The sequence below is a fragment of the Mesoplodon densirostris genome, chromosome 11 (genome assembly GCF_025265405.1).
Source record: "Mesoplodon densirostris isolate mMesDen1 chromosome 11, mMesDen1 primary haplotype, whole genome shotgun sequence".
In the NCBI taxonomy this organism is placed as follows: Eukaryota; Metazoa; Chordata; class Mammalia; order Artiodactyla; family Ziphiidae; genus Mesoplodon; species Mesoplodon densirostris.
Window position 1 is genome coordinate 34,118,835 of NC_082671.1, and position 121,896 is coordinate 34,240,730.

The window sequence follows — 121,896 nt, forward strand, 5'->3', positions numbered from 1 at the left end:
AGGGATTGAACCTGTGTGCCCTGCATTGGCAGGCAGATTCTTAACCACTGCGCCACCAGGAAAGTCCAGAATTATCCCATTTTGGAAGAACAAAAAAAAATATATGAATATATATGCAGAGAAAAAAACATATGGACAGATAAGTGCCAATATGTTAACAAAGGTTATAGCCCATTTGTCTTTAGCTTAAACCTTTTTTCCAATTTTTTTTTGCTATTATAAATAATATTATGATTACTAACTTTATGAAAAAAACATTTTCCGAATTTCAAATGATGCTTTTGGGATAGGTTCCTAGAACTAGAATTACTACAATACACATTTTTAAGGTCATATCACAAAATTATTTTATGAAAGGGTTGCATCAATTTTCATTCCTATCAGCAATGTATGAACGACCATGTCCTTGTACTCTTACTCATATTAGGCAACTCATTTAAAAAATTAATAGATACGGGGCTTCCCTGGTGGCGCAGTGGTTGAGAGTCCGCCTGCTGATGCAGGGGACACGGGTTTGTGCCCCAGTCCGGGAGGATCCTGCATGCCGCGGAGCAGCTGGGCCCGTGAGCCATGGCCGCTGAGCCTGTGCGTCCGGAGTCTGTGCTCCGCAACGGGAGAGGCCACGGCAGTGAGAGGCCCGCGTACCGTAAAAAAAAAAAAATTAATAGATACAAAATTTAAAATATATTTGCTATTTTGATAGGCTAAAATTTTTTCACTATTTTTTAAATTTGTATTTCTTTTATTTCCATTGAGGTTAATCACTTTCCACGCATTAGTCATTTGTAGTTCCTCTTTTGTGTGCTGCAAATGCTTTCTGCCTGGACCATTTCCTTTTGAGTAAGAAGGAACATTCACACCATGATGATTACTTTGACCCAACTCTTTTTTTAAATTTTAATTTTATTGGAGTATAGTTGATATACAATATTGTGTTAGTGTCAGTTGTACAGCAAAGTGATTCAGTTATACATATACATGTATTCATTCTTTTTTGGATTCTTTTCTCTTATAAGTTGTCACAGAATAGTGAGTAGAGTTCCCTATGCTATACAGTATGTCCTTGTTTACTGTGATTCAAGTCTTTTCATTTTCTAGAGAATATATTATTACATAACTTCATATCAAAACTCAGGGTCTAAAATCTTCTCCCATCTAAAGTCCTACCTCATGCACTGTGGTGATCTGAATGGGAAGGAAGTCCAAAAGGGAGGGGATATTTATATATGTAGGGCTGATTCATTTTGCTGTACAGTAGAAACTAACACAACATTGTAAAGCAACTATACTCCAATAAAAATTAATTAGAAAAAATAAAGTTCTACGTCATCATAAAATGAAAAGTTTTACAACATCTAGGGACCTATATGCTCTATAAATTTATTATAATCATCCATTGCCAAAGCTATTTTTCATCTATGCTTGATAATTCTAACATAATGGCATTTAAATTTCCCTTTTCCCCCTCTAAATGTGCCCCCGCAAAGTAATTTTAGCTAATATGTTGGGCCATTACTTTAACAAATTTATTTACACAGCATAAAATTCCCCTATGAACAACACTGAATAAATAAAGTTGTTTAGAAAAAAATTGTGTCCAACAGACCTAAAAAATTAAATAAGCTTACTGAGCTAGAACTAATTCTTGGTCTATTTTCACCAATCAAAAGAGCTATGGTGGAACTTTCAGGACATACTTGTAGAGCCATAATGAAGACACTCATTTTATTTTCATGAGTTGGGTATTTTGTCAAGTAAAAGCACTTTAGATCAGAGTTTTTCAAACTGTGAGTAGGTAATTAAATCAGTTAAGTGGGTCAGACTGGCTTTTTTTTTTTTTTTTTTTTTTAATGAAATGGAATGGAAGGGAAAAGAAAGGAAAAAGCAAGGAAAGAGTACACATGTAATAAATGTTGGTGTTAACTTCATATGATGTGCCAGGTCACTATGTCAAATGTATCCCTACTATGGGCTGTGGTCACATAGGTATAAAAGCACAAGGCTGTAGGTAACAGCCAGTGTTCTTCTCATTAAGAAAGAATCCTTAATTAACTATATCCTTACCCCAACAATTACTGCTCATTAACATAGCCCTTAATAACTTAATTTTTTAAAGTGTTTTAATTTTTTTTTTTTTTTTTTTTTTTTTTTTTTTTTTTTGCGGTACGCGGGCCTCTCACTGTTGTGGCCTCTCTCATTGCGGAGCACAGGCTCCAGACACGCAGGCTCAGCGGCCATGGCTCACGGGCCCAGCCACTCCACGGTATGTGGGATCTTCCCAGACCGGGGCACGAACCCGTGTCCCCTGCATCGGCAGGCGGCCTCTCAACCACTGTGCCACCAGGGAAGCCCAAGTGTTTTAATTTTTATTGGAGTATAGTTGCTTTACAATGTTGTGTTAGTTTCAGTTGTACAGCAAAGTGAATCTGTTATACATATACGTGTGTGTATATATATCTATATCTATATATATATATATCTCCACCCTTTTTTAGATTCTTCTTCCATATAGGCCATTACAGAGTATTGAGTAGAGTTCCCTGTGCTATACAGTAGGTCCTTATTAGTTATCCATTTTATATATAGTAGTGTGTATATGTTAATCACAATCTTCCAATTTATCCCTCCCCCCACTTACCCCCTGGTAACCATAAATTTATTTTCTACATCTGTAACTCTATTTCTGCTTAATAACTTAAATTTGTTTTAAAGGAGGTTATTCATTTGCTGCTACCAAATGCTAGGCCTTGTCCTAGGCACTGAGGATACAGTGGCAATACTGAGAGCCATGGTCTCATAGAGCTCCCGTAGAATGGAAGACAGATGATGTATAGCCTCAGTGGTTCTATAAGCAGCGTGACAAGAAGGAGCTTAAAGGGAATGCAAGTGACTCAGGTGCAGTTTTAGATAGGATGGCCAGGGAAGGCATCGCTGAGAAGGCAACATCTGAACAGAGTTCAATATTTAATTTTTTAATCTGGCATTTTAAATGTTATTTTAAATCTAAATGAACATCTTAATAAATAATAGTAGACAACTGCTGAGATTAAAAATATAGAAACTATTTAATGCCCTATTATGATGTTTAACTTTTCATTTATATTTTTAGAAATACGTATGAACTGAGAAGACAGACTTCATTCTTGCTCTCAAAAATGTCCAGTCCACTGGGGTGTTCAGGCAAAGGGAATAGGCAAAGGCAATCAGAATGCGATAAGTATATAAGGGGAGGGGGGTACAGATTGCAATTCCCTTCTTGGAGGATCAGGGAAAGCTTCCGGAAGGAATGATGGCCATACTGAGTTATCAAGGGTGAAATAAAATTATTGTAAGTTCAAAGTTTTCTGACTCATCCACATTTAAAATTGTACTTGTGATTATAAGCATTTCAGTAGTGCTTAATGAGAAACTTTGAGTTGTGAGAAGTGCTTCTAACTTCACATAACACTGGATTGGTCATTACCCTCTCTTAAAAAATACAAAAGGTTAGAGAATGTTTACGCACCTGTTTCCATTAAATTTATGTTCAATCTGTAATGATTCTTTACCTTGTAATGGTAAAGTTAGGTTTCCCTCTCTCTGTTTACTGAGAAGGGCAAAGAGTGTTCCTGTAATATTCAGACATGTTCTTTAGTTGTAGGGACTGTTGATTCATAACATGGAGACTATGGATATTTGTACTGCAGAACTACATTCTACGTTAGGATGTTGTTGCAGAGAACCATGTTTCTTCACTTGAGGTTGTAAATTGTCATGGGAGGTTAAACTAGCTCACCTGCCTTGTGATAATTACTAGGAAGACCTCAATGATGCTGTTATAATGAACTCAACCAGGATAAAAGACTGGTTTTTCTTGGCGGAAGACATCTGAAGCTTTTTCCTCCTGTGCAGATTATGCAAATAAAAATAAATGGGTAAAGCTAAACCAATTACTTTTAAGCACAACCCTAAATCTCATTCTTCCTCTGAAGTCAGCACACAAAGTGGAACGGAGGAGTCCAGCGCTCCAGATTGAAGGAACAGAAGACAGCAAAGCCTGGGCATTAGCACAGCCAAGTTTCAGGAACTCAAGTCATTCAGAAGCGAAGCTTCCAGATGAAGATGGCGGATTGAATAGATGTCTGTGATTTTCCTCCCCCACCCGAACTGAATCTACTATGGCAATACCTTCTGGAAATGCCATTTCATAACCACTACCACCTAATTTTTATACAAAGCATTTATTGCCTCTAAAATGCTATGTATTTTACCCACTTGTTTTCTGCTCCCCTCCCCAATTAGTATGTCAACTCAGAGAACAGTACTTTTGTCTCTTTTGCTTATTAACCCCCTCAGTTAACAACAGGAGACTGATTGGAAGTTCAAACAGAAGGCTTTGATCTTCACTCTAGGTCCAGGGTGATATGGGTGGATTACTTGCTGACTCTCCTCCTCCTCACCCTCTACCCTCCATATTAGTATTTTCAAGTATTTCCCCTTGAGCTGGTCGGAAATTTCCCTGAGGAGAGTATTCCTATCTCCTACCTGGAGGATAAGGTCTGGCAAATGATCAGATCTGGGGAGCTCAGTAGAGAGAGGGAGTTTCTCTATGCAGTGTGTTTTAAATCAACTTTTCCACATTGCCTTGTAGACTCATGGGAGCAAATCCATGTCCCAGTTAGCTCAGTTCAAGAAATAGAAGCAAGCGCTTCCCTGGTGGCGCAGTGGTTGAGAATCTGCCTGCCAATTCAGGGAACACGGGTTCGAGCCCTGGTCTGGGAAGATCCCACATGCCGCGGAGCAACTAGGCCCGTGAGCCACAACTACTGAGCCTGCGCGTCTGGAGCCTGTGCTCTGCAACAAGAGAGACCACGATAGTGAGAGGCCCGCGCACCGTAATGAAGAGTGACCCACATTTGTCGCAACTAGAGAAAGCCCTCGCACAGACACGAAGACCCAACACAGCCAAAAAAAAAAAAAAAAAAATTCTATGGTAACAAATTACCACAAATCAGCAGCCTAAAACAACACACATTAAAAAAAAAAAAAAGAAGCAAAAAGCTGATTATGTGTCCTATGTCTTCCCATTCTATGCCTTCAACTTTTGCCAGTTCCTTTGGTAATCTCTCTTTGGTCCAATTTATCAACTTAAACATGAAGATATGTCTGTTTACTTACCTTAAATCTGACATGCTTTGTGTGGATCTTTGTTCTGAGGCTTCCTCAGTCATTCTTCCCTGTCCTTCTACCCTCAATGAACCCCACCTGCTCTTCTTTTTTTTTTTTTTTTTTTTTAAATACAGCAGGTTCTTATTAGTTACCTATTTTATACATATTAGTGTATATATGTCAATCCCAATCGCCCAATTCATCCCACCACCACCAGCCCCCGCCGCCCGTGGTGTCCACACATTTGTTCTCTACATCCGTGTCTCTATTTCTGCCTTTCAAACCAGATCATCTGTACCATTTTTCTAGATTCCACATATATGCGTTAATATACAATATTTGTTTTTCTCTTTCTGACTTACTTCACTAGGTATGACAGTCTCTAGGTCCATCCACGTCACTACAAATGACCCAATTTCATTACTTTTTATGGCTGAGTAATATTCTATTGTATATATGTACCACATCTTTTTTTATACATTCATCTGTCGATGGGAATTTAGGTTGCTTCCATGACCTGGCTATTGTAAATAGCGCTGTAATGAACATTGGGGTGCATGTGTCTTTTTGAATTATGGTTTTCTCTGGGTATATGCCCAGTAGTGGGATTGCTGGATCATATGGTAATTCTATTTTTCATTTTTTAAGGACCCTCCATACTGTTCTCCATAGTGGCTGTATCAATTTACATTCCCACCAACAGTGAAAGAGGGTTCCCTTTTCTCCACACCCTCTCCGGCATTTGTTGTTTGTAGGTTTTCTGATGATGCCCATGTTAACTGGTGTGAGGTGATACCTCATTGTAGTTTTGATTTACATTTCTCTAATACTTAGTGATGTTGAGCAGCTTTTCATGTACTTCTTGGCCACCACCTGCTCTTCTTATTTAGGGCAGGACCTGTTCCATATAGAAGAGGTCTTACTTATTTCCTTTATACAAGGCAAGCATAAGCCTCATACAAGATGGAAGCTGCATGGATCTCTAATCAAAGAGGGAGAGATGGAGGGAAAGAGAAGCAAGGGAGCTGACTGGAAGTCTGCAAGCACCATAACAGCATATTTGGATGTTTATGGAAAGTTCGTGGAGTTCCTTAACTCTACCACATGTATATAAAGGTTCCAGCTAAGTTTACACGAACTTGATGAACTTCATTTCTCCGTGAACTCATATCGGCAAGAAAAATGTCCTTCAAAATCAAGTCCTTCTTGGCTGAACTTTCCATTGATTCTTCTGGCTCCAAGCTACTGTGCACAAATGAGCTGCAAAGGTGAGTGAAGGTCACTCTTTAGCCAACATTTACCAGTGGGGACCCTGGACTCTCAGGCAGATGATGTTACTTCCCTCAAACAGTAGTAATACTTTACCTAATCATGGCTCGACTTGCTTTTTTTTAACCTGGCAGCCAAAACACAAATTTGCTGTTGGTAATAATGGAAAAATCTTATTCAGTAGGATTCTTTTGGGGGAGAACACTGCACTATTCTGAAGGAATATCTTGATAAGACCTTTTGGGAGTACAAAACAAAAGACTAGTAACCCAAGTGTCCATCAGTAAATGAATGGATCAATAAAATGTGATATGTACATATGATGGAGTATTATTCAGCCTTAAAAATGAAGGAAATTCTGACAGGTGCTACAACATGGATGAAACTTGGGGACACTGCGCTAAGTTAACTAAGCCAGTCACACACAAAAAACAAATACTGTACAATTCCACTTGTATACGGTATCTAGAGTAATCAAATTCAGAGACAGAAAGTACAATAGAATGGGGGTTGTCATGGGCTGGGGGAGGAGGAAATGAGCTGTTTAATGGGCACAGACTTTCATCTTTGCCAGATGAAAAAGTCCTGGAGCTTGGTTACACAACAGTGTGAATATACCTAACACAACTGAACCGTAGACTTAAAAATGGTTATGATGGTAAATTTTATGTTATGTGTATTTTACCGCAATGAAAAAATTGTTTTAAAAACTATTTAAAAAGACAGTGAAATATAATATTTAAAATAACCTAATATTTTAAAAGTTTGCTGATTTAAGCATACTTATGATGGCTTTCCAGCTTATACAGTTGTTTTTAAAATAAAAAATATATAATACAATTTTTAAATTTAAAATTTAAGTTTTTGAAAAGAATGTGTTTGCATTCTTTTTCTCATGACCCCTTCTATCCTTCTGACACTTTTGGGTCAGAACTTTTTCCTCCTGACCATTGCTCTGAGCATTCTATTTGGGAAGGACTGTATCAACCCAGTACGTTAAAATTAACAAACTTTCCTAATTGTTACCGAGGATGGCAGTTCCCAACACTCAGTTGTGGAGTCCCTCAAATGGCCTTTCATCTGCCTGACTGAGTATAGTAGAAAGTCAAGATAAATAGGCCCAAAAGGATGTTCTATTTACTATTTTTTTCTATCTACTTTCTCACAGGGAACTTAGGCCAAAGAGATTCTGTATAGGTTTGCAGTGGGAATCTGTACTTTTTAAATGGTCTCCAAATATTTATGATGATCAGCCAGGCCTGGTAACCACTAGATGGTAGGGAAAGCGTTAAAATATTTGCCTGGGCTAGTAAGTATTGGGACTAATATTCTCAAGGATTTTGAAGCTCTTACAAAAGAGTTCCAAGTTCAAATTAGAAGACCCTTGTCAGGAGAAACCCTTATACTATAAGATTTGTTTTAAATTTTTATTTTTTCTTACTTAAAGATCACAATTACAAAAACAACTTGATTTCCTCCCTCAGATATTATAGGCAATCAGCATGCTTAATTGAAACTGTGTTCTTCTTCTTACCTATTGTGCAATTAGGGAAAGGTAGGTTCAGAATGGCAAGTTCACTTGAACAAGTCATGCTTAGAGGATCTAAAATAAAAACTTATGCAGGGCCAGCTTTCTGAGCTCAAGACCTGTGCAGCCACATAGGGCCTCATGCTTAGAAAGGCCTCCTGCTGGGTTTAATGCTCTTCTCTTGCCATCTTGAAACGCTTAATAATTTTTTTGCAAGGGGCCCTGCATTTTTATTTTGCACTGGGTCGCACAGATTATCTAGCTGGTCCAGGACTTAGGTCACTGATTCCAAAGTGTGATGCTCAGCTGGGGGAAGGGTCATATGAGTATAGAAGAAGAATTGTCCCTTTTATTCAAGATTCAATGTAGCCATTTTATACAAAATTTTCATACTAGTTTTGCCATGTAGCATTGCAATACTAATGCTAGAATCCACAATTTAAAGAGAGGCTAGAGCACATAATAGTTACATCGAGATTCCAACAGAAATCCTCACAAAGACGGATATAATTTTCTCATAAATAGTTATAAGTTTCAAGCTGATGAACGTTAGTCACTCCATTTATCTTGCTGTTTCCTTGTCAATGAAATCCATCCGGTGTCTACATCTTATAGAGAAAAATCTGTGAAGTTAATGCAGAAAGAAGTATCCAAGAATGCCAAAAATAAATGTTTCCATCCTGAGCCAAGAATGAATCACTTGTGCATTCATATGTTAGAGAAAATGTGACTTCTTTTTTCTAGTGTTACAAGGCCAACACCTATCAGAAACACCAATTCTTACATTTACTGATTCGGACTAGGTCTCCAAAGCCATAAAAGGGTCATTCATGGAAATGAACAAAGAATGTATGTATCTGTATCTGAGATCGGTTGCCAGAATCCATTCTAATCAGCAGAGTAACATGGAAACGTTTACATTTCCATGTTTTAGTGAATTTTATAAATCCTGAGGCTAACTGACTTCTGTTTATAGAGATATTAACTGATGTTGGGAGAGAAGACCAGGGATATTGCAGAATGAAATGTTTGTGCATTACAATACCTGATCATCCTTCCTCACCAGAAATCACCATAGAGTCAGCTTTCCCAGAGGGACTGAGATCCAAAGTTTGTGTTTCACTTCTTTGTTATCCATCAGACACTTAACACAATGCTCACACATGGTACTGAGTGAAACTTCTTTTCACCTTCTTTCCAATTTTGGCCTCTAGGGGATCAACTTCCTCCCTCCTGCTAATTTTTCACCCATATCTGTCTTGATTGGGTAGTGTCCCCAGGTAGCCAGCACATCACATTCTGTCTTTCATGCTTCCTGTATAATTTACTTGTCTTTTGTCCCATTCCCTCTGATTCCCAAAATGAACATAATCTGATTACTAACTCAGGCTCACGTTTCAATGAATTCGTGTTTTAACAAGGTAACATGAAACTTCTCCTTTAGGTAGTATTTTTTAAAATTAATTAATTTATTTGATTTTATTTTTTGGCTGTATTGTGTCTTAGTTGCTACGCGTGGGCTTTCTCTAGTTGCGGCGAGCTGGGGCTACTCTTTGTTGCGGTGCGCAGGCTTCTCAGTGTGGTGGCTTCTCTTGTTGCGGAGCATGGGCTCTAGGTATGTGGGCTTCAGTAGTTGTGGTTCGCAGGCTCTAGAGCGCAGGCTCAGTAGTTGTGGTACACGGGCTTAGTTGCTCCGCGGCATGTGGGATCTTCCGGGACCAGGGCTCAAACCCATGTCCCCTGCACTGGCAGGCGGATTCTTAACCACTGCGCCACCAGGGAAGCCCTAGGTAGTATTTTTTATAATAACAATGATATTTCAAGACAGTGGCTCATAGAATGATTCAAAAGGTTGAAATTTCTGTCTCGGCAATTGGGATTTTGAAACACCTCTGAGTCATAATTTATTAGGTGGCAGTGTTTGGACAAGACAGGCTCTTTCTAAAAGATATTTATTCGTTTCTTTATTTGATCATCAAACATGCACTGAGGACTTACATAGACTGTGCCAGGACATACATCATGGAACAAGGTGACCAGGTCCCTACTCTCATGGAGCTTACATTCTAGGCATGTGGGGAGGGAACCTTTGGAAAAATAATAACATATTTGGTAATAATAAGTGCTATGATGAAAATAAAACCTGGTGATGTGAAGAGACTACTAAAGCATGAGGTAAGGGCTATAGCTGAGTGGTCAAAGAAGGACTCTCTGGGGAGATGACATTAATGTTGAGACCCTAATGATAAGAAGGGACCACACATGGAATAGTCTAGAAAAAGAACATATCTGGCACATGGGTAGAGCTAGTGCAAAAGCCCTAAGATGAGAGGCAGCTCTGTGTGTTCAAGATTGTTGTGGCTAGAATGTAGGATGATGAAGGGAGGTGTGGGTCAGGGGGAGAGCTTTGCAGGGGCCAGTTCATGTGGGGTCTTAGAGGCCAGGAAGAGGCTTTGGGTTTGATTCTGAGTGTGATTAGAAGCCACTGGAGCATTTTAAGCAGGGGGATGATATGTTCTGCTTATGTTTTAAAACAACCCCTCTGGCATTTGTGCTGTGACTAGACTATAGGTGTCAGAGAGGAAGCAGGGAGGGCAATTAGGACAGAGCTGATGGTGGCTTGGGGAGGATGGCACCAGCAGAGGTGTCAGCAGCAGAGTCAGTATATATCTTGGAGACAGAGTCAAGAGAACTTAATGCTGCATTGCACACCATTAAATAACTGAATGTATGGTGGTGTCATTTTCTGAGACGGAAAACCTGGGTGGAGGGGAGAGGTTGGTGGAACAGGTTCTGAGAGGGAAATCAAGAGTTATGTTTTTAGAAAATGTTGAGTTTGCAATGTCTATTAAACATCTAAGTAGAATTGTCAGGTGAGCATTTGGATATGTGTCTGGAGCACAGAGAAGAGGTCAGGGACAAAATTTTAAATTTGAGAGTCATTGGCATATAAATGAAACGTAAAGCCACGGGGTAGGATGAGATTATCTAAGGAGGGAGGGTAAATGAAGAAGATGAAGAGTCAAGAATGCCACCGCCTAAAAATATACAACAAACTAGTGAATATAACAAAAAAGAAGCAGATTCACAAATCTAGAGAACTAGTGGTTACCCATGGGGAGAGGGAAGAGGGGAGGGGAAAGATAGGTATAGGAGAGTAAGAAGTACAAACTATTAGGTATAAAATAAGCTACAAGTATATATTGTACAGCACAGGGAATATAGCCAATATTTTATAACTATAAATGGAGTATAACCTTTAAAAATTGTGAATCGCTATATTGTACACCTGTAACATATAACATTGAACAGCAACTATACTTCAATTAAACACACACACACACATAGAGAATGCCACCACTTAGAGGATAAGCAGAGAAGTTAGCAAAAGGAGCCACTGGGAAGGATCAAAATCTGGACTATGTGTGTCTCAGAAGCCAAGAGAGGGTGTGTTTCATGGAGGGGGAGTGTGAAATGTGCTGGATGCTGATAAGAGGCTGCATAAGAGGCAGACAGATGTGTGGTCATTGGAGGTCTTTGGCAACCTTGACAAGGAAGTTTCAGAGCGATGGAAACAGAGTGAGGGAAACCGAAGAAGTATATGTTATATTCTTCCAGGTTGGGCAATACCACCAAAGCTGTGCTGGTCTAGGAGCACATGATGTTTTCTCAAAGGTTTTTTTTTATTTTTCTAAACTGTGTGGCACACAGAAAACACACAGCCAAAAAAAAAAAAAAAAAATGCTGTGACGTTTTCATTGCCACCTACATAGCCTATAAATCTTGAAATCCGTGAAGGAACTCCTAAGCAACCAGCATTAATAATTTTATGAGGTAGCTCTCCAAGACATCATGAAGGAATAACTAATAAAAGCAATTGTAAAAAGTCTAACAAAAATAGAAAACTTGACTGTGAATCACTCATGCCTGACGAATTTTTATGTTATAATGCTAACAATGAAGCTACCATAAACCTAGAGTATTGACTTCCGTGGTTAAGGCATTCATATTATAGCAATTCCCACAACTAGCAAAACATTGGTCTGGAATTGTGACAGACTTTTATTACACTTGTCACAAAGTGTCAAGTGTCATGTCATACTCCATTTAATTTGGCAAATATTTTTATTGAGCAGCTAGTAAAGGGAAGGGACTGTATTGCTGGGGAAGGAGACACAAACATGTGTCACAAGTGGTCCCTGCCTTCAAAATCTAACAAGAACTCTCCCTACCACCTGGCTGCCAGCACCACAGGGGCGGGGACTAAGTATCTCTGGATTATCACTGTAACCCAACACACAGATGCAGAAGGCACTTGTCTTCCTCTGTTTGGGCTGCTATAACAAAATGCCATGAACTAGGTGGCTTGTAAACAACAGAAATTTATTTCTCACAGTCTGGAGACTGAGAAGTTGAGGATTATGGCTCTGGCAGATTTGGTGTTTGGCAAAGGCTTCCTGGTAAATAGCCATCTTCTTGCTATGTCCTCACGCGGCTGAAGGGGCTGGGGAGCTCTGTGGGGTCTCTTTCAGAAGAGCACTAATCCCATTCATGAGGGCTCCACACTCATGACATAAGTATCTCCCAAAGACTCCACCACTTAATACCATCACCTTGGACGTGAGGTTTTCAGCATATGAATTTTGGAGGGACACAAACATTCAGGCCAGAGCAGTGCCCAAGCCAATATTTGCGAATAAATAGATGAATTCAGAGTAGAGAAAGAAAAGTATATCTGATACATAGTAGGTGTTCAATAAATATTTATTGAACAGATATCTTAGTATACATTACAAAATAAGTAGGAAAAAAGAACAAAGGAATATAGGACTAGAACTGTCAGAAAAAATTCTTGAAAAGATTGTGGCTTCTGAAATAGGTCTTGAAGGCTAGATAGAATCCTAACAGGTAGAGTTAGAAGGAAGGATATTCCAGGCATGGAAACAAGAAAGAACTGTTTCTGTAAGATTTTTAACCACAAATGGAGATCCTTTAAAGAGAACAGAAAAGAGAAAGTATATACATGGTGGCAAAGGCTCTTCATTACCCAATCACGTGGAGCGTACTGCTTTGAGTTCATTATCTAATATCGAGCCGAATATTCTGAGAGGCAATTTGCATCCATGTCCTGGGCTGGGTCCCACAATGATAACTTGTAGAGAAAGCTGGTTTCTAGGAACTGGTACCTACCTTCCCAGCCTGACGATATCTTCTTGAGAAATAGCAGTTTGGGTTAGATCACCTGTAAATTTTGGATGAAGATAATCGTCCATCCAAGCTCAGCCAGGATGTAACACAGATAGCAGAGCTCAAGCCCTACGTTCTTCTGACCCACCTGTAAGCACAGCAGAGGTGTATAGGGTCAGCCACAAGTGGGTTTCCTCCCTTACTTGCTTTCATGGGGAAACAGGCAGGTATCAGGACACCTGCAGGACTTACTGACAAGATGCAAACTCCTGTGGAATCTTGCCTGGTCTGTCCTCCTCCCAACAATTTGGAGAAGGCAAAGACTCTGGGATTGTGAAAAGATTAGAAACAGGACACACTGGGGACAAGGCTCTCTTCTGCCGGCGCTCTGACTCAGAATGTCCCAGGTCTGTGTTTGGAAGAGGGGAGAGCAGGGGGCAGAGCCAGCTTCCCAGCTGTGAGACCTGCACCATGTCTCAGGACCCTGGGTGAGACGCCGTGTCCTCACTGTCTCAAAATTCTTAATGATTTTTGAACACGGGACCTCACGTCTTTATGTTGCCCTGGGTCCCACAGACTGTGTAGCCCATTCTGGAGGTGGGAGTTGGCAAGAAGCAGCCTTCAGGGAAAAGCAAGCTCAGGCCTGACTCTCACCTGGATCTTAAACTGGTGCTTTCTTGACCAGTTTCTGGTCAAGTACTTTCTCCTGCCAAGTCCTCCCAATGTCAGAACAGAGGGGCCTTGGACTCACTGATCTGTGTCTGAGGCAAGAGCAGAAAAAAGCTCTGTTCAACTGTGACATTTCTTTGAAGGCTCATTTTCATCCTAAAAAAAAAAGTGGGGCTTCCCTGGTGGCGCAGTGGTTGGGAGTCCGCCTGCCGATGTGGGGGATGCGGGCTCGTGCCCCGGTCCGGGAAGATCCCACATGCCGCGGAGCGACTAGGCCCGTGAGCCATGGCCGCAGAGCCTGTGCGTCCGGAGGCTGTGCTCCGCAACGGGAGAGGCCACAACAGTGAGAGGCGGGCGTACCGCAAAAAACAAACAAACAAAAAGACAGTCTTTCCCCCCAGAAATAATCTTTAAGTAAGACAGACACTTCAAGGAGATACACCCTCTTGATGATGTGGATAGGAAGGCCTCTGGCCCCCCAAGTCACCTCCACTGCTGTGGCAATAGGAGATGCACGTGTCTAGGGGAGGAGAGGCAAAGGTCCAGTTCAGCCAGCACCCACTCACGGACTCCAGCTTCCTCCCTCTCCGCACGTGGCTCCCCCGTGGCCTTCACGTTATGGAGCTCATTGTGTCTGGCTCCTTTATTTCTGCCCTTCTTCCTTTTCCTCTTGTTATGAAGAAAGTCTCATTTGCAACAGCATGGATGGATCTAGAGGGTATTATGCCAGGTGACGTAAGTCAGACAGAGAGAAACAAATACCACATGATCTCACCTATAGATGGAACTTTAAAAACCAAAGAAGCAGACAAAACAAAATTAAAACAGACTCATAGATACAGAGGACAAATGGTGATTGCTAGAAGGGAGTGGGTTGGGGTTAAGAGATACAGACTTCCAGTTATATAATAAATAAGTCACAGGGAGTTCGTATACAACATAAGGAACATGGTCAATAATATTGTAATAACTTTGTAGAGGGGCAGATGCTTACTAGACTAGTGGTGAGCATTTCATAATGTACGCAAACGTCAAATCCCTATGTAGTACATCTGAAACTAACATAATATCTTACATCAACTATATTTCAATTTAAAAATTTTTAATGAAAAAAAGAAAGTCACATACACCTGCCAGAACACAGCCCTAAAATTGCTTTGTATTTTGCCATTCTAGAGGCATGCTCACAGCCAGACCAGCCGGCTTCTGAGTGGGCCTCCTGGTTCCTGGTGGGGCTCGGCTCTCCTGGGATCTACCCACCTCCAAGTCGCCGTCCCTCTTCTCTGCCCTGGACACAAGATCCACTGGTGGTGGGAGCTGGCAGGGCCAACATTCAGCACATCCGAAACGAACTGACATCGATGACAATTATCAGGCTCTCTCTTACCTCTCAGAGCTGCTCAGGCAGTGCCCGCTTTTTAGAAGACTCAAGGGCTTCTAACTGCCTTCACGTCTCAGGCTAGATGCCCCCTCCTCTGGGGATCCTTCTGGGACATACCCCACCCCAGCTCACCGCCAGGACTAAGCAGGTCCTCCCATCCTCCTCTTTCCTCCCCTAATAGCAATATGTATCCCACTGCACTTAATAATTCTTGCAAACTTGTCTGCATCCCCTGCTGAACCCCAAGCAAGATCAGAAAAGGGACTAGCTTGCCTGTTCTCCATTGTATTCCCCAGACCTGGCAGCCTCCTCCCCTCGACCACACATATACACACACACACACAAATTGTTGAATATTGCTGACCGCCAGACAGTGTTACATGATTTTCATTCATTATCTCATGACAATATTAGAAGGAAAGGATTAGTGTTCCCACTTAACAGATGGGGAAAGTAATTAAGATCTCTCTCTTAATCAGAGAGGTTAAGTTGCCCAAGGTCACACAGTTGGAAGTGGTGCCATCATACTGTCAGACTTCAGTCTGTACTGTGAACGCTCTGTGTCAGTCAGAGTTCAATCAGAGAAGTAGCACCACTAAGAATGATACAGAGTGAGAGATTTGTTTTAAGGATTGGTCTTGAATGGGCAATTGTTGGAGCTTGTTAAATGGTCCACCTAAGGCTACTGCTTCTGCGTCTGGTGCTGGGGCCTGCAGTTTGCAGGGCAAGTAGTCAGGAAGGAAAGATAGACGTGAAGTGGGAGAGAGCAAGGACAAACAGGAGCCTGCAGGAACCAGCTAGAATCCTCCAGGGCAGACTGGAACCCACACTGGTACACCCCTTGCCTCAAGCCTCCAACTTCCATGCGAGAAAGACTTCCATGAACAGTAAGCCCCTTTGTCAGGGGTAAACACACACCTGGCCCAGGGATCATGGAAGCTGAAGGAGGAGATCTGGGAGGGTCTGGAAGAGCTGTGGGCCCAGCTGCTCTACATCAACCAGGTGAACCAACGGAGAAGCCTGAGCTGCAACAGCTCTGAGGCTCTGCCCTGATCTTCTGAGCATAAAAAGAATAGATGCGTCACTCCCACCTTCCAAATCTTGGCAAAACATCTCTTGTGACCATAGCAACCCAGAACTATGCAGGGAAAGGAATTCTGGGAAACACAGTTCCAGCTTAGTTTACTTGCCACAGTGTAAATCTACTTCACTCCCTCTCTTAGTTGCTTTTCTGTTACAAGTTAAAAAAGATTTCCATTTTCCTGAAATCCAATATTTATAACATTAATATACTATACAATATTATGCAGTATATTAATGACCTCAATAATTATTTTCATGCCAGTTGCTTCCCATAATTCTGAAGTGGGGAGTGGGCTTGCCTACATCAGCTATCTAATCTCATGTCTAGTTTTTCTGGGACCCCCTCCCCCACAAACTGTACTTGGAGTGGCTGTCCTGGCTGGATGGCTCTCCCAAAGTAGTTCTATATGTTCTCCAGAATGGAATGTGTTCGTGCTTGATTTAATCAAAGAGGAACCTCTCCTCACAGCATTGCAATCAGGAATTTGGAATTGTGAAAATCTAGAGGGTTGTAACAGGCACTTGTCTTTCTGTGCACTAGTTATTCACTTTCTTCTAGTGTATGTGCCTCAGTTTCCCTCTGAGGAGCCAGACTTTCTTCTACTCTCTTAGTCCATCTGGTTTAGGAGCAGCTGTCTCCACCTTCACTTCAGAAGTGAAAAGATAAACAAGGCCACTCATCACCCCTCTTACATCTTCCTCAGAAAATGATCATTTAAGATCATAAAACAGGTAGTTTCACACTTCCACTGAAAACTCCAGAAAGTAAATTGTTAGCAGTATTTTTCTGATACCCATATCCCAGCTACTATAGGTAGATAATGAAACCTGGGCTATTTGGGGGAACAGATCAAGGGGACAATTATAAAACTTAAGTTTCAATAGTTCTGTTGATTCTGCAAAGTTGAAACTGAAATGACTCCTCCATAGTCTGAAGATAATTCCCAATAGGAGTTAAATAAAGGCCTAACCCAGCAAAAGCACAGAACCCTTAAATGTTTGGGTCCTATTTGTTTGTTTGTTAGATTCTATTTGGGGCCTTGAGAATTTGCTTTCAGATGCTGTGATGTTGTGACTTATAATAAGAAATATATATTTTATCTTCATCAAGTTTCTGGCACAGAGCTCCTAAAACCCCTAGAATGTCCTAAGTGATGAGAGCTTAAAGGTGTGTCTTGCTATATAAAAATGAGATGACTTTTGCACCTAAGGATAGGGACTGGTTGCCAGGAGAACCAACTGTGATTAGAGAGTTGGAACTTTCAGTCCTACCCCCTGGGTCAGGGAGGGAGAGAGAATCAATTGCCAATGGCCAATGATTTAATCAATCGTGCTTTTGTAATGAAGCATCCATAAAGCCCCAAAGGAGGGGGCTCAAAGAGCTTCTGGGTTGGTGGAAATTTGGTGCTCACCTGGAGAGCATGGAAGCTCAGAGTCCTTCCTACATACCCTGCTCTATACCTCGCTTCCATCTGGCTGTTCCTGAGCTATATCCTTTTATAGGAAACTGGTGCTCTAGTCAGTAAAATGTTTTTCTGAGTCTTGTGAGCCATTCCAGCGAATTAATTGACCCCAAGGGGATGGGGGTTGTGGAAACCTCCAACCTATAGCCGGTTGGTCAGAAGCTCAGGTGATAACCTGGATTTGCGATTCTCAGCTGAAGGTGGGTGGGTGGATAGGAGGACGAGGGACCAGTCTTGTAGGACTGAACGCTTAACCTGTGGAATCTGATACTATCTCTGTGTAGATAGTGTTGACTTAAAACAATAAAGCAGCCAGTTGTTTTAACATCAAAATGAGTTTATTCAAGAAACAGCAAAGAATTGCAATTCAGGACACGCAATTTATGGAAAACCACAGGCAAGTCCAGAGAACAAAGGAGAGGACCGTTCTTTTATAAAGGAGAAGAGGAAGTTTGGAAGAGCTGTTATAAACAAAGAGCCCATTGGTGGAAACAGGAGTTTGAAGTCTATTGGTTTTTTATTGGCTGAGTTGTGACAGTCTCATTGGCAGGGCAGTGGCCGGGCAAGGAGAAAGCCTTCCTTCCTCCTGCTGGGTAGTAAACTAGTAGCTTTCTTCCTGTTGGAGCTGCAAGATATGTCTCTTGCTGTTAGTAATGCAATTGAAGCTGAGTGGTATGGCCTGAGAGCTACTTCTTCTGGCCTTCCCATTCCATTTTAAATGTTTTCTGTTTATTAATTTTCAGTAGTGTCAGAATTGAGTTGAATTGTAAGACACCCAGTTTGTGTCCAGAGAACTGCTTGTTGGTGGGGGGGGGAACCCCATGTCCCCACATTGAAATTAGGTGTTCAGACGCTTTTAGATGAGAAACGCTTTTAGATTAGAATTGTTTGGAAAGTCAGGATATTGGAAATGGATAGAAAATATGACAGTATAAAGGTATAAAAAATGGAATGACTCATCTCAATATTGTTTCTAATGGGTGTGAACAAATGTAATAAAAAATACATGAGTATATAAAATAAAACACACTATTCTCTCTGTCTGGACCCTCCCTTTCTCCATCCTTTAGGTTTCAGCTTAGAGAGACACAACTTGAAGAAGCCTTCTCTGACCTCCACTCATGCCCACCCCAACCTGATTAGTTCCTTCTGTTAGTCTGTCTCGTAATACCCTGTAATTTCCTTATTTGTGATACACATCAAAATGGTCACTGAGTGTTTCTTGATCTCTGCGACTTCCCCAATAGAATATGAACTCTATTAGCATGAAGGCTATGTTTCTCCTTTCCACCATGGTATTCACAGTGCTTAGTATATTATTAGATGGTCAATAAATAATTATTGACAGGCTGAATGAATCAATCAATCAAGCAATCGTAAGGAGATGAGAATTTGTTTTGGGTGTTGTCTAAGTATATTTATAATTTGATTTTGTGGAGGTCATTGTTGAATGGACATGATTTGGGCTATTTTCAAAAGGATCACTGAAAAGTAAATAATAAGATGAACTTACAAGTATCAACTATATGTAAATAGTCTGTCATTCTGGTACATACACATCTTCTTCTTTCTTTCTCCCTGCCCCCCACCCCTTTTCTTTTCGTGGCAGGTATGGGATATTAACAAAGTTGGAGAACCGTTTCTCAAATACACAGTTTTTTTTTTTAATGAACCAAAAGATATTAATTTCTCAACATCTAAAACTAAGCTAGAGAAGAAAATGGAATTCAGTGATTATACTGTTTCCTAAACAGACATGAGTACATTTATCATCTGCTCTTATGGCAGATGGTTTGATAGCTACATAATCCAGTGACCCAATTAAATGCTGCTAAATGTTACCATCTTGGCTTTGGGAATTTGCCTTATTTGGCCCAGGAAGCTTTCTCTCAAATCTATCATATAAAGTATAGCAGAAAAAGTGAGAATTATTTTTGCACTCAAAGACAAAGCTTTTAAGAGAAAAAGTCACTTCTAACAATTGCTCACAAACAGTAGATTATCGTGATTGATTAAGATCTATTCCACTATTGGGAATATGTTGGAAGAAGCTGGGAGGTAGAAATAAAAGAGAAACAGAAGCAATCTACGATATCTTTTGTCCCTTTCTGTCTTGCTCATTTTCCCTAGGTGGTAATAATAATGATAACAACAATAGCCCCAGTCTGGGGCTTATGAAGAATTTACAATATGCCAGTTGCTGTTTGTTATAAGCTCTTTGCATATAATAACTCATTTAATATGTGCAACCCTATAAGATCCCTACAAACCTGTAAGACTGATACCATGATTAACCCCATTTTACAGATAAGGCCATGAAAACACAGAGAGGTTAAGTAACATGCTCAAGGCCAAACAGTAAGTGGCAGAGCCAGGGTTTAAACTTGGGTGATCCAGCTCCACAGACTTAGTTTTGAGAAATTTACTATATTGCTTAATATGTAAAAATATATTGAGGCTTTCTTCTTCCTAGAGTAACATTTATAAATCAGCAAGCATATACTAAGCACTGACCTAGATGCTGTGGAGCACAACTCACTCTAGTTGGAGTAGCTTCCTGACCTAAATTAAATACATACCACACTTGTTTAGATTTTCCCTGACAGTGGTTCTCAACCGGTGTGTTAGGACACCCTGGAGTGTCAGATCTAAGCTTTGATCTGATTAAACTTTCATTTTGCTCCACTGTCAGTAGATAGATAAAATGTTGAGCCAAGAAGGTCATGCTTTGCAATGTAGAATGTGGTCCAAACCCCTGAAGGTAATACATAAGAGGCAGAAAGTAATGTCAAGCCAGCTCCCAAGAAAGATCACAGGTTTCTTCGGACATATGAGCTTCTTTAGCGGAGAATTTTGATTCTAGAATGTAAGCTACATAAGGGCAGGGATTTGGCCTGTCTTGTTCACGGTTGTACTCCCTAGGAGATAGCACGGTGCCTGGCACAGGTAAGCAATAAATAATTGATAAAGAAAAGAATGAATGAAAGAAAGAGAGGGAGGAAGGAAGAAAGGAAGGAGGGAGGGAGGGAGGGAAGGAGGGCAGGAAGGGTGGGGCAGAGCTACAAATAGGGTTCCTTGCACAGTGATGCAGGCAGCACTGAAGAGGGACCAGGGGGAGAGTGATGATGGTGGATGCTTTTGTAGTCACTGCTATCTATTGTTATACCCTTCCAGGACCTACGTTGTGCTTTTTGATGACTTAGCATTTTTCAGCTCTTTCTTTCTGTATGCTATCAAAAATTCTAGAATTCAGAATTTATTATGAACACAGATGTGTACACAAATCCTTTATAAATCTCCCAAAGGAATGCTAACATATTTCCAGCTGCACAGCCAAGATGAAAGAACTATTCTGCTTGGATTTCAATAGAAGCTTGCATAACAAATAAAAAACACAATCACCATCCCTAGAGAAATGCTTATTAAAGAGATGTACAGTTCTAAAACATAAAGGAGCACAGCCAAAAAGAAAAACAGATACAGCACAGACTACAGAGTTCTTGTTTCAAACAGAGTGCTTGAGTTGAACTGTGTTCTTTAAATTTCTGGGTCCCACTGTTTAGATATCACTCTGTGGTCGTCTAGGAGAAGGACAGAATCTTGGACCTTACCGGAAACCATCTCGCTTTTCACCGACAGCTTTCATACCGCTGACTAAAAATAGTAATCTTTCCATCCTCCAAGACTGTAAAGTCACTTTCTTCTCTTATTTTTATCAAGAACTAACCGATTCTGTTTTGGTGGAGGTAGAGATCTGATTTGGGGGAGCTAGTTTGCGGGAGGTAGGGGTAGGGCTGAGGGGGGCGGGTCAGGCTTACAGTAAATACCCCTCTCAGCTATATGGGAAGCAGCAGGCAGTGGAATCATTGAGTGGCATTAGTATGAGGCATCATATTCTACAGGTGAAATTTCAAGAAAACTTGTCTTTTTTAAAGGTGACGTTTTTAAGAGCACTTTTATGCTTACAACAAAATTGAGAAGGAGGTAGAGAGATTTCCCATATACTCTCTGCCCCTATATGTGCATAGCCTCACCATTATCAACATCATTCACCAGAATAGTAAATTTTCCACCAAGGATGAGCCTACATTGACACATCATAAACACCCAATCATCCATAGTTTCCCTAAGGGTTCACCCTTGGTGTTGTAAATCCTCTGGGTTTGAACAAATGTGTATCCATCATTATAATATACAGAGTATTTTCACTGCCCTAAAATTCTATGTGCTCTCCCTAGTCATCTCCCACCCCTTCAGCCCTACCGTGGCAACCAGTGATCTTTTTATTGTCTCCATAGTTTTGACTTTTCTAGAATGTCCTACACAGTAAGTCCCCTACATAAGAACCTTCAAGTTGCAAACCTTCAAAGATGCAAACGTGCGTTCACGTGTCCAGTCACGTAAGTTAGTTCACGTGTCTGGCGTACATTGTCGCGTGCATGCATGCTCTACAAGTGGTTGTGCTTTTGTGTACTTTACTGTACGGTACTGTATAGAGTACAGTAGGACAGTATCTTTATTTCAAGCCCAGCATGTCCGGAAACAAGCGTAAAAGCAGTGGTGATGTAGCTGGCACTGCTAAGAAGCGCCAAGCGATAAGGATGGAAACAAAAGTGAAAATAATTGAGAGGGTGGAGTGAGGTGAAAAGATGGGAGAGCTGTTGTACTTTTCAAGGCAGTGTACTGTAAGATTAAAAGTGTTTTCTTTATTTTTTGTGTTTTTTATGTATTATTTGTGTGAAAAGTGTTATAAACCTATTATAGTACAGTACTATACAGCCAATTGTGTCAGTTGGGTACCTAGGCTAACTTTGTTGGACCTACAAACAAATTAGACTTATGAACTCACTCTTGAAAGGGAACTCGTTCATATATAGGGGACTTACTGTAGTTGGAATCATATACTATGTAGCCTTTTCAGACTGGCTTCTTTCTCTTAGTGATATGCACTTAAAGTTCATCCATGTCTTTTTATGGCTAGATAGCTCATTTCTTTATTTTTTTAAATTTTTATTGGAGTATACTTGCTTTACAATGTTGTGTTAGTTTCTACTGTACAGCAAAGTGAATCAGCCATATATATATATATATATATATATATATATATATATATATATATATATATATATCTCCCCTCTTTTCTGGATTTCCTTCCCACTTAGGTCACCACAGAGCATTGAGTAGAGCTCCCTATGCTATACAGTAGGTTCTCATTTGTTATCTATTTTATACATAGTATCAATAGTATATATATATCAATCCCAATCTCCCAATTCATCCCACTACCTCCTTCCCCCTTGGTATCCATACGTTTGTTCTCTACATCTGTGTAGCTCATTTCTTTTCTGCACTGAATAACATTCCACCATCTGAATGCACGACAGTCTATCCATTCACTTACTGAAGGACATCTTGGTTGCTTCCAAGTTTTGACAGTTATAAATAAAGCTGCTATAAACATCTTTGTGCAGTTTTTTTGTGTAGTCATAAGTTTTCAACTGATTTGGGTAAATACCAAGGAACGAGATTGCTGAATTGTATGGTAAGAATATGTTTTGTTTTGTAAGAAAACACCAAACTGTCTTCTAAAGTGGCTGTACTACTTTGCACTCCCACCAGCAATGTATGAGAGTTCCACATCCTCATCAGCATTTGGTGTTATCAGTGACCCCAATTTTGGCCACTCTGATAGGTGTGTAATTAAATCTAATTGTTGTCTTAATTTACATTTCCGTGATGACTTATGATGTGGAGCATCTTTTAATATGCTTATATGCCATCTATATCTCTTCTTTTGTGAAGAATCTGTTAAGATCTTTGGCCCATTTTAAAATCAGGTTGTTTGTTTTCTTACTGTTGAGTTTTAAGAGTTCTTCATATATTTTGTATAATAATCCTTTATCAGCTGTGTCTTTTGCAAATAATTTTTCCCAGTCTGTGGCTTGTCTTCTAATTCTCTTGATATTGTCATTCTGCAGAAGTTTTTAATTTTAATGAAGTTCAGCTTATCAATTATTCTTTTCATGATTCATGTTCATTTGTGTCAGGGAAGAAGAAATTTTCCTCTACCCTTCTAGATTGTTCTGGCTGGTCTAAGAATTAAATTGACATGAGACAGAATAACAGGAGAAAATCAAACCAAAGTTTAATAATGTGTATACAAGGGAGAGACCAGGAAAACTGAGCAACTTGCCAAAATGACTGAAGCCTCACCTTAAATACCATCCTCAGATAAGACAAAAGAGGAACACTTTCGTACATGACTCTTTTTGAATTATGGTTTTCTCAGGGTATATGCCCAGTAGTGGGATTGCTGGGTCGTATGGTAGTTCTATCTGTAGTTTTTTAAGGAACCTCCATACTGTTCTCCATAGTGGCTGTATCAATTTACATTCCCACCAACAGTGCAAGAGTGTTCCCTTTTCTCCACACCCTTTCCAGCATTTATTGTTTCTAGAGTTTTTGATGATGGCCATTCGGATGGGTGTGAGATGATATCTCATTGTAGTTTTTTTTTTTTTTTCCCTGCGGTATGCGGGCCTCTCACCGTTGTGGCCTCCCCCGCTGCGGAGCACAGGCTCCGGACGCGCAGGCTCCGGACGCGCAGGCCCAGCGGCCACGGCCCACGGGCCCAGCCGCCCCGCGGCACATGGGATCCTCCCAGACCGGGGCACGAACCCGCATCCCCTGCATCGGCAGGCGGACTCTCAACCACTTGCGCCACCAGGGAGGCCCTCATTGTAGTTTTGATTTGCACTTCTCTAATGATTAATGATGGGAATAAAGACACAGACTCACTGGAGCATGGACTTGAGGATATGGGGTGGGGGAAGGGTAAGCTGTGACAAAGTGAAAGAGTGGCATGGACATATATACACTACCAAACGTAAAATAGATAGCTAGTGGGAAGCAGCCGCATAGCACAGGGAGATCAGATAGGTGGTTTGTGACCACCTAGAGGTGTGGGATAGGGAGGGTGGGAGGGAGGGAGACGCAAGAGGGAAGAGATATGGGAACATATGTATATGTATAACTGATTCACTTTGTTATAAAGCAGAAACTAACACACCATTGTAAGGCAATTATACTCCAATAAAGATGTTAAAAAAAAAAGACAAAAGAGGATGTTGATGGTGCAGTCAGTTACAGGAGGTTACTGACATTGATCTATTTGTTTACTCTTTCACCAGTACCTCACTGTCTTGATTATTGTAGCTTTATAGTAAGTCTCCAAGTTGGATCATGTCAGTCCAAATTTGTTCTTCTCCTTTAATTAATTGTGTTGGCTATTCTGGGTCTTTTGCCTCTTCAAATAAACTGTAGACTCAGTGTGTTGATACTGACAAAATAACTTGCTGGGACTTTAACTAGTATAGCATTGAATCTACAGATCAAGTTGGGAAGAACTGACATCTTGACAATATTGAATCTTCCTATACATGAACACAGAATCTCTCTCCATTTATTCTTTGATTTTGTTCATCAGAGTTTTATAGTTTTCGTCATATAGATCTTGTACATATTTTGTTAGATTTATACCTAAGAATTTATTTTGGGGGGTTGCTAATGTAAATAGCATTATGTTTTAAATTTTAAATTCCACTTGTTGTTAGTATATAGGAAAACACTTTTTTTTTTTTTTTTTTTTTTTTTTTTTTTGCGGTACGCGGGCCTCTCACTGCTGCGGCCTCTCCCGCTGCGGAGCACAGGCTCCGGACGCGCAGGCTCAGCGGCTATGGCTCACGGGCCCAGCCGCTTCGTGGCATGTGGGATTTTCCCGGACCAGGGCACGAACCCCCGTCCCCTGCATCGGCAGGCGGACTCTCAACCACCGCGCCACCAGGGAAGCCCAGGAAAACATTTGATTTTATATACTAACCTTGAATCCTGCAACATTGTAACCATCACTTATTTGTTCCAGGAGGTGTCTTTGTTTGTCTGTTTGTTTTGTTAATTCTTTCAGATTTTCTACATATATGATGTCATCTGTGAACAAAGACAGTTTTGTGTCTTCCTTCCCAATTGTGTACATTTTTTTACCCTTTTTCGCCTGATATCATTAGCAAGGACAGCCAGTATGATGCTGAAAAAGAGTGGTGAGAGGGGGCATCCTTGCTTTGTTCCTGATCTTAGTGGAAAAGCTTCAGGTCTCTCCTCATTAAGCATGATGTTAGCTGTAGGTTTCTTTTTGGGTTTTTTTTTTTTTTTTTTTTTTGCTTTGTGCAAATGAATTTTATTTTATTTTATTTTTTATTGGAGTATAATTGCTTTGCAATGTTGTGTAAGTTTCTGCTGTTCAATGAAGAGAATCAGCTTTGTAGTCTTTATCAATTTGAGAAAGTTCTCCTCAACTCCTAGTTTACTGAGAGTTTTTATCAAGTATGAGTGTTGGATTCTGTCAAATGCTTTTTTCTGCATCTATTGATATGATCACGTGGTATTTCTTTTTTTAGTCTGTTGAAATGATAGGTTACATTATTTGATTTTCAAATGTTTAACCAGCCTTATATACCTGGCATAAGTCTAATTGGGTCATGATGTATAATTCTTTTTATACTTTTTTGGATTCAATCTGCTAATATTTGGTTGATGATTTTTGCATCTATGTTCGTGAGAGATACTGATCTGTAGTTTTCTTTTCTTGTAATATATTTTTCTGATTTTAGTATAAGAATAATGCTGGCATCACAGATGAGTTAAGAAGTATTCCCTCTGCTTTTATACTCTAAAAGAGACTGTAGAGAATTAGTAAAATTTCTTCCTTAAATGTTTGGTAGAATTCACCAGTGACCCATCTGGGCCTGGCATTTTCTGTTTTTAGAAGGTTATTAGTTATTGATCAATTTCTTTAATAGATATAGGTCAAATTTTGTCTTAAAAAAAAGAAATTTAAATGTTAACTTGTAGAAAATTGGTAAGATGCTAATATTTTTGTCTAATAGAGATACAAATAACTTTTGTCCTTTACAGATGAAAATAGTTTCTGCTCTGTAGAGAAGATAACACAAAAGGTTATAGTTTACTGCTCTGCAGGACATTAATCAGATTTATATCTAATTTATCAATAATTTAGAATGATTTCAGTATTCTTTTTTTCTTACACTGATATATATAAAACATTATTTCCCATATCTTTCTTGGAACCAGTTTTGTTTCCTGCTGCTTCCTTAATAATGAGTTAAAATAAAAACTTGACTTACGTTTATATTTGTATGAGAACTTTTTCAAACATTTTGAAATTATACTTTTGACATTTTATAGGAATACAGCTTGGCCAAATGCTTTAAATTGCATGTCTAAGAACTGATCCTAAGGAAATAAGTATGTGCTCAACAATTTAGCTCTAAGACTATTTACTGTGTATAACAGTGAAATACCGGAAACAAATGTACAACATTAGGGGACTAATTAATACCTAAATTTGTTTTAAGATGGTTGTTTCTGGGTAAATGGAATTTGTAGATTTTAAAAACTTCTTTTACCTTGTTCATATTTTCTTGTGACACTTTTAGAAGAAGGAAAAAGCAAGCTGGAAGGTCACAAAGTCTAGTTTCATTGGCCTTCCCATTTTTGTTGACATCTATTGAGGTATTTAGCCCCTGACCGTAGTCTCCCCCTCTGCTCCAATTCCTACCACTATCTCAGGGAACTTCAGAGTTCTGTCCTTGGACAGAATCATCTGCCCACCCTAGCTTTTCAAATTCCTTAATATCCCATTTCCAATGACCTTCCTCACTTCTGTAATTCACTCCACAGAAATTGTAGATCCCATCTTCATTTAGAACTGTTTACCTCTGGCACTTCTGTGCTTTTCACTCTTTGATTTTAGATGAAAATGCCTTCATTGTTCTTCCGATTAAAAGTAACACATGTTTAACTGCAAATTTTTTCAGAAAATACAGAAAGATTTAAAAAAGAAAAATCAAAACCTGGCAACTTAGAGCTGACCACTCAGCATTCTGTAACCCTTAAAACTTTTCGCTAGGAATAGTTTTTTGTTTGTTTGCTTTTCAAAATGGGTATTTACTATTCATTTTACTTTTACAATCTGCTTTTTGCCACTCAATGACTTATTTTTTCAAGCCAATAAATACAGACCTATATCATCATTAATATGGCTGAAAATATTTTATTGTATGGCTATAATATTCTTCATCTGACCCAAGGTGTCTCAACCTCAGCACCAAAATTTGGGGCTGGATAATTCTTTGTTGTGGGAGGCTGTGTTGTCATTGGAGCATGTTTAGCAGCATCCCTGCCCTCTACCCACTAGATGCCAGTAGCACTGTCCTCCCTGCCCCCCACCCCTACACACCAGTCATGACAATCAAAAATATTTCCACCTATTCCCAAATGTCTTCTTTGGGCAATGTTAACGCCCAGTTGAGAACCACTGATATAATCAACCTGCTATTGTTTGTTTATCTACTTTGTCACAATTAAAAACAGTGGTGCTTATAAAGATCCTAACATATAAACTCAGCACTTCTCCAAATTACTTCTATAGCTTAAGTTTTTATCAAGAAAGAGCGTATTTAAAATTTTGATGTCTATTCCCCAGATTTCCTCCAGAAAGGTGTATCAATTTATAATACCATTAAAATAGCAGAAATGTCATTTCCCCAGATCTTGTCCATTTCTAGGTATTATCAATCTTTTTACTCTTTCTTGGTGGTAAGCAAAACAAAATATTACTTTGCCCTTTTAATGTGTAATTCTTTGATTGCTAACCAGGTCAGCAGCTTTTACTATGTTAATTGACCATTTGTATTACAGCTTTTATGAACCACCTATTAATGGCCTTGCCCATTCCTGATTGTGTAAGAGCTATTAATTCTTCCAGTTTGCAATTTTTTGGGTAACGTTTATGCTGAGTTTTCCTTATGGAAGGTATACATTTTTATGATGTTAAATTATCTGCCTTTTTATTATGTTTTTACCTTTAGTGGTGTCGTGCTTAGAAAGATCACCTCTGAAGTCTAAACGTTAGTGTTTTAGTCTATTAGGCCAACGTTTTATTCCTCCATGTCTTTCACACTCTAACACTAAACTTTTTTGACCTCTAGGCCATTGCAAATAAAATTTGAACATACATAGGACTGGAAATCTTATTAAAATGCGTGTTCTGATTCAGTAGGTTTGGTGTGAGACAAGGGACTCTGCAGTTCCAGCAAGCTCCCAGGTGATGTCAATGCTAGTCCTGGACCACACTTTGAGTGGCTAGGTTCTGGACCTTCAGCCCTCAAACCCCTGTACTCCTTACCTCCATTCTCTGATTGGCTCTCTCCTGAATCTGCTTCCATTCCTTACCTAGTGTGAACCCCAAGGGCAGTAATTTCAACTATACCTCACCCCTTTGTTTATCTGGAATAAGAACCCTGGCGACCTCCATCCCAGTATTGACTAAGCCACCCTCTTCTCTTCTCCAGGCTCCAGCCACAGCATCACTAAAGGAAATCTCAAAACTGCCACTTGCTTCTGTAACAAATGTTTGATTTCTAAAGTCAGATCAGAAATCCTTCACTTTGTTCCTTGACAGTTCCCTTTCCCATTCCTTAGAGTAACTTTGCCTAAATTTAATCTCCTCGACCCTATTCCACCTCCTTTCAGGCCTCCAGTCAATGAACGACAATGAAAGAACTTCTTCAAACCATCTGGTAAAAATCACAGTTAGCATAGCAACTGCTGCATACTTTTTCTTTTAATCCACTCAAAAACCCAACACCATCGTATTAAGATTTTCCAACTCTTAGAAAATTCTGCTTAGATTTATGAATTAAACTGGTTATTTACTTAATAGATACCTCCCAGAGTTCTCACAATATGCCTGCCAACCTTATTTAGGTAAGTACAATTATCATTTCCATCTTACCAATTAGGAAACTAAGGCACAGAGAGTTGACACAACCATTGAGTGTCAGAGCAAGGACAGGGAGCCATATCATGTGATGCTATAATCATAGCTCAAACTTCTTTACTCTGCTACCCGGGAATCACAGGGGGCCTCAGGTTCCAAACCGCTCAATTCTACAGTAGTATCTGTATCACAAACAAAGAAGAGACAGGATGAAAAGTAACCTTTAAAAATTGTATAAAAAATAAAACAATAAATTATTTAACAACAAAAAAAGAGACAGGCAGTCACTAGCGGTTCTCAGCTCTTGAGGGCACGTTCCATTCACATTCCTGGGCTTCGGAAATTTTGTTCAACCTGTCAGGGGTGGGGCCCTGGCACTACTGTTTTTAATCTGTTAAAGGGGAATGTTATCCCAAATCAGTGCTTTTCAAACGTTTTACATTCACTGGACCCGTAGCACAAGCCTCCCGTTACTCTGATAGGTAATGTGTGACAGGTGTGCGCGGTCTTTGCCCGTCCCACACACCCTCTGGGTTTCGGCGAAGTCCTTGCTATCTCTAGTGCAAACACAGATCACCCCATCCTTCCAGAAAGAAGCATTTTAGGTAGAGATAAATGAAACTGGCCTAGGCAGTGTTAGTGGCGGCAGCGTTGACTTTACAGTGATGCCTCTGCTGCCTTCTTCCATGTGGTTTCCAGATTGCCAGTCTTCAATATAACTCTGATTTAGTCAAATCTCATACACTATAAGTATTTGTCGGAAAATTTCCTGGACTCCACACGACGGCATTTAAAACTTCTACACGCACGTTCTGAAATGCCACGCGACTGCAGAACAGGGTTGGGACGCCTGGCGCAGCTGGGAGCGCGGCCCTGGCGACTCGGGTCGGCACCGAAGAGCAAAGGAGCCCGCTCGGGGCTGCGGGCGCCCGGGACTCGCGGCGCCTCGTGGGGCTCCAGGTGAGCCCGGGACACGCCGGCCCGCACCGCCCAACTCGAGAAGCTCGCCCAACTCCGAGCCTTTAGCGTCTCCAAACTCGCTGCAGCTGGAGACACCTCGTGCCCCTTTGGTGGAGCGCCCCGGACCCCTTCAGCGGACGGAGCCGTGGCCGGGGTGAGCGCACTGCCAACCTGGAGCGCCGGCAAAAACTGGGACCGCGCGAGGCAACTCGGTTTCGGGAAGCTCTCAGCCGCGCCCCAGCACAGGCCGCCGCGTCCAGGGAGCTCGAGGGAGACAGAGGAGCCCGGCCCGCCCGGCTCGGCCCCGCCCCGGAGTGCTCCGCGCGGCGCCTGAGTGGGCCGGAGAGAAGTCAGTCAGGCGTCGGAGGTGGGACCCTGGCCGGGCTATTAATACCGGGTCCCGCCTGGTGGCAGCCGCCGGGCAGCGGTGAGCGCCTGGGTTCGGGGTGAGCAGGGGGTAACGCGGGGTCGGGCGCAGCTGCTGCAGCTGTCGGGCCGCGGAGAGGGTGGGAGGCGGGATGGAGGGCACCAGGGGCTGCCCGTGCTCCGGGTGCGCTAACTCCCGAAGCTGTTGCTTCCAACTTTTACCTCCGTCGGAAGCTGGGAGTGTTAGTGCCGGGAGATCTGAGACTAGACAGCGGAGCCGAAGCGAGTAACGTGCACACTCCCCACCACCCCCTTCCTCACCTGCTCAGCTTTATTATTGTTTTTATTCATCTCTAGAACATGGACTGCGCCCGCCTCTGGCTAGGGCTGTTGCTGCCTGTGGTAGCTGCGCTGGACTTCAACTACCACCACCAGCCAGAGATGGAAGCGTTCCTGAAGAGTATTAACCAAAACTACAGTTCTATCACTCACTTACACAGTATCGGGAAATCTGTGGAAGGTAGGGTCCGTCTCGTGTACTTTCCCAAACCCCTAGTCCTCAGTTTCATTCATTAAATATGCCTTAGCCTCCTGTCCCCTCTCCATGAAGCGACTCAGAGGGGCTCGAGCGGATCCATCCCTGCCTTGCGTGTTGGTTGTTTCTGCTTTTGTGTGTTGTGTTGCTTTTTGTCAGTGGAGTAGTAAGACCTGAATTTTACTAGACGTCTCCGCTGTCATTCGGTGTCGAGTGCTTTGCGTTAATGGCGTTCTGTTTTGGGATCTTGCAGACAGTGATTTCCTGGGATGAGTACTTTAGGTTTTAGTTTTCTACATGAACTTCTGCCAAGGAAGTCTGTTTACCCATCTCAGGTTTGTTTCCCTTTTTGATGGCTTCTTTAAATATGACTCGGACTGTTAGGATCGTGTCTTCAAGTCTCTTTTAAACTAAAACAGGGCAGTTGTGTTGGTGAGATTTCTATGTTACGTATAATTAGCCCTATGGCTTAAAGTTATGCAAAAAAAGTGGCTCTGGTACTGATTAAAAGGCTATTTTAAAAGTTATCCATTTGAATGAGACTAACTGCTGGATAATAAGTGTACCATAGCAGTGATTGGTATTGCCCTTAGTATTTTCGCGTTCATTATTTAATTACTTTATTGTTTTAATTTAGAAACCATATATTAAGTATAAATATACAACTATATATTAAGTAATTCTAATTTTAGTAGATAGGAAAATTGAATCATAGTGAAATTAAGTATTTTGCCCAAGAACACTCAGATCTTGAGTGAGTTTTATAACCAGGATTGGCGCTCAGATCATTCTACTTTAAGGCTTAGCCATTTTGGGACAAGGCAAATAATTTTACCAGATATTATTATTTCTCAATCTTTTGTACCTCCCCAAAGAGATTAGCAAATAACTTAATGCTTAAATTATAAGTTTTGTCAAGTGTATGTAATTTGGATGTCAGCTCTTTATAAGGTGTATTTCAACCCCATGTGAATTTTAGCTCTGAGTTTTTCAACCAATTTGTGAGTCTCTTAATTACCATATTCTTAAGTAATCGTTTTCCAAAAAATTAAGGCCATGGTTTTTATGTTTTAAAAGTATTACATAAATTTGCTTATGTGCAATGCAACATAAAAATCCTTGGCTTATGTGTGTAATGGCATTTTTGTTTTTAAACAACGTTGCTAAGGAGTTGGTGCCAGAATTACTCTATATTAATGTATCATCCAAACTTACAGAGGTTGGATGTATGAGAAAGCATATCTTGAATCAGCATATGTATTCAGCCTCTTGAAATCATTTTCCCCTAGGGCTAGAGAAGAGCAATTTTAAAAGATCTAAGAATACTAATTATATTAATAAAGGAAATATAGAACACAACTAACTTGAGTTATTGTTCAGTCATTTAACGCACAGGTGATGCCAGTGTTGTTAATTTTAAGTACTAAATGATTTGGTTTTTTTTTTTTCAAGCACAAAGTGCTTGTGGCGGGACTCTCAATGTCAACCAGCTATTTTGATCTACCCTGCGTGCTATCAGACCACGGTAATAATGAAAGGCAGCAGGCTTAATTGTTTTTACCTTGTGTGCACTATTGTGGTTAAAGGACTGAGGAATTACCATGTAAAAAATAAAATCTGACACTAGTTTAGGTCACATATTTGTATTGAGTATTCTGAATAATTACTCCGATTAAGAAAAATCCCAAATCTGCTATGAGGTTCTGAGTAGTAGGTTAAACTGCACGCTTAGTAACTGGGAGTCGGTTGCCAAGCATATTTGTTGGTACTCTTTTCACTAGATGCACAGTTTCCCCTGGCCATCCTGCCCTCTGATGTAAGATAAGTTTGCTTAGCAAACAAGATTTACCATATGTGTTATTTATTTTTCTTTGTTATTGTGAATGTGGGCAACATACCTAGAAGGGAAAGTAATCCTCCTACCTCGCCAAATACATTTTTAGTTTTTGTAGATGCATATCACGTGTATTTTCATTACTGTAATCATGGATTCTCATCTGCTTTTTTTCCCCCAGTTCACATTATTTCATTACGTATTTCCATGAATTGAAAGGTCTGCAGGTGTGAATTGATTGCTATATAGTCTTTTATCCTCGATTATGTGAATTTCTTAGTCATTCACCTCTTTGTGGCATCTATATAGTTTCTGGTGGCCTCTGTTATAAACAGTGATGCTAAAAAAAACAATTGCTACATGTCATGATTAATGGCCTTCTATTATAATTGATTTTTTTCCAGTTTTTAATTTTGAAATGTTTGAAACCTACCCCAAAGCTGAGTATGTATATACACTTCACCTAGATTCAGCCATAGTAGACAGACCATATTTCAGTTGAGCCTTCTAGAGGAAATCCCACTACCTAATATCAGAGTAAAGAAAATCTTAGGTAAAACAACGGAGGCAACTATAAAACAAAAAGAACAGACAGCTGAGTTGAGAAAAATCAGAAAATGTACAATGTTCACTGATTCATTCCTTCATTCAGTTAAGGGAGCACCTCTCCCATCCATTTTTTTTTTTTAAATTACTCCTAAGCCCCTTTGTCTAGCATGTTCCTGGCACGTATTCAGTGATTTGTATCTGTTTAGTGGCTTGACTGTTTGCTGAGGGAAAGCCATGTGAAGCAAGCAAACAGTTGTACCATTTGTGCCCTGCTATCAGGTAGCCCCCTTTAAAATACAAATGTATTTATTATAGATTCCCCAGCTGTTCTTTCCATATCCCCCCACATTAGTTCTAGGACCACTTTAAATGAGATTTCCTACATCTCTTTTCTAAGAATCTTGTCTTTCCTCCTGCTAAGTCTAACCTTGATCTGAATAAGGAAGGTTGCAAAGGGCAAGGGTTAGATAATAAAATCTGTTCTAAAGTGCTTTCCGTGTATTCGGTGTTGTAATACATTATTTCACTCTCAACAACTCAAATAGGCCTTATACTCATTTACGGAAAGGATCCAATGAGGCTTCTTTAATTAACAGAGAAGTTAATTAACTTGCTGAAGATCACACAGCTGATAAGTGTTAGAGGGAGGCTTCAAACTCAGATCCACCTTCTCTGAAGCACATCTCTTTCTCATTAAGGAAGAGGTTTGACACAGATGTGGCTGGTCACATGAAGACTGAGGTTACAGGAGGGTTTCAGAGTCATGTTTTGGGCACACTGGGTCTGAAAGTAAAGCTTCTACCAAGGATCCAACACAGTAGCCAGTAGCCACTTGTTTACTGAGCAGCTGAAATGTGACTAGACCAAATTAAGGTGTGCTAAAAGTGACTTTGAAGATTTCATGCAAAAAAGTAAAATAGACCATTAGTATTTTTATATTGATTCCATGTTGAAGTGGTAATATTTTACATATAAAGGCTAAATAAGAAATATTTTTTTAAAAACTTCACCTGTTTCTTTTTACTTTTGTTAATATGGTTGTGGTTTCTAAAACATTTTAAATTACATATTTGACTTGCATTGTATTTTGATTGGGCTGTGCTGATCTAGAGAGAAATTTGTTATTAGCAATTTTCTTTTTCTGAGTACAAAAGGAACTCAAGTTCATTTAGAAAATTGGGAAGATACAACAAAGCACCAAGGAGAAAATTAAAATCTCACCATCCAAAGGAAACACTTAGTAGACCTGAAAGACTATACACCCTGTTTTGTGCCTTTCTCCCCTCCCACTGAGCCAAATATCTTGCTTGCCCCTGCAAACATGTTATTTCTAAAACCTGAGTTTTAATGCCTGCTTTGTGTCCTATCAATGGATATACTATTGTTTATTTAACTTATACCCCACTGACATTTAGTTTGTTTCTAAATTTTCCTGTTATTAAAAAAAAAAAAGAAGTGCCATAGTGGACATCTTTGTAGCTAAGACAGCAAAAGTTGTCAGAGCACACACAGGCTTTGGAACTACAAGGCCCAAGTTCAAATTCTAGATCCTTTACTTTGTAGCAGTGTGACAATGGGTGGTTAGAATAATTCCTGGCACATAATAAGTACTACGTAAGAGTTGCTGTTAAGGATACATTACCTGCTATTGGGGATACATTTCCAAAAAGGAAATTACCAGGTCTTAAAGCAGTTCTGTGTATTTGATACAGGTAACCAAATTGATTTCCAAAAGGAGTATTGATTGATAATCTCAAGAAATGTATGCTTACCTCTTCTCTCTCTTTTTTTTTTTTTTTTTTTTTTTTTGCGGTACGCGGGCCTCTCACTGTTGTGGCCTCTCCCGTTACAGAGCACAGGCTCCGGACGCGCAGGCTCAGCGGCCATGGCTCACAGGCCCAGCCGCTCCGCGGCATGTGGGATCTTCCCAGACTGGGGCACGAACCCGTGTCCCCTATCAGCAGGCGGACTCTCAACCACTGTGCCACCAGGGAAGCCCTTACCTCTTCTCTTATACCAGTCATCAATCAGGCATTCCTGGTTTGAAAGATTACTGTAGTATTTGTCAAAGGGTACAAAGTTTTGGTCATACAGGATGAATATGTCCTAGATATCTACTGCACAGCAGAGTGCTTATAGTTAACAATATTGTTTACTTTAAAATTTGCTATGAGGGTAGATGTTATGCTAAGTGTTATAGTGATGATGATGATGAAAGATTACTGTAGCATAAAGTTTTCATTGTTGTGTTTAAAGTATAAAGGAAAATTTATTTCTCCTGCATTTCCCCCCAAGGATTCTCACCTTCACATATGCATTCAACAGATATTTATTGAATTCCTCTGCCAGGAGTCGTCATAACATCGCAGATACTAAAAAATCTCGCTAGAATTGGCTTAAGACTCCTGCCCCAAAGAGACATGTACTGTGCTCATGTACACAGACCTCTCATTGCCTACTCCCCTTGCCTGGGTAGATTCTGGCTGGTGATTTACCCTCTGAAAAGGACACTTGATAAAAGATTTTGCCACAACATTCGATTTTCTGTCACCCTGTTCATTTCTCAAGTGTGGTCGGCAAGCCAGTTTGCTTGAGATCCTGTATAAAATGCTTTCTGTGATGTAAATATTGATATATTGAGGACTAAATATCAAGACAGCCACTAAAATCTGGGAATTTCAGCTGTAATATACATACTTGTGATTTAAAGTTACATTGGGGTAGCAAGCCTTTCCCCTTCTTTAGCTTGAAATGTAAAGTCCTTTTCTGAAACACCTTAGGAACATCAGCTTTGTTTTATAACCATTAAGTTTCTTAAAGACACTGCCTTTTTTTCTTACAAGGACATGATTTAGATTTCCACTGTATTTGTGGTATGAGATTTTAAGAGGAAGAGACAGAATATCCAAAAAGTAACCCAGATGTTACTCTGCTTCAACCACCAATACTCTAGGGGCATTTGAAACTTAAAAAAATAATAATTGCAGCCAACATTAAGTGAATTTTACTCTTTGCCTGGCACTTTACATATACCCCTCAATCACTCTAACAATGGTATGAAATACCATTATCCCCCAATTTACATGTGAAGAAGTGAGATTGAATGAATCATCCACAGTTAGTAAATGACAGAGGGGTGATTGGAACCAAAGTCTGTCTTGTGCCAAATAGTGGACCCTTAAAGCTCTTTTCTGTAGAGAAAAGTTTCTCCAGTTACCTTTTTCTCTGTTCTTGTCCCTTTTCCCCTCCCCCATACATCCTGCTCCTCCCCTTGCCCCGACTGCTGTGATTCTGCAGAAGTTGAGGAGCATCCTCCATCATCCAAGAAAAGGCCTGTGTAAAATGTATTTTATGTGCGGAGTGATAGGCTATGGAATCCTAGACCCCTTTTCAGTATTTACAGTTTCATCCAAAGCAGTGTGAATTCCATATTTTGGTGTAGACTTAATTTTTTTTCTATATACTAAAACTGTTTGGTTATGAGGCAAAAGGAGAAGACTGAGATTCTGTTTTGCACACTTTCGGGACACCCACCCACCAAAATGCTGTCTCCTGAGTTGAGAACAGTGGTTCTCATTAAGAGTAGTACTGCCCCCTAGGGGGAATTTTGGAAATTGAGGGGAGGTTTAGGCCATAACTTTTAAGTCTTTGGAGCGGGGGGGACCTCGCTGATGCATCCTCCTGATCTTGTTAGCAACACACAGAACAGTCGTGCCTAGTGAAAAATCGTCCTCCACATTTTCTAATGTCTTCCATAGGTGCAAGACCAGCTTACAATTATCTGAGCCTAAAACCAATTCTGATTTATATACAAACACAAAATACTGTTTCCCCACAATTTTAATATGTACCAAACTTTCCAGGAATAGTACCTGTAGGTAGATTGAGGGAAAATTCAATTATATTTTTCTCTGAACTTGATTCCGAGATATTTCACGTTCTTAAAATCCTGGCATCAGTGACCACACAGCTGAATCAGTCTGCATGTGTAATAAATGCCTTCACCATGAATCTCAAGAATTGATATAAGCAGCATTTTCTTATTATAAGTTGCTTTCTTTTTATTTCCTCTTTATGTAAAGTTTGAACATTTTATCAATCTTTCTGAAATTATGTATGCAAATATTATTTTCTGTGGATTTCATGCCAGCATGGTGAAGGAGGAGTTGCAAAATCTTGGACGTGAAAAAAGAGGCATCAACTGATAGGGTTAGGGACTGTTGGTCTAAAAGCACAGATGCAGAGAGCTGATAAGACCCACTTCAAATTTATGTAGCCAGCGTCCAGAAGGTGTTTGGTTTCTGTTCTTAATCAAAACACGAGTGCCTAGAGGTAACACCGCAGTGACGAATAGTATCTAGAGTTGAGAGACAACTGCCATTCGCCCTGTTTCCTTCCTTTGGTTTGTGAATTTAGAATGCCCCTTTCTCGAAGAGTGCAGTCAGAACGTAAGATAAGAAGAATCTTAAAGTAAAAAAAAGATGCTTTTTATTGAAATATAATCGATTTACAATGTTGTTAGTTTCAGGTGTACAGCAGAGTGACTCAGTTATATATAGATTTCTTTTGCAGATTCTTTTCCCTCAGAGTTTATTACCCAAAAAAAAGGTAAAGTTTTGAAGATTATATCAAATACCAACATGCATTTGGGTTAGGGGAAGAAGATTAAATCGGAACTTCCTATCTAGTGATTGAAAAGAATTGGTATTCTTCCTAGCTCCGTAGCCATTCAATGTAATATAGGGTAGTAGTTTGCTGAGAGGTTAGGAAATCCTAATTTGAGTTTGTGTGCAAATAAACAGACGTAAAATAAATATAAGACATAAGTTGCACATTAAAAATGTTTTCTCAACCCTGTTTTACAAGGACTGCTACATGTCAGATGTTTAAAAAGCGTGCATTTTCTGGTCTGTGACCCTTCATGTACATAACTTCGTCAAAAGCTCAACTGGAGGTTTACTCTCCTTGGTATCACAAAAATGCTGCCAACTTCAAACAAGTTGCCTTCAAACTGGCTTCACAGACATATCCCGAACTTCCTCAGAGCTGAAGATAACAGCCTTCATGGTGGGGTATAAAGGCATTAATGACAGGGTAAACCCTTCAAATATGCAAGCACTGTCACAGAGTCTAGAAGAAGAAAGCAAACCCTCTGTTTGTATAAACAAAGAACTTTCAGTTAGTTGTTTACTCAGTTTTTAAAATTTCTCTGATAGGAATCTCTCTGAGGAAACTAGAACCACACTTAGGGAGCACAGCCAAAGTCACCTGAACTGACAGTTATCCAAATACATAACTCAGCCTCCTTTCTGACAAAGTGCATGGGTATACTATGAATACAGTCAGGTGAAACTGAGCACAACATCACATTTTTAGAGCAGGAATGGATGTTAGAGACCACTTGATCATTTATTCAGTTGATTGAGGCTTGGTTCAAAAATGTCACCTCCTCCTGGAAGTCTTTTTCTAGTCGCCTGGGCAGAGTTAGAATCTCCTTGCACCCCTCTTCCAGAGCATCTTCCAGGAGCTCTATGTTGTACCTGGAGGGCAGGGACCAGGCTTCATTCATCTTCGTATCTTAGGCCCAGTTATGTGCTGATTATATGTGACAGGCACAGTGAGGATCACAGCTGGAGAGTTTTTCCATGCATAGCAAAGGAAACATTAATGTAAATATGCTTTTATACACTTTTATACAGTATAGTATACTATTATATATAAGTATATAGGATGTATATTTTTATATATATACTTTTATATACATTTATATAGTTACACATACTATATGTAACTTTATATATGCAACGTTATGTAGTTATACATATGTTGTATGTAGTAAATACTTCAGTTTCTCAGGAAAATGAAATAGTTTTAGCAAAAACAGGTTATACTGCAAGGAAACAATGTTATGGGAAGTAGCATGATACCTTGGAGAGGCAGTATAGGAGGACCTCATTGTGACACAGCTCACGCTGGTGTGTAGGAGGGCAACAGGGAGGTTAGTGTCCTTCAAGCAGTCAAGGGCATAACTGAGTCATTCACTGACACACCTAGAGGGGTTCTGGCTCCCTCAGCCCCCAAACACTAGCCAAACATGTATTAAGAGAAGAGAGTAAATATAGGACACACACACACACACACACACACACACACACACACCCACACCCTCTCCATTAAGAAGAGGTTAAGTAAATATCCCTGGTTTTATTTGAACAGTGGAAAAATAGTTCAAGTGTCTATCTAGAGAATGTGAAAAAACGAAAAGGACCATGTGATGAAGCCTCCCCCCTCACCCCCGCCACCAGAAAAGTTAAGCAGATACTTGGAATCCCTCGATTTTAAGGGTCTTTTTTCCCCTCTATACTCAGGAATGCTTTACAGGTTTAAGATGTTCAGGTTTTGGAAATAAACAGGTAGACAGACTGAAGGTTGAAAGTATCTTAACTTTAATTTTTAGTCCCTGTTAAGTATCCATTCCCTTGCCAATTGTTGGTAACTCAGTCAAGCCCATCCATTAAAATTCTTTTAAAGGGGGCTGTTCACTTTTGTGATAGTGTGGACACATGGGGAGAACAGATCATTTTAACATGGGGCAATTCCACAGGAGTTTTCCCATTATTTTAATATTAGATTTACTTACACTTTAGTAATAATACCGAATGCACGTGGGGTTAAATTTGAGATGCAGGTTGCTCAATTAAGGAACACATTTTATTATTTTTTTCTGTTACTCTTAGAGACTGAGATGAATAATCTCTCTCTACTAGAGATAACCTAGAGATAAGCCTAGTGGGATTATCATTTGTTACCGGTAAGTTCCTTTCTATTTATGAAAAAACAGAAAGACAAATTGGGAAATACCACATTCTAGCCTTAATAAACATGTAGCTGGGCCTGGGTATCTTGTGAGTTTTAATGACATATACTTCTAAATGCACAAAATGTGTCTTCAGTCTCAGCGGCACTCTAGCTCGCAGTGTAGGGGTGGGCAGAGAGTCCAGAGGCTTTGAGGTGGAAAGGATTGTGCTGTATTCCACGAACAGAAATGAGGCCGGTGGTGCTGGAGCACAGTGAGCATGCAGAGAGTGGTACTGGGTAAAGCTGGAGAGGCGTGCAGGGGACAGTTCACAGAGTGGCTGGTATGCTAATTCAAACAGGGAGAGTTTGAATTCTGTTCTAAGAATAATGGAAAACCATTGAAGAGTTTTAATCAGAATGATGTCATCTGATGTGGGTTTGGAAAAATTATAACATTGGCTGCTGAATAGAGAATTAATTAGAAAGGGGCAAGTATAGAAGCAGGGAGACTAATCCAGTTATAATAATCCAGGCAACTGTTGATGATGGTGATTTGGATGAAGATGCTGTATTAGAAATGGAGAGAAGTGGAGGGATTAGAGATCTACTTTGGAAATAAAACCAACAAGACCTCCTTAATGGATTGGAAGGGGGTGGGCAGAGATAGGGAAAAATAGAAGATCCAGGATGACCTTTAGGTTTTCAGCTTGGACAGCTGAGCACCTGAGGTATTATTTACCAAGATAGGAAATACTAGAAGAGGACAAGTTTGGGTTGAAATCAAGACCTCTGATTTAGACAATTTTTTAAAATTTGAAATCCTTAATAGACATCCAGTTGGAATGTCCAGTAGGCAGGTGTGTAGGTGGAGTTTGGAGGAAAGTTTTGGCTGTAGAAATAAGCTTGAGAGTCATCAACATGTAGATGGCATTGAAAGCCATGGGATTATAAAATAATCTAACAAGAAAGTAAAGATAAAAGAGGGCCAGAATAGAGCCAGAGGATACTGTTATATTTTGAGTCTGGTAGAGATAGAAGCCAACAAAGGAGATGGAAAAAAAAAAATCAGCAAGGAAGTAGGAGAAAGGTGAAGAGTGATATCACAGACATGAAGGAAGAGCAGCAGTTCAAAAAGGAGGCTGGGGCTTCCCTGGTGGCGCAGTGGTTGAGAGTCCGCCTGCCGATGCAGGGGACACGGGTTCGTGCCCCGGTCCGGGAAGATCCCACGTGCCACGGAGCGGCCGGGCGTGTGAGCCATGGCCGCTGAGCCTGCGCGTCCAGAGCCTGTGCTCCGTGGCGGGAGAGGTCACAACAGTGAGAGGCCCACGTACCGAAAAAAAAAAAAAAAAAAAGGAGGCTGTCTCAGGGTCCCATGACCACCCACTAGTGAATTGCTGGAAGGACTCATGACTCAACAAAGTCATACTCGCAGCCAAGATTTTTGAAGCAAAAGACACAGTGCAGGCACAGCAGAATAATGATACATGTAGGCAAAGACTAGAGGAGTCAGCATGGGCTTGCCTGTTCTCCCTCGGTGAGGACCCCACAGATGCATGCTTCTCTCCAGCTGTGCACTCAGGGAAGCCCACTCGAGTCTTGGAGGCCCAGAGTTCTTCACAGGAGCTGGTTGCATGACTATTGTGACCCACAGGGTGCAGACCCACACTAGGTCCCAGGTGCCCATCATTTATCTTCACGTTTACTTTAAACAATGCTTTCAGCCTGGTACACGCTGACGCTCTGTCTTGCATCAATAATGAGTGAACACTGAAGAAGTTTAGTGCTCAGAGTTTGGTTAAGAGTAAAGACACAGACCTACTTGAGAATGGACTTGAGGATATGGGGAGGGGGAAGGGTAAGCTGTGACAAAGCGAGAGAGAGGCATGGACATATATACACTACCAAACGTAAGGTAGATAGCTAGTGGGAAGCAGCTGCATAGCACAGGGAGATCAGCTCCGTGCTTTGTGACCGCCTGGAGGGGTGGGATAGGGAGGGTGGGAGGGAGGGAGACACAAGAGGGTAGGGATATGGGAACAGATGTATATGTATAACTGGTTCACTTTGTTATGAAGCAGAAACTAATACACCAAAAAAAAAAAAAAGTCATTACAACAAGTGCAGGTGTTCCAGAGATAAGCAAGAAGTGAATAACACAGACCAGCTGTGTTAACTCTTTCCTCGCTGAGGTCGTGGTCAACCATGTTGGATGCAGTTACAAGTGAAGAATGAGACCCATAAAGTTAACTGACAGATCCCAAAGTAGCCTTAGTTAAATCTATTTATCTCTAGACAGATTCATTCAATTTATTCAGCAAACATGTATCGAATGCTTAGTATAGTTTGTGGCGTGTGCTGGCCACAAACTATATATAAAAATATAGAGGTAAAGAAGCCAAACATGGTCCCTGTCCTGATGGAGCTGATGATCGGAGGGGTGAGTGGGAAGGAAGAGACATCCTAGTAAATGCAGAAGAGATTCACCCTAAGGGAGTAGATGGCAGGGGACCGGAAGGACAGAAGTCAGCCAGGTGAAAGGGGGAAGGCAAGGCCATAAATGGCATGTTCAAAGGCCTGGTGGTTAAGGAGCATGTGGACCTTGTGTAGCAAAAGAAGTTGAGTGTGGCTGGAGAGGAGAGCATGAAGGGACGAGAGGAGGCAAGATGGGCAGATCGTGGAAGACCTTGCCCACCTTGTGAAAGAGTTCTTGCTTCATCCAAAGGGAGTCACATCATCCTAGGGACTCCTGCCTGATAGGAAAGTGACATATTTGTTTTCTTGATTGGAAAATTCCTGATCATTTTACAATTCATTTTGCATTACAATAAAGATTCCCTTTAAGAAATAAGGTGAAACAGCCATGCCTGGAATAAGAAATCAGTGAGAAAATACAAACATGCCAGGGTGAATAAACGAGAGCACCAACAAAACGTAATAAGAAATCTGTAAAAATAATAACAGTTCCTAAGAGCTGTCAGTGTGAAGAGTTCTGATTTAAATAGCATAATTGGATCAGATTATTCACTTAAACCTTAAAGATCACTTATCTTTATCATACAGCTTACCAGAAACATTTCAGTGATGCATCACCCATAGTGTCTTTTTGCCCTCACAGAACCCAGGTCACACAAAAAGAAATGATTTTTTAATCAGCCATTTTGGAGACAAATTCTGGTTATGCCAGACTTATACAGAAAGTGATAAATATTAATTAAATCTAGAATTCAAAGAAAAATGTCAGAGCACCTAGGAACAGACCTTAAAATTTTTTCCCAATGGTATTGAGATGTAATATTGGCATATGACATTGTGTAAGTTTAAAGTGTGCGACGACATTGTGTAAGTTTAAAGTGTGCGACGTGATGATTTGATAACACATGTATTGTAAAAGGATTACCATAAAAAGATTAGTTAACACATCCTTCTCCTCACACAATTACTATTTTGTTGCGGTGCTGGTGCAAACATTTAAGTCTAATCGTTCAGCAACTTTATATAATACTGTATCGTTAACTATAGTCACTGTACTCAGAACTTAGAGCTGGCAGTTTGTGCCCCTTGATCAACATCTCCCTATTTCCCCTGCTCCCCAGTGCCTGGCAACCACCAATCCACTCTGTTTCTATGAGTTCAGCTTTTTTAGATTCCACATATAAGTGAGATCATAGCTCTGTCTTAGTTCACCTAGCATAATGCCCTCATTTCCTCCATGCTGTGGCAAATGGCAGGATTTCCGTCTTTTTCATGGCTGAATAATATTCCATTGTATGTACATATCACATTTTCTTTAACCATTCATCCATCTGCAGACATTTAGGTTGTTTCTATGTTTTGGCTATTGTGAATAATACTGCATTGAACGTGGGGATGCAGATACATCTTGGACATACTGATTTCATTTTTCCTTCAGATAAATACCCAGAAGTGGGATTGCTGGATCACATGGTAGTTACGGTTTTAATTTTTTTATAGTAGCTGTACCAATTTACATTCCTGCCAACAGTGCACCAAATAGAAACAGATTACCTTCTATTTTAAAACAATATTGGAATATTGTTATTATGAAGTACAGTTGACCCTTGAACAACGTGAGCTTGAACTGCGCTGGTCCACTTACATGCGGATTTTTTTTCAATAGTAAATACAACCAAACTACATGATCCGCGGTTGGTTGAATCCTCCACTGAGGAACTACAGATACCAAGGACCAGCTAAGTTATACACAGACTTTGACTGCTCAGAGGCTTGGCACTCCTGACCCCCTTCACTGTTTAAGGGTCCACTGTACAGCCACTTGAACTTTTCAGGTGATATATAGCAGCACTGAGAGGGGACATAATCTTGGGCTCATTTTCTAGGTAAGCTATTGAATAGGAGCAGCAAGGATGGGAAAATGAAAGAAATGCAGCTGCTCTTTACTGAGTACCTGTCATGTGCCAGGCACCGTGCTAGGCCCCTTACAGATTTTCCTCACTTAAGCTATATGAAAACTCTAAGTTATTTACATTCACGTTTTAGAGCTGAGAACAAAGAGACTTCATAGATGAAGAAATTGATGATCCAAAATTATGTCTTGGTAACTGATAAATTTGGGTTAGTAATCCAAATGTGTCTTTCAGTAATTCATTTACATATTCGTTCAACAACGATTTATTGCCCTCCTGCTGTCTACCAGAACATGGGCAGGTGGATACAAAGAACTTGGACCTTTCTCTTTAGGAACTAGGACTGGGGCCTTACACCAAATCACCTTAATGGGAAAACCACTGTAACAGGGCCATGAACGTTCAAAGGCCTGGCCTCCAGGGTGCTTGGGAAAGTCGAGAAAGGCTTATCAGGGAAGCTGATAATTGGACAAAGCTTTGACTGTTCCCAGGCAGATAGGTGAGGGGGTAGGAATTCCCGGTAAAGTGAATGGGAAAACAGACTGGAGCTAAGGGGCAGGGTGAGATTTTGCTTCCAGCAGCAGCTGGGGCACTGAATGCTGCCCCTGTACACGGTCAAGGATAAAGAGCTGAAGGTGATTTCTAATGTGTCTTAGCATCTAGGGTATCTTAGTTTGTGCTCACTGGAAAATACAAAGTTTTAGAAGGATTTTGTCATTATGGGTTTGGTTTTGGTTTTTTGTAAGCAGATTGTTCAAAGGACAGTGATAAATAGGGAAATATTTTGACTCACGTAAACTCTTCACTAAAACTGCACTCTTTGTAGCCCCCAGGGGGCTATGATTCCATAGGACATTCTGTTCTCTGTCCTTGGGAAAGTATGTTTAAAGAGTACTAAAAGGGGGTACTTGACCCATTAGTAATAAAGTTGAACACTTTATTGAATGCTTGTTATGTACTAGCTACTTTCATGCCTTATTTTAAATCCTGCCATCAATCTGGGAATTAAGTAGTGTTATCTCTGTTTTACAGATGGGAAACTGAGGCTTGGGGAAAAGGTGACTTGCCCAAGGCAACTTAGCTGGTAAGGGGCAGAGCTGGGAACTCAAACCCAGGATTCAAAGTACCAGTTCTTCCAGTTTTCAAATGGTCTCTAGAAACCTGGAGGCTTCTGTCAAGATGACTTGAGATACTTTAGTGAATAAGGAGACAGTCAACAGCTTGGGTTCCCCTTCCTTAAACCAGAGCAGCTCAGCTTTAACTTCTTACATTGGATCTTCACACAAGAATCTACTGGAATAAAGGTTCCATGACCCAGGGGGAGGTAACATGAAAACTACTGCACTGACTATGGAATCTTTGCAAGAATAGACTGAGGAAGTGCCATAAACAAGGCAATATGCCAGACTTTCTGGCGGGTGCTGAGGGGTATTAATTTCTGCCCTTTGGAATGTTCTTTTTTAGTGGGACATATATATGTGATGCTTTACAAAGGTTCAGAGCCCTCTGAAACTGATCAAAACAAGATTGTATCTGTTAGAAAACATTGAATATACTCTACCAAGCCAAATGCTAGGAGCTTGTATAAATAAGAGTATCTTGGCTGATCACCTACGTGTTGGATTAGACAAAAGATCTCACTCTTGAGCCTTCCCATGCCTACATCCTTGCTATACTCTGGGCAGACATAATCTATCTAAATATCTCAAAATGCTCAGAAACACTCTCACCACCTCTACTGATCTGTCTGGGCCCAGGAGCTCTGTTCTGACAACTGAGATTTAGACTTATACAGACTCCATTGATGGATGAGGTGGTAGAGAGCAGAATCTGGCCATCAAGAACTTTGGATTTTCCAATGAGCAGAGTAAGATGCCTTAGATGCTAAGGCTGTAGGACCCCTGCCACCCGATGGGTAGGACAGAGTGTACTCAACATCCTTAATGTCTGGGAGGAGAAGTTGCTGGTGTAGTATAGGGGTGCTTGAGCTGCCCTGACCTGACGGAACTCCTCCTGTGCCTCCCGGGAACCAGATGGTTGGGTCAGACAAGTAACTGTGTCATTCCTCACCATGGGGTCCTACTTGCTAGAGGGGGAAAGCTTTCCCCTGTATGCTAGAGATGGAGATAGAAGTGAATTTAGGGAGGAAAACAAAAGTAACCTTTTACATGGGGTAAATTAACAGAATCCCAGCTGCTAAACACTGAGGTTTGCTCCGTGAGCAGTCCAAAGCCTGTTTCCTCTGAGAGGCATATTATGAGCTGATGTTAAAAGCACATGTGATCTAATGAGAAACTGTTCAATTTTCAGGTGGAAACTCTAGGGAAATAGAATAAGCTAATGAAACAGAATACTGTTCAGTATGAGAAGGTAACTCTCCAAGCATTTGAGTTTCAAAACACCTTAGGCTCATAGGAGTCACAGTGTAATCTTAGAGTGACCAATGAGAAGTTTAATAATGTCCTCGCTTGTATTCATTCTTTTTATAGCTGCCTTTAAAACAAGTTCTCATTTGGCAGTCATTTAAAAAATAGGTTTTAAAATTAGGTGGTAGGGTGAAATTTGAGTGTTTTATCGAAGTAATCTTAATTTTTTACATCTTGGTAAGGAAGGGATGTTGATACCAGGTATTGAAACTGGAGAGCTATCAGAATAGGAGGAAATACCACATTTATGTCCACACCTATAAATACACAGATATTTGCATTTAATAGTGCCTAAGAACACAGACTCTGTAGAGTACAGATTGCCTGGTTTCAAAGCCTGGTTATGCTATTCAGTAATTGTGATCTTGAATGAGTTTCTTACCCTCTGTGCCTATTTCTTCTTTTGTAACATGGAAGTAATAGTATCCATGTCATAGGATGACCAGAGGGTTAAATAAGTTCATAGATGTTAAGCACTCAGGATGTGATTGGCACGTAATAAATGCTACAGAAGTATAAGCTACTATTGCTGTTATATAAGTTGGGATATTTGGCAACTTGGATGAATGGCACTGACACATGCTTTGGTGTTTAAAACACATGAAGCGACCCTTTATTGAGGGCATCTTTGGTGTCAGGCACCAGCCAGGCAGTATGCGTGCTTTGTCTCATTGAACCATCACAACACCCTGTAAGGTAAATACCAATTGACAGCTTTAGAGACTGACGTGTCAGCGGTTTAGTAACTTGCCCGGGGCCACAAAACAAGTCGCTGGCACATTCAGACCAGAGCTCCCAGACTATAGAGCTTGCCTCCGGCATATCTGCGGTTTCGGGCTGACCTGTTCCCGCCAGCACACCTTGTGACCTGGCCCACACAAGTTCTAGCATCCAGCTAGACCCTCCATTTTACAAAGCAGGGACGTTAGTCCATTGCATCAAGTGAATTGCCAGCGGTCACCCTCCAGTTAGACTGAGAAGTTCAGATTAGGAAACCAGATCTAATATTAAGGCCGGTGTCTGTCTACGTAGGGTCCAATTGCTTGTGGTATGTTTGACAAAAAAGACTCAGGATAAGTTGTCAGATACCAGATAACAGATTCCACTGGGATCTAGCATATGCATGCTCAGATACTGGGTGACAGATCATCCTTTGCTTTAACTGGTTTTTATGTACTTGACAACTTAAATGAACATCGGAAAATGGGGAGTCTTTGCTTTTCCACTTTTGCATTTGCTTTGGAAAATCCCCTATCTCTTTGAGAGGTTTAAAATCACATTTAACAGTAGTGTAGTAATCTTAGGAAAAAACCCACCCATATTTCTCTTTATCACTCTTTATCTCTGGACCTCAGCAGATGAGAGCTTTCTGTCCTATAGAGAAGCACATTTGCACAAAGTATGTATGAGGATGTAGACGTACAGCATTTATTTATAATAGTAAAAATGAAAATGATATAGTCGTCTAACTAATGCCATTGAACTGTACCCTTAAAGTGGTTAAAGTGACACATTTTATGTTATATTTTATCACAGTTTTTAAAAATTAATAATGTAATATACCAAAACTACTGAATTGTACACTTTAAGTGGGTGAATTGTGAATTGTGTAGTATGTGAATTATATCTCAATAAAGCTGTCCAAGAATAACCATACATTCATCAACAGGGAATTGATTAGGTTATGCTATACCCGGTCAATGAAACATTCCACAACCTTTATAAAAGAACAAGTTAGATTTTTCTTTTGACACGGGAAGATTCCAGAATATATGTGAAGGAAAAAAATTCATATCCAAACTTTTTTCTATGCATGTACATAGAGAACATATGCACATGTCTACAGTTGTTATGCAGCTGGTCTTTTTCACAAGCTGCATGGCAGCCTGTGTTGGAGGTTAGTACCTGTAGGCATACCTCATTGTTTTAAACTGCCCCATACTAGTCATGGTTTGATTTTACCATAGCTTATTCAATCATTTCCATGTTGATGAGTATTTAGGTCATTTACAACCTTCAGTTTTCTCCAACGATGCTGTGATTGATACCCTCAGTAATTTCCTGAGGTAGGCATTGCTAAGTCAAAAGGCACGTGCATTCTTGTACTTGGTAGATGCTCACAAATTGCCCTTCAATAGGATGTATATTTACACTCCCAACACCACACGAGTGTGTACGTTTCCCCACATCCTAACCAACACTGAAATTTTTTTCCAATCCAGTGTGTAAAATGTCTCCATTTAAAATTGCATTTTTATGATTGAAACTTAGAATGAGCATGTTTTCACATTTTACTTCACATTAAATAAACATCAAGGTACTGCTCTAGATGCTGGAGACAGTGAACCAACACAAATTCCTGTCTCGTGAAATTTACATTCAAAGTTCACTGGCCTTTTTTTATTTCCTCGTGCCTTTTGCCTATTTTTCTACTTGCATGTAGGCCTTCTTAGATATTCTGGGTAGTCTTTGTTATATATGTGGCAAATATTTTCACCCATTCTGTGGCTTGTCTTTAAACGTTGTTTTTAACATCTTTTGCCTTACAGAAGTTTTAAATTTCTATGAGGTCATATTCATCAATCTTTTTCTTTATGGTTTTATGTTTTATGTCTCATTTTAAAAGGCCTTCTTTACCCCCAAGGTCATAAATGTATCCTATACTTTTTTCTATATTTTTACAGTCGTAGTTTTTACACCTAGCACCTGAATCCATCTGGAATTTATTTTGGTGAATGGAGTGGTCTGTGGATGGATTTCACATCCTACAGTATACATTTTTAAATGCTCAAATTTTTTAAAAGTACGTATGATTTTCGTAAGCATCAAGAGTGATGATGATTTTGAAAAGATACTTAGGGAGTGGATGTCCAGAGGAGAAAAGGTAAGGTGATGGGAAAAGAAGCCTCTGGCCTGTGGAGTGGATTTGGGTCATAATGGATCCAGATGAGGACAGAGACAGAAAGAGAGCCCCTGGCTAACCTCGTGTCCTGGGAGCTACAGCAACTCAGGCAATACATGAAACATCTCAAGTAAACAAAATGTCAACTTCAGAATACAAGAATGAGAAAACAAGCCAGAATGCATCAGAGATTGGATTCTTTGGTATTACTAGTAGTAATATAATAGAATTCGTTAATTCATCATCTGGGACAAAAATGAGTTTGGGATAATTCCCTATTTAAAAATAATCCAGCCCTGCATTAATGATTGACTTTATTCCTATTAGTTCTGGCTACCAGCGGTTAATAATAAGTGGCATATTGATGAACACTTTTTTAGATATAAGAAAGCAAATGTAGGGCTTCCCTGGTGGCGCAGTGGTTGAGAGTCCGCCTGCCGATGCAGGGGACACGGGTTCGTGCCCCGGTCCGGGAAGATCCCACGTGCTGCAGAGCGGCTAGGCCCGTGAGCCATGGCCACTGAGCCTGCGCATCCAGAGCCTGTGCTCCGCAATGGGAGAGGCCACAACAGTGAGAGGCCCGCGTACAGCAAAAAAAAAAAAAAAAAGAAAAAAAGAAAGCAAATGTTGTGTGGCAGAAATAAGGGTAACAAGTGAAGGAAACTCTGGTAGGTAATTCTTTAAAGGGGGGTGGGGTGGGTTCTAGTCTGGGCTAAGCCACTCAAAACCACCTGGTACCCTTCTCCCTTGGCATTAGATCCATATGATCCTTTAGTGTCTGTGTTACGCTGATGAGTTTAAAAATACCAATCCAATTATCAAACAAGTTTGCTTGCTTTGTGCCAGGCTCTGTTTAAGTGCTTTTCAAATGTTAGCTCACTTACTCCTCATAACAACCCCATGAGGCACAGATATAAGCCTTATTTTGCATGAGGAAACTGAGGCTCCAGAATTAAACAGGGGCCCAGCATCACACAAGAAGTAGCAGAATCACAGCCTGGACCGAGGTGGTGTGGCTCCAGGTCAACCTAACCACTATGCTAATGCCGCCTCCACATTGGCGATTTCAGCAAATGCAGCGGTCAGGAAAGAATTACTGTACTCTGAGCCCTCATGAGGCAGAAATGAAAAACCAGTATCAGGAAAAGATAGTTGTAATGCCTCTATGGTTATCAGATCACCCAGGAAGGAACCTCTTTAAAGTAGAAAGACAGGACTTCCCTGTTGGCGCAGTGGTTAAGCATCCGCCTGCCAATGCAGGGGACACGGGTTCAAGCCCTGATCCGGGAAGCTCCCACATGCCGCGGAGCAACTAAGCCCATGCGTCACAACTACTGAGCTTGCGTTCTAGAGCCCGTGAGCCACAACTACTGAGCCCGTGTGCCACAACTACTGAAGCCCGTGTGCCTAGGGCCTGTGCTCCGCAACAAGGGAAGCCACCACAATGAGAAGCCCGTGCACTGCAGCAAGGAGTAGCCCCTGCTCGCCACAACTAGAGAAAGCCCGCGCAGCAACGAAGATCCAACACAGCCAAAAATAAATAAATAAATTTATTGGGGGAAAAAAAAGCGCAGAAAGACAGCTGGCCCATCTGCCCTCCAGACCAGCCCTCTGACTTCAGTTCCAACGTGAGTTCCGTAGTTCCTGGCAAAGTTTAGCCTAGTGGTAAAAACTGAGAAGAGTGCCTGTAGATATAACATGTGGCACGTCCATGCAGGGCTAGTCTGCTACATTCTGGAAGACAGTGGTTCTCCATTTGGTTTGCATCCCAGGATGGAATACTACACGCTTCTGAGAAGGAGTTACATTTACACACGACAATATGAGTGAATCCACAGAAGGGGATAGATAGCACTGGGGAGTAGGCACAAGGGTGCCTCTAGTTGCTGGATGAGCAACTGTGTGTTCAGTTTATACAATCCACAATAAGCTGTGCAATGTATAGTTTTCTGTGTGAATATTGTATTTCACTACAGAGGTTTTTGTTGTTGTTTTTAATGGTGTATATTATAGTCGGCTGAGGTATTGGGAAAAATGCAAACTCCTGAACTCACATCTAGGGGACCGCGAGTTTGCAGTTTTAACAAATACCCCAGATAATTCTGCTGCAGGTAGCCCAGAGACCTGCTTGTAAGAAACACAGTCTGCGGTTGATCTGCTTAACCCTGGCCATCAACAGGACTACATAAGCTGAGGAACAGAATTATTTGAGGATGATTATTCGAGAGATATATCTTATATGATTTTAAAGGTCCACAGGAATGCGGAAACACTGTATAAAATGCCTGCAGCAAGATTTTTCTGAATCCTTCTCATGCCTGCATGAGAGGTATTTAAAAATCTTCCCGCATTTTTTTTTTTTTTTTTTTTGCCGTATGCGGGCCTCTCACTGCTGTGGCCTCTTCCGTTGCGGAGCACAGGCTCCGGACGCGCAGGCTCAGCGGCCATGGCTCACGGGCCCAGCCACTCCACGGCATGTGGGATCCTCCTGGACTGGGGCACGAACCTGTGTCCTCGGCATTGGCAGGCGGACTCTCAACCACTGCGCCACCAGGGAAGCCCCTTCCCGCATTTTAATGAATAGAGCATAAACTCCAGGCCTGGCTCTATTCTACTCTAGTTTCTCTCCATTATATAGAAGTCATCCATACATGACTATCGTCGTTCACGTCCTCCACTGTCTCTTCTTCCCCTTCCACCCAAATGCAAGTGCCGTGGTTACAGCTGCTCCCCCCAGCTTCCCCGATTGGGCCTCTGTCCTACCATTTCATGCCCACTTACACATATGTTAAGTGGGGAGGGCGGTTTGAACAACACATTATTGCTGGCACCTGATTCGGAGGAATGGTTGGGCACATCTCAGGGTGTTGCCCTAATAGTAATTCTGTGGCTCAGCATTGCTAGCTTGTTGAACAATGAGAAACCCTGGCAAATCTCGTTGCCCAACCTTTCTTAAGAATCTGCCTCATCTGTATATCCCAACCATTTGACTGAGTGTGGCGAGGTGAAATAGGCGACAGCTTGAATAAGGTCCCTGTATACCCATGTCTGAAAGTCAGTTGAGGTAAACAGAAGCGCACTGTCCGAGAGGATATAGGCCGGCCACCATGTGTGGCAAATGATAAGTGCAGAGCTGCCTCTGTTGCAGCAGATGTGAAATGATCCAGGGCTACATTGACTCATTGTAGGAAAGTGTCTAATATAGTCAAAAAGGGTCTCTGGAATGGCTCCTTATAACTATTTGGACTTTTCACTAAAGGTTCCTTTGTCACAAGCCCTGGAAAAGAAGGTGCCTTTGAAGAGGCCTGACTTGCATCCTATGTTTATGTGCATGAAATTGATCGTAGGCCTTTGGACATGGCATCTGGCCCACTCTCCCTTCAGAATAGTTTGCCAGTGAGCCTTGTGCTTTGTGACCAGACTGCCTTGTATCCTTGTGAAACTGGAAGGGCATAAATCGTTAATTAAATATATATAAACAAAGATCGAGATAAGGTGTGCTTTAGTGTGTGAGTAAACTCTGGTGGCTGGTTAACAGCTGCATTTCCTCATGCTTCTTTAGAAATGGGCATTTCTCAACCCACATTTTAAGGTAGGAGCTGATCTGAGATACAAGCTAATTATAAGGTTTGAAGTGGAAAAATTGGATCTGGAAGATTTTCTGACCTTGAAATGTTCAGTCGCAGTGGCCCATGTAAAATATTGGGTCTGCTCTGGCAGACAGCTCAGAGCCTGAACATTCAGTGTTGCTCCCTTGGACATACTAAGCCAAAGCTGCAGTTATAGGTACAAGATGGTACTACTAAGGCTATGATCTTCAGTTTAGGAAGACTTATGATCAGTCAGTTGGACATACACAGCCAGAGAAACAGTTGGGAAACTTAGCAACTTCCAAAATAAATGATTTCCTTGTCCATGTGGACATAGGTCTACTTTGCAGGTAACATTGACTTTGAATGGTAAGGAGTTAGTGTCTCAAAGATCTTCTAGACACAAAAGGAAAACAAATGACTTTCCAAAAGCTTCTTATTGATGAGTCTAGTGCCACTAATGGAGAAGTGACTTATGAAGGGTTGCTTTTATTGGGCAGGGAGAGAGACATGGGAGATGAATCTCTGGCTTTGTTTTAGGAGTCAGATGCTTCATGGATTTAGGAGTTAGCTGCCTCAAGTTCTTTGTCCTAAGAAAGATAAACATTTATTGCATCTAAGATGGTAACAGGAAGTTCCACTTTACATTGAAGGAGCAGTGTGGAACAAACAAACAATCTTAGAGTAAAACAAAAAGCCAGTTTGACCCCAGGCTGTCAGAGCCTATTCCCTCAACTGTAAAATGAAGGTAATACTAATTGCCTTACCTATCTCGTGGGGTTTCTGTTGAGGATTAAATAGTAAGATGAAGAGTGAAAGTGTGTGAAACACTTTGGAAATTATGTAAAATATCAGGATTTTAAGCAGATATGGTTTCCTGAAATCTTTGAGTTCTTCCTCAGATTCCACGACTATGACATCATTTAAATATGCTACCCCTTCTGTAATCCTAGTAATCAAATTCTCAGTGCAACACTGGAAAAGCCCAAAATCAATAGAAATTCCTACTAAAGCAGCTCACCCTATAATGCCCCTCAATGAGTGACGGTTGTTGATGGGTCTTCTGAAAGCATCATTGCCAACTCTTTTGTAAGCTTGAGAAATCCGTGGATAATTTCTGAAGGTTGGGTGTTGCAATGATGTGACCGCCAAAGCACTGATTCTTGTGGTTTTGTTTGTTTTTGTTTTTGAAGTAAATATTTATATTTGTATTGACTTTGCAATGAACTTATTAACATGTTACTTTGTTACAGAAGTTAACACCAGCTTGTGGCTTAAATGATCTAGAACCATAGTGTTAAATATGCTCATATTCTTCTTGGCCATATTAAAAATAAACAGAAGCAGAAATGTAAATAAATCTCATACTCACCACTCCTTTGAAAGAGGTTGAGTGATTATCATGTAGCTTCTTAAGGTTGTTGCCAACAAACCTATGCTGTGATTTTGTTAAGGGATAAATTGAAAGGACCCTTGGAAGCCACAGACTCGGAGTCCAGGTTCACAGTCACGTTCATCCTCTCCTTCTCAGCAGCCACGGTCTGCCCCTGCCTCCCCTCCCATTCCTCCCCGTAGTGGTCTTACTGCTCTGTTCTACCCAAAGCCCAGAGGGGAGTGGTGACCAAATGCAGGCAGAGGGAACAGTTCCAACCATTTACATCCTTTTTTGTTTTTTAATAAATTTATTTATTTTATTTATTTATTTTTGGCTGCGTTGGGTCTTCGTTGCTGGGCGCGGGCTCTCTCTAGCTGCGACGAGCAGGGGCCACCCTCTGCTGCGGTGCACGGGCCTCTCACTGTGGTGGCCTCTCCCGTTGAGGAGCACAGGCTCTGGGCGCGCGGGCCTCAGCAGTCGTGGCACGTGGGCCCAGCAGCTGTGGCACGCGGGCTCTAGAGCGCATGCTCAGCAGTTGTGGCGCACGGGCCCAGTTGCTCCGCAGCATGTGGGATCCTCCCAGAACAGGGCCCGAACCCGCGTCCCCTGCATTGGCAGGCGGACTCCCAACCACTGCGCCACCAAGGAAGCCCCTACATCCTTTTTTCCCTGATCCAAAGCCCAATCTGGAGGAAGACACGAAAGTCACAGTTAAAACTGCCCGCCATCCAAGCTTTACTGATCCCTTATTCTTATCCTATGTTAATCACTTTGCCTTTGCTAAGTTAATGACTTAGTTAATGTTGTGACCAGAAAACTCAATGATCACATAAATCATGTGATTTAAAAATATTTCTGTAATTTTTTTCTGGTTGTAATAGAAGTTTTAAAATATCCTGTAGTTAACATTCACATTTGCATCGAAATGACTTTTCTTTCTTAATATATGTGGAGATTTAATAAGCTATTGTGCCTTGGTTTTGCATAGTAACTTTTTTTTTTTGGCTGCATTGGGTTTTCATTGCTATGAGAGGGCTTTCTCTAGTTTCGGTGAACGGGACCTACTCTTAATTGCGGCGCACGGGCTTCTCATTGCGGTGACTTCTCTTGTTGCGGAGCACAGGCTTTAGGTACGTGGGCTTCAGTAGTTGTGGTGCACAGGCTCAGCATTTGTGGCACACGGGCTTGGTTGCTCCACAGCGTGTGGGATCTTCCTGAACCAGGGATTGAACCCGTGTCCCCTGCATTGGCAGGCAGATTCTTAACCACTGTGCCACCAGGGAAGTCCCATAGTAACTTCTTTTTTTTGGCTGCGTTGGGTCTTCGTTGCTGTGCGCGGGCTTTCTCTAGTCGCGGCAAGCGGGGGCTACTCTTCATTGCGGTGCTCAGGCTTCTCATTGCGATGGCTTCTCTTATTGCTGAGCATGGGCTCTAGGCATGTGGGCTTCAGTAGTTGTGGCACATGGGCTTCAGTAGTTGTGGCTCACGGGCTCTAGAGCGCAGACTCAGTAGTTGTGGTGCACGGGCTTAGTTGCTCCGCAACATGTGGGATCTTCCTGGACCAGGGCTCGAACCCATGTCCCCTGAATTGGCAGGTGGATTCTTTTTTTTTTTTTTTTTTTTTTGCGGTATGCGGGCCTCTCACTGTTGTGGCCTCCCCCGTCGCGGAGCACAGGCTCCGGACGCGCAGGCTCTGGACGCGCAGGCTCAGCGGCCATGGCTCATGGGCCCAGCCGCTCCGCGGCATATGGGATCCTCCCAGACCGGGGCACGAACCCGTATCCCCTGCATCGGCAGGCGGACTCTCAACCACTTGCGCCACCAGGGAGGCCCGGCAGGTGGATTCTTAACCGCTGTGCCAGCGGGGAAGTCCCCCATAGTAACTTCTTAAGACCTTTTTTAGTACAGTTCTGTGTTTCCATCAGGAAGAGGCAGCCTGTGAATTTCTCACCTTGGGGCCTCCATTCCTCACCCCGCATGGCTTCACCTTTCAGGTGAACATCTTGACCCTGCATCTCACCTTACAGACTACAGAAGCCAGTGAATCAGGCCATGATTTTTTTTACCTTTACCTTTAAAAAATCTTTGCTCCCCAGCTTCTTACTTTGAAATTTTTCAAATCTATAGAAAAATTGCAAAAATATTAAATACTCAGTCTTCATTTATATATCTACAGCTGTTAATATTTTGCCACATTTGCTTTCTCTTATGAGCTCTCTCTGTAGGTTTTGCTGCATTATTAGAAATGGTAAATAGCAAGCTTACTTACAAACACTTAAGCATGTAACATCTAAAGATAACTTCTTCCTAACCACAGCACACCATTATTAAATTAAGAAAATAATAAATACTCAATGAACAATATGCTCCATTTTCAAAGTTCTCCAGTGGGTTCCAAGAATGCCTCTTATAACTTTTTTTTCCTCTTAGAATCCTATCAAAAATTGGAAACACATTGTCTATAGTGTTCTATCTCTTTAGTCTCATAATGTGGCACAGTCCCCCTGCCTTTTGTTGACACTGACCGCCTCCTGTTGGACCAGTTTTATGTCACTAACTGATTCCTAACAAACCAGTTCCTTTTCAACAAACTCTGGGGTTGCCCACCTACAGTGATGAGTTGGAATCTCTCCACATCAGGACCAGACTGGAAATCTTAACATGATTTCCAGCCTCATTCACCTGGAGATGGTTAAAATCTGAGGGATGGCTTCAATCACGTTGGCAATAGACCACGTAAGAACATGTTGAGGAAGACGTGTTTATGATCCAGCACAATAGGCTGAGGCGACCTGCTTCCTCCCTGACCTCGTGGCAACGTGTGCTCACTGCTTCCAGACTCAGCACCAGCCTCAGGCATTTTGCTCTGGGAGTTCTGAATGAGGTTCAGTCCTCTGGTAGTGTGAAGGTTCGTGACAATTTTTACGCTGTCACCATCGATTTTGAAGGACATGTTCTCTCAAGACAGCCCATTCTGCTCTGTGAATCCACACTTCAATTTTTTAAAAAACTTTAGTTGATTTTGGTCTACCTGAACTGATCTGCAGATCTTCTGAAAGACACATTTTTTTTGGCATGAGGTTTCTGTCAATATGTTAGGGACGCTGTTTACATTTGAAATTTGTCTTTAATTGCTCTGATGCTGCATCATCTCCTAGGGCCTGTAGGGACAGTAGCATCATCAGCCGGTTCTGTGCACTCAAGGCCCTCAAACAAACATGTGCTTACTATGTTTCTGGCACTGTTTATAAAACTTGTGAGGATTAAATGAACTAGAAACCCCATGAGGTGTGGGTACCATCAACAGATGAGAAAACTGATTCACTCAGATTAAGCAATTTACCCAACACCATATGGGTAGTAAGGGGCAGAGCTGGAGTTTAAACACTGGCAATTTGATTCTAAAACCTGCACACGGCATTGTTACATAAGGTGCCGCTAAAGGGACACTGTGTAACCTTCAGGAACTCTCAGATGCTGTTTGGAGGCATATGTTGTGCTGAAATTCTGGTTTAGATGTGCTTACCAAACTTCTGACCCATTTGTGAGACAAATCTCAGAATGGTAAAACCAATGAGAAGTCCACCTTTGTTAATCGCACAAATGCATCAAATGTGCTACTTTTAGGTCAAGTTTAGGAAGGAACCTCATCTTGGCAACTTTGGGGCTTCTCCCATTGTCAGGAGTGCAGCATCCTTCTGTCTGGACCCTGGCTTCCTTCACTTTCAAATGAAAGCCTTTTAGGTACAAACTCAGCAAGTAGGATGGCTGAGAGAAAAGGTCTTTATTCTCCTAAGTAGCTTATGAGGAAACTAGTAAATTAATTGCCATTATCCCCTGCCACTAAAAGATGAGTTCTTATGGTAGCAATACATAGGCAATGAGGATAAGCAGGCTTCCAACAAACTGAGGTTTTTTGGGCAGCGGGGGTTGGGTTAGGGGGCTTCAGATGAATCTGAATTGACCTCATTGTAAAACACAGCTATGTGACACCTACAGGAACTTATAAGTAATAAAAACACCAACTGGGGAGAAAGAACCAAAACACCAACACTGAACCAGAATGCCCCTGCAAACCATAAGAGAGAACCCACCAACAGACAGTACACATATAGCGCTAACTGTAATTATTGATCTTTTCAAATCAAGCATTTTTTAAAAGTCTCAAGTACTTGTTTGTACTTTAAGATGACATTCAGCTTGGCTGTTATTACTGAACCACTTTTCAAAAAGAGGATCTGACTTTGTTTGACCTCTCCCCTAAGGGACCAAAAACAGAAGTTCTCAGGACTTCCCTGGTGGTGCCGTGGTTAAGAATCCCCCTGCCAAATAGAGACACAGATGTAGAGAACAAACGTATGGACACCAAGGGGGGAAAGTGGTGGAGCAGTGGCGGGGGGGCGGTGAATTGGGGGACTGGGATTGACATGTATACACTAATATGTATAAAATAGATAACTAATAAGAAACTGCTGTATAAAAAGTAAATAAATTAAATTTTTAAAAGAAGACTAAAAAAAAAAGAATCCTCCTGCCAATGCAGGGGACATGGGTTCAAGCCCTGGTCTGGGAAGACCCCACATGCCGCGGAGCAACTAAGCCCGTGCGCCACAACTACTGAGCCTGTGGTCTAGGGCCCACGAGCCACAAGTACTGGGCCTGCATGCCACAACTACTGAAGCCTGTGCACCTAGAGCCTGTGCTCTGCAACAAGAGTAGCCCCCGCTCGCTGCAACTAGAGAAAGCCTGTGCGCAGCAACAAAGACCCAATGCAGCCATAAATAAATAAATTTATTGAAAAAAAAGAAAAAACGGAAGTTCTCAGCTTTTTATAGTATGAGGCCTCTAGAGATTTTCACTTCGGGGATTTAAAAATGAGTTTCCTGTCTCTGTATGAAAGAAAGACTAGAAGGGAACATAAAGAAATTAGGGTGGTTGGAACATGCGAATTATGGCTAGTTTTTAAAACTCAATTTTCTAAAAGCTTCTTTTAATTTTATAGGTAAAAAATTAAAAATTTTTAGAGGAAGTGGAGCAGATGTATTGGCTTCTGACTTGGGCATAGAGTGGGAGGAACAGAGGAGGTGGTGTTGGCAGGAGGACGGAGGCAGAGGAATTGCCTGCCATGTTCCTGTTTGGGTTGACGGTTGGTGATTAATGAGAAAGCACTCTGCTTCTCTAGGAGTCACGACTAGTCTTGAAATCAAAAAGAAGAAGAAGAAGAAAGGAAAATGTCCTCCAACTCAGTTCATCTTCAGATTTTTCCTTTTCTCTATTTTTTTTTTTTTTTTTTTTTTTTTTTTTTTTTTTTTGCAGTACGCGGGCCTCTCACTGTTGTGGCCTCTCCCGTTGCGGAGCACAGGCTCCGGACGTGCAGGCTCAGTGGCCATGGCTCACGGGCTCAGCCGCTCCGCGGCATGTGGAATCTTCCCGGACCGGGCCACAAACCCGTGTCCCCTGCATCAGCAGGCGGACTCCCAACCACTGCGCCACCAGGGAAGCCCTCCTTTTCTCTTTTCAATTGAAAAAGGTCACGTCCCGAAGCAATCAGAAGAATCCCTGATTTAGAAATTGAAACCCACAAACCTCCCATTGAGCTGTTCAGGAACAAATAAAATGGAACTGACATCTCCATTTCTCAGGTATCATTTCACAACATTAGTGCCATGGGGACGTGTGTAAGCAAATGAAATCCCATCTCCCCGTGATGACAGAAGAGTCTAACTGGAAGCCAGATATTTTCTTTGGATCTTAGCACTCTCTTGTATGTAAATAGCCCCAAGAAGGTCTGCATACCCTGGAATTGATCTAGAAATCTGGATCTTTTTCAGAGCCCACCCCAGATAGCTCTTGATAGACTAGCTGCAGACTTTTCCTTCAACACTGGAACAGGGGTGACCCTGGCTCCAACTGGACTCCCTTATTTGGTCGTTTATCCAGCCATCCATTCCTTTTGCAAGCATTTATTGACCATCTACTGTGTATGTGCCAGGCACTACACTAGATGCTGCAAGCACAGAGGTGCATGCACAGTACCTTGCCTACAGGAAAACCTGTGGTTTCAATGTTAGGAGAGGGGTTGCAGAAGTTGAAAAGAGAGAACAACTCAGGCTGGTAAAATATAGGATCAAGGAAGGAGAAGGGTAAGAAAGGTAATGGATGCGAGGGGGCGTTTGGTTGAGCCTTGGAAAGGCAAGTGGAAGTTGGCTACGTAGATCAGGTAAGGTAGACAGAGGACTATCCATGCGGAGAAAGAGCGTGTATTTATAAGCGTCGAGGCCTTTTGGAATCACACATGATTAAGAATGCCTAGGTGTATGGGATTGTGGTGGAAGGCTAGAGGCAGCAAGGGGATAGTCCATGAGAGGCTGGGGTGCCATATTGAGGGGCTTGGGTTCTACCTTGATGTCATGGGAGAAAAAGGGACTGGTCCATCACAGGATAAGCAGTGAAGCCATGCAATCTGATTGACATTTGATTACCATGACCACCCGGACCCACCAAATAATGGAAAGTTTACCAAACATTGTTTTTCTTTTGGACTTTGTTTTTTCAGATGCTGAAAGTGATGTCAGAAAGCAAAAAGTTAGTGTTTTTCAGGGCAATCTAATCAGTTAGTGATTTACATTTGTTTCAGCTGACTTAATGCAAGGCTCAGGATTGGCATTCAGGGCATATTTGTTGAATGAATAAATGAGAAAGTGAAGGGTTAAGCCTTTGTACAGGATGGTAGCTAATATAATGAAGGTGTACCTGATTTTAGCTCCTACAAGGATTTACAAACAAGACTCTTCCACATGAAACCCTTAGAAAACTAACTGAAAGGTAGACTGTTGTTTGGTTGTTTTATTGAGAAATAGTCGACCATAGTGTTTTCAGTGGCAAAGCTTGTGATGCCATTTTATAGAAATATCCTACAAAAGGAGAAATCAGGGTGAGCCAGAGTAGCCTGGGGAAACTTCTTGGAACTGAATACATTGGATTTGAAAAGGCAGAAAATTCAGTGATGCATTTCAGGCTGAGGATGACACAGTAAAGATGAGGCTGAGCCTGATGCTAGTGGGAGCACTTGTGTTAGCAGATGGTGGGCCATACAGGTGGAGGTCTGGGGTGGAGGACCCTGAACGCCAGGGGGAGGGATTTGGGTCAGATGTGCCAGTATTTACCAAGAAAAAGTAGTCCTGTGATGCACCCATAACTTTGGAAAAGCTACAGTAGATCTTTATTGAAAGCCTACTACACACGAGGCACCTTTAGGTGCCAAGAATATAGCAGTGAATAAAACAGGCAAACCCAACAAAATGGCAAACACACCGGCAGTGCTCGTGTGTCATGTTCTAGTTGAGGTGGCCATTACACAAGTAAATGATTAAGCTTACAATCTCAGAGTGAAAAATGCATGAAGAAAAGTTCCACAGTATTAGGGAATGACCAGGGTATATCTGGTGATGGTGGTGGTGCAGCCAGGGGGTGGAATGGGGAAGATGACAAGTCACTGGTGGAGGCTGGTGCAAGCGAGATGGTCCTCGGTAACAGCCAGCCTTTCCCCCCAATGATAGCAGGATTCGCACCCTCCACTGATCGAAGCTTCGTTGTCCAGGCCTGGCCCATCAGTATAAGAAGCCAGGAATGCTGGGTCTAAAGGAGCTGACCATTTGGACCTACTGCTGGTGGGCCCGTTGGAAAAGTGCAGATGGACATGTTTCCCAGGTCTAAGGCATGCAGGCTTGATACCTGTGCACAAGCCCTGGGGACCACTGAGTCCCACAGCCTCCTGCAGGGCCCGGCTCACCCTCACACAACAGGTGTCCGCACTTTGGACCCCACACCGAGATCTCTGCAGTGGGAAATTCCAGTGCGGCAGACTTTGGCATTAAACACTTGCCTATTGGTCCTGGGATGCCTCCTGGGCCCCGAAGCTCAGGGCCTCAGCTGGAATTTAGAAGAGGCAGCCCCGTCCCACGGCTGCTTCCAGGCAGAGCAGAGCGCTCGCTCTCGTCACCGTAGCTGCAGGGCCCCTGGGATGCCCGATTCCTTTCTGCACCCCTGAACCCCTTCTTGACAAGTTCCTCCACTCATGAACAAGCTCAGGAATTCCTAGCCCACCACGGGAAATGGCAGCGAAGCTTCTTGGGGTCATGTGGCTGACTTGGCAGGGGTGGGAATCATTGCATCTGTCCAAGTGGATTCACAGCTTTGCAACTACAGAATCAGACAGACTAGGCCTTCACGTGGGCTGGCCAGACCGCTCAACTCAGTGCAGAAGCCACAGTGAATGCTGGACCATTTGCCGTGACGGGAGGGCATGTGTGTGAATCCTGGGCTCCAGAGACAGGGTCTGTGGAGAGCAGAGGGGTTTCATCCATGTCCCTCTGTTGCTGTTCCACCCACCCTACTTTTTCAGCCTAGTCAACTTAGCAGACAGATCTCTGAACTACAGCCATCTCTAGATTCCACAGCTTTGGGGCAAAGCCACTAAGGCTTGCCTGTAGTCTTTATGTTTTTTTTGTTTTGTTTTTTGTTTTTAATTGACCTATTTTTCCATATTTTTAAAATTTAATTTATCTTTTTATGCGGCAGGTTCTTATTAGTCATCCATTTTATACACATCAGGGTGTACATGTCAATCCAAATCTCCCAATTCATCCCACCACCACCACCACCACCCCCCTGCTCCTTTCCCCCCTTGGTGTCCATACGTTTTTTTTCTCTACTTCTATGTCTCAATTTCTGCTCTGCAAACTGGTTCATCTGTACCATTTTCTAGGTTCCACATATATGCGTTAATATATGATATTTGTTTTTCTGACTTACTTCACTCTGTATGACAGTCTCTAGATGCATCCATGTCTCTACAAAAGACCCAATTTCGTTCCTTTTTATGGCTGAGTAATATTCCATTGTATACATGTGCCACATCTTCTTTATCCATTCGTCTGTCAGTAGGCATTTAGGTTGCTTCCATGACTTGGGTATTGTAAATAGTGCTGCAGTGAACATTGGGGTGCATGTGTCTTTTTGAATTATGGTTTTCTCAGGGTATATGCCCAGTAGTAGGATTGCTGGGTCATATGATAATTCTATTTTTAGTTTTTTAAGAAACCTCCATACTGTTCTCCATAGTGGCTGTATCAATTTACTTTCCCACCAACAGTGCAAGAGGGTTCCCTTTTCTCCACACCCTCTCCTGCATTTGTTGTTTGTAGATTTTCTGATGATGCCCATTCTAACTGGGGTGAGGTGATACCTCATTGTAGTTGTTTTTTTGTTTTTTCTGGCTGTATTGGGTCTTCATTGCTGTGTGCGGGCTTTCTCTAGTTGCATCGAGTGGAGGCTACTCCTTGTTGTGGTATGCGGGCTTCTCTGGCTTCTCTCGTTGCAGAGCACAGGCTCTAGGCATGCAGGCTTCAGTAGTTGTGGCATGTGGGCTTCAGTAGTTGTGGCTCATGGGCTCTAGAGCGCAGGCTCAGTAGGTGTGATGCACGGGCTTAATTGCTCTGCGGCATGTGGGATCTTCCCGGACCAGGGATTGAACCCGTGTCCCCTGCATTGGCAGGCATATTCTTATCCACTGCGTCACCAGGGAAGCCCCTCATTGTACTTTTGATTTGCATTTCTCTAATAATTAGGGATGTTGAGCAGCTTTTCAAGGGCTTCTTGTCCATCTGTATGTCTTCTTTGGAGAAATGTCTATTTAGGTCTTCTGCCCATTTTTGGATTGGGTTGTTTGTTTTTTTAATATTGAGCTGCATGAGCTGTTTATGTATTTTGGAGATTAATCCTTTGTCCGATGATTCGTTTGCAAATATTTTCTCCCATTCTGAGGGTTGTCTTTTCGTCTTGTTTATAGTTTCCTTTGCTGTGCAAAAGCTTTGAAGTTTCATTAGGTCCCATTTGTTTATTTTTGTTTTTATTTGCATTACCCTAGGAGATGGATCAAAAAAGATCTTGCTGTGATTTATGTCAAAGAGTGTTCTTCCTATGTTTTTCTCTAAGAGTTTTATAGTGCCTGGTCTTACATTTAGGTCTCTAATCCATTTTGAGTTTATTTTTGTGTATGGTGTTAGGGAGTGTTCTAATTTCATTCTTTTACATGTAGCTGTCCAGCTTTCCCAGCACCACTTATTGAAGAGACTGTATTTTCTCCATTGTACATCCTTGCCTCCTTTGTCATAGGTTAGTTGACTATAGGTGTGTGGGTTTATCTCTGGGTTTTCTATCCTGTTCCATTGATCTATATTTCTGTTTTTGTGCCAGTACCATATTGTGTTGATTACTGTGGCTTTGTAGTATAGTCTGAAGTCAGGGAGTCTGACTCCTCCAGCTCTGTTTTTTTCTCTCAAGATCCTCGGGGTCTTTTGCGTCTGCATACATATTTTAAGATTTTTTGTTGTAGTTCTGTAAAAAAATGCCATTGGTAATTTGATAGGGATTGCATTGAATCTGCAGATTGCTTTGGGTAGTATAGTCATTTTCGCAATATTGATTCTTCCAATCCAAGAACATGGTATATCTCTCCATGTGCTGGTATCATCTTTAATTTCTTTCATCAGTGTCTTACAGTTTTCTGCATACAGGTCTTTTGTCTCCCTAGGTAGGTTTATTCCTAGGTATTTTATTCTTTTTGTTGTAGTGGTAAATGGGAGTGTTTCCTTAATTTCTCTTTCAGATTTTTCATCATTAGTTTATAGGAATGCAAGGGAATCTGTGCATTAATTTTGTATCCTGCAACTTTACCAAATTCATTGATTAGCTCTAGTAGTTTTCTGGTGGCATCTTTAGGATTCTCTATGTATAGTATCATGTCATCTGCAAACAATGACAGTTTTACTTCTTCTTTTCCAATTTGTATTCCTTTTATTTCTTTTTCTTCTCTGATTGCCATGGCTAGGACTTCCAAAACTATGTTGAATAATGGTGAGAGTGGACATCCTTGTCTTGTTCCTGATCTTAGAGGAAATACTTTCAGTTTTTCACCATTGAGAATGATGTTTGCTGTGGGTTTGTCATATATGGCCTTTATTATGTTGAAGTAGGTTCCCTCTATGCCCACTTTCTGGAGAGTTTTTGTCATAAATGGGTGTTGAATTTTGTCAAAAGCTTTTTCTGCATCTATTGAGATGATCATATGGTTTTTATTCTTAATAATATGCTGTATCACATTGACTGATTTGCATATATTGAAGAATCCTTGCATCCCTGGGATAAACCCTTGGTAATGGTGTATGATCCTTTTAATGTGTTGTTGGATTCTGTTTGCTAGTATTTTGTTGAGGATTTTTTTTGTGTGTGTGTGGTACGTGGGCCTCTCACTGTTGTGGCCTCTCCCGTTGCGGAGCACAGGCTCCGGACGCGCAGGCTAAGCGGCCGTGGCTCACGGGCCCAGCCGCTCCGCGGCATGTGGGATCTTCCCGGACCGGGGCACAAACCCGCGTTCTCTGCATCGGCAGGCGAACTCTCAACCACTGCGCCACCAGGGAAGCCCCCTTGTTGAGCATTTTTGCATCTATATTCATCAGTGATATTGGTCTTTAATTTTCTTTTTTTGTAGTATCTTTGTCTGGTTTTGGTATCAGGGTGATGGTGGCCCCATAGAATGAGTTTGGGAGTGTTCCTTCCTCTGCAATTTTCTGGAAGAGGTTGAGAAGGATGGATGTTAGCTCTTCTCTAATTGTTTGATAGAATTCACCTGTGAAGCCATCTGGTACTGAACTTTTGTTTGTTGGAAGATTCTTAACCACATTTTCAATTTCATTACTTGTGATTGGTCTGTTCATGTTTTCTGTTTCTTCCTGGTTTGGTGTTGGAAGGTTATACCTTTCTAAGAATTTGTCCATGTCTTCCAGGTTGTCCATTTCATTGGCATAGAGTTGCTTGTAGTAGTCTCTTAGGATGCTTTGTATTTCTGTGGTGTCTGTTGTAACTTCTCCTTTTTCATTTCTAATTTTATTGATTTGAGGCCTCTCCTTCTTTTTCTTGATGAGTGTGGCTAATGGGTATCAATTTTGTTTATCTTCTCAAAGAACCAGCTTTTAGTTTTATTGATCTTTGCTATTGTTTTCTTTGATTCTATTTCATTTATTTCTGCTCTGATCTTGATGATTTCTTTCCTTCTGCTAACTTTGGGTTTTGTTTGTTCTTCTTTCTCTAGTTCCTTTAGGTGTAAGGTTGGATTGTTTATTTGAAATTCTTCCTGTTTCTTGAGGTGGGCTTGTATAGCTATAAACTTCCCTCTTAGAACTGCTTTTGCTGCATCCCATAGGTTTTGGATCATCGTGTTTTCATTGTCATTTGTCTCTAGGTATATTTTGATTTCCTCTTTGATTTCTTCAGTGATCTCTTGGTTATTTAGTAACATATTGTTTAGCCTCCATGTGTTTGTGTTTTTTACGTTTTTTTCCCTGTAATTGATTTCTAATCTCATAGTGTTGTGGTCAGAAAACATGCTTGATATGATTTCAATTTTCTTAAATTTACTGAGGCTTGATTTGTGACCCAGGATATGATCTATCCTGGAGAATGTTCTGTGCGCATTTGAGAAGAAAGTATAATCTGCTGTTTTTGGATGGAATGTCCTATAAATATCAATTAAATCTGTCTGGTCTGCTCTGTCATTTAAACCTTGTGTTTCCTTATTAATTTTCTCTTTGAATGATCTGTCCATTGGTGTAAGTGAGGTGTTAAAGTCCCCCACTATTATTGTGTTACTGTCGATTTCCTCTTTTATATAACTGTTAGCAGTTGCCTTATGTATTGAGGTGCTCCTATGTTGGGTGCATATATATTTAAATTGTTTTATTTATGCAATTTAAATAGCATATATATTTATATGTTAGATTGTTGATCCCTTGATCATTATGTAGTGTCCTTCCTTGTCTCTTGAACATTCTTTATTTTAAAGTCTATTTTATCTGATATGGGTATTGCTACTGCAGCTTTCTTTTGATTTCCGTTTGCATGGAATATCTTTTTCCAACCCCTCACTTTCAGTCTGTATGTGTCCCTAGGTCTAAAGTGGGTCTCTTGTAGACAGCATATAGATGGGTCTTGTTTTTGTATCCATTCAGCAAGTCTGTGTCTTTTGGTTGGAGCATTTAATCCATTCACGTTTAAGGTAATGATCAATATGTATGTTCCTATGACCATTTTGTTAATTGTTTTGGGTTTGTTTTTGTAGGTCCTTTTCTTCTCTTGTGTTTCCCACTTAGAGAAGTTCCTTTAGCATTTGTTGTAGAGCTGGTTTGGTGGTGCTGAATTCTCTTAGCTTTTGCTTGTTTGTAAAGTTTTTGATTTCTCCATCAAATCTGAATGAGATCCTTGCTGGGTAGAGTAATCTTGGTTGTAGGTTCTTCCCTTTCATCACTTTAAGTATATCATGCCACTCCCTTCTGACTTGTAGAGTTTCTGCTGAGAAATCAGCTGTTAACCTTAAGGGAGTTCCCTTGTATGTTATTTGTCATCTTTCCCTTGCTGCTTTCAATAATTTTTCTTTATCTTTAATTTTTGTCAGTTTGATTACTACGTGTCTCGGCGTGTTTCTCCTTGGGTTTATCCTGTTTGGGACTCTGCACTTTCTGCACATGGGTGGCTATTTCCTTTCCCATGTTAGGGAAGTTTTCAACTGTAATCTCTTCAAATATTTTCTTGGGTCCTTTCTCTCTTTTCCTTCTGGGACCCCTATAATGTGAATGTTGTTGCATTTAATGTTGTCCCAGAGGTCTCTTAGGCTGTCTTCATTTCTTTTCATTCTTTTTTCTTTATTCTGTTCCACAGCAGTGAATTCCACCTGTCTTCCAGGTCACTTATCCGTTCTTCTGCCTCAGTTATTCTGCTATTGATTCCTTCTAGTGTATTTTTCATTTCAGTTTTTGTATTGTTCATCTCTGTTTGTTTGTTCTTTAATTCTTCTAGATCTTTGTTAAACATTTCTTGCATCTTCTTGATCTTTGCCTCCATTCTTTTTCCGAGGTCCTGGATCATCTTCACTATCATTATTCTGAATTCTTTTTCTGGAAGATTGCCTATCTCCACTTCATTTAGTTGTTTTTCTGGGGTTTTATTTTGTTCCTTCATCTGGTCCATATCCCTCTGCCTTTTCATCTTGTCTTTCTGTGAATGTGGTTTTTGTTCCACAGGCTGCAGGATTCTAGTTCTTCTTGCTTCTGCCGTCTGCCCTCTGGTGGATGAGGCTATCTAAGAGGCTTGTGCAAGCTTCCTGATGGGCGGGACTGCCTTGCCTGTAGTCTTTGAATAGAGAGCAGTTCAGGGACAAACTGGTACATCAGTTGGCAAACCAATTTGAGATTTGCATACCAAAGGGAGCAGATGATAGCTTTAACTTCTCAAGCCATCCTCATAGGATCCTCTCAACCTCCTCCTTCCATTTCCAGTTCTCCCAAGGGGAGACAGAAAAAAATCTCAACACCAGAAATGGGACATGGCAAGCTTGGGGCACAGGTTCACATTTCTCTGATATTTTCCATCTCTTAGGTGACTGAAGCAGTGCTGCATAATGGTTAAGAACAGAGCTGGCTCTGAATAGACTATCCTGAACCATGCCTTGTTACTTTGGTTCTCAAACTTTAGCGTGCGTGAAGATCCCCTGGAGAGCTTGTTAAGACACAAGCTGCCGGTTCTCCCCGAGAGTCTCTGACTCAGCACCTAGGGGTGGAGCCTGAGAATGTGCATTTCTAACAAGTTCCCAGGTGACACTGATGATGGTGGTCCTGGGACCACACGTTGAGAACCATGGCCTTATGAGCTTCCCTAAGATGGCAGCCACCTGTGTGAAAGGATAATCTTTGTGCCTACCACTTGTGGTTTCAGGGCTAAGTGAATATATGTAAAATGCTCTGAGCTATGAGTCATACTACCATGCAAGCACAGCCAATCTGGAGACTTTTGTCCCTGTTTTGTTTGCATCTGTTTTGTTTTTGTCATGAGCCACTTAGCAGGACCCTCTTCTTCCACTTCCAAACCCAAGGGCACATGACTTTGGAGACTGAGTGTTTAACCTGACTGCAGTCATTGCAATTTTTCAGCTCTTCTAGGACATTATTTGAAATAGGGCTTTGCGTGCTGTGTTCAGCTCTTTGTGTGTGTGGTAATGGGAACATACCTAAGTGAGACTGAAGTTTTGGTGTCAGATCATTGGCTTCTTTTTAGGGAAGGCAGGAGGAACTCGCCAGCCTTACATCAGCCTTGCCAATGGAGTTGTTATTCCCACTATGTACGAGGTCACAAACTCATGCATTGAGAAAGCTCCCCCAAGGTTTGACTTAGGTCCAAGGGTAATTGTAAGGACACAAAGAGAAATATGGAAGTCTAGGAAACAACTGATCCATCACCCTGGAGATCGGAGCCTGGTGGGTGGGATCATGAATACAACCAGCCTCATCGACACTGCAGCTCTGCTTCTGGGACCGGGCCACCCACGCAGCGTCTCTGCTTCTCTCTGGGCATGTCCCGCTGAAACTCTGGGAGTAGAGAGAGTCTGATGGGTTCATTATGCCAACACTCAGTATGGACCGTCCCTGTAGGGTAGCCCTCGATTCGGGTGTCTTGCTCTGGCTCAGTCGTCAAAGCCAGGTAGCAGCCTGGAACTTGCTCCAGGCGCAAATTATGGCAGCGCCATGCTGAAAGAACTGCCGGGGAACTTTGCCCCCAGGGTGGGGTTGGCCCTGGACTACCTAGTACTTTCAGGGAGATTGAGGCAGCCTGGCATCATCAGAAGAACACAGATATTGGAATCAGACAGACCTGAGTTTGAACCCTGGTCCTTCCACTTAAATCAATGAATTGTGGATATCACCCACCATACAGAGGTGTTGTAAAGATCAAGTATTATAAAGTGCACAGCATAGTGCCTGGCACAGTCTCTGAACTTAATAAATGATAAGATTTGGTATTTTATTTTTTAAAAACTGGAAAGACGGAAAAGTGAGAAAAAAAAAGTACTTGGTTTTATCATCCTATCACTTAGCCCCTTATTACTGACAATGTGCAGTTTTCAGTTCTTGTAGAGACTCACCCATTATTTCATTTAAGGCTTTATATGCTTTGGATCTGTTTTCTTCCATGGTATTTTTTTAATGAACAGTCTGTTTTATATGGTTGTAGTTAAATAATTATGCATTCTGATTTCTTTCACATGATAAAGTATTTTTACATTATAAATTCTGTACATAATTTGAGTGGACATGCTGTAATTTACATAAAATTACTTAGAGTTGGACATCTAACGATGGAACATTGGTTGAATAAATGGTACTGCATTTGTGTAATAAAATACTAAGCAGCCATTTAAAAAGATGTAGTCAAAGTATATTTGTTAATATAGAAACATGTTCATGATTATGTGGAAAATGAGATGATTTTACCTCAAGATCCACTGCCTCCCAAATCTATCTGGATATTCACTGCCTCAATATCAGCAGCTTTCAAACTTTAATGGGCCTCAGAATCACCAAGGGAGCCTGTTAAGTGCAGGTTTGGGGCCCTCCCCCCTAGAATTTGATTTAGGAGATGGGGCTCAGGGATTGGTGTTTTTCCAAGGATCCAGGCAATTCTGATGTGAGAATGACACTCCTCCCATTTCTACCTGTTGAAGCTGTACTTCATTTACCAAGCTTCTCCTTCTACTTTCTCCTGAACGCCTAGAGCGTTGTTTCCTTGCCTTGTGGATCTTTGTGAAGCCTTCTGAATTGTAAGACTTTTCCTGGTCCTACAAGCAAACTCAGTTGGGTACCATGTCACAGCCCTGGGCTTTGTGTCAAGCTCTGAGTGGGTTCCTGGATATAGATACTGAAATCCTGGAATCCAGGTTTTGTTTACTTCGTAGTGAAGAGTAAGTGGCCGAGCATTTCAGAGCTCTTGAGCACACCTGGTATTAGCAGGAACTTTGAGAATAAAGGCAGCCTGTCCAACCTTGGCAGAAAAAAATCTTATTTAAATTACCCTCACCTTGGCAATCAAGCTGTGAAAAGTCAATAGTTTGTCCTTTGTGCATTTAGTCTGGTCTAAGCCAGAGTAAATATCAGTGTTCGTTGGAGAGGCTGGTTAAAAAACTTCAAGAGGCTTGTCATTCCTGGTGAATATCTCCAGGTTTTCATTCTCAGACTTTGTGCCATGGAGGTTATTCAAAATAAGTTTCTCATCTTGAGGTTTACTTAGGGGCCATTCGAGCCAAAATTGAGATCGAGTTACCACCTAAGTACTTCTTCACTTAAGTTTTATTGGTTTGATTTCCCTCCTTCCTTAAACCAAATAATATTGGATACCCATGTCAAGTCAGGTTTTTCTTGTCTTACACTATCCTTTATATTACAGGTCAGCTGTTGCAAATGCAGAGTTAGAAATATAACAACTAGTAAACATTATGTTGAGATGATACTGAATTTTTTCCCTTGTCTGTGAGGGAACTAGGCCATATTCTGTATAAATCTGTGGTTATTCTAGGTTTAAAAGCATTAATAGCTACAGAAAAGAATTCCCCAGGAGGAAACCTAAAGAGCCAAGATTTATAGAAAAAAAGCTCAGAAAAACCTCTCCCTTGCTTCACGTGAAAATATTAACTTGGTAGATTTGAAGCCCTAGATGACCTGAGAATTGGTACTATTGGGGATGAAAGGTTCTGGTTGATGCAGCAGTTCTGGCGGGAAATCACTGGATGGATTGTACTTGTCCACGTGACTAACTCGGAGTCATTCTTCAGAACTCGGTTTAGAAGTCAGCTCTAAAACCCTGCATCTGTAAAGCTTTATGTGATCCCACTCCTTGGAAAAAGTTCCTCGTTTATTCTACAGCCACGGCAGTACCTTATACACACTCTAAGGTCGTATATGTCACAGTCTAGTGTAATGATGTTTGCACGCTGCTGTTCTCCACTAGACCAGAAACTCACTGGGCATAGAGAGTGTGACTTATTTGTAGGGTCTAATCACCTGGTTAAATGCCTGGATATAGTGGTACTAAATAAATGGATGTGTAAATGAATGATGTGAGCATGCTGCACTGAACAGGTGGCACCTATCAGATAGACTGCCTTTTGGGGGTGTTTTCTGACAATTTCTGCAGTTACTAAATTTAAAGCATCACCCTGTCAAGACGAATTTCCCTGTAATTGTTAGAATAAATTAAGAATAAATGGTGAGGGCTTCCCTGGTGACGCAGTGGTTGAGAATCCACCTGCCAATGCAGGGGACACAGGTTCGAGCCCTGGTCCAGGCAGATCCCACATGCCACAGAGCAACTAAGCCCGTGCGCCACAACTACTGATCCCGCGTGCCACAACTGCTGAGGCCTGTGCACACAGAGCCCGTGCTCTGCAGTGGGAGGGGCCACCGCAGTGAGAGGCCCGCACGCCTCAGTGAGGGGTAGCCCCCACTCACCGCAGATGGGAAAAAGCCCTCATGCGGTGGCAAAAACCCAACACAGCCAAAATAAAATAAATAAAATAAATTTATTTTAAAAAACCCTTTCTAAAAAAACAATAAATGATGAAAAAGACAAGTCCAGTATCTGCTTCTCCCTGGATTCCTTATGGCAACTGGGTATTCCCCAGCCCACTGGAACCCCCAGATTGAAGGAACTACACCTGAAATTCTGCAGAAATCTGCTCAACGTTAGCCCACAAGCTGCTGTTAAACTCTTTTCCTGGGTTCTTGAATTCCACAGAAGGCTTAGTTGTCACAGATATGTGAACTTTGTATCTAGGTGCTAGATATCAAATATTTACCCAATCTCTAATTTTAAAGTGTTTGTATTAAAAGAGCCAGATGATTTTAGAATCGAAAGAAACCTCTTCATTTTACAGATTAGGACACCAACCTTCTTGAGAGACAGGCTGTTTTCATTAGTGGCAGAAGCCCTAGAGTTGAGTCACATAGGCCAGGATTCAGGTCTTGGTTGTGCTTACTGGCTGTGTGATCATAAGCAGTTTATTTAATATTTTTTGAAGGTCAGTGTTTTCATTTGTAAAGTCCGGTTAAAAATCCATCTCCCTGGGTCAGGACAAGGGATTGCCTCAGGTAACGTGAACCAGAGATGCAATGGTAACATCTGCCCAGAGCAGATGTTCAACAATCTTGAGTCTCTGTCCTCCCTTGCCCAAATCACACCATTTATGGCAGAGTTAGGACTTAGAAGTTTCCCTTGAGGCATTGTTAGGATGGCGTGTGCTTTCCGGCTTACATGGCAGGACTCATGCCCATCAAGGACACTCATTGCTGAGAGGCTGTGTTACATGAGCATTTGAATATGACAAGACTCAGGATTTACTGTAAAAACAATCTCCCTTCTGAGTTACATATTTTCTTGCTGTTGCTTTCTTCACGTTCCTTGCACTGAGTTATGGCACCCTCCCTATCAACCATCAGTAATAATTTTGTGTAATTGTGTGAATTAGCAAAATCGCTTCTATAAAGCACCAGAAACTCAGAGCAAACTATATAAACATTTTGGAAAAATAAGATCTACATAGCCTAATAAGTCTTCAATTTTAAAAAGTCACATTCTATAACAAGAACTTAAATATTTGTGCTAAATTGAAAGGGTTTTGGAAACTAAAAGTGTTTTAAGCAAGGAAGCGTTAGTCACACGAACTGAGGTGGTTGTGAAACATTCATCAGGTGGGAGAAGCAGCATCATTTATTCACTGTTCTCATTCTCCCAGAGTTCCTTCATCATTTCAAAAGACAACTCATTTTTCTATACTCTTCTTCCCTGTAAAGGCAGAAACCTGTGGGTTCTTATTGTGGGACGCTTTCCAAAGGAACACAGAATCGGGATTCCAGAATTCAAATACGTGGCAAATATGCATGGAGATGAGGTATGTATATGGCTTGAATATCTGACATGTCACCAGAGAAGCTTCCCCTCGGGTCTCTTGTGCTCTGTCTAAATGCAAAGGAAGCAGCAGACGCTGTAGCAAAGAATCTGGAAAGGTCTTCTGGTGAGGCCTTCTGAGAGGATTGAAGGAACCAGGTTCCAAAAACCAGCACAGCCATCTGGTTGTTTACCCAGTGCCCTGTGCAGGTAACTGGAACTTTTTTTGTCTGGGGTCTAGAAGAACAATAGTGCCCCAGCTCTGGACTGCCAGCAAGTCGCCGAACTCCTGCCTGTGTTGGTTTTCCCCATCTCCTGCTCAGCATGGAGGTGACCCAGCAGAGGAGCAATATTCTATTTGAACTGAAACAATCAGATCCCAACTAGCTATCCAGACTCCTAGGAGCTGGCTTTTTGAATGCTTTTGTCACTTTCTCTTAATCTAACACTTGGCGTTTCCAATGCTTAAGTTTAGAGCAGCAGTCCCCAACCTTTCTGGCACCAGGGACCAGTTTCATGGAAGACAGTTTTTCCACAGACCGGGAGGAGGCGGGGAATGGTTTTGGAATGATTCAATCGCATTATATTTATTGTGCACTTTATTTCTTTTATTATTACATTGTAATATGTAATGAAATAATTACACAACTCACCATAATGCTGACAGGAGGTGGAGCTCAGGTGGTAATGCGAGCGATGGGGAGCGGCTGTAAACACAGATGAAGCTTTGCTCGCTTGCCCGCTGCTCACCTCCTGCTGTGCGGCCCGGCTCCTAACAGGCTGCAGACTGGTGCCAGTCCTCGGCCCAGGGTTGGGGGACCCCCGGTTTAGACCATCAAGCTTAGGGCTCTGTCATCCCCATCATTCAACAAACTCTTAAATTCTATTATGATGTCTTGCCTCTTTTCCAGCTTATCGGGAATCAACTCTCTTTTTATTTTGCTTTGTTTGTTTATGTTATTTATTTTATATTTTGCAAAATACTCTTTACCACGCCTGCCTGCCCAGCCATTCTTGCCAGGCATTTGAAGATGCTCCTCTCCATTTCTCACCTTTCTTCCTCAGAGTATTTTGAGAATATGACAACTGCAGGATCTTCTGTTCCCCAGAACCCCACACAACTGAGCAATACAGTGGGAGGGAAAGATAGTGCCCAGTCTTGACAGTAAAGAAAATTGACGTAGGAATATCAAACACACTTAACTTTAAAGAATGTCAAAGAACAGGAATATTCCTATAAGTATAACCTGCTGACTTGCTACGACACTTCCAGGTCTGCAGTAGCGTGGGTGGCACGCACTGCTCGAACGCTGGGCTTCCTGTCCCAGCTTAACCCTCCCCAACCCCAGGCTCTCTAGGAACAGACTCCACCCCGCGTGACACACACACATTCTGCCCTTCCCAGGCACACCGCTCAATCCGTCCTGGTCCTGCTGAGCCAGGGGACTTCTTGTCACTGGAGCTCAGATACAAACACTTGCCTTTGAGAGAGTGGTTGGTCTTTGAACGTGATTTGGGGGTGGATGGAAGTTACTTTTTTAAGCGTAATGGGCTTTGCTCGAAAAGGCTTGATATTGCTGGGAGTCTGACCATAGTTGTTTTTAACAAAACTATTTATGACAGACAGCAGCCCAGACTTCCTTTCTCTTTTGCTATCCAGTCAACTGATCGAGGTCCTGTGGGATCCATTTTTAATAAGAGACATTGACTCCAGTAGCTTATTTATTGAATTCCTGGCATTTCAGAGGTTGCAGCCTGATGCTTAGAAGCTAATCCTCTCAGTTGAAACTTCCAAAGAAAAGCAAGAGTCCTTCCTCTCACTCACCCCTGAATTCACTTGTACTTTCCCAAATTTCTGACATCTTGCCTTCCAGGTAGTTAATGTATCCCATCAAATCAGGGCTCTCTCATTCACTGTGATTCTCTGAGGAATGCTAAGGACTGAGATGACTCAGAGGGAAAAGTCCCAGTGTGTTTCGGGTGTGGGAACCTGAAGTCCTGCTATCCCCTGTGTGTCCCAGCTGGTAGCAGTATCTGGCGGCTCTGGGGGCCATTGAGAAACTTATTATCCTGAATTTAGATCTTGTATGTTCTGTCCTCCTGGAGCCACTAGGAGCTGCGGAAAGTGATGGCGTAACCCAGGAGCAAAAGGGTCACTTGGATTAGAAGGTTTAGTCACCCTACGCATCCTTCTTCTCTTAGACCTTCTGGAATTGAAAGAGCATTTTCAAGAACCCACTATTAAAAAGGAACATAGGGCTTCCCTGGTGGCGCAGTGGTTGGGAGTCCGCCTGCTGATGCAGGAGACGCGGGTTCGTGCCCCGGTCCGGGAGGATCCCACATGCCGTGGAGCGGCTGGGCCCGTGAGCCATGGCTGCTGGGCCTGCGCGTCCGGAGCCTGTGCTCCACAACGGGAGAGGCCGCGGCGGTGAGAAGCCCACGTACCGCAAAAAAAAAAAAAAAAAAAAAAGCAACATAGATAATATTTGGGGGCAGTAGTTCTTAACCTTCTTTGGTTGGATTCCTTGCTATTCTGGCACAAACTTTGAATGCTGATCTCAGGGTCCATGGATCTTCTAGGAGTTTGTGGATCTCACGTGGAGAAGCCCAGCAGGGGTCATATGTGTACCGAGTAGTGTGGTGGACAGAATTGACCACAGTATTTTTTAAATGTTTCCTCTTTTCCCTGGACCCCACCTCAGTGTGTGCGTGTGTGTGTTTCCACTTAACCCCATGGCCAGGCAACAGTGAGCATCAGGAAGACCCAGTTATGTTGGTCACACACACCATTTTCCCCCCGTGAATTTTCACCTCCTTCGTGATGCCTTCTTTTAGAATCGGGTCTTTATTAAATTAAAAATAACCTGTTATTATTATAAAATCAACATACGTACATCTTAGAAGAAATACAGATTAAACAAACAAAAAGAAAACATTGTATACTGACCTTCTCCGAATTAGGACTGTCGATTCCTTATCATTTATCCTTCCAGATATTTTTGTGTGTGCAGTTTCACCAAATGAGCAATGCTAATTTGCTCTTTGTGACATTTTTCAGTTAATACAAGCTACCCTTTCATGTCAGTAAATGTTTATCCTATCTTTACCTTATATCCCATGTTCTAGTTTCTCCAGTTGTCCTCAAAATGTCCCCCAAAGTGTCCATTCAAAATTCTGTCCAAGATTATGCATCATATGTGGTTGACATATCCCTTGAATCTCTTTTAATCTAGCATTTAAAGAATCTTTTCATGATGCTAGACTTAAGCAAGAACGTTGATCCATTGTGTCCTGAAGAACGTCCCTCATTTTGGATTGTTTCCTTCCTTATAATATCATCGATTTTGTGCCTCTCATCCCTCTATTTACTTCAAACTGGCAGTTAAATCTAAAGGTTTGTGGGATTCAGGTGAAACATTTTGGGCTACTGTGTATCTTTGGAATCACGAAGGTGGGTGACTTTGGCTGGTGCCGAAGGTCCAGGCTAATTAGCCTGGCTACATCCGGAATGCATGAAGCACGCTGAGGGGAGCAAAATCTACTTGAAACAGCCCATTTTCAAGTGAGAATTGTTACAAAAGAGTGAAGTCAAACCTCCTCTGGTTTTGTATGATATTCCTCTTGTTCTCAGTCACCTTGTCACGAGCTCACGTCCTCACGATGCTGCATCGATCAGGCTGGCAAGTTCCCCTCCATACAGCACTTGCCGACAAGAAAAGAGTAACAGTAGCCAACATTTCCTGAGCATGGACTACGCTCAGTGCTTTGTGGGAGGCCTTTCTTTTGCTCACTTCTGCTGAAGGCATGTGTGTTAGTGCGTTGACCAGGAAGGGAATGCAGGTTTCTGTTGGTCCTCTGGGCCTGCATCAGAGCCTGAGCAGTGAGCCTTTCCCAGCTACGGCTCTGCCTCCTTGAGCCCCTCCACTGCCTTTGGAATGGTCTGTTTTTAGTGTTTTCCTTTTTACACATAGATCTATGATCTATCTCAAATTAATTTTTGTTGAGATGGATTCCCAGTTGTTCCAGCCCCGTTTGATTAGAAGATTTGGGCTCGTTCACTGTGTGAAAGCGTAGCAAACTCTTAGAGTAAGACTGGAGTGAGCATCTCCATGTCACTTTTCTCTGTGCCTGTCTCATGCCTGATGCCCGCCTCCCCTGCCTGATTGCTGGGGAGTCACACAGGGGAGCCGACGGAAAGAACACCCGCCGCCCTTGATAAACCTTTGTCACCTGCTGTTCATGCTTTTTCAGAGTGAGGGAGACATTTCTGAGCTTCTAACTTTTCTCATTTTAGTAAGACTAGCAGGTGTTTTCCTGGTTTATCCAGGTTCTTGTTTGTACACACATCAGCGTGTGGAATTGTAGAAGCCCCAGTCCTGGGTGTCATTCACACAGGCTCCTAAGCGGCAGTGTGCGCACACCTGACGTCCAATCCTTGTTATTCATTGGGAAGGATGAGACCAGAGGTCCCTGGGCGGGGCTCTCTGCCATTCCCCTGCTCCACAAACATTCACATCGTTTGGGAGCGGGGTCTTTGTCCCCCTCGCCCTCCCCCGACATCTCATTCTGCTACTGGCTGGCTTTGTAGTAAACTATTACCTATAATCTAAAATCAGAGCTTTAATGAATGCTGGGATCATCCCCTGGAAATGGAAACATCTAGTGCCCTCAGCCTGAATGTGGGTGCAGGAGAGAAGCCTGGAGAATCACTCCTTGCTCCTTCCTCGAGCCCTTCCTGTTCTATGTTTTGTGCCTATCTGCCATCCCATGTTTTAAAATTTTTGCAGGAAAGAAAATCTTATACCTGGGCAATCTCTAGATTATTAAGACATCTCTAATCCCTGTCTAATGGAAATAAAAAGTCAGGTGCCTGGAATTTTAAGCTAATCCAGGAGCAGGCAAAGTGCAGGTGAGAGGTTGGGTCCACAGGTTCCCTTGACTGCAGGGCCCATGGTCTTTAAGTATGGGGGGAGGTCTATGTCTGTTAAGCATAACTGAATTGCCAATTCTGATTCTTTTTTTTTTTCTAGAGATTTTTTTTTGAAGCTTCTGTTTCTTAAACATCAATGAATTATTTTTCCTATGATGGTTTATTTGGGTATAGAGTTCTGAAATACCCACATCACACTTAGAATTTCACATTCGGTGGCATTAATTTATAGTTTATTGGATTTCAGATACATAATGGAAAGGAAAAACATTGCAAAAATATGGATAATAGTGATATTTTTCAACCTGAAAATAAAGGCTAAATGTTTTTTTGCACACCTTCTAGGTATAAGAGACATTTAGACAGTAGTTTGTATGTCTAAATGTCTATATTTAGAGGGTATTTTAATGTTCTACATGAACAACAGGACATAATATCCAAAATTGTGCCTATCCTGGAAGATCTTGGGCTGTGTAGTCAACATGTAATAGAGGTTCCAAACTTAGTAAAACAAGACAAAACAAAGCTTGCCACTTCTCAAGCCCTTTCTTCCACCACTATCCCAGATCATGACAAAATGTCCTCAGTTACACAGCATGGCTTTGGATAATTATTTCCTTTTGCATTTAGACCAAACTAATCCTTATCCCAGGCGAAGTGTCTACTTCCTTTTAAGCATGTATTAAGCTCCTCATATAATTATCCTCTTTCTCTCCATCTCCCTTTTTTGGTGAGGGTGGGCCGGGGGACCAGGGTGTCGAGTCCTTGGCATGATCAGAATTGCTGGCCCCCAGCCCTATGAAGTGTGTTCAGTATTGAACGTCCTTGCAACGAACTAACTTGATCATTTTTACACCCCCCCTCACTGAGAACCTTAAGTCCTCATGTTTTCAGAAAGTTCCTCCTCAGAATAGTCATGACTTTGTAGTGGATTTGGCAACACCAACAGTCATTTATTGAGCACATGATATACCTGGAGCTGGGCGAGATACCAGGGCTACACAGGAAGCTGGTTAGGATCCCTGCTGTCAAACCTTGGATGGTGGAGTTGGGGGGTGGGGGTGGGGGTCAGTCAGGGTCGGTCAGGCCATTGTAGTATGTGTGAGCACCATCAGGAGAGCACAGGTGAGGAAAGTTAAAGGACCACCTAGGCAGGTCATGGAACCCAGACTTGGGGAGGCCACGGAAGTGTGCTAGATAATGTAATATTTAGGCTAATATTTGAAGATGAAGGATTTAGCTAGGCATTAAGACAAATGAATTAAGTCTGTAACACACCATGTGGAGCCCCAGAACTGACAGGCTTATTGTCCCCCAGAAGCTGAATTACAGTGGAGCATTTCAAGAACGGACTCCACCATTAGGAGAGCTGAAGTGTTGGTACTACCCTCTAATTCACTCTCGCACAATACACTACCCAGTTGTGGATTGTTGCTTCAAAATTGTTTTCCAATTGTTCTTAGAAGTGCTAGAACATTCATTTTTATCTATCTAACAAATTCCCACTTGACTGAATTGAAGAAAAACTGAGAGAGAATTTATTTTCTGCTTTCTGGGTTCTTGCCATCTTTTTTTTTTAAACTTTTTATTTTATACTGGAGTATAGTTGATTAACAATATTCTGTTAGTTTCAGGTGTGCAGCAAAGTGATTCATATACATATACATGTATCCTTCTTCAAATTCTTTTCCCATTTAGGTTGTTACATAATATTGAGCAGCATTCCCTGTGCTATACAGTAGGTCCTTTTGTTTACCTATTTTAAATGTAGACATGTGTACACGTCAATCCCAAACTCCCTGACTATCCCTTCCCCCCCACCCTCCCCCCGGTAACCATAGGTTCCTTCTCTAAGTCTGTGAGTCTGTTTCTGTTTTGTAATAAGTTCATCTGTATTATTATTTTTTTAGATTCTGCATATAAGCGATATTATACAATATTTCTCTTTCTCTTTCTGACTTACTTCACTCAGTATGACAATCTCTAGGTCCATCCTGGGTTCCTGCCATCTTAATGACCAGATGAATTAACAGAGAAAGACTGTAGAAGCTGGTGTGCTCACCCAGCCTTTCAGGCTCTTTATTAGGGATTCTTTCATTAAGTCCACACTCTCACAAAAGGAGCTAAATGAAAGGCTGGTTAAGCTAACGGAAACAGTTTTGACCAACCACATTCTTTTTTAAAATTTTAGTCTCTCTAAGGTTTCATATTCAAAGACTTAATTTTAAACGACGGGAGGTCTATACGTAAAACATGAATGAGTGTTTGAGACATTTATATTAAGGTTGAGAAGAATTAACTTGAATAACATGTGGCATAAATTTGCTGTTACAGAGACAGGAAAATATGGTCCAAGAAAACAAGAGGACTTTGTTTAACTCCCTCTGAAATTTCATCTGTTTACCTCACCATTTTTTAAAATTATCTGACTCTTAATTGGTTCTTTATCATACTTCCAAGATTTTTCTCTCACCCTCTGCAGTTACAAACTTGTGGTTTGTTTTGGAATATGGAGACAAACAGAAAATACCTTGGTCACACATTCGTTACCTTGAAAGAATCATGATTTTATTGTTTTTGTAAAAATAACATAGGTTTTCTTTAATTTAAAAAGCAATACTAGAAAAATAAGAGGAAATAAAAACTATTCAGAATACTATCGCTCAGAAATCACCATCATTAGTATTTGCCAGATGCTATTCTAGACATCTATATTTCTACAGTAATAGAATGAGAGGAATCAAAAGGATATAAAATGAAATATGTGTCATATTATACATGTTATCTTTAAATAAGAAGTATGAGATTTAACTTTACTTGAATTTAACAGAATAGAACTGAAGTGAAATGAAAATAATTGGTGAACTTGGTATTTTCTCAAAATAAGAAATTATCGGAAGATTCTTCTAAAGTCAAAAAATTAGGGAAAACTTTCGGCTTCCCTGCTGGCGCAGTGGTTGAGAATCTGCCTGCTAATGCAGGGGACACGGGTTCGAGCCCTGGTCTGGGAAGATCCCACATGCCGCGGAGCAACTAGGCCCGTGAGCCACAACTACTGAGCCTGCGCTCCGCAACGGGAGAGGCCACGATAGTGAGAGGCCCGCGCACCGCAATGAAGAGTGGCCCCCGGTTGCCACAACTAGAGAAAGCCCTCGCACAGAAACGAAGACCCAAGACAGCCAAAATAAATAAATAAATAAACAAATGTGGGGTTTAAAAAAAAAAGAATTTTTAAAAAATTAGGAAAAACTGAAATTATAATGATTTGAAATATATAATTTTTTAAACTTTGGATAATATCCTATGACCCATTGCTGGGAAAAGTGAAGGAATTAGCACTTTGAAAAGTCTTCTGTCCTCTCCTTTCCTCTCCCCCGGCACCCACCCTTGCCGTTAGCTATAAACCTTAACTTTTACCTTCTATCCTATACCACACCACCACAGTTGCTTAATTTAGTTCTATAGCTTAATCACAGCTTCTTACTCCTTGTTTTCATTTTCTTGTGGGTGGATGAATTTAATTGCCAACTCCTGTCTTGAGTTTGGGCGTGCTTGAGAATGTAGGATTCAGATAGTTAAGAGGAAATTCACATTTAGAACCATGTGGGGATTCCAATATATCTCATTTGGTACTTGACCTGGGACTCAGAGGGGCCTCAGGTTTTTCCTGGTACGTCCCTCTAATGGAACCATCCTACAGTCTCCAACCAGCATTTAGAAATCTCACTTCCTTCTCTCTTTCCTTGGCCTTTTCTCTTCCCCAACCCCTGTCCAGAAAAGCCCCTTCAACCAACCACACTGTCCACCTTTAAAGCCATCTTTCACAGCTTAAAATTGCCAGCCCCTCCTCTGGTTTCAGGGGAGCCAGTAAGGAGTGTCCAAATGTGCGTGATCTTCCAAAACATCGAATTGGAAACCCAGTGTGTGACTCACGTGACTTTTTTGGTTATTAAGGACCTTTTGTAAGTTTGTAAGGACCTTTTTCAAGTGACAATTTTGACTGTAAAAACAAAAATCACAGTGGTGGAAGAAGATAGACATGAGTAGAAAAAAATTGCAGTCAGAATGGAATTTACTTCTACTCTGAATTTTATGGCTACCTATAAATATGTAATTTACATATTTAAAATTTTCTTAGTTCCATTTTAATTATTCTGTGTTCATTAGGATAACAAATTCATAAAATGTGATCTCTTTGCTTGCCAGCGAGGGGCATAAAGTATGGAATTGCTCACCCTTTGTCCGAACAATGAATTGCTACAGAGCAGTCATAAATGAAAATTCTTTTCCTGCCCACGGCCTTCATTAATGCACCAGAAGCACTGTCCTTATTTACCCACCTGCTGCCCTGATTTCCCATATACTAACTCCTCTACAACATCTGATCACATGTAAGGGGTAAATATTCCTTACTTAGAAGCAGAATCTTTGAACTCAGGGTTACAGGGTAAAAGTAATATAGCCTAATCAAATCTTTCTAGAATAGGTTGAATATGTGAATTCCTTTAAAAAAAAAAAAAAAAGAGTAAATCTCTCCCTTGGGGATTATAAAGCAAGCTCTTTCACAGGCCTTCAGTTTCCCAATCATTGTTGGTACATAAGGTAATTTTAGGTGAATGTGACCATGTTTATTTTCATAGTCATGCTTTTATTTTACTATACAATTAGAAACATATCTAGCAAAATGGTAATTATACAAAGTTTCTTATTTTTAATGTAAGTAAAAAGTGAGCCAATGTAAAGAAAATGCAAACGAAATAATAGTATAGATAATATGCAGATATGGCAAAAAATTGTGAGGATGTTGTGCCAATGAAACATGAGGATGTGGAAACCAGAAATACAGAGGTACAGCAAAAATTGCACAAATGTGCAAGAGGGGAATTTGGAGATAAAAGAACTTGGAAACAGGGGAATATGAAAATCAGACCTATTTAAATTAACCTACTTAAATTGTGCATATTACAAACTCAGATTTTTCTCTATTAAAATCTACATGTCTACTGCAGTGGTTCTCCACGAATCACCCACCGAGACACGCACCACGGCTCTCCCGTGTGCCAGGCATGCTTGTGGAGACGCACAACTCCCTGCCTGATCTCTAGCTCCCCGTCTCGCCACCACTCCGGGAAGTATTTGGAAGACAGACAAACTGGAAATAGGATAATAAGAATAACCTTGGGCTTCCCTGGTGGCGCAGTGGTTGAGAGTCCGCCTGCCGATGCAGGGGACGTGGGTTCGCGCCCCAGTCTGGGAAGATCCCACATGCTGCGGAGTGGCTGGGCCCGTGAGCCATGGCCGCTGAGCCTGCGCATCTGGAGACTGTGCTCTGCAACGGGAGAGGCCACAACAGTGAGAGGCCCGCATACCACAAAAAAAAAAAAAAAAAAAAAAAAAAAAGAAAGAATAACCTTTACTCCACTCTAATTCATTTTTAGTAAATTATTTACTTACAGGTACTTTTTTTTTAAGTTAACTTTTAAAAAGCCCAAAAAACAAAAACCTTTTACTCACAAAGGTTTTGCAGCACACCACTGGTGGATTGCCATGTGCCAGAGTATCAGTATACCTGAGAAACGGTGGTCTGACAACTGGTTTTGGTCTCATATCATGTGTAGTGCTTCTTGTTGGGGAATTTGTGCTTCGGGGACTGTTTTCCTCTCACCTAACAATATCCTCTTCTCTCTTTAACACCTATAGGCTGTAGGGCGGGAAATGCTGCTCCATTTAATCGAATATCTCGTAACCAGTGATGGAAGAGACCCTGAAATCACAAATCTAATTAATAGTACCCGGATACACATCATGCCTTCAATGAACCCAGATGGATTCGAAGCTGTTCTAAAGCCTGACTGTTTTTACAATAAGGGAAGGTAAGCACGGGCTAGTCTATCTTTATTTAAAACACAACAAAAGCATAAAAAGGCCCCCATCAGATCAGACCCCTTCGCCCTGTAAAGAGAAGTTAGCGAACCATCTCATAACCTGTGTCATGTCGCTGCTGTGCTGGAAACTTTTCAGGGCTGCCCATTGCTTTGACCTTGAGAAGTAAAATCCTGAGCAAGGCTGCTTTACCCCAGCACCTGCCTCACTGCTCTGGCTTCATTGCCTCTTCCCCCGTACTCACCCTGCCGCAGCCGCTCAGATCTCCCTTCATCTCCTGCAACCACCAGCTGCCTTCTCACCCCTGGCATTTCCCACCCCTCCCCCCACACCCCGCTTCAACAGCATTTCCTCAAAGCCTCCTTCCCTAACCTATCAGATATTAGAGCCCCAATTATTCTCACATCACCTGGCACTCTACCCTCATAGCACAATCTTTAATGTCTCATTTCTTGTTTAATGTCTACATGAGGGCAGGAAGGCTGCCCGTTGTGTTCATCCCGGTTAAATCCCAGGGCCTAGGGTAGTACCTAGACCCTCAATAAACAGGTTGATTTATTAAGCCAGCACACGAACTAATCACAAAGAAGAGTGAGTCTTGTAGTATTTCTGATTTAAATTTACTGTGTTTCAAGCAGCCTCAGGAAGTTTGGAATTTCTCAAATGTCTGATAAACACTGATATTTGTGCAATTAAAATTTTGTTTTTACCAAAGATTAATCAATCACCACTTGATTCCCTTCCATGTTTAAGTTTTTTAGCCTATTTAAACATGGCCAGTCCACTTTTCAGAAATACGTTTGTATAAAAAATAGCATGTTCCTGTTGTTTCTGTTACCAATTGCTATGGAACAAACTGCCCCCAAATTGAGGGACTTAAAACAACCACCTCTTTATTTACTCTCCACTCTGTAAGTTAGGAATTTGGGCAGAGCACAGCAGGGATGGCTAATCTCTATGCCATGATATCAGGGTCCTCAGCTGGGGTCTGGCTGGGACCGTATCTCTGGAGTCTCAGTTCTGGCTGTCACCTGGGTTCCTCATTCTTGCACATGGACCCTTGACGTGGATAGAACTGGGGTCTCAGGGTTCCAAATGGGAGTGTCAAGAGCAAAAGCCCTGAAATGCAAACACTTATCAGACCTCTGCTTACATCCGAATCACTACTGTCCCATTGGCAAGAACAAGTCACACGGGAGGGGACAACATATTGTGTGAATGCCAGCTGTGATTCACTAGAGGCTGCCAAGGCAACCATCCACCACCTCTGTATTCATATTTGGAAGAACACCTGGAGCCCAAAGCAAAGGTCTACACACTGCACGAATCTGCTCCCTCAGACAGCAATAGTAAACCCTAAAAAATTCTTTCTTTTAAAGGGATAATAGTAACTTCTATGACCTGAATAGAAATTTCCCCGATGCTTTTGAATTTAATAATGTACCAAGGCAGCCTGAAACTGTGGCAGTCATGAAGTGGCTGAATACAGAGACATTTGTCCTTTCTGCAAATCTCCACGGTGGTGCCCTGGTGGCCAGTTACCCATTTGATAATGGTGTTCCAGGTAAGCAAACTTGGGCCCAGCTCTTGCTTTCTAAGTCCAGAGTGAAACTGCAAACTCCCTGCCTCTGAATGGGGATACACTCTTCCTCTCCCCACTTAACTTCTCTGGCAGGGATAGAAAGAGCCCCATTCTCTTGACCCTCAGCTATCCTTCCTACAATTTATAAACAGTAGATGGGCAAGGTGGCTGAACTGATAACAACACGGGATTACTTGACATTCATCAGTGAAACAGCAAAATTGGGATTGAAGTTAGCTCACAAGAGGCAACACGGCTAAATAAATAAATAAATAACACTAATCATGTAAGTAATAATTTCTGATTCCTCTTAAAACTGTGGGATAAGGTATGTACCAAGGACTTAAAGTATTCGAGTGGCTTCATTTAATCCCTACAGTAGCTAAGGAAAGTTTACTGACCTCCAGAAATCAGCAAGAGTGACTAAGAGGGTATTTAACTTTTAAGCTGAGTTTAGACATGTACATGGTTATTTTGTGTGATATTGCCTTCTGTATGTCCATTAGAAACTAGGAAGAGGAGTAAAGGGAGTATTTGTGGAAGTGGGTAGAGGATCTCACTCGGAAATTAGAGCCTTTGTGTGTGACGTGATGATGTATGTGCTAATACGGTGTGTGCTTCCTCCGACTATAACTTCAACTAAAAGGTCTTGGCCTGTCTTTCATGTACAGCCACTGGAACATTATACTCTCGGAGCTTAACCCCTGATGATGATGTTTTTCAATATCTTGCACGTACCTATGCTTCAAGAAATCCCGACATGAGGAAAAGAAATCCATGTAGAACTAAAATAGAGTTTCCTGGTGGAATTGTAAATGGATACTTTTGGTATCCACTCAGAGGTGAGTTTCTCTTCGTTCTGCTATTCTCCTTACTGCCTTCACCCCAGCAGTTGCCAAAAGTTAGGCACAGTGCAGTCCCTTCAGTCATGTCTCTGTCAGCTAATATAACAGAGCAGCGAGGGGAACTGATCATTTGAGAGATGCTCAGACATGTTCCCTACTGCCAAAGCCTCCTGAGTTCAGACACTGGTTCAGCATTTACCTTGGAGCTGGGAACTGTGCCAAGAAAGATGAACAGGACACAGATATTAAGCCCAAGTTTAATAGAGAAGAGCAACATACAAATAAATAATTGCGATGGCATGTAATGTGAATAAAAGTAGAGATTTAGGGCTTCCCTTGGTGGTGCAGTGGTTAAGAATCCACCTGCCAATGCAGGGGACACGGGTTTGAGCCCTGGTCTGGGAAGATCTCACATCTTAGTTGCACGGAACAACTAAGCCCGTGCACCACAACTACTGAGCCTGTGCTCTAGAGCCCGCAATCCACAACTACTGAGCCCACGTGCCACAGCTACTGAAGCCCACACGCCTAGAGCCCGTGCTCCGCAACAAGGAGAGCCACTGTAATGAGAGGCCCGCCACCGCATCGAAGAGTAGCCTCCACTCACCGCAACTAGAGAAAGCCCGCGCACAGCAAGGAAGACCCAACGCAGCCAAACAAAAAGTAAAATTTTTTTAAAAGTAGAGATTTAGAAAAGGTACAGGGTATCACAGGGGTATAAATCCAAAATACATCAGGGAGTAGTGAAGGCCTTAGAGAAATGTAATGCTTATGTCTCATCCAGTGGGGACAGCTGCTACTTAGGACAAGGTAATTATTGCCATGCAGAAGTGGGGGGCAATATTGCCAGATCTTCCAGTTTGTGAAGCAAGCTGGATATTTCCATGAAGCCTCCTAATTTTAAAACCACTTTGCAGGCTAAACAAAAGAGCCCTCTAGGACGGCCAGGCGAGGGAGGGAGTGAGAAGCTGGCCATGTAGGGAACATGGCGGAGGGGTGTTCTTGTCAGAAGGAATAATATAAGCAGAAGACCAGGGGTATCAGAGTCCTAGTCTGGAAATTGACAGAGAATAGGAGGGACCTAGGACAGAGGGTGAGAGGGGAGACAGTGGGCTGGAACCAGGTTTCCACTGCCTCAGTGCAAGTGCCCCTTCCAGACTGGTCAGCTGACTCTACCAACAGCAACCCCCGTCCTGCAATTCTGCACACAGGCTACTTCCTCAGTTGTCACTTTGGATGCACAGGCTGTCAAGGAGTCTTGCACAAGCTGGGACTTTTGTGTCTGGGCAGGTCTCTGCCAGCTTTCCAGATAATATAAATAAGCACAGACCACAAGTGAGAGGAACCAGGACCAGCCAGATACCAGAACATCCCAGACTTCTCTCCGATGTCTGAGAGACAGCCTCCCCACTCCCACCGCAGGGCTGTAGCCTAGTCCCCGCTCACTACTCTCCATAGGGAGGAGAGGGCCCCCTCCTGCCCAGTGGCAGTGCTGTCTTTCATGTGCATTGTCTGTAACTCTCAAGACAGATCCAGATGTGTGGGAGATTAACTAGGAACCTAATTTTGCTATTGGGAGTGGTTCCCAAGTGTGCCTGTGTCAGCTGTGTATCCCTGTGAGAAAAAAAGAGGGCAGAGCCAGAAACTTTGAGGCGCTTAGAACAGAGCATTCTGGCTCAGCCTGGAGGTTTTTTCAGCCAGGCCTGACTGGCATTATCTGGAGTGGCACACACTCTCCGCACTTGGTATTCTCCATCCAGCGTGCTTTGCACACCTGTTTTGCCATTTAACTTCTTTCTACCTGAGACACAGCCATCCAGCCAAGGGCTTTTGTTTTGTTTCATTTCTCTCTTCCTTTTTTCCTTCTTCTATTTCTTGGTGAAAATGAGGTCAGAGAGAAATACAAAACTTGTAAGTAAAGGAAAAGAAAGGACAGAGTAATTCTTCCTGGCTAAAATCTGTATGTACATAGATATTACTCAATGTTTACATAATATTTTGACCATTTTATGAGCATAAAATTTTTTTACTTCATTACTTCCCAAATACCCTGATGAAACTGAGAATACATATTTCACTGGGCAGGTATCAAGTGTAACTAATTAAAATCTGGCAGAGACTACTTCCTTCAAAGTTACCATATTTCAAATCCAAGATGCCACTGATTGTAAAACATGTCCCACCAAGAAAGAGTTTCCAGCCAAACTAATAACCCAATGATGTTATTCAGCCATCAAATTTAAGATACTTCCCAATTCAGAGGTTTTAAAATATGAAAAGTTTTGCATCTTAGAAAATAAAATACGGTTATAACCCTTTGAAAATAGGGTGTTGAGAGGTAAGAACTAGAAAGTGAGCATGGGCGGTGGTAACCCCAGAAGTACCAGGGGCCTGGGTCTTCCCCTGCTTCCTGAGAATCACATGGCACCTTCCCTCTCATCCCCAAACTCAGTGTGGTGTGATGGCTGAGAGCATGGGGGCGCTAGGAAGATGGCCTGTGCTCTAGTCTCAGCCATTCACTGGCAAGAATCCCTGGGCACATGACCTACCATTTGTGATTAAGCTTCCTCATCTGTAAAATACGAGTGATAATTACTGTGAGGATTAAATGAGTGGATGATGAAGCTCTTCAAACAGTACCTAGCAAGAGCAAACACTCAGTAAACACTGGCCATTATTATTCCTCCAAATTCATATACTTAGCTTTACAGGATAAATGTGTTTATGAATGGTTTGTAGAAATATTTTAAAAGAAATCTCACTCTAGTTTATATCTGTTTAAAATGTAATTTAGGAAGAAATGTAACTTGAAGAATCCTTTTTTTAAAAAAAGATAAATTTATTTATTTATTTTTGGCTGCGTTGGGTCTTGTTGCTGTGCGTGGGCTTTCTCTAGTTGTGGCGAGCAGGGGCTACTCTTCGTTGTGGTGTGCGGGCTTCTCATTGCAGTGGCTTCTCTTGTCGTGGAGCACAGGCTCTAGGCACACAGGCTTCAGTAGTTGTGACTTGCGGGCTCTAGAGCGCAGGCTCAGTAGTTGTGGCACACAGGCTTAGTTGCTCCGTGGCATGTGGGATCTTCCCAGACCAGGGATTGAACCTGTGTCCCATGCATTGGCAGGCGGATTCTTAACCACTGCGCCACCAGGGAAACCCTTGAAGAATCCTTTTTGTAATTGTGATTTTTAAAAAGGACCCTTTCTCTATCCCTCACTTAATTTTGATGCACAGCTAAACATCAGTCAGCTCTGATTCAGTCACCCATATGGGAGTATTTAGGATTGCTTTGTCATGTCTGGATAATAAAATGTCAAGCTCTAATTGTACTTGCTAATATGTCAAATTCATCTTTTCCTGTTTACATGTACTTTCATTACAACCGTCTGATTCACCTGTCCCCAAGGTACGTGATACTTGGTTTCACTTCAATTTCAGACCTTTAAAAAAATTAAATATGCTTGTGTTTAGGTGGAATGCAAGATTACAACTACATCTGGGCCCAGTGTTTTGAAATTACGTTGGAGCTGTCATGCTGTAAATATCCTCGCAAGGAGAAGCTTCCAAGCTTCTGGAACGAAAACAAAGACTCACTGATTGACTATATAAAACAGGTGCACATAGGTTTGTAAGATTTTCTTATTAATTCCTGTTAACACAAAATATAGCATTTGGCAAACCCTCTGGGTTGAGAAAATGCAAGCCCCTATTTATGTTTTCTAGGTATAGCCTCATTTTTAGTACCAGAACAATGGTTCAGAATTCTCTCTGCGTGAACATCTGCAGCCTATGAGAAATGCAGCACCTATCTGTTCATATAAGAGAAAGCATGATGTGTGTTACTTTAATATGCGGGTGTAAAATCCAGGGTACTTCTAATTTTACAAGTTGAATGACCTGGAAATCTGGCAAAAGATCAGGAAAACAGGCTGTTACTCTGTTACATTATCACCCATTTAGAAAGAAGCCAAGTTTGCTTGTCACTTGCCATATAATATCACAGACCAGAGAACTTTGGACATGCCATTTTACATTTTTTCTAGAACTGGGGTGGTAACCTAGCACTGTTAGCTTCAACCCCTCCCACGCCTCAACTCTGCCAAATGACCTGGCATTGGGAGTCTTTGCAGCCTGTTTTTTTGTTTGTTTTTTTATAATTCTTTTTTTTTTTTTTTTTTGCGGTACCCAGGCCTCTCACTGTTGCGGCCTCTCCCGCTGCGGAGCACAGGCGCCAGACACGCAGGCCCAGCGGCCATGGCTCACGAACCCGTGTCCCCTGCATCGGCAGGCGGACTCTCAACCACTGCACCACCAGGGAAGCCCACAGCCTGTTTTTTGATGGCTGTCTGGCCTTTATCACAGATGAGCAGACTTAATGTGACAAGAGTGGTCCTTCTCAAACAGGTGCAGCAGACTCACCAGGAGGGTTTGTTAAAATGAGATTGCCAGGCCCCATCCCCAGAGTTTCTGATTTAGTGGGTCTGGAATGATTAACATCTTCCCTGGTGATGCTGACGCAGCCAGTCCAGGGACTACTCTTCGAAAACCATTGTACTAGAGCAACACATTGCTTGTGATGATGATGGAATCCTGGGCAGGGTGTGGAAGGCTCTTCTGCATTCCCCGGGTTAGTTATTTTTCTCCATTCAGAATGGCTTGCGGGGGAGAAAGGTATCAGGAATTAGGGCGACAGTTATGCTACCACATCAAGCCAAAGTGCAGGATGTGTGTTTGTGTTGAAGAGGTTTGCATCGTGGGCCTGCTGCATAATTACATAATTCCTGGATTTTCTGCACGCTTCACACCAAAGCTTCCCACCTGCTGAAAAGAGCTGGAGACGGTTGAGGCAGGGAAAAGTCAGAAGCAGAGGGGTACAGGGCTGAGTGCAAGGGCAATTGGGAGCTTCCCTTGGCCACACATCCCTGACATGGCTACTCCTTCCCCCTTTCATGCTTGACTCCCAACCTCTTCACCCCCCATGACACAAGTACACAAAGATTATTTTTGAATTGGCAGGGCTGTATCCATGTCCTGGCTATTGTAAATAGTGCTGCTATGAACATAGGGGTGCATGGATCTTTTTGAATTATAGTTTTGTCTGGATATATGCCCCGGAGTGGATTGCTGGATAATATGGTAATTCTATTTTTAGGTTTTTGAGGGACCTCCATCGTGTTTTCGATAGTGGCTGCACCAACTTACATTCCCACCAACAGTGTAGGAGGGTTCCATTTTCTCCACACCCTCTCCAGCACTTGTTATTTGTGGACTTTTTAATGATGGCCATTCTGACTAGTGTGAGATAATACCTCACTGTAGTTTTGATTTGCATTTCTCTAATAATTAGCGATGTTAAGTATCTTTTCATGTGCCTATTGGCCATCTGTATGTTTTCTTTGGAGAACTGTCTATTTAGGTGTTCTGCCCATTTTGGGATTGGGTTTTTTTCTTTTAATTGAATTGTATGAGCTGTTTATTTTGGAGATTAATCCCTTGTCAGTCGCATAGTTTGTAAATATTTTCTCTCAGTCCGTAGGTTGTCTTTTCATTTTGTTTATGGTTTCCTTTGCTGTGCAAAAGCTTATAAATTTGATTAGGTCCTGTTTGTTTATTTTTGTTTTTATTTCTATTGCCTTGGGAGACTGACCTATGAAAACATCGCTTTGATTTATGTCAGAGCATGTTTTGCCTATGTTCTCTTCTAGGAGCTTTATGGTGTCGTGTCTTATATTTAAGTCTTTAAGCCATTCTGAGTTTATTTTTGTGTATGGTGTAACAGTGTATTCTAACTTCATTGGTTTACGTGCAGCAGTCCAGCTTTCCCAATACCACTTGCTGAAGAGGCTGTCTTTTGTCCATTGTATATTCTTGCCTCCTTTGTCAAAGATTGACCATAGGTGTGTGGGTTTATTTCTGGGCTCTCTATTCTCTTCCATTGATCCATATGTCTGTTTTCGTGCCAGTACCATGCTGTTTTGATTACTGTTTGCTAAATTTTTTTTAAGGTACCATGACATTTTTTTTCTTGGTGTCTTCTGCCTTAGCATCCTGAATCTTTGGTGTAAAGTCAATTTCAAAGATAGCTTAATTTTTTATGAGTTTGGGTTGGTTTTGTTTGATTTGGTTGGTTTTGAAGACAATGAAAAATACAAAAGATGCCAACACACATACTGCCAGTACTACAAGCTATCTTGCTCAAATGCACAGACTTTCAAAGTGGCAGGAAGACTATAAGTTAGTTCAGAGACCTAAGGAAGGAAGAAATAAGCATAGCTTCCTCCTTCACATATTCTTGCTCTTGTGGAACAAAGATGAACTGAGATCCCAGCAACTTATCCAGTATTTCTGTATCAACTTCAAACTTATATAGCTAGTCTTTCTTTTCCTTTGTATCATGTTTCTTATCCAAATAAGAAGAAAGAGAAGGATTAAGAAAGGATTAATATTCGTTGAGCCTCCTGTTCTGTTACTTGTGTTTGATCTTCACAATCCTGGAAGGTATACATATTATCCCCATATTATAGGTGATGAAATTGAGGCTTGGGAATGTTTAGTGACTTGGGAGCTGGGATTCTTATGTATCACAGGACTTCCTAAGAAGGACATAATGGAAATCTCTCTTCAAAAAAGAATGCCATTGAAATTCAATGAATAAATGCAGAATCAGTTTACTAAATTATGACTGATTATGGTTGGGTACTCCCTGAAGATCAAAGGATACATATGACCCTTGAACAACATGAGTTTGAACTGTGTGGATACACTTATATGTGTGTGTTGGGGGTGGGGAAGGGAATTGGTTTTTGTTTTGTTTTTTCACTAAATATGTACTACAGTACTGCACAGTCCATGGTTGGTTGAATCTGCCAGTGCAGAGAGGGCCAACCGTAAAGCTATATGTGGATTTTCAACTATGTGGAGGGTCGACGTCCCTAACCTTGCATTGTTCAAAGGTCAACTGTAGTAGGAATAAATATAAATGGAACCTATTTTTTTTTTAAGGCAAAAGAGGAACAAATTAAAATGGAGGTTTACATAGTTGACCTAAATTGAAAAAGTGAGAAGGAAATGTGGAATTTAAAAATTCCTTCTCTTGAGGAAAATAATGAAGAGTCAAGAATCAGGAAAAAGTTAAAGGCAACTTGGGTCAGATAGAACTTAATGTTCGAGGTAAAAATGTTGTTGGTAAATGTCAAAACTTTTAGATTTCATTTTAACCTTTTCTGAAGGAAACTATTTAATGTGTGCCTCATTTTTCCTGTCCTGGTAAATAATTACTAAGTTTACTGTTTTGGGACATTTCAGGGAACTTTTTTCATTGTGGCCTCTTCTTTCTCGTTTATGCCATTACGATAACATGACTTATCACTGAAGTGAACAAACTGGAATAGGAGAATAGGGTTTAAAATGAGAGGAGTCTTAAAATATAAATGGCCTTTTATTAACTGTATTCTTGAAATTTCAAGGTGAGGGGTATGGCATCGGGTTCAGTGTGGGCTCTGAAGACTAGCATGGATTTACAGCCAGGCTGTGCTGCTTTATTGGTTATATGAGCTTGAAAAGGTTATTTAATAATCCAAAGCCTTAGTTTCCTCATCAGTAAAATTGTGATAATAACATTGCCTACCTCATAGAGTGGATGTGAAGATGCAGTGAGAAAATGCACATTAAGCACTTAGCATAGAGCCTGAACGATACTAACTGCTCTGTTAATGATGGCTCCCGTTATTAGTAATAATAAGACTCCTTCAATTGATTCCATGCTTCCAAGCAACGCTGTGATTATAATTTTGTTTCCCAAGTAGTTTGCCTGACCATGAGACACTCCCTTACACAGATAAGTATCTTATTGTAAATGGGCATTTTTAACCTTTATTTAGGATTTTATGGAACTCAGGCAATACAGTTTGGTGACTGAGTAAACAACTTGGAAATGGTAGGAGTAGATTTAGATTGTTATCTATGTTCTTTCATTTTGATAATATGCTATAAATGGAATATTCAACAACAACAAACAAATTTAACCTATAAATCAGATTGGTAGCTTGACTGTATTTTAAGTTATATCGAAAATAATGTTCATTGCAGCACTGTTTACAATAGCCAAGACATAGAAGCAACCTAAATGTCCATTGAAAGAGGAATGGATAAAGAAGATGTGATACATGTATACTATGGAATATTACTCAGCCATTAAAGAGAATGAAATAATGTCATTTGCAGCAACATGGATGGACCTAGAGATTGTTATACTGAGTGAAGTAAGTCAGAAAGAGAAAGAGAAATATCGTATGGTATTGATTATATGTGGATTCTAAAAATAAATGATACAAATGAACTTATTTACAAAACAGAAACAGACTCACAGACTTAGAGAATGAACTTATGGTTACCAGGGGGGAAGGGTGGGGAGGGATAGTTAGGGAGTTTGGGGTTGACATATACACACTGCTATATTTAAAATGGATAACCAACAAGGATCTACTGTATAGCACAGGGAACTCTGCTTAATGTTATGTGGCAGCCTGGATGGGAGGGGAGTTTAGGGGAGAATGGATACATTTATATGTATGGCTGAGTCGCTTTGCTGTGCACCTGAAACTATCAGAACATTGTTGATTGGCTATACTCCAATATAAAATAAAAAGTTAAAAAAAGTTTACCAAGTTCTGATTCAAGATGGTGACATAGGAGAATCCTGAACTCACCTCCTCCCATGGACACACCAAATCCACAACTGCATATGGAACAGTTTTCTCTGAAGGAAACCTAAAAACTACCTGAGTGACTTCTACACAAGAAAAAACCCACATGAAAATGGGTGGGAGAGGCTGAGACATAACCTTGCCATAAACCCATCTCCAGCACAGCAACCCAAAATCAGGAAGGAACTCACAACTTTAAGCTGCTCCCTGAGGAGCAAATGGTTTGAACTACACATCTGGTACCCCAACATTTAAGACATGCACCCAAGAGATAATCCCACAAAACATCTAGCTTTGGGTTTTTTGTTTTATTAGGTTTTAAAATAACACTGAATTATTTTTCATGCTAAATCTTTTATTAACTTTAAAAAAATTTTATTTTATATTGGAGTATAGTTGATTAACAATGTTGTTAGTTTCAGGTGTACAGCAGAGTGATTCAGTTCTACATATACATGTATCTATTCTTTTTCAAATTCTGTTCCCATTTTGGTTATTACAGAGTATCGAGCAGAGTTCCCTGTGCTATATAGTAGGTCCTTGTTGGTTATCTATTTTAAATATAGCAGTGTGTACAGGTCAGTCCCAAACTCCCAATCTATCCCTCCCCTCTACCCTTCCCCCCAGTAACCATAAGCTTGTTCTCTAAGTTTGTGTGTCTGTTCCTGTTTCATAAATAAGTTCACTTGTATCATTTTTTGGATTCCGCATATAAGCGATATATTTCTCTTTGTCTGACTTACTTCACTTACTGTGATAATCTCTAGGTCCATCCATGTTGCTGCAAATGGCATTATTTCATTCTTTTTTAATGGCTGAGTAATATTCCATTGTATATATGTACCACATCTTCTTTATCTATTCCTCTGTTGATGGACATTCAGGTTGCTTCCATATGTTGGCTATTGTCAGCAGTGCTGCAGTGAACATTGGGGTGCATGTATCCTTTTGAACCATGTTTTTCTATGGATATATGCCCAGGAGTGGGATTGTTGGATCATATGGTAGTTCTATTTTTAGTTTCTTAAGGAACCTCCATATGGTCCTCCATAGAGGCTGTACCAATTTATATTCCCACCAACAGTGTAGGAGGATTCCCTTCTCTCCACACCCTCTCCAGCATTTGTTTGTAGACTTCTTGATGATGGCCATTCTGACTGGTGTGAGGTGATACCTTATTGTAGCTTTGATTTGCATTTCTCTAATTTTTAGTGACATTGAGCATCTTTTCATGTGCCTCTTGTCCATCTGTATGTCTTTTTGGAAAAAAGTCTACTTAGGTCTTCTGCCCATTTTTTGACTGGGTTGTTTTTTTGATATTGAGCCCATGAGCTGTTTGTAAATTTTGGAGATTAACTCCTTGTCAGTTGCATCGTTTGAAAATATTTTCTCCCATTCTGTGGGTTGTCTTTTCATTTTGTTTATGGTTTCCTTTGCTGTGCAAAGGCTTCTGAGTTTCATTAGGTCCCATTTGTTTATTTTTGTTTTTATTTCCATTACTCTAGGAGACGGATGCAAAAAGATATTGCTGCAATTTATGCCAAAGAGTGTTCTGCCTGTTTTCCTCTAAGAGTGTTCTAGTATCCGATCTTACATTTAGGTCCATAATCCATTTTGAGTTAATTTTTATGTATGGTGTTAAAGAATGTTCTAATTTCATTTTTTTACATGTAGCTGTCCAGTTTTCCGAGCACCATTTACTGAAGAGACTGTCTTTCCTCCATTGTATAGTCTTGACTCCTTTGTTGTAGATTAAGTGGTGTGGGTTTATTTCTGGGCTTTCTATCCTATTCCATTGATCTGTATTTCTGTTTTTGTGCCAGTACCATACTGTTCTGATGACTGTAGCTTTGTAGTATAGTCTGAAGTCAGGGAGCCTGATTCCTCCAGCTCCATTTTTCTTTCTGAAGATTGCTTTGGCTATTCAGGGTCTTTTGTGTCTGCATAAAAATTTTAAGATTTTTTGTTCTAATTCAATGGAAAATGCCATTGGTAATTTGATAGGGATTGCATTTGTAGATTGCCTTGGGCAGTACAGTCATTTTGACAATATGATAATATTTTGACAATTTTGACATTTTGACAATTTTGACAATATTTCTTCCAATCCAAGAACATGGTATATCTTTCCACCTGTTTGTGTCATCTTCAGTTTCTTTCATCAGCATCTTATAGTTTTCTGAGTACAGATCTTTTGCCTCCTTAGGTAGGTTTATTCCTAGGTATTTTACTCTTTTTGATGTGATGGTAAATGGTATTGTTTCTTTAATTTCTCTTTCTGATCTTTCATTGTTAGTGTATAGAAATGCAACAGACTTCTGTGTATTTATTTTGTATCCTGCAACTTTACTGAATTCATTGATGAGCTCTAGTAGTTTTCTGGTAGTATCTTTAGGATTCTCTATGTATAGTATCATGTCATCTGCAAACAGTGACAGTTTTACTTCTTCTTTCTCAGTTTGGATTCCTTTTACTTCTTTTTCTTCTCTGCCATGGCTAGGACTTCCAAAACTATGTTGAATAAAAGTGGCAAGAGTGGACATCCTCGTCTTGTTCCTGATCTTATAGGAAATGCTTTCAGCTTTTCACCATTGAGTATGATGTTAGCTGTAGGCTTGTTATATATGGCCCTTATTATGTTGAGGTAGATTCCCTCTATGCACACTTTCGGGAGAGTTTTTATCATAAGTGGGTGTTGAATTTTGTCAAAAGCTTTTTCTACATCTATTGAGATGATCATATGGTTTTTATTCTTCAATTTGTTGACGTGGTGTATCACACTGATTGATTTGTAGATACTAAAAAATCCTTGTATCCCTGGGATAAATCCCACTTGATCATGGTTTATGATCCTTTTCATGTATTGTCAGATTCTGTTTGCTAGTATTTTGTTGAGGATTTCTGCGTCCATGTTCATCCATGATATTGGCCTGTAATTTTCTTTTTTGTGGTATCTTTATCTGGTTTTGGTATCAGGGTGATGGTGGCCTCATAGAATGAGTTGGGAAGTGTTCCTTCCTCTGCAATTTTTTGGAATAGTTTCAGAAGGATAGGTGTTAACTCTTCTCTAAATGTTTGATAGAATTCACCTGTAAAGCCATCTGGTCCTGGACTTTTGTTTGTTGGGAGTTTTTTAATCACAGTTTTAATTTCAGTACTTGTGATTGATCTGTTCATATTTTCTAATTCTTCCTGGTTCAGTCCTGGAAGGTTATACCTTTCTAAGAATTTGTCCATTTCTTCTAGGTTGTCCATTTTATTGGCATATGGTTGCTTGTAGTAGTCTCTTATGATCCTTTGTATTTCTGTGGTGTCCACTGTAACTTTTTTCATTTCTAATTTTATTGATTTGAGCCCTCTGTTTTGCTTGATGAGTCTGGCTAAAGGTTTGTCATTTTTGTTTATCTTTTCAAAGAACCAGCTTTTAGTTTCATTGATCTTTTCTACTGTTTTCTTTGTCTCTATTTCATTTATTTCTACTCTGATCTTTTTGATTTCTTTCCTTCTAAGTTTCGGTTTTGTTTGTTCATCTTTCTCTATTTGCTTCAGGTGTAAGGTTAGGTTGTTTATTTGAGATTTTTCTTGTTTCCTAATATTTATTGCTATAAACTTCCCTCTTAGAACTGCTTTTGCTGTGTCACATAGGTTTTGGATTGTCATGTTTTCATTTTCATTTGTCTCTAGGTATTTTTTTATTTCCTTGGATTTCTTCAGTGCCACATTGGTTGTTTAGTAGCATTTGTTTAGCCCCCATGTGTTTTTTTTTAAAGGATTATATCATATAGACTATATTTTCTGTTCAAAATGCAGTTAAACTAGAAACCAATAACAAACATACAATATATATTTGGAAATTATGAAACATAATTCTAAGTAACTCATAAGTCAAAGAAGAAGAAATAATGGAAATTAGAAAATGTTTAAATCTTAATGATAATGAAAAATACTGCCTATCCAAATTTGTGGGATTTAGTTGAAACAATGTGTAGAGGGAAATTTATAGCATTTAAATGCTTATGTCAGGGTAGAAGGGCTGCTGATTAATGAATATATTATAATAGTTTCTACTGTTGCAAGACGAATTACACCAAAAGCTAATGGTGTAGAACAATAAATATCTATCCTCTCTCATAGTTTTTGTGGGTCAGGGTTTCAAAAGCATGGCTACGTCGTTCTGGCTTGAGGTGTCTCGTGAGGTTGCGGTCACATCATCTGAAGGCTTGAATGAAACAGAAGCATCCACTTCCAAGGTTGTTAGCTGGCAAGCTGGTGCTGGCTGTTGGCAGGGAGGCCTCAGTTTCTCTCCACGTGGCCCGTCACAGAGGGCTGCTTGTATGTTCTCACTAGATGGTGGCTAGGTTCTCCCAAGTGGGTGATCCAAAAGAGAAAAAGCCAGGCAGAAGCTATTCTTTTTGTGACCTATTCTTGGAAGCCACATACCATCATTTTTGCCACATTCTATCTGTGAGAAGTGAGTCACTAAGTCTTGTTCACAAGAGGAGGAAAATCAGGTCCCATTTTTTTTTTTTTTTTTAAGGAAAGGGTATCAAAGCATTTTAAAACAATCACAATGAACTGAGCACCTATTCATTGTAGAGGTGAGAGAAAAACTAGCAAAATAAGCCCAAGGAAACAGAAAAAAGGTAATTTTAAATGACAACATCAGAAATTAACAAAATAGAAAACAGATACACAATAATCTGCAAAGTCCAAATTTGGTTTTTTGAAAAAGCTGACAAAATTGACAAACTTCTAGTGAGACTGAACAAGAGAAAAAGAGAGGAGGTACAAATAAACAACATGAGAAATAAGGAACAAGTACAGATGCTACAGAGAATAACGGGGGCACTGTGAGTATATTCTTTAAAAACAAGAGGATATTATACATAACTTTATGCCACTAATTTTTTAAAATCATAAAATGGATACATTTCTAGAAAACTGTAACCTACTAAAACAGACTTAAGAAACAGAAAAACTGAATAATCCTATAACAATTTAAAAATCTGTCAGTAGTTTAAAATTCTCCCTCAAAAAAAAACACTAAGTTAAGAAGGTCTTACAGGCAAGCTCTACCAAATGGAAAAACACACTAGTAATTCCAGTCTTAAACAAACTATTCCAGATTATATAAAAGGGAAAAGAAGACGTAGGAACACTCTGTAACTCCTTTTCTGAAGCAAGAATAACCTTGATAGCAAAATCTAAAAATGTCATTGCAAAATAGGAAAATTACAAGTCAAATACATGATGTGAACATTCCTTAAGACGTTAGCAAATCAAATCAAGAGTAAATTTCTATAAACAAGCAGCAAACAGAAACTGTTCACAGCAGCACCACTAATAATAAATAATGGAAACAGCCCCAAATGCCTATCAACAGTAAAACAGATACTAGAAATTATAGCATATTAACATAATGGAATGTATTCAGCAATGAAAATCAATGAAATATAGCTACAAGCAATAACATGGGTAAATCACTGGAATATAATATTGGGAAAAAGAAGCCATGAAAGAAGATGTAATAAAATTCCTAGGATTAAGCCTAAAAACATGCAAAATGATTAAACACATATGATAAAACTACAAAATCCAGGATGGTGCTCTCTCAAAGGGTAAAGAAGTTAATAGGATCAGAGAGGGGCACATAAGGAATACCAGACGTAACAGTAATGTTCTTTATATCTTCTGTAAGCTTCATAAGCTTTCTTTTATAGCTACTCAATATTTAATTTAAAAACCTCAAAACAACTAACAGAATGAACAGTAGCTCTTAGTATGGTCTCTTCCATCTCATGTGCTCTAAATTTCTTTACAGCATAGGACGGAGTACTGCAGCTCACCATTCTATAACAATAGGTGAGAATTTTCTCCAAGCTCTCCTGAATGTTGGTTTTTGTTTTTGTTTTTGTTTTTTGTTACGTGGGCCTTTCACTGTTGTGGCCTCTCCCGTTGCGGAGCACAGGCTCCGGATGCGCAGGCTCAGCGGCCATGGCTCACGGGCCCAGCCGCTCTGTGGTATGTGGGATCCTCCTGGACCGGGGCATGAACCCGTGTCCCCTGCATCGGCAGGCGGACTCTCAACCACTGCGCCACCAGGGAAGCCCCTGAATGTTGATTTTTAAAAGAAATTTGGAATATATGCCAAATAGAACTTTCATAATGTTGATTATCTAGCCATACATTAAAACAACCATACCATTTGCTCTGTCATTTTAATAAGTATGTTTCAGTCTTAACCATATTCCAGCTACAAGTAAAAAAACTGGAAAGCTATTCAAGCTTTCAGTCATAATAATGTCAAAAACTGTCCTGTGGTTTTTGAATTTACCCAATCCAAATAGCACAGACAAAAACTTTTGCTTGAATTCACTTTAACTCTCTGGTTGTTTAATCTTTTCTATTATTGTTGCAATTTGTCACCCTTAACTACCATAATAACACGATTTTTAGACCTTCATACCAAAATAACTACTTGGTTCCTTGAAAATGGAGGGGGAAGGTGGGCAGGAATCCGTGGTTTCACTGAAACTATAGCGTGTGTTTGACAGGCCAAAAGAAATATTCAAGAGTAGTTCCATGGCAACATAGCTTTAGACAACAAGTGAACCAAAGACTATATATGTACTGGTGGTGATAAATGCTAAATGGCTGAGAGGAGTTCTGTTTTTTCTGGTCTCTGATGGAGACCTGTTCTTTCAGGTCCAACTCTTAGACTGTTTGAGAGCTTCAGGTAATTTAAGTAAATCCAAAACTATAAAAAATATGAATAAAACATATTTAGACCTATTTCAGCTTTACTGAGGTATAATTGACATAAGATTACAAGACGTTTAAAATGTACATTGTGGTGATTTGATGTATGTGTACATTGTGAAAGGATTCCACTCATCTCATTAATTAACATCCATCACCTCACGTATTTATCCTTTTTGGGGGGAGGTAAGAACATTTAAGTTCTACTCTTTGAGCAAATTTCAATTATACAATACAGTGTTATCACTACAGTCACCATGTTTTTCATTAGATCCTCAGACTGTATTCATTTTATAACTGAAACTTTGTACCCTATGACCAACCTCTCCTTATTTCCCCCACAGCCTGCTCTGGCAACCACTTTTCTGCTCTGTTTCTAGCCCTTGGCTTTTTTTTTTTTTTTTTTTTTTTTTTTTTTTAAGATTTCACATATAAGTGTTTCTATGCACTATTTGTCTTCCTCTGCCTGGCTTATTTTAGATTAATTACATTTAAAAATTATTCCAACCCATGTCCTCAAAAGCTGAATAATCTTCCTTTACAAACCAGAGTTTTTATTTAAATTGTAAAAAAAATACATATGGTTTGCATTTTTTTTCTTATTAGTCATCAATTTTATACACATCAGTGTATACATGTCAATCCCAATCGCCCAATTCATCACAGCACCACCATCACCCCCCCGGCGCTTACTCCCATTGGTGTCCATACGTTTGTTCTCTACATCTGTGTCTCAATTTCTGCCCTGAAAACTGGTTCATCTGTACCGTTTTTCTAGGTTCCACATATATGTGTTAATATATATTTGTTTTTCTCTTTCTGACTTACTTCACTCTGTATGACAGTCTCTAGATCCATCCACGTCTCAACAAATGACCCAATTTTGTTCCATTTAATGGCTGAGTAATATTCCATTGTATATATGTACCACATCTTCTTTATCCATTCGTCTGTCGATGGGCATTTAGGTTGCTTCCATGACCTGGCTATTGTAAATAGTGCTGCAGTGAACATTGGGGTGCATGTGTCTTTTTGAATTATGGTTTTCTCTGGGTATATGCCCAGTAGTGGGATTGCTGGATCATATGGTAATTCTATTTTTAGTTTTTTAAGGAACCTCCATACTGTTCTCCATAGTGGCTGTATCAATTTACATTCCCACCAACAGTGCAAGAGGGTTCCCCTTCCTCCACACCCTCTCCAGCATTTGTTGTTTGTAGGTTTTCTGATGATGCCCATGTTAACTGGTGTGAGGTGATACCTCATTGGAGTATTTATTTGCATTTCTCTAATAATTAGTGATGTTGAGCAGCTTTTCATGTGCTTCTTGGCCATCTGTATGTCTTCTTTGAAGAAATGTCTATTCAGGTCTTCTGCCCATTTTTGGATTGGGTTGCTTGTTTTTTTAATATTGAGCTGCATGAGCTGCTTGTAAATTTTGGAGACTAATCCTTTGTCAGTTGCTTCATTTGCAAATATTTTCTCCCATTCTGAGAGTTGTCTTTTATGTCTTGTTTATAGTTTCCTTTGCTGTGCGAAAGCTTTGATGTTTCATTAGGTCCCATTTGTTTATCTTTGTTTTTATTTCCATTACTCTAGGAGGTGAATCAAAAAAGATCTTGCTGTGATTTATGTCAAAGAGTGTTCTTCCTATGTTTTCCTCTAAGAGTTTTATAGTGTCTGGTCTTACATCTAGGTCTCTAATCCATTTTGAGTTTATTTTTGTGTGTGGTATTAGGGAGTGTTCTAATTTCATTCTTTTACATGTAGCTGTCCGTTTTCCTGGCACCACTTATTTAAGCAACTGTCTTTTCTCCATTATATATCCTTGCCTCCTTTGTCATACATTAGTTGACCATAGGTGTGTGGGTTTATCTCTGGACTTTCTATCTTGTTCCATTGATCTGTGTTTCTATTTTTGTGCCAGTACCATATTGTCTTGATTACTGTACCTTTGTAGTATAGTCTGAACTCAGAGAGTCTGATTCCTCCAGCTTTGTTTTTTTCCCTCAAGACTGCTTTGGCTATTTGGGGTCTTTTGTGTCTCCATACAAATTTTAAGATTTTTTGTTGTAGTTCTGTAAAAAATGCCATTGGTAATTTGATAGGGATCACATTGAATCTACAGATTGCTTTGGGTAGTATAGTCATTTTCACAATGTTGATTCTTCCAATCCAAGAACATGGTATATCTCTCCATTTGTTGGTATCATCTTTAATTTCTTTCATCATTGTCCTATAGTTTTCTGCATACAGGTCTTTTGTCTCCCTAGGTAGCTTTATTCCTAGGTATTTTATTGTTTTTGTTGCAATGGTGAATGGAATTGTTTCCTTAATTTCTCTGATCTTTCATTGTTAGCGTATAGGTATAGGAATGCAAGAGATTTCTGTGCATTAATTTTGTATCCTGCAACTTTACCAAATTCATTGATTAACTCTAGTAGTTTTCTGGTAGCATCTTTAGGATTCTTTATGTATAGTATCATGTCATCTGCAAACAATGACAGTTTTACTTCTTCTTTTCCAATTTGTATTCCTTTTCTTTCTTTTTCTTCTCTGATTGCTGTGGCTAGGACTTCCAAAACTATGTTGAATAACAGTGGCAAGAGTGGACATCCTTGTCTTGTTCCTGATCTTAGAGGAAATGCTTTCAGTTTTTCACAATTGATACGGATGTTTGCTGTGGGTTTGTCGTATATGGCCTTTATTATGTTGAGGTAGGTTCACTCTATGCCCACTTTCTGGAGAGTTTTTATCATAAATGGGTGTTGAATTTTGTCAAAAGCTTTTTCTGCATCTATTGAGATGATCATATGGTTTTTATTATTCAATTTGTTAATATGGTGTATCACATTGATTGAATTGCATATACTGAAGAATCCTTGCATCCCTGGGATAAATCCCACTTGATCATGGTGTATGATCCTTTTAATGTGCTGTTGGATTCTGTTTGCTAGTAATGAGTTGAGGATTTTTGCATCTATATTCATCAGTGATATTGGTTTGTAAGTTTCTTTTTTTGTAGTATCTTTGTCTGGTTTGGGTATCAGGGTGATGGTGGCCTCACAGAATGAGTTTGGGAGTGTTCCTTCCTCTGCAATATTTTGTAAGACTTTGAGAAGGATTGGGGTTAGCTCTTGTCTAATTGTTGGATAGAATTCACCTGTGAAGCCATCTGGTCCTGGACTTTTGTTTGTTGGAAGATCTTTAATCACAGTTTCAATTTCATTACTTGAGATTGGTCTGTTCATATTTTGTTTCTTCTTGGTTCAGTCTTGGAAGGTCATACCTTTCTTAAAATTTGTCCATTTCTTCCAGGTTGTCCATTTTATTAGCATAGAGTTGCTTGTAGTAGTCTCTTAGGATGCTTTGTATTTCTGTGGTGTCTGTTGTAACTTCTCCTTTTTCATTTCTAATTTTATTGAGTCCTCTCCCTCTTTGTCTTGATGAGTCTGGCTAATGGTTTATCAATTTTGTTTATCTTCTCAAAGAACCACCTTTTAGTTTTATTGATCTTTGCTTTTGTTTTCTTTGTTTCTATTTCATTTATTTCTGCTCTGATCTTGATGATTTCTTTCCTTCTGCTAACTTTGGGTTTTGTTTGTTCTTCTTTCTCTAGTTCCTTTAATTGTAAGGTTGGATTGTTTGAGATTTTTCTTGTTTCTTGAGGTAGGCTTGTATAGCTATAAACTTCCCTCTTAGAACTGCTTTTGCTGCAGCCCACAGGTTTTGGATCATCGTGTTTTCATTGTCATTGTCTCTAGGTATCTTTTGATTTCCTCTTTGATTTCTTCAGTGATCTCTTGGTTATTTAGTAATGTATTGTTTAGCCTCCATGTGTTGGTGTTTTTTACATTTTCTTCCCTGTAGTTCATTTCTGATCTCATAGCCTGGTGGTCAGAAAAGATGCTGGATATGATTTCAATTTTTTAAAATTTACTGAGGCTTGATTTGTGACCCAAGATGTGATCTATGCTGGAGAATGTTCTGTGCACACTTGAGAAGGAAGTGTTATCTGCTGTTTGGGGATGGAATGTCCTATAAATATCAATTAAATCTATCTGGTCTATTGTGTCATTTAAAGCTTATGTTTCCTTATTTATTTTCATTTTAGCTGATCTGTCCATTGGTGTAAATGAGATTTTAAAGCCCCCACTGTTACTGTGTTACTGTCAATTTCCTCTTTTATAGCTGTTAGCAGTTGCCTTATGCATTGAGGTATCCTATGTTGGGTGCATATATAATTACTATATCTTCCTCCTGGATTGATCCCTTGATCATTATGTAGTGTCCTTCCTTGTCTCTCGTAACATTCTTTATTTTAAGGTCTATTTTATCTGATATGAGTATTGCTACTCCAGCTTTCTTTTAATTTCCATTTGCATGGGATATCTTTTTCCATCCCCTCACTTTCAGTCTATATGTGTCCCTAGGTCTAAAGTGGGTCTCTTGCAGACAGCATATAGATGGGTCTTGTTTTTGTATCCATTCAGCAAGCCTGTGTCTTTTGGTTGGAGCATTTAATCCATTCACGTTTAAGGTAATTATTGATATACATGTTCCTATGACCATTGTCTTAATTGTTTTGGGTTTGTTTTTGTAGGTCCTTTTCTTCTCTTGTGTTTCCCACTTAGAGAAGTTCCTTTAGCATTTGTTGTAGAGCTGGTTTGGTGTGGTGAATTCTCTTAGCTTTTGCTTGTTTGTAAAGCTTTTGATTTCTCCATCAAATCTGAATGAGATCCTTGCTGGGTAGAGTAACCTTGGTTGTAGTTTCTTCCCTTTCATCACTTTAAGTCCATCATGCCACTCCCTTCTGGCTTGTAGAGTTTCTGCTGAGAAATCAGCTGTTATCCTTATGGGAGTTCCCTTCTATGTTATCATTTTTCCCTTGCTGCTTTCAATAATTTTTGTCTTTAATTTTTGCCAATTTGATTACTATGTGTCTCGGCATGTTTCTCTTTGGGTTTATCCTGTTTGGGACTCTCTGCACTTCCTGGACTTGGGTGGCTACTTCCTTTCCCATGTTACGGAAGTTTTTGACTATAATCTCTTCAAATATTTTCTCTGGTCCTTTCTCTCTTCTCCTTCTGGGACCCCTATAAATGCAAATGTTGTTGTGTTTAATGTTGTCCCAGAGGTCTCTTAGGCTGTCTTCATTTCTTTTCATCCTTTTTTCTTTATTCTGTTCTGCAGCAGTGAATTCCACCATTCTGTCTTCCAGGTCACTTATCCATTCTTCTGCCTCAGTTATTCTGCTATTGATTCCTTCTAGTGTATTTTTCATTTCAATTATTGTATTGTTCTTATATGTTTGTTCTTTAATTCTTCTAGGTCTTTGTTAAGCATTTCTTGCATCTTCTTGATCTTTGCCTCCATTGTTTTTCTGAGGTCTTGGATCATCTTCAGTATCATTAGTCTGTATTTTTTTTCTGGAAGGTTGCCTATCTCCACTTTATTTAGTTGTTTTTCTGGGGTTTTATCTTTTTCCTTTATCTAGTACATAGCCCTCTGCCTTTTCATCTTGTCTATCTTTCTGTGAATGTGGTTTTTGTTCCACAGGATGCAGGATTGTAGTTCTTCTTGCTTCTGCTGTCTGCCTTCTGGTGGATGAGGCTATCTAAGAGGCTTGTGCAAGTTTCCTGATGGGGGAGGGACTGGTGGTGGGTAGAGCTGACTGTTACTCTGTTGGGCAGAGCTCAGTAAAACTTTAATCCTCTTGAATGCTGATGGGTGGGGCTGGATTCCCTCCCTGTTGGTTGTTTGGCCTGAGGCAACCCAACACTGGAGACTACCTGGGCTCTTTGGTGGGGCTAATGGCAGACTCTGGGGGGGCTCACGCCAAGTAGTACTTCCCAGAACTTCTGCTGACAGTGTCCTTGTCCCACGGTGAGCCACAGCCACCCCCGCCTCTGCAGGAGACCCTCCAACACTAGCACGTAGGTCTGGTTCAGTCTCCCCTGGGGTCACTGCTCCTTCCCCTGGGTCCTGATGTGCACACTACTTTGTGTGTGCCCTCCAAGAGTGGAGTCTCTGTTTCCTCCAGTCCTGTTGAAGTCCTGCAATCAAATCCCGCTAGCCTTCTAAGTCTGATTCTCTAGGAATTCCTCCTCCTGTTGCCGAACCCCCAGGTTGGGAAGCCTGACGTGGGGCTCAGAACCTTCACTCCAGTGAGTGGACTTATATGGTATAAGTGTTCTCCAGTTTGTGAGTCACCCACCCAGCAGTTACGGGTTTGATTTTACTGTGATTGCACCCCTTGTACTGTCTCATTGTGGCTTCTCCTTTGTCTTGGATTTGGGATATCTTTTTTGGTGAGTTCCAGTGTCTTCCTGTCAATGATTGTCCAGCAGCTAGTTGTGATTCTGGTGTTCTCACAAGAGGGAATGAGAGCAAGTCCTTCTACTCCTCCATCTTGGTTCAGGCTATATCCCTCACGTGTTTTTTAGGTTTTTTTTTTTTTTTCTTGTAGTTGATTTCTAACCTCATACGTTGTGGTTGGAAAAGATGCTTGATATGATTTCAGTTTTCTCAAATTTACCAAGACTCGCTTTGTGGCCCAGCATGTGATCAATCCTGGAGAATGTTCCTTGTGCACTTGAGAGGAATGTGTATTTTGCTGCTTTTGGGTGGAATGCTCTATAAACATCAATTAAGTCCATCTGGTCTAATGTGTCATTTAAGGCCTGTGTTTCCTTATTGATTTTCTGTCTGGATGATCTGTCCATTGATGAAAGTGGGGTGTTAAAGTCCCCTACTATTACTGTGTTACTGTCAGTTTCTCCTTCTATGGCTTTTAGTATTTGCCTTATATATTGAGGTGCTCCTATGTTGGGTGCATATATATTTACAATTGTCATATCTTCTTCTTGGATTGCTCCCTTGATCATTATGTAGTGTCCTTCTTTGTCTCTTGTAATAGTCTTTATTTTAAAGTCTGTTTTGTCTGATATGACTATTGCTATTCCAGCTTTCTTTTGATTTCTATTTGCATGGAATGCCTTTTTACATCCCCTCACTTTCAGTCTAAATGTCCCTAGATCTGAAGTGCTCTTGTAGACAGCATATGTACAGGTCTTGTTTTTGTATCCATTCAGCCAGTCTATGTCTTTTGGTTGGAGCATTTAATCTGTTTATGTTTAAGGTAATTATTGATATGTATGTTCTTATTGCCATTTTGTTAATTGTTTTGGATTTGTTTTTGTAGGTCTTTTTTCTTCCCTTCCTCTTTTGTTCTCTTGTGATTTGATGACTAATTTTAGCCTTGTGTTTGAATGCCTTTTCCTTTTTTGTGTCTGTTGTAGATTTTCGGTTTGTGGTTACCATGAGGTTTTGCTTTAGCAGTCTATATATAAACAAGATTGTTTTAAGTTGCCATCTTTTAATTTCAAATGCATTTCCTGTATCCTGCATTTTTGCTCTCTTCTCACAATTGCTGGGTTTGATATCATATTTGTGTGCCTACGATTTCCTACCTTTACTGTATGTTTGCCTTTACCAGTGAGTTTATCCATTCGTAATTTTCTTGTTTCTAGTTGTGGCCTTTTCTTTTGCCCATAGAGAAGTTCCTTTAGTATTTGTTGCAAAGCTGGTCTGTTGATGCTGAATTCTCTTAGCTTTTGCTTGTCTATAAAGCTTTTGATTTCTCTGTTGAATCTGAATGAGAGCCTTGCTGGATATTCTTGGTTGTAGGTTATTCCCTTTCATCACATTAAATATATCATGCCACTCCCTTCTGGCCTGCAGAGTTTCTGCTGAGAAATCAGCTGCTAACCTTATGGGAATTCCCTTGTATGTTATTTGTTGCTTTTCCCTTGTTGCTTTTAATATTTTTTGTCTTTTAATTTTTTGTCTATTTGATTACTATGTGTCTTTGTGTGTTCATCATTGGGTTTGTCCTGCCTGGGACTCTCTGTGCTTCCTGGACTTGGGTGACTGTTGCCTTTCCCATGTTAAGGAAGTTTTCAGCTGTTATCTCTTCAGATATTTTCTCAGGTCCTTTATCTCTCTCTTCTCCTTCTAGGACCCCTATAATGAGAATGTTCATGCATTTAATGTTGTCCCAGAGGTCTCTTAGACTGGCCTCATTTCTTTTCTTTCTTTTTTCTTTGTCCCACTGCAGTGAATTCCACCATTCTCTCTTCCAGATCACTCATCCATTCTTCTGCCTGTTACTCTGCTATTGATTCCTTCTAGTGTACTTTTCATTACAGTTATTGTATTGTTCAGCTCTGTTTGTTCTTTAGTTCTTCTAGGTCTTTGTTAAACATTTCTTGTATCTTCTCGATCTGTGCCTCTATTCTTTTTCTGAGATCTCAGATCATCTTTACTATCATTACTCTGAATTATTTTTCAGGTAGATTGCCTATCTCCCCTTCACTTAGTTGTTGTTCTGGGGTTTTATATTGTTCCTTCATCTGGGACATATTTCTCTGCCAACTCAATTTGCCTAACTTTCTGTGATTGCAGTTTCCATTCCGTGGGTTGCAGGATTGTAGTTCTTCTTACTTCTGCTGTCACCCCCTCCTGGTGGATGAGACTGTTTAAAAGGCTTGTGCAGGCTTCCTTGTGGGAGGGACTGGTTCCTGCCCATGGGTGGGTGGAGCTGAGTCTTGTCCCTCTGGTGGGCAAGGCCGTGTCAGGGGGTGTGTTCATCAGGCAGCTGTGTGCTCAGGAAGACATTAAGCAGCCTGTCTGCTGATGGGTGGGGCTGTGTTCCTACCCTGTTGGTTATCTGGCCTGAGGCGTCCCAGCACTGGAGCCCACAGGCTGTTGGGTGGGGCCAGGACTTGATGAGAAAATGGCAGCCTCCAAGAGGGCTCATGCCAGTGAGTACTCCCCAGAACTACCACACTACCACCACCAGTGTCCTTGTCCCTGCAGTGAACCACAGCTGCCCCCACCCCCTGCTTCTGCAGGAGATCCTCCAATACTATCAGGTAAGTATGGCCCAGTCTATTATGAGGTCACTGCTTTTTCCCCCTGGGTCCTGGTGCATACAAGACTCTGTGTGCACCCTCCAAGGATGGAGTTTCTGTTTCCCCAACTCCTGTGGAATCCCTGTGACCAAAACCCACTGGCCTTCAAAGCCAGATTATCTGGGGGCTCCTCCTCCCATTGCCAGACTCCCAGGCTGGGGAGCCTGACACAGGGCTCAGAACTTTCACTCCTGTGGGAGAACTTCTGTTTCCAGTTTTTGGGTCACCCACCTGGCAGGTATGGGATTTGATTTTATTGAGATTGCACCCCCTCATACTATCCTGTTGTGGCTTCTTCTTTGTCTTTGGATGTAGGGTATCTTTTTTGGGTAGGTTTCAGCCTTTTTTGGTCAATGGTTGTACAGCAGTTAGTTGTGATTTTGGTGTTTCCATAAGAAGTGGTGAGCTCACCTTCTATTCTGCCATCTTGTCTCCTCTCAAGTAACAGTGAATTTAAATGTACAGTTCTGGAGGTTAGAAGTTCAAAACCAGTCTCACTGGCCTAAAGTCCAGGTGTTGGCAGGGCTGGTTCCTTCTGGAGGCTCTCAAAACATCTAGCTTTGAAAATGATGGGGCTCACATCCATGAGACCCACAAGGCTATAGCAAACTCAGAAACAGTTCTTAAAGACTTACCTGGCTACCCCCCAGGACCCAGCACTAAGGCAGCTGACTGAAAAGTGCCCAGTCTTTCTGTGAAAGAGGCATATCTGCTTGTCTGAAGGTTTCAGTCTGAGGGGCAGTCATCTAATTTAACATACATCTAGAAGCCAACTGAAATACTCTCCAAAGATGTATGCTTGTGGCTGCCATCTTTGCCCTGTCCCTCCACCTCCCTCCAGGATCCTGGTATCTCCTGGAGAAGAGTTTGTGCACTTGTCTGGTGCACTGTTTTTTGCAGTTGCCACCCAGGGGCTACCCCTTGATTTCCTGGTTCTGTTGGCCAGCAGGTCTTGTGTTCATAAATCCCACAGAACTGTAACAAACAGAGAAGGAGTTCTTAGCCAGCTACACTTGGCACAGTGGAGAGGCAGCAGACTGAAAACCCAGTCTTTCTGTGAAAGAGGACTATTAGTTTATCTTCATAGTTGTGGCCTGAGGAGCAGGATTCTAATTAAATACACATCTAGCAGCTGACTACAATCATTCATCAGAGGCCACTGGGCACCATCTTCACTCTCAACCTATGCCCTACCCCAGATCACCCGTGTCTCCAAGAAAAGGAGCCTGTGTACCCATCTGGCCCCTTGGCTTTTTTGGCTACCGCCCAGAGAACACATCCCTTGACAGCCTGGCTCTGTTGGCCAACAGGGCTTGTGTTCATGAGTTCAAAGAGATGAACAAAGCAAACAAAGAAATGGTTCTTAACTGGCTGTCAGTCACCCCAGGACTCAGTGCAGACGGAGTAGACAGAAACACCCATCTCCCAGTCTTCCCCCGAAAGAGGTACATTTGTATACTTTTGAAGCTGTGGGTTTGGGTCCTGATCTGCCTGAAACTTTGTGCTAACTGAGATACTCCCCTTTGGGACACTGACAGGTCTTGGCACACCCTCAACTACTGGAGCCATTAAGACTAAAGTAAGCTGCTTGGATAATCATAAAAGTTTGAGAGAAAACCCAGAGCTGGGGCAGGGTTGAACAGTAAGTTCACCTCTTACACAAAGCCACTCCTTCAAGACTGGAAGAGATGGCTGTTTTATATAATGCATAGAAACCAACACAGAGAGTCAGCACAGAGAATATGTTCCAAATGAAAGAACAAGATAAAACCCCAGAAAAGAGCTTAATGAAATAGAGGTAGGTGATTTACCTGATAGAGAGTTCAAAATAACGGTCATAAAGATACTCACTGAGCTCAGTAGAACTATGCATGAACAAAATGAGAATTTCAACAAAGAGAAAGAAAATATAAGAAAGTACCAAATAAAAGTCATAGAGCTGAAAAATACAGTAGAGGAGTTCAACAGCAGACTAGATGAGGCAGAAGAAAGGATAAGTGAACCCAAAGACAGGACAATGGAATTCATCCAATCAGAGCAGCAAAAAGAAAAAGAATGAAAAAGAGTGAAGATGGCTTAAAGAACTTATGGGACAACATCAAGCAGACAAACATTTGCATTATAGGGGTTCCAGAAGGAGGAGAGAGAGAAAAAGGGATATAAAACTTATTTGAAGGAAAAATGGCTGAAAAGTTCCCTAACCTGGGGAAGGAAGCAGACATCCAGATCCAGGAAGCCTGGAGAGTTCCAAATAAGATGAACCAAAAGAGACCCACATCAAGACACATTGTAATTAAAGTATCAAGAGTTAAAGACAAGTAGAGATATCACCTTACCCCTGTTAGAAAGGCTATTGTCAAAAAAGACAAGAAGCAACAAGTGTTGGCAAGGATGTGGAGAAAAGGGAACCCTTGTGCACTGTTGATGGGAATGTAAATTGGTGCAGCACTATGGAAAACAGTATGGAGATTCTAAGAAAAATTAAAAATAGAACTACCATATGATCCAGTAATTCTACTTCTGGGTATTTATCCAAAAGAAATGAGAAAACTAACTTGAAAAGATATCTGCAACTGCCATGTTCACTGCAGCATTATTTATAATAGCTGAGACACAGAAGCAACTTAATTGGATGGATGAATAAAGAAAATGTGGTATATTTATACAATGGAATACTATTCTGCCATAAGAAGAAATCTTGACATCTGTGACAATATGGACAGACACTGAGGGCATTACACTAAGTGAAATATCAATAAATCAGAGAAAGACAAATAGCTTATGATGTCACTTATATGTGGAATCTTTAAAAAAAAAAAAAAAAAAAAACTCATGATACAGAGAACAGATTGGTAGTTGCCAGAGGCAGGGGGTGGGGAAAAATAGGTGAAGGTGGTCAAAAAGTACAAACTTCCAGTTATAAAATAAGTAAGTCCTGAGGATGTAATGTACAGCATTGTAAATATAGTTAAATACTGTACTGTATATTTGAAATTAGCTAAGAGTAAATCTTAAAAGTTTTCATCACAAGAAAAAAAATGTGTATGTTAACTGGGCATATTGTGGTGACTGTTTCACAATACATATATTAAATCATGTTGTACACCTGAAACTAATATGATGTTATATTTTTATTATATCATTTTTTTTAAAGTTTACCATTCCTTCTGAAACACTCAATTAACTCAAAACAGCTAATAAATATTGGGCATATTTTTCTTAAATAATTACAAGAATTTTTTTCATATGCCATAAAATGTGGTATTAACATTTAATTCTCTTTCTGTCTTGCAGGTGTAAAGGGTCAAATTTTTGATCAGAATGGGACTCCATTACCCAATGTAACTGTAGAAGTCCAAGACAGAAAACATGTCTGCCCCTATAGAACCAACAAATTTGGAGAGTATTACCTCCTTCTCTTGCCTGGGTTCTATGTAATAGAGGTAAGTATACAATGCTAACTATTGTTATTAAAATATTATAGAACTCATAATACTTACCTAGAAAGAATCTAAAATAAGTTTGGAAAGTCCAAAAGTAGATACATCAGGACAGAATAAAAGGCCAACTTGCATTTAGCAGGGAGTGGGTGAGGTGGCAATAATAGGAACAAACTCAGAAAATCATGTTTCTTCCCCAACTGGCAATTTTTTAAATAGAAGCCAAATCCCATTTCGGGTGGTATCTTTTATGATAAAAAAATGGAACAAAGCTTATTAATAATAAGAATAAATAAACAATGTGGGGTGGTGGGATGAATTGGGAGATTGGGATTAACATACATACACTACTATGTATAACATAGATAACTAATGGAAACCTACTGTATAGCACAGGGAACTCTACTCAGTGCTCTGTGGTGTCCTAAATGGGAAGGAAATCCAAAAAGGAGGGGATATATACATACATAGAGCTAATTCATTTTGCTGTACAGCAGAAACTAAGACAACATTGTAAAGCAACTATACTCCAATAAAAATTTAAAAACAAAAACAATGTAGCCACAGTTTTTCCAAGCTTCATGGAATACCAGTTTAACATCTGTTCCATGAACCATAACTTCTACTATTAAAAAACTGATTGTGACACAAGTTCCTTAGAATTCACTACAAATAAAATTTGATCCACAAAGTTTACCACTATATTAAGTGATACATATTTTGCAGCCCGCTCATAAGCAAACGACGGTGAGTTTTCCAATCAATGCAAGTAAAATTCCAGATTTTAATTTTATTTAGATGCATGTTTCTAAGGCTTTTCTTCTTCTAAGGATGCATGGACTAGTTTGAGGCTGAGTGGGTTTATGTGAATGAACTAAATGAATAAGTATCTGATTTATTTGGCCAGATTATGACTCTTCCTCTTTGATGTGACTTTATCTAAGAATGTTAAGCTTCATCTAGTTTGCTTAGTGGGTCTAATGCCAGCCATAGTAGTCATTCCATATAGAGCTACTCCTGAGAGAAGGTAGTCATCTATTCTGTAGTAAAAACTGGCTTTGTAGTTGTTTCATCTTTAGGACATAATAAAGGGCATGGTTTTCAATTCATAAAACTCTGTAGGATTAAAAACCCCTACTCCATAGCTTATCGCCAAAGTACCCAGCACTTTGAGTGAGGGGCTCATGCTTTTCTTGAGTATCTTTCCTCCTACTGAGGACATGAATAGAGCTGGAAAGACTGCAACTCACTGTGAATCTGCCTAAAAAGACCCTGTATTTTCCTGTTATTTACTGTGACATTTTCATTCTGTGAAAAAAAGGGTTTTCCTTGTAGTGAATCTATCAATAAACTGTTTTTATGCAATCCCACAAATAAGCCACATCTTGGATATATGTATAACAGATTCACTTTGCTATACACCTGAAACTAACAATTTGTAAATAAACTATACTCCAATAAAAAATTTAAAAAATAAGCCACATATTTATAGAATAAAGTTATGAATTGTTCATTTCCAATTAGACTAACTCACCACAAGTTGGCTTTAGTTACTAGCTCTAGGACAAAAGCGGAAGGTAAGAAAGACTCTGGAAGCTGAAATGAATGGCTAAAAATACATGCCAATTAGTGGTTATGTAAATGTTATTCCCTGTTCTTTTCCCTCTCTACCATATATAATAAAAGCATTTCTCAGTAGCAATAGTCTATAGTTAGTTTAGCATTTGTCATTATTTTCCTGACCATTTCCTCCACCAAAAAGATAAATCTAGATGAAGATTCAGACTCATGGACAAAACCAATGTAAAATCAAAGCTTTTTAAAGAAGCAATAACATATATACACTTAGATCAGCTGCAAGAAAAATGGAATAAATTGAGAAAAAAATTCCATTTATAAATAATCTTGACACAGAATCAGGATATTAAGTACAGACTTGAGACAAAGAGAAACAGTCAACTCTTTACCTTTGCGCTCCATGAAAACGATGGGGACAGAAATCAGTCTATTGCTTCTGACTTACATCTTCAGATAAAGGAACTGTCTTTATTTCACTTTGTAATTCTCAGCAACAGCATTAACAACTGTGGTCCATATCAGTAGGCACTTGGTAACTCATTCACCGAGCAGGACTGAAGCTGTTTCTAGCCCAGGGAGACCTGGCAGGTTGTTACATGTTTCATAAAGGCTGCATTTTAGTGGTGGATATCAGTGTTTTTCACTGTTGGCACCACAAAACATCTGAAATCACTCAGATAACTTTCTTGTTTCCTCTCAGGTTACAGTCCCTGGACACAATCCACATCTCACAAAGGTGACTATTCCCCCAAAATCCCAGAACTTCAGTGCTCTTAAAAAGGATATTTTACTTCCATTCAGAGGGCAATTGGATCATATCCCAGAATCAGGTCCTTTATGTCCTATAATTCCTCTTTACAGAGATTTGAAAGGCCACTCAGCTGCAACAAAGCCCACTCTGTTCTTATTTTTAGTGACTCTTTTTCACATATTGTTCAAATAAAGCAAAATGTGAAACTCAACCCCCATCACCACCTGGAATCAGGGCTTACTCACGCCAGGTTACTGCAACTCTAACTCCCTCTGTGGGACCTTGACTGGATAAACTCCACGGTCCTTCCCTAAGAAGAGAAATGTTTGTTTCCAAATCCTGCAACAAGCAACATATGGTGATAATGAAAGGAATGATTTTGTCTTAATGATGGAAGACACCTACCCATCAAGTACTGCTCACTTACACTTAATCTTGAAGTAGTCTTAGAAATTTGTAAGAAGTTAAACTTGAGAAGCATGACAGAAGTTCCTGCAAGAAAAAAAAGGAGGTAATTTTGTATACAGAGAGCGATTTGAATATAAGCAATGAAGATGAACATTTATTGATCACCTACTATATACAAGACCTTGCCATGTGTACTGTATGTGAAGAGATAGTGCCATATATAATTTTCAGTGCAGGGAAAAATGATTGATAGGAGTGGGAATATTAAGTTTTACCAACGTTCTAAGGAAATATGAGAGAAAACAGGCAACCACGTCTCAGTGGCCCAAGAAAATATGGACCTGACGGGATGACAAATTTGTCTGCAGAGCCCCAAAATACTAGGTCAATTAAAGTAAGGGTCCCTGCCTTTCTGCAACCAGATGCCACAGTCTTCTGTTATGCTGATGACCCCCAAATGCCTGAGCTTCAGACTCAGGTCTGACTGCTCACTGGACACATCTACCTGGATGTGACCCATAGATACCTCAAACTCATCATGTTGAAAAATTGAACATACTTCTCTCCCCAGAGCTGCTCTTCCTCCTGCATTCTCTGTCTCAGTTACTGATAGCACCAAACTAGAAACCTGGGAGTCACCCTGGATACCACCTCCTCCTCCTCCATCCATCTATTCAGTCAGTCACTAAAGATTGATGTTATTTGTATGTGTTGACTGATTCTACCCTCTCTTCATGGCTACTAACACCACCAGGTTTAGGCCATCATAGCTCACCTGTACCACGGCAACAGCTCTACTGGTCTCTTGCTTCCAGCTTTCTCCTCTTCAAATCCAACCTCCACACAGCACTGGGGAAAGGGGTCTATTTAAAACAAAAATCAGCAATCAACTGCTTGTAGTTCCTACACACATAACACGCTCTGTGTCCCCTGTGTCTGCAATGCCATTCTGACCCACTACATTTTCTTTCCCACTCCTCCTTTAAAACCCAGTTCAGGTTGTTTAATGGGTACAGAGTTTCTGTTTGTCATAATGAGAAAGTTCTGGAAATAGTGATGATGGTTGTACAACATTGTGAAGTATTTAATGCCACTGAATTGTATACTCAAAACTGGTTAAAATTGTAAATTTTATGTTAAGTATATTATACCACAATAAAAAAAGAGGATAGTGACTATTAAATATTAAAATAATGCTTCATTAGGTGCTTTGTAATAATGTACTCTACAAAGTGAAGGCTCCAAGGCATACATGCTGTGTAAATTACATATCTTACTGAGGTGAAACTCCAACAGAAACAAAGACTAGTCTGTTAAAGAGTAAACAAGTAAAATATAAAGATCAATGATGATTCCCTTAAAAAAAAAAAAACAGGTATCAACTCCTCTGGGAAACCTTTGCAGACCATTGTCCCTTTCCACTCAGTTTCACCCCCTCCCAGTCAATCTGGGGGCCCTGCCTCTTTGCTCCGCAAATTAAACAGGTTACCTCTGTTGTGGGATTTATAACACTGCATTATGCTCTTCTATTTCCATGAGTGATTTTCTCTGGCAGAGTGTGAGGTCTCTGAGACCAGGGTCTATTTAATTTGTTTGAAAAACTTATTCTAAACCCTATTACATGGTGAGACCTGAATGAATGAATGAATCAAGTGCTCCAGCAAACTGCTGCTCTTAAAACATTATATGCAAGAATATGGGGAGGTGGGGATATCAAACAGCAGACCAGCAACTCTGGGGAGCAGGTTTCTGAGTGCTGTGTATCGCTCATGAAAGTGAGTTGCCTTGGCTCTTATTTTAAATTGAAAGTCCTATAGGGTCTGGAAACAGAAACTATACTGGGCTTGGTACCTGCTTGAGACCCACAAGTGAAAGGGAGATACATGGGCATTTAGGAGCTATTCCTATGCCAGTTTATTCTACATGCACAAAATCATACATGTTAATATCAGCAATATTTGTAGACCTCTTTTAAATCTGGTAATAACCTAAATATCTTGATCATTTTTATTTAAATAAGTGGTAATTTATTATATACTTGAAAGTATTTATTAATATATTGCAGAAAATGATTTTGGTAATATTACAGATAAAAGTATACAAAACTCAACTTGATTTACTATCAAGTCCTAAACAATTTTCAGTCAGGCATTCTGAGTTCTAAGTTTTCCTTTTCTAAGATAGCAATTCTGAAGGGACATGAACCAAAATCTGATTTGGTTCATGAGCCTTAATGTAAATTTCTGAAGGAAATAATGCTTTTAAAATCAGAAATTTTATCAGAATCAAACTTAAAACCATTTAGAGACAAGCAAAACAATTTAGAAAATTTCCAAACCAACTATAAACCAAACCTGAATTTAGTTCATAGCAGGTTTGGGGTACATTTTGCAGCGACAGCTCTGTGTTTGAAAGTGAAGTTTGCTGCAAGGATTTAGTATGGTAGAATCCCAGCTACATCCTCCACTCATCAAGTGGCATGTTCAAGAGAAAAAACGACCATGGAATTCTGACTACAGTGAGCCCAGATCCCCAACACCTTTCCTACTGTTCTCCACCCTCTTAGGCTGTTGATTATGCTCCCCGGGTTCTAAGTTCAGGTGTAATTCCTTTTATAGAGAAACCAACATAGTAAAAGATTTTCAAGATAGGCGAAAAGAAGATAGCATGTATAACAGAATGATAATTAGGAGGCAGGAGCCCTGTGATTCAACCCACCACAGTTCAGTTTCCTTACCTGTAAAATGAAGGTCTCTGCTTGACTGTGATTCTATGATTATCAGTAGCAGTGGTGTAAGATGCCACAGTCTGGTGCCAGTTTTGGGTACCTGCCCAGGTGGAGGAAGGATAATTAACACTCAAGAGGCATAAATATTTTGAAGGCAGTATAACTTATTAGAGACCAATAAGCAGAATT

At 40.8% G+C, this 121,896-nt stretch overlaps 1 protein-coding gene across 1 annotated transcript; it reads left to right on the forward strand.

Moving 5' to 3' along the window:
• Nucleotides 1-30,965: 30,965 nt before the first annotated feature.
• CPM (carboxypeptidase M) lies at nucleotides 30,966-120,994 on the forward strand. The gene is made up of 9 exons (XM_060112352.1): nucleotides 30,966-30,991; nucleotides 31,269-31,431; nucleotides 75,036-75,133; nucleotides 85,760-85,932; nucleotides 87,322-87,506; nucleotides 88,196-88,366; nucleotides 91,835-91,987; nucleotides 116,097-116,245; nucleotides 118,521-120,994. The coding sequence occupies exons 2-9, from the start codon at nucleotides 31,272-31,274 to the stop codon at nucleotides 118,761-118,763; spliced, it is 1,332 nt and encodes a 443-aa protein (XP_059968335.1). The 5' UTR covers nucleotides 30,966-30,991; nucleotides 31,269-31,271; the 3' UTR covers nucleotides 118,764-120,994.
• Nucleotides 120,995-121,896: the final 902 nt, after the last annotated feature.

Coding starts and splice junctions, on each gene's coding strand:
- CPM (XM_060112352.1), top strand. CDS start 31,272: ATGGACTGCGCCCGCCTCTGGCTAGGGCTGTTGCTGCCTGTGGTAGCT. Junction 75,134..85,759: donor CAAATATGCATGGAGATGAG/GTATGTATATGG, acceptor TAACACCTATAG/GCTGTAGGGCGGGAAATGCT. Junction 88,367..91,834: donor CTTTTGGTATCCACTCAGAG/GTGAGTTTCTCT, acceptor GCTTGTGTTTAG/GTGGAATGCAAGATTACAAC.